General features: G+C 42.2%; 2 protein-coding genes across 4 annotated transcripts; one reads left to right on the forward strand and one right to left on the reverse strand.

The window, feature by feature from the left end:
- Positions 1 to 11460: 11460 nt before the first annotated feature.
- EGFLAM (EGF like, fibronectin type III and laminin G domains) lies at positions 11461 to 90199 on the forward strand. Of its 3 annotated transcripts, none has more exons than XM_075726612.1 (24): positions 11461 to 11575; positions 28877 to 28989; positions 31516 to 31599; positions 33312 to 33338; positions 37692 to 37809; positions 38078 to 38213; positions 44521 to 44687; positions 56487 to 56602; positions 56848 to 57184; positions 59731 to 59831; positions 61060 to 61160; positions 62259 to 62403; positions 65980 to 66169; positions 69914 to 70039; positions 70793 to 71036; positions 75394 to 75505; positions 77062 to 77178; positions 79697 to 79877; positions 82234 to 82257; positions 84451 to 84529; positions 85399 to 85542; positions 88260 to 88343; positions 89402 to 89505; positions 90045 to 90199. In XM_075726612.1, exons 1-24 carry the CDS (start codon positions 11461 to 11463, stop codon positions 90197 to 90199), a joined length of 3120 nt encoding a protein of 1039 aa, XP_075582727.1. The 3 variants fall into 3 exon arrangements, with proteins under 3 accessions (XP_075582727.1, XP_075582728.1, XP_075582729.1); XM_075726613.1 differs by having other exon boundaries at positions 28880 to 28989; XM_075726614.1 differs by lacking the exon at positions 82234 to 82257.
- Positions 90200 to 104587: 14388 nt separating this feature from the next.
- Positions 104588 to 129614, reverse strand: LOC104028349 (LIF receptor subunit alpha). Its single transcript, XM_075726615.1, is given in 19 exon segments — positions 104588 to 105226; positions 105901 to 105979; positions 106533 to 106626; positions 107666 to 107827; positions 108488 to 108655; positions 110302 to 110403; positions 112007 to 112186; positions 115072 to 115285; positions 115712 to 115782; positions 115937 to 116102; positions 118148 to 118293; positions 119732 to 119895; positions 121694 to 121823; positions 123043 to 123312; positions 123595 to 123769; positions 124646 to 124809; positions 126538 to 126672; positions 128689 to 128820; positions 129533 to 129614. Coding segments are annotated over 19 exon segments (3273 nt in total).
- Between the last annotated feature and the right edge of the window lie 14565 nt (positions 129615 to 144179).

The raw sequence follows: 144179 nt of genomic DNA on the forward strand, positions 1-144179 counted from the left end.
CCCTTCAGAGGGAAGGGATTCTGCTGCAGCACAGACATGGCCACAAACACTTTGAGATGTACCTGCTCTGGCACGGGCTTGTCCATGGCCACAGATGCTTCGGAGTGTCCTACTCCCACGTGGACTCATCCACAGGTCATAGTTCCTTCCACTCAAGTTTATACTGGAGTTCCAGCCTGCCCAGTACAGCAGTACAGAAGCAGCAGCAATGTCCTGGCCACCTGCCAGCCCAGGCACATCGCCACTGATATCCAAATGTTCCCAGGCACAGCACAGTAAGCCAATAAGCGGTACAGCAGTACAGCAAGCAGAGAAAGCAAAAAGCAGCCACTAATGAGCATTAGACTCCAATATACAGTGAGGCAGGCAAGCCCCATGGCAAGCACAGGAGCCTGCCAATTAACAGCTAAACAGCAATAACAGCTATAAATCCGATCTAGCACATTCAAATGAAACCTGTTGTTATCTCGAATCCTTTGAGCCCCATGTTGGGCACTAAAAAGGACTGTCGTGGTTTAACCCCAGCTGGCAACTAAGCCCCACACAGCTGCTCGCTCACTCCCCACTGGTGGGATGGGGGAGAGAATCGGAAGACTAAATGGGAGAAAAATCATGGGTTGAGATAAAGACAGTTCAATAGGTAAAGCAAAAGCCGCATGCACAAGCAAAGCAAAACAAGGAATTCATTCACTCCTTCCCACCGGCAGGCAGGTGTTCAGCCATCTCCAGGGAAGGAGGGCTCCATCATGCCTAACAGTTACTTGGGAAGACAAATGCCGTCACTCTGAACATCCCGCCCTTCCTTCTTCTTCCCCCAGCTTTATATGCTGAGCATGACACCATATGGCATGGAATGTCCCTTTGGTCAGTGGGAGTCAGCTGTCCTGGCTGTGTCCCCTCCCAGCTTCTTGTGCACCCCCAGCCTGCTGGCTGGTGGGGTGGGGTGAGGAGCAGAAAAGGCCTTGACTCTGTGTAAGCACTGCTCAGCAGTAACCAAAACTTCCCTGTGTTACAACACTGTTTCCAGCACAAACCCAAAACATAGCCCCATAGGAGCTACTGTGAAGAAAATTAACTCTACCCCAGCCAAAACCAGCACATCCTGCTTAATAACCACAGATGAACTTGTCCCTCAAGAATCTGATGGAACCTCAGCATTACACTATGCAGGTGAAGGAAAGGGAAATTGCTATATTGCGTAAAACATCTTTCAGCCCAAAGAATAAGAATCATGGTTTTATGATAAAACGAGTACCTTGCTAACCCACTAGTTTCATATTTATGCAACCAGGGGGCTTTTCTGATGACAAGAAAGAGGTAAGATTATTTCAAGTTAGCCTTATGAAATAAATAACGCAACATTCTTGTGTTTTCTTGGTCAAAAATGAAAAAGTTAAAGGTTTCACAATTTTTTCACCATGTAATCCTATCTTGGTGCTGTCAGTATCTTCATTGATTGGATCTTGCTACCTGCTAGTTTTAAAGCAGTAGTATTATTCTGTAAGGGCAAACATGAAAAACTGCTTTTAAAGATCATTTAAAAGTTTTATGATTTTTCAAAAGCTTCTTAGAGGCTTATCAAGCTCCAAAACAGCTGGCATTAACTCTAAAGTATTCTCTCTGTGTTTCTGAGACAGTGAATTAATCTGTGGCAAGCGAAGTTTTCAGTGATATGCAGAAGAAGGAACATCCTAGATGAATCAGTGCACACAATTAGTTGGAGATCTCTTATCTTTTACATGCATCCAAATTGGGAGACTACGTGATGCCTGCAAGTGGGTTTTCAATGTCAAGTCCCAGAGCTGAACTGGTATGTGATGGAGTGTGTTGCATCTAGGGTGATCTGTTAAAAAACTGAGACTTCAAGAACATGACTGGGCTACTACAAGGTATGTGGTTGTCCTGGTTTTGGCTTGGATAGAGTTAGTTTTCTTCCTAGTAGCTGGCATAGTGCTGTGTTTTGGATTTAGTATGAGAATAATGTTGATAACACACTGATGTTTTAGTTGTTGCTAAGTACTGCTTATGCTAGTCAAGGACTTTTCAGCTTCCCATGCTCTGCCAGGTGCACAAGAAGCTGGGAGGGGGCACAGCCAGAATAGTTGATCCAAACTGCCTAAAGGGCTATTCCATACCATATGACGTCATGCTCAGTATATAAGCTGGGGGGAGTTGGCCAGGAGGCAGCGATCGCTGCTCGGGAACTGGCTGGGTATCGGTTGGTGGGTGGTGAGCAGTTGCACTGTGCATCACTTGCTTTGTGTATTACTATTATTACTATTATTATTTTATTGTTATTATTATCATTACTATTTTACTTTATTTCAATTATTAAACTGTTCTTATCTCAACCCAGGAGTGTTTCTCACTCTTACTCCTCCGATTCTCTCCCCCATCCCATCGGGACAGGGGGAGTGAGCAAGCGGCTGCATGTGCTTAGTTGCTGGCTGGGACTAAACCATGACAGTGGTGCTCATTCTGCAGTTTCCTCTTTGATCCTCTGACTCAGAAAGAAAAATTCAACTTCTTAAAACTTCTGCTATTTCCTCCCATGCTCACATTTCCCTGTGGAAGGAGCAGAAGAGGCTGACTGAACTAGCAGATCTTGTGGTCTTCCACTTCTCCTTCTATGGCCTTCCCAGAAGTGTCATTCCTTCTGCAAATCCATCCTCTACCACTCTTTCCTGCAAGTAAGGAGGGTGGTAAGTTTCATGGAGAATCAGGTAATTCACTGGGACACTGTTAATAGGTATTGGTGAGTAAAGGAAATCATAGAATCATAGAATCATCTACATTGTAAAAGACCTTTAAGATTATCAAGTCCAACTGTTAACCTAGTAATCCCAAGTCCACCACTAACCATGTCCCTAAGTGTCACATCTACACATCTTTTGAATATCTCCAGGGATGGTGACCTAGCCACTTCCCTGGGCAGCCTGTTCCAATGCTTGACAACCCTTTTGGTGAAGAATTTTTTCCTAATATCCAATCTAAACGTCTCCTAGTGCAATTATGAAATATTAAAACCTAGAAGATCCTTTTGTGAGTAGCAATGTAAACAGAGATCTTCCTTTGCTGTTTGCCCCTCTGTTTCACTTCCTTTCCCTCATAAATCAGAGATGCCAAATTCATGGGATAAAAGTTTCAGAAGTAACACAAAACTGTGAATTTGACAGCATCATGTTTAGAATAGAAGTGGCAGTGACTGTTCCTTCACAGGACCAAGGTATATTAGGAACTACTTATTTACGTTAATTGCTACCTTACAAAGACAACACTTACACTATGTACTTTTTTAAAGACATGAAATTTGGGGTTTGCAAGCATGAGCATCACAAAAGTTTTGAATTAGAGAGATGTCCTGCTTTTTAGGGCTCTCTTGGGCCATTCACAGGCGATAGGATGCAGGCTGACAGAAACTCAGCCCTTTTGGGATTTTTCTGTTTTGCAGCTCAAATCTATGTGGGATTTATATTTTGCACTTGCAAAGTGATATCAAGTATATGATCCAAAAGAGAAAAAAGGTTGAATGAAGCTGCATACATTCATACTTCTCCCTGTCACTTGCCTCACAGGAGTATCATCAGCACAAAGGCGAAATGATAAAATTGGAGCAGTATTCTCCACTTCAGACTTCACTTTTCCCTAGCAGAGATTAATAAGAATCACATTTCTTCTGCACACAGAGCAGAAGCAGACAATACTGCACTTGCCTCTAGTGTGTGGGTACTCCTTCCAACAGAATGGGAATTAACAGCAAATTTGAAAAAGCCCTGAATTGTGGTACTTTTCATGTGTTATTTCTGCATAATTCATTCCCTCTACCCGTTATTCATTGTAAATAAACTATGTAAGTCCAAAGATGCTTGGAGTTCACTGTAAAATCTGGATGTTTTTTTGTGATCCATCTCTTCTTTCCTCATTCTGAAATCCTGATCAGGAAAGTGGAGGAAATACCCCAGGAGATTATAGCATAAGCAGGAGCTATGTACCAGTCTGTGAGGTTAACAGATGACAGGATGGGAAGAGCATACGTATTACATTAAATAGAAAAACAATGAAAGTCAATCTTTGAAGTCGTTTTTTCTGAGAGCAGCAGAAAGACTGAAATGGGAAAACAAATATGAAGATGGTGCCCTGAACTCCTCAAAGCACTGTGGATCATTCATTTTTCTTTATATCATCATCATAAACTGAAAAGAAACAAGAAAAGAAGGTTATATTGGGCAATACATCATTTCCCGAATACCTCCCACACTTGCAAATACTGAATATGTAATATTCAGTGCAAGCAAGTTTTATGAGTGTCTAAAGCAACACTTAGGTGTGTAAAAGAGGTCATTTCTTCCTTCTGCTGCTTTTCATTACATTTACCATAGGTCTGAAGTCTGGCAAGAATTGACTTGTTAACAAGAAGAGAGGAATGTGCTCCATTAAATCACCCAGAATAAAACTGGCAAATATTGACCTATCTGAGATGAGACAGTGAGAGGTGAGAGAGATGCATAACAATATACTTAGATTCTTAGGTGAGAATTTTTTTGAATTTGGGTCTTCATGCTTCTGTTGTGTCTTGTGAGCTGAATAAGGGACAATATAAAGAACTCTCTGAACTCAAAATGATACTTTCTCCACCTTACCAAAACCTAGCCAAAGAAGATAAAAGGAGAAGAAAACAAAGTTATTAAAACTGGAACGTATAAATCCACAAACAACTCTGACAGAAAGAATAATTCAACAACTTTCTTATAAACCATGAGTGTAAGGTTTGGCTTTTACAAGCTACCACCCATGTTGCAAGCACTATTTCCAAGTGGCTCCTTGTGCTTATGAATTTGCCCATCTTGAGGTTAAATTTACTCAGATTGAGTGATCTTTGGAGCTTACCTTGGGTATTGGTAGCATACTGGCATCCTAATCCATGATGAAAGTGCTGTAAAATTATTTGCTATACAAGTAAGAAACAGTACTATTTACAAAAAGAAGCTTGCAGGATAAAACTTCAGGAGTTGAACACATAGACTACAATATCCATTTTTGGACTGATGGCACAAATGAATGATTGTGCTCACTGCTAATCACACTTATTTTAAATTTTACACAAAGTAATAAAGTTGGCCCACAAGTGGAAGAAAGGAACGTTAAATGTTTATCCAGTATACTCCTACTGTTTTAACAGTATAATGCATACTAATTCTTAATTATAAAAATACTGCTGATGCTTGACAAAGTGTTTAATTTGTCCCGTGACTAATAAAAATGTATAGCGCGTTAGGAAAGAGCACTTCATAACATGATAAATACTAATGCGGCATAAAAACGTGAAAATGAGTGAGGGCAAAAGAGTGAGACAACAGTGAGGAACATAATGGTTTGTATGGCCAGGTGACCGCAGAGCTATGACTATTATTTATCTGGTTGCTAGTCATCCTCCCATTCCTCCCTTTTGTTCTCAGCATTTACTTGTTGCATGCCTAAAAGTTTTGGGCACAACAAGGATTCCTATGTTATCTGTTTGTCTCTGTCTGTAGAACTACTAGTCTTGACTGGGGTTTGTAAGTCCTGATACACTACAAGTAACTGGTGAAATATAATTAATAAAAATAGCCTGAAATATAGTAGGAAGCAGGGAGATCGGGGGACAGAGCTGACAGCATAAAGAAAGAAGACTGTAAAAACTCTCATCTGATGTAGATGTGGTCAGCAGAGGCTCTTCTTTGTAGCACAGTTATCACTTGCAGTATGGGCTCCTGATGTGGATTGATTTTCTGGCTATGCCACAGCCAACCCATATGAGAGTCAAGGAAGGAAAGAAAGACTGAGTTCTTGGAAAGTGTAGTGGGCTTAAACTGTCAGTTTGGTGAATAAATACATGGCAAATATTTATTGATGTGACAAGACAGAAAACCTATGCTGCTTTGTTTGGATTTGTATTTTCAGCATTTAATATGTGTAAATGTGTAGTATGCCTCTGAAGTATAGTAATTTCTATATTAAAATATGAGTAAATGGCAGGCAGTTTGTTTTGGTTTTTTTGCCCCAAAATGCATTAAATTTAGGCTCCACAGACTGTCTGATGGAAAATGGGGAGAGGACAAGAACCTTGAAGGCTCAGTTCAGAACCAGATGTAAAATAAGTAGATGGTGTCAGAAGTTAAGAACCTAATAGAATAAACTCATACCTTCACCATTTCAATGTACTTTAAAGTTACGTTAACCTTTATGTGTTTCCTAATAATGTCCTAAAGAAGAAACCCTACCAACTCTGCAGGGACACTAGAGTTTCCATGACCCTTGCTGCTTGAGTTTGTTGGGCAGCCTGAACTTCCTGACCTGTTCAGATGTACACTGGCTGTAGGGTCACTTTTTCATGTGGATAAAGCTGCTCTAAGTATGTGTTGTAGACTTCTCTGTTGCCCTAGGCACCACAATGCTCTTAAAGACTCTCAGCTACTGTGCAATCACAACAGATCTATCCAAGACACTCTACTTGGTTAAGCCAGAGGGAAACGGCATATGCAGAAGAGTTATGGCTTTAGATGGCATATTGTAATATGCACTCCATGCACATCTATGACATTTTGTAAGTGATAAATTAAATAATAAATGTAAGCAGCCATTATATTGCAAGGTAATGAATTATTTGGGTTTTTACCAGTTAGACAATTATTTATTATAGTGATTAGTAGAAGCAACACATATATATTCATGAAACATTGCTGTTTTCTAATTAAATTATAATAAGATACAAATTACTGTGATTTGTTTGTAATTGCTATAAAAGTAAATGTGACCTGCTAAAATAAAGTTTGCTGGTTTTAAGTGACATTTACATTTATGAGGTTTGTGTTTGAAAACTGGTAAATAATGGTCCTTCTATTTTCCATAAATTTATGAAGTTACTGAAGTTAATAAAAAGATCCTCACGTCTATATGATTCTATATATCACATATATAGATTGGTATAAGTCATAGTATCTCATGTTGGAATTAATATCAGGATGGTAAAATAGGTAGAATGACCTTGGCATATTAAGAGGACTTTAAAAGGTCAAGAGTTTATGCACTTCTTTCAAGAGGAACCCATGAAAAATTCCTGACAAAAATCTGTGGTGGATTATGGATGAATTGACACAATGCCACATACTCAGAATTTGTTAAAAAGTTGCAGATTATTAAGGGAAAAAAAAGGGGTAGAACAACAAAATTTTTGAGACTTTAGTTAAAGGGAGAAAAATCCATTCTTCATAATTATGAAAATGTACACATTCCTAATTTCCTGAACTGAGCCTTACACTGTCATCATAAAAAGAACTATAAAGGTGTAAAATACCTCATTTCATCATAGATTCCTCCATTCTTACACTTCTACCTCAGAGGACTTCTTCACTGGTTTTCTTTTAATCTTATTCTGGACTAAATGTGTCCCCATATGGAGCTAGTCTGGAAAATGCTATAAATTTACATGCTCCTTTTATCCCAAATTTCTTTCAACTGAAGACAAGCCCCAAGGCAAAGACGTGGCTTTTCCCCTCCATGAATCACAGTGGAAAAGCCTGCTAACCCCACTGGCCAGACTCCTACGCTCTCCAGTCTCTCTGCCTGTTCATGTAACTGCCCACAGAGAAAGGCTTCCTCACTTTTACCAAATAGTTTTGGGGTAAACATCCTGCTTTAGTTCTTTCCCCAGCAAACTGATTTCTCAGTGATTTATTGTAAAATTAGGTGTTGAAAATAATTGTAGGGATCTATTTTTTACTATGAATGAATAACAGTCTAGGTATCTGCTAAAGACTCTTCGTTTCATCATAAGCCTTGATGTCCCAACTATGAAATTTACCCAAAAAATGAAGTCATGTTACACTGGACCTCCAAAACCTGAAAGGAAGGCTGTGGCCATGTTTGAACATTTGGTGCTTTATGTCCATATTTATTTTTATTTTTTCAAAGAAAAGGGGTGGCTCTTGATTTTAGCACTTGCAAATCACATGACATACCAGTATAATGCAGTTGCAAGCTGAATCGAGTCAACCTTCTGCATGTAGAGTTTTTATAGAGGGGTCTGGGTACACAGAATATGAGAGTGCATTTCTCCCGCCTGCCCAGGACATCATTCCTTGCATTCCTGTTCCTGTATGCACAGAGAAGGGCCATGTGTTGCCTCTTAGAGAGGAGATATGAGGGAAAAACTCTGTGCTCTGTGTTGTATCCCTTTGCTTTCCAGAGTAAGAAACTATGTGGACTGGAGCCTGATTCCCTCCCATAGCTACAGTATGGGAGAAAGGATGGAATATTTGACCTGAACACAGGTCTAGTGTACCCAAATTCATGTGCTGGCTTAGCTAGCATCTTCCTTGGTAGAGTACGTTCAGCAGATAACGATGGACAACCGCCTCCACCACTGCTAGACTCCTGAGCTTATGGACTTCCAGAAGATTGTGTCTCAGTCCTTATCAACAACTACATACAACCACTGGTGAACCAGGCACATGATGGGTAGTATAGAGATCTGCATGCTCTCAATGGCAAAAAAATCTCATCACTTTCATAAAGATAGCTCTGAGTCTGGATCCAATCACAGACCACTGATTAAAGCTGAATCCAGACAAAACAAGTTTCAGGTGAGGACAAGGAGAAGCAATTGGGTGAATACGCAGCCATGGTGTGTCATTAGTAACAACCGTACTCCTCTGGCACAACAGAGTCCTCCATGATAAAGGCAATTTTTCCATCTGTAAGAATATGACGTATCTCAGAAGCTGGTCTGAGACTGGCAAATGAATCCCTCCCAAAAATCAGCACTGTCAGAAGTACGTGGTACACTTCACTCATCTTGCCTTCTCTCAGATCAATGAACAGCAAGGCTGTTTACCTTTTAACCCTAATTCTAAGTTTTAATTCTAGATACTCCACTAAAATGGTTCTCCCTCTGGAGAGAGGTTGACAATAACAATAACAAATGTGTGCCAAGCATTATTCATGTTAATCAGTATGCTACTGGAAGACAACCAGGGACTATGCCAATGAGGAGAGCGTAAAAACCCTACCAGTGAGAAAGCCACTGGGATTCATTCTGTTATTTAGAGAGAATTCAATGGGCTTGTGGTGGATTACCCTTGTTGGTAGGATTTTCAAGAAGAACACCTGTCCATACACCCAGAAATGAATATCCCACTTCCAAAACTGTAACTAAAATTACAAAATCTGTCTGAATCTTACCAACTGCCTGAAACTCAGCAGTATGAACCTCTGTGATCCAATCAATTTGGCCTTAATATGTCCAACTACTACTTAATCACATATTACTTTTGGTAGATAGGTGTATGTGAGAGAAGACAAAATACGGTGGCCAATATGAGTGCTGGCAGAAAAGAAAATCAGAGGAAAGAAGACACTAGAGATAGAGGAGTGAAAGAAGGAAGGAAAGAGAGGAAAAAGAAAAGCCAAAGTAGTAACATATTTGCTGACAGCACACTGTACAAATAACAATTGCTTGGACCATATATGAAGGACAGACTTAGCTTTTCTCCACCAATGGCCATGATCTTTCCGCCGTCTTTTACCAATGAGTTGAGGAGTCACATGTGACTTGTGGGCCAATGTGGAGTCCAGAGTTCATTCTCTGCCTTGTGAACTGCAGTTTCACAACGCACTGCAGTTTGACCCCCCCCCAGGAATTCCTGCCATGGGCCCTGCACTTCTCCCACACGTACTGCAATTCCTGTGGCTCTGCAAAGGCAGGCTGATAAGGGTGTGTGAGAGAGACACCACTGGCATCTTAAATACGCTAACAGAACTACTCCTCATCTCTAATTCCTGCAGCCTTGAGCATGCTGTCCCGGTGGAGATCACTCCAGAAGTCACATGCTGCCCTTTCTAAGGGGACCAACTTCCTGTCTCCTTGCCTGGTTCCTGAGGGATGCAAGGGCTGTCCTCTCCACCATCTCCTTTAAGGACTTTGATCTCCCCCTCCAACTTCTTCCTGAGGTACTTGCAGTGCTTTTTGAGGATATGGGCTCCAACTCCCTTCCTCTGATCTTCTGTCCAAAAGGACTTCATCACCATTTCCTTGTCTCCTCTTGTACCACGAAAGGGTACAGCTTTCCTTATTTTCTTGTCTCAGCATTATTCCCGCAGAGAGACAGCTTTTCTTCCTATCTCCTCCTGTTTTTTCTCCACATGTCATAAAACTACAGCCTGGAACTCATTGAACAGAGTATCAGTGTTATGAATTCAATAAAATTCAAAAAGGGACTGTGTAAACATACGGAATTTATATGGACATCAAACCCACTCAAAGTTATCAAAGTGAACAGCAAAGCAAACAAATGAAGCTCATTTCCAAAACAAAGCCCACACAAACCCTCAGGACATAACAACTCTGATGTTTCAGGCTTTAAACTGATCTCTAACTAACCGAGATTAGGATGAGACCTAAAGCAGAGGGCAGATAATCCCACATCTACCTAATACAAAGTTTCTTGCACCTTCCTCTGTTAAATTTCTGTCTGTTAAATTTCAAAGATGGGATACTGGACCAAAGAGATTTCGTCTTTTGTCCCAACAACGCTGTATTGCTTGGAAGGGATGCTTGGGGCTCCTTCTTGCTCATCCCTTCCTGTTTTTTCGTGGGATCCTCAAACTCCGTGGCTTCCCCTTGCGTTCCTCCCCCAGCCCTCCCCATCCCCTCTAATCCCCACAGGGGTTTCTATATTAGTCTGAGTGGCTGACTAGGTCTCAGCCTCCATCTGGGGGGATTAAACTTAATTTATCCTCTTAAGTCAGCAACAACTTCCTCACTGAATCCTCTCCCTAGCTGCGCCTTCGCATCAGCACTTGGCTACCACTTCAGCCCCCGTCCCTCCCAGGGAAACCTGGGGAAAAAGGAAGGAACATGACCCCAAGTGTCAATGCCCCCTGGGGAGAGGAGCAGCCGCGCTGGGGTCCCGCAGGACGGGAGGGAGCCTGGGACAGCCGCTTGCGCAGCGGGCAGGCGGGGGTGGGGGGCCGGGGGTGCTGCAAGGGGTGACACGCCGCCCCAGGGCGCCGGGCGGGGGGTCCGAGCGTCCACCCCGCGGGCAGAGCCGGCCTGCCGAGGGGGCACCGCCGGTACGGGGGTCACCCCCGGCACGGGGTTGGCCCCGACCCCTCCGTCGGGGCCGGACCGGGCCGGGGCCGGGGGCGGCGGCGCCCGGCGGGGGAGGTGCCGAGCCGTGCCCAGCGCCGCGGCGGCCGCCCCACGGGCGGCGGTAATCCCATCAAAGGGCCGGACCCAGCCTCCTCCCCCCGTCCTTCCCTTCCCTCCCCGTCCCTGCCCGCCGCCGGTACCAGCTCCGCTCCGCGCCGCGCCAGCCCCGGCCCCGCTCGCCGCCCGGAGGGGACGCGCGGCGGCGTCGCCCCTCGCCCGCGCCCCGGCCCCCACCGCCCCCGCTCGGGCGGCGGCGGGGGAACGCGGCGCACATGGAGGTGCCGGGCCGCTGCCACCGCCGCTGCCGCCTCCTCGCCCCGCTGCTGCTCCTGGCTTCGTGCATCGGGTGCGCGGCGGCGCCGCGGAGGAGCATCCCCCGCCGGCAAGGTAGGGCGGGCGGCGCTGGCCGGGCGGGGAGGGGCCCCTTCGGGCCGCGCTCGCAGCCCGCCAAGTTTCGCGTCCCTCTCGAAGTGGCCTTGGGCGCCGGCGGGGCCGGGCGGCAGCTCCGCCGGGCGGGCACAGCGGCGGTGGCGGGGCGGTGCCCGCCGCCGGCCGCTCCTCGGGCGGCTGCCGGCGCTTGGGCGGAGGCGCCGGCGCTGCGGCGGGAGAGCGGCGGAGGCGGCGAGCTCCTCCGGCAGCGCCGGGCGGACCGGGCCCGCCGCCGGAGCGGCCGCGGTGCCGGCGGGGCGGGCGCCGCTCCCCGCCCGGCCCCGCAAGCCCCGGGCCTGCGCTCCCACCCGCGGGTGGGAGGGGGTGGCCGGGCGGTGGCCGGGAATGTGCCGCTGGGCGCGGTGGCGTCGCGGAATCGGGGTGCGGTCCGTTTTCCCTGGCATTTTTCACGCGGTGCCGGTGGGCTCACTCACGTTACAGAGCGGGACCCGACAGCTGCTACTGCGGGAGGAACTGGCATAAATTTTACCCGTTTTTCCCTGGAGCCCGTAACCTGTGGCGCTGCGTGAGCGGAGCCGGGAGCCGGGCGAAGCTCTGTGCCGGTCAGAGGTCGCCTGTCGGCAAGGCTGCGCTTCGGCTGCGACACTGATGTGTGTGGTGGCGAGTAATGTAAGACATAGAGTGGTACATGCGAAAGAAAAATGGCTAGGGAAGCAATAATTTCGTCAAAGAATGTAGTTATTGTGTACCAAGCACGATGCGGGATGCTTCCAGGTCCTGCTTCTGTCTGAGCCTTACCTGTGACCTGCGGGAGAGCTCCCACGCCTGTCGCCAGGTTTTGCACGTTAATCAAAGTGGTGGTACGTGGTCCTTAGGGCTTGAAAGTTAGAAACCTGAACTCTGAGCAGCTTTTACAGCCCCTACAGTCTGCAGCGTTTGAAACAGTAAGGTAACATGGAAACAGTGAGATGGGACAGAGTGCATGGTGAAGTTTGACAGTGCATACTTAAACATCGTGGTGCTTAGAGAAAATACTGACACCCAGGAGGCTTCCAAACACTGAGACTATCCGGCAGTCTTTGAGGCCAACAGCAATTTTTACCACTAACTTCACTGGCTCAGATCAATGGAAAATATATAACAAGTTTAGTAAATTGTGCCTCAGCTCGCAAAGTGTTTGCAGGATCAGACCCTTTTCGTATATATTCCACAGTGTTAAAAGATTTGTATTACTGTTTTTTAAAATCAGTATTGTGTGTTCTCTTGCTCTTGTGAGGGGAAAAAAAAAAAAAAAAAAAAAAAAAAAAAGCCTGTACAGCTGGAAACTTAATACTTAAATACAGCCTGAGCTTAAAGCCCTTACTGGACAGATGGCTAATTTTACTGGTCTGACCTTGTCTCTTAGGGATCTAGTCCCATGATCCTTAGTTATCATAATAGCTACCATTAAGTACTTGAGGAAATTAGATAGACAGTAGTTGTGAATGAGATGATTAGTTGCTTGCGTTAAAATACTAGATATGTGAAGCTGGGAATGGAAATGTGTAAATGTTTTTAAGGATCCTTCTACTGTACTGGCGTACTTGTTTCCCTTAATCACAGCAGAATGACAGACCTAGTGGAAATGTATTCCTATGCATTGAATTAAAACAGTTTAAAACTTGGAAACAAATTATATGTAGTACTGTGGAGGAGATGAATTAATTTGATAACACTGTGTGTATGTTAGCTTTGTTAGCTACACATTTTATGGTTTTTTTTTTTTTTATAACACATTATTTCAGGTTCACTGACTGATTCAGTCGTTCCTTTTCTACTTTTTTGCTGTATAAGAATTAGCCATTTTTATATGGGAACAATTTTTTCAAAATCTGTGCAAACATTTGAAAATCCACTTGTAGCAAAATTTGAAGAGGGAAATCCCCCAGACAGTTTGTGTGCAGCGGTATGTGATTTAAATCCCATCTGCATTCTGCCAAGGACTATTGGAATTGCGGGCTTCCAAGAATCCTGTGGCTGGGTCCCTACTGTGAAATGTGGCTGTCAAAACTCTGAGAACCAGTATAGTTCCAGGTAGCTCACATTTCTGCCTTGTTCTGTGGCGTATCACCTGCTGGGTGGTTAAGAGCGACAGGGAACTGTCATTTTCTCGCACATCCAAAAGTAGTGGGTGAAGAAGAGATAAGATAGTAAAAAGTTCTTTAAGATTCTTTTTTCCTTTCACTTTGCCCTTTTAATACCAATAGAAGTGAGACTTGTACAGGGACTGTAACTCAGGTGAACGCAAAAGGTTGTACTGAGAGAGAAGTAATAAAACCAGTTCATCTTCAATAACAGGAGCTGACTGGGATGTCCTGTGGGTCAAAAGAAAAAAAGGATAGTCAAACGTATTACCATTTTCCCAAGTTTTTCATTCAGGGCTCACCTTACAAGGATAAATTTTGTATTCCCAAGAAAGCAGCAGAGTGAGAAATCTGTCTGTGAAGTTAAAAATAAAGTATATAATAAAATGGCCACAAATGCAACTTCTTAAATTAAACTTGAGGAAAAAAAGCTGTTGTGCTCAAATTCAAAACATCCTGGTGACTGCTAAACTTGCTTGAACATCTATTTACAGTTATATGATACATTTGCTGGAGACAAGGAAACGGGATGACAGACACTTTGGGAAGGGCTTAAAACAAATCCTTTGACACCGTGTGGTGAATAGTGTAGCTGGGAACAGATTAGGCTGGGTTTCTCTGAATCTTGTACCCCCAGAAGCTGGCACTTGTACTGCTGCTTTCACATTGTTTTCTTGCTTTTGCCTTCTGCAAAGACACCCATTTTTTTCAAGTTTCAAGTTTCAGTCAACTGGTTGAAGGCTGGAAAGCCTAAACCTAGTCCCCAATGTGTGATACGACTAATATAAACACAATAATATTTAATTTTGATGGCTCTATGATTTTAGAGGATTATAGGGGAAAGAGCTGACCACTTAGCTGATTTCCCATAGATGTTTATGGCATGAACTTGTTGCACTATATTGCATTGTTACTTTTTAGTGTCAGAGTAAAGTTCCAATGCCCTATAAAATATTAAAACCACTGAGTTGGTCTGCATGGAGAAAATAAAATACTCATATCTGTTGCTTAGGAATCCTTTTTTTTTATATATTATGCTTGCCAACTAATATAAACAAAGAATTTGGCTTCTATTCTATCTATTTCCCAGATGTCCGTAATGGTAGACACCACTGGCTTTGTGTATAAATGCTGGAGGAATCAGACTGGTTAAAGTCTGAAGACTTTATGAGAGTGTAGCACACAGTATCAGGGCCAGATAGTCAAAAGAGCCCAGCTCCCTGGTCAGCACTACAGTAAGTGACTTTTTCCAAAGAACTTGGCACTGCGATTCTTGAATTCTTCAGAAAATCTGGCTATAATAAAAGCTGCTGGATATGGAACACTTTTGAAAGTCTAGGCCTATTTAGGTATCAAAATAGGTCAAGCTACCTTGAAAATCGGGTCTACAGATGGGGAAAATGTAGCAGTCTTTGGGAAGAAAGGTGGTTATTTGAGTTTTTTAAATATTACCTTTTTTTTTAACAACAATAGAGTAAGTTGTAATTCACTGCCATAATAAATTCCGCACATAAAGTATGCAAGTGTGAGGCTGATCTGCTGCTGAATGTGAAGTGTCTGAGGAAAGGAATGAGTCCGAAGCTAAATGATTCCTAACTCGAGGGCTGCAGAACTGGCAGAGATGGTGCATATCTGTGAGCTAAAACTAATAAAGAAGATGTGAATAATTTATTTGGGGAAAGATATATATAATTATTTTCTTGTTTCAGACATAGGCCAAAACATGGGCTATTAGACTGCACTGTTCTATGCCTTCAACACCAATAAAATCAACCAAGCATTCATTATATAGGTATGTTGTTTATCGCCTTTGGGTGTAAGTTGTGTCACAATGTTGTGTGACTTCGTAGTTTTGATTGGACTTGCTCTGGTACCTTTCGTGCCCATCTCCTGGTAAATCCTGCTAGTGCTGATCAATCCCATCATCACCTCACGCAGATACAAGCATTCCCCTAATACTCTCTGGGGCAGCAATGGGAATGGATGAAATTACTTCACTTGACCATGTTACTTGGTATATCACTGCTAATCACCCATTTTGAAGTATGTTTTCTCATTTTAGTTAGTCTTATTTGCAGCAAAATGTGTTCTGTCTTTTCCATCCTGGAATCACTATCTTCCTCTGTAAAAGGAAACTTTCAGTAAATGTTTTTCTTGGGCACCATTTTGCCAATGCCCCCTCTAAAACTACTATACAGACTTCCACTGGTGTTCAGAAAGGTAAAATTAGCCAAGAAATTTTTAAAAATCAGTGGAATTATACCAGATATTTGGGTTCCCAGTGATGCTTTGGAGAAGAGGGGTTATTTTGGAGTTAAGGCACTAGAGTGAGCCTTGGGAAATCTTTCTGTCCTGAGGCTGTCACAGACTTGCTTTGAGGGTCTGCCAGTCGTTCCCAGGCCAGATTTTCAGTTTTCAAAATGAGGTTAGGATATTTTTGTGCTTTTATCTTTTTCCAGCCATGCCACATTAGACAGTAACAGGACTTCTGTAGGGTGCTCAGCACAGCTGTACCCCAATTTTAGTCAAGGCTGCTAGGCATTACCTTAGTACTAATACATAGGTGAATGCCTCCGTATCTCTCAGCGTGCCTTGTGGAAAAAAAACACCTTCTTTTTCTCTGGCAGGTACACAGTGACACTGGGCTACACAGGGCACAGCACCGTGTGCTGTGTACAGTTCATTAGGAGTGAGCACATCCAACGATCAGATTCACCTTCTTAAACTTAATGGCAGGCATTCTGAGTGTCAGTCACCCAAAAGACACCCTGAGGAGCAGGAGAGTATACCCTGTTGTCTTAAAATGGAAAATTTCAGTGGGTGAGTTCTCTTCAGTACCCCACAAACTCATCAATTAGCTGAGAGTATACTTGGGAGTTTCCCATTCCTCAGATCATGCTTATATCAACCTTATGCCTGATTCTGCTTATATCCCTTTAATGTGGTCTTACTGAAAATAAAAATAAAAATATAGGTGACTAACATTGTTGCTTCATGATGGAGACTCAAAACAGGACTGATAGGAGCTTTTCGTAGCTTTCCTGCCACAGTGAAGTGAAACACTAAAATAAATAGTTATAGAAAGTTTTTCTCATATCAGAAAGTTATTAAAATATACCAAAGATGCCTGTAGCCTGAGCAAATTACCATGAAGAGGTCTTTGCAGATTTTATTATTTCATGTATTAAAGAGTGTACAATTTGATGCCATATTTATCAGTGAATGTGCAACAGTGATCTGTGATCATGTAATGAAAGACTTTCTGAACCACAGGCACACAGGAGACTATGTTAGCTATGTGATCTTGAATAAAATTCCCTAACGGTTTCCCGTGCAAACAAATGATCTATCTGAAAAAACCCCACAAACCAAACAAAACCCAAAACCTGTTCTTCATAACTAATTCCAACTGAAAGGAAATACTTTTGGGTAAGAATAGGCAAGATTTAATTTCCTTTTATTTTTTATTTTTAGTGAAGATGTTTGCACATGATAACCAAATTAGTTATTTCATATAGTGTGAACATCCAAACCATAGCAAAAGATGAATGTTATTTTTTTCAGACTGATTTTCAGAGTCTCTGAGCTGAGAACATGCACAGCTGAATTCATCTTTGAAAGTAAGTGATTCAGGAGGGCATAAGCCACTGAAAATTGGAGGCTTAGGGGGGAAGCTCCATCACAACCAGGTAACTAACTCAAACCTAGATAATGATACGGTGTGTGATGATCCATAAAACTCTCCGGGTGAGAGGTGTATAGTGTGAAATACACCAAGTTCACACTAGCTCTTCTACTGAGCGCCATGTAACTACACCCAGGAGTAAGGACTACTCATGAGGAAGGCTCCTCAGGATATTGGCCTCTAATGAAAGAGAAATCCATGCAATATTGACTCAGGAAGCCTTTTATTCAAAAGGAAGAAGACAGCTCTGGGGCTGTGGGAGAAACCCTTTCTTCTATTAATGACTCACTGGCCATGTAATTGGATGGTCAAAACACACCAGCTTTGTTTTCTTGAAAAGATCTTTCATTCAAGCATTGCCAAAAGTTATCCTGGATAATTTTTAGACCTAGAAGAGATAAACCATGTGCAGGTACTAACATATTCTGCACCTGGCTTTCTTGGTGTGTCACCAAGTAGTGATGGGGTGTCTTTCCATTTATATATATTAACCTTGTAGTTAATAAACACCTTTTATAGAACTGTGCAGACAGCAGCCATGTCAAGAGTAGTTGTTCTGAGAAGGGAACACTGAGCGGTTCTGAGCTTTCCCGTGTCCTCAGAGGTTAGTCAGACTGGTGTAATTCACACAGAAAGATCTCTGAGGCTGGAAGAATCCCAAGCCAAATTATTCTTCACACCTCTCTCAATTTTTAAAGTAATTTAAAATTGCTGGCACCTGTGAAAATGATGGTACAGTCAAATATCAACACCTGTGTACATTTGGAACTTGCAATTTGAATCGTCTTGCTAAAATGAGGGGAAATGAACATCTTGTGAATATTGAGCATGCTGCTTTCAAATACAGAAATGTATTTGAAATACAGAAATATATCTGATGTGTCAGAGGCATTATTGCACATATAAAGTTTTAAACCAAGGCTGGCTTTGTGTTGCTGAGCTCAAAAACCTTCTGAAAAAAATACTAAGGGCAAAGATTCTAGAGAAATTCACTTAAGTTAGATTTTTTCATGCATGAGGAATTTGAACTAGAAGGTCATTTTAGGAAAAAGCCATGAACAAAACCTGTCAAACTGCAAGTGATGGAAAGTAAGTGTCTAGGACCAGCACTTTTGTGGTTTAATTAGAGGTAGCAGAAGCCAGAATTTGTTACTTGGAACAGAAATATTTCAGCTCTGCTTCATGTTCTGCTTTCTAGATAATCACAGGAGAAGACAGCATGTTTCTAAAAATAAGCAGGCTTTTTAGGAAGATGACTATTTACAGATATGGTGGCAGCATTGCATCTGGTACTCCAGAGAGACATGGACATACTGGAACGAGTATAGCAAAGGGCTACAAAGATGAATAAATGACTGGAGCATCTTGGGGACAAGGAGAGGCTGAGAGGAACAGTTCAGCCTGGAGAGTAAAAGACTCGGTGAGATCTTATCAATATATATAAATATCTGATGAGGGGAGTAATGAAAATGGACCCAGGCTTTTCTCAGTGCTGCCCTGTGACAGACCTGAAGGCAATGGGCATGAACTGAAACACAGGAAATTCCATTTAAACATAAGAAAAAACTTTTTTACAGTGTGGGTGACTGAGCACTTGCTCGGAGAGGTTGTGGAATCTCCATCCTTAGAGATACTCAAAACCCAACTGGGCAAAGTCTTGAGGAACCTGCTGTAGTTAAGCCTGCTCAGAGCAGGGGTTTGGACTAGGTGTTCTCCAGAGGTGCCTTCCAACCTCATCCTGTCTGTGATTTTGCAAAGCGTCACAAGTGTCTTTTGAAACTGTATTTCAGCTCTCGTGTCTGGCTTCCTTTGAGCTGTCCTCCATCCTGTCATAGCCTGAAAACACCAGCTGGATCAACTGTTCTACTTTCTACTGAGAAAGCGTGTGTTTGCTTTTGTTGTGATCAATACAAAGATGTTTGGTGGGAGGTCACGACCATTTGAGGTAGTGTAGCTGTATAAGGCCTGTGCCAAAACCTTGGGGATAATCAACCTGCATGTTTATTTGTGTGGTACTCTCTGGGGCATGACCAGATCATTTGTGTCCACCTATAATGAACTTCAAAACAATTACTCAGGACTTGTAGGGATTGTGGGAACCCAAGATGCTGTCCTGTCCTCACCCTGCACATTTGGTGCTTGTCACATGGTCAGCTTTGTTGTCTTTATATATTGATCTTTTTGTGTGTATGTGTCCATAGTACATGTGTGATTGTCAGGTTTTTCTATCTGACCACTTTTCCAGAAGCTCCTCTTGAATTTTTTTTTCTTATACCAAGTAAGCTATTTCTTCAAGAGCTCAGTTTTGTATTGTGTATCAACAAGAGAGAAATTTGCAGTAGATAAAGCACAAAGATTAAGAGACACCAAGGAGAACACTATTCAAGTAACATGAACAATTTTGCCATGGTTCCCATTGAAGATAATAAACTTTGGATAGTGAACACCTGGAAAATAAGTGATATTGATTGATGGGAAAAGAAATTTTCCAGTTATTTATTTGGAGAACTGCCCTTTTTATTTATATATATATTTAATATAAATAATGAATCTGTATTTTTTGATAATAAATACAAAGTCTTTCATATGTGGTTCTCTCATGTATTTTACTCATGTTATAAAGACTCGGAAAATGTAGCAGGCTGACTTTTATCCTTATTTTTATCATTTCATTTAGCCTGCTTAGTAGAGTTTATTTTCACCAACAATGCCTAAGACTCAGTTGGGAACTTAAAGCACTATGTGACCAACTTCGTTAATGCTCTCCTGTTTCTGCTTCCAGTAGTGTTTGGAGTGTCATGTTTTCTGGAGCTCTTTCAGTTGTTCAGGCTTCTTAACACCTCAGAAGTGTAACCCACAAGAGGAAAGAGAGCAGCCTTTTTTTTTTCTGTTGGAAGTGGGTTAAATTCTCTTACATGACACCTGAATCGGTGCAAAAGGGGAGGGAGAAGCCCTGGAGTAGCAAGGTGGAGGTAAATGCCTGGAGGGAGAGGGATGGAGGATTGGGGAGGTGGCAGGGCTGGAGAAGGCATGAGACCTTGCCCTTGCTGATGGCAGTGAGCTGCTGCTTTTGCTCAGTGGTAGATGAAGCTGCACCTCCGGATGACACAGTTTTCCTTGGGTGCGGAATTTCCATTGTGGCTCACTGGGTCTGTCTCACCCAGGCAGCATGTGCAAACCCGCTGGGGTGCCTGGCTGGAAAGCTGCTGCTGCCCGTCAGCTGAGTGTCTTTTTAATTGATTGCTGCTCCCAATGTAGCCCTAGTATAGAAAACCGTGGAGGGAGATGGGGTTGGAGGGTATGCCAGGGGATGCTCTTGGCATGCTGGTTCTTATCCAGCCCATCCTACAGATTATTAAAGTCTATTGCACAGACATATTAATGTGCTGTTGCTTGTTTTCAGCTACTTTCTAATACTTATGTTAGACCTCTGAGATACTTTTTTTTTAAGTTATTTGAAAACTGGTGAAGTAGCCGATGAGAAGGCAGGCAGTACCAGGGCAGGCAGGACCATGGCAGCAGGCAAGGCCAGCCGCAGCCTATGGCTGATGGACATGTCCACAGGGACAAGGAAGATCCGAGCCCAGCCAGGAAATCCCAAGCCAGGAAAAATGTTGAGCTTTGCATTCAAGCACCCTGTAGGCTGGAGCAGGGAGAGGTGAGCCTCAGTGCTTCCGCTTCTCCAGGAACAGGGACCTGGCTATCATTTTCCTCTGCCAGGCCAAGATGCTGCGGAGACGTCAGGAATTAGGGCAGCCGTGGCCCAGCACTGGGGCTTCAACAGCTGAAGGGCAAGCCTAGTTTTAGGGGTATGAGCACTAGATTTTGACTCAGGCTTCCAGGAATGCACCTGAGTTTATGCAGGTGGAGTGTCTTGGAGGGGCTTTTTACAGGCAACTATACTACATTTATACTGGAAATGGAAAGCTTCCATTAGGAGAAATATTTCACCAAGTTATCTCAGATGCAGGCACTTGTGTTAGTGTGTGCGTACTTGTGTATACACTTGTGTTAGTCAGACTGCCCTCTGATCAGTAATTGCTAAAAACACAAGCCTGTAAGAGTTATCCAGAGATTGCCCTGTCTGTTCCTCTTGACAAAGGCAGGACAGGTATAAACTAGACCTTTGCTCAGAGATAATGGTGTCCCTGCTTTTAATAACCTTCAGCACCAGGAATTCCCCAAAAGCACTCCCAGAGCGTAACCATCCACAGCTAGAAGTCTTTTTTCTATAGCTAGCTGTTAAAAAAATTATTTAACAAATCAGTTTCTGCTTTTTCTTCTCACACCTGGAAGTCACTGTGCACTGTGCAGAGCTCCCCTCCTTTCTCCCTCCCTTCTCTGCAGAGTCAGAGCCTTCCTGGGAGCAGACCCTTGCTCTGGGAAGGAGTGTGGGGAGGGGAACAGGGCTTCCCATCTCTGCCCTTCTCTTTCACGATCTGCAGGGCCAAGGCAAAGCAGGAAAAGCAGCAACAAAGTCACCACTGACATTGTGCCTGTTTGTTTTTAATGGGATTCGCTGTGTTGCACTGTAGCTTAAGTTCTGAGCTTTGCCTCCTTCATTCCTCTTCCTTGGGCTATAAATACCCTCATGACCGTCACCTCAGATGTACCTGGGGCAGATGACAGATGCTATATACTGCATGAGAAAAACATCACGTGGGTCCAAGCCTGCTGTTATTATAATGTTAAGGGGTTTTTTTCATTGTGTCTATTACAGTATTTTCAAAGGTCTAACTGACATTGGGTTAGTCTCTCCAAAGGTTTGTGAACCACGGTCTGGGTCAAAAACTGTGATGCCTCTATAGGGCCATACTGCCTGCAGTCTCTGCACCCGTGCTCACTGTGGCAGTGTGCAGGTGATACAGTGGGTTTCCTGTTCTCAGGATCTAGTGCATTAGCAGTGATAGGTGACTTGTTCAGAGAACAGCTATCAGGGTTTCTCCATTTTTAGATGTTTTCCATGTTGATGTTGCTACTCAGGGTGCAGGACCAGGAGAGACTGGCTGAGATTTTCCAGTTTCAAGTCATTGTTCTTTGTAGTCTTTGCGGCTGGGAGATTCTTGCTCTCTTACGTACCACTGTTGGGCAGTGGGAGCCGGAAAACGCTTCAAAGAGATTAAAAGATGGCACATCTTTTTCATTTAGGATTTCCTGACCTTTTTCGGTTTGTCATGCTGTCTTCATTCCACTGTGGTGTTTGCATAACCTCATTCAGTCTGTAAAAAGAAGGGAAACAAGAAAGAACCCTATTGCTGCTTATTGTTTTACAAATAAGAATGTCACCAATATTTCAGTGAGAGAGTGAATGGGCCATAGTATACTTTGTTTCACGTCTAGGAGTGGACAGACTTTTTCCTTGAAAACAGCTTTTTCAATGGTAAGATGCTATTTCAATAAAACTTATTTTTTAATGAATTAGTGAACTGAATTAAATAATGTTTGAAAGAAAAGAAATCCAATTTCTCTTCCTGGAAAATGTTTTGTTCTGAAAACTTGAATTTAGAATTAGTTTGAATTGTCTTTCATGAGGCTTTTTATTCCTGTTTCCTTATACTGTGACATGTTAGTAGTGACAGCTGGCATTTCATCAACAAATTTCTCTTGTTTCATGGGACACAAATAGGAGACACATCAGCCTGGAAAATAAGGAGTCCTCCAGTCAGTACCTCCTGGCTGTTACTCACAGTGATTTAAAAGTAAAATAATGATATGGTTATCTCATTTTGTTGGCCTATGCCCTATCGTTAATAGTAGTACAGAATATGTAGTATAAAGATTTTCATTTTCCAAACCACAAACTAGTGAAGATTAAATGAACCATCTGTTTTCCCTTAAATGGATTACCATATTATTGCATGTGGATTGTATCAGTGAATTATTTGTATATTATTTCAGGACCTGTAAGTACCTGTGACTACCCGCATGCCTTGAAACAGCATAAACATTTTAAAAAGGAAAGAGAAGATTAAATGCAAAATATAATTAAAATTATAAAATAAAATTTTCTAATCCCAATCCTTTCAGATATGGCATTCACGAGTATTTTAAAAAATACTGTTTTCGGTTGGTATTATTCTCATCTAATTTAAAATTGAAATCAATTTTGAAATTTCCTCTAACATAGTAGTACTAACTGTGATGAGCTTTATCCAAAGCACTTCCGATGTGGAGCTTGTGAACAAAAGAAATGTATTTGTTTTGAAGCTGTTATTTTTTCTCATAACTATTCATCACTGTAGTAAGACTTTGGGGTCACTCCATGACTGAAGGAAGGAAAAAATTGCCTGTGTCTGCATGAGCAGTTTTCTTGCAGTAGTTGGAGGAAAGCATCAGGCTGAAGTAGTTGCTCCCAAGCTCTGCAAGAGGCCAGCCTGGTTAGGCTGGGAGCAGAGGGTGGATTAATTTGAAGTGTTCCCATTAGATACCAAAGTTAACTCTGCTTAAAATCGCAAGGGTAGACAGGGAAGTGGCATCTCCGCTGGTGGATTCAGTGATGGCAAGGAACATCCCAAGGCACTGGTACATCATTGACTGGCCCAGGCTGGGCACCATTCCCAGGAGACACTTTGCCTGTGGCCACCCTGATGGTAGCCTATGAATGTTTAATCTAGGGGCAGAGGCTGTTGTATGCACCAGTGGGAGCTGCAATAGGGACGACACTTATAGTGATGGGATAAGCTCTTTTACCATTTTTAATTCGAATTGCTTTTGTGAAGAAAAAATTTTAAATAATGGTAATTATTTAAAAATGGTAAAATTAACTGCATCTTAGGGAGAGGCCTCATGCATGCTTTAGCTCACTGGGAGAGTTTGTTTGGTGGCTTCTTCACTGGTTTAGCAGTTTTCGCATATTTTGGAAGTACAGAATCAAAGAGGTCTATAAACAAGAAACAAAATAGCTCTAAGCAGAAAAGTAAACACAACTTTGTTAGCTCAACATTGTTTATCTACAGCTGAATCCTCATTAACTTCTTGTATTTGATATACTTTTACAATGTATAGTCATAATATATGTAAGAGTGCTCCCTCTTGATTAATGGCTTCTTTGTATGGGACCAGTCATTGCTTCCATTACTGGTTTCATCAAAGTATTTTGGACAATATTGAACTTTCTGTGCTTGATGGGTCAGAAAGGAGAATGACTGTGTTTGTACAAAATGTATTTAATTTTATTTTTATATAAATTGGTTCCTTGTTCTTTATGATCAGAGCTAATCTCCATGCCTTCTTAGTTATTCACTGGATCCAACTGCAGAGGACATTTGCAGATGGGATCATCACTGGGGCAGATCTTCAGTGTATGTACGAATAGTAGATATATTGCACCTCCCTTGCCTGCAGGTTCCCATCCAGCAGGCTGCAAAGGGGAGTAGGCTCCATTGTGGTTTTGCACTGTGCATGGTGCTACCAGATTAACAGAGATTTCATGCTGAATTTTGAGACGAGAGGCATTTCTGACCTGAATTGTAGGAGGAACTACAAATCCCCAAATAAAGAGTTTTACCCTTGAAAACTATTTTTATTTTTTATAGTCTAAACATGACCTTTGACATAAAGACATAAATGTTTAGACCAGTTTTAATATCCATTTTTAGTGTGCCTAATACGTGATGTTCTGTAAAATCTTGCAAAATACCTCAAGTGGACATGTATCTTAAAATAATTTGTTAGTAAAACAGCGATATGTATTGCGACAGTTGTGATCGGCTGACAAACTGCTTTGATATAGTGTTGCAGCATGACTGTTTCAAAGCCATGACATCTCCTGCATCTCAGCGGCATAAGCATTGCTTGTGTCAGATCATGCAGTCACTTTGTCATGGCTGCAAAGGGAAAGCTCAGTCCAAAAATGGACATTTTTTACTTTCTGCCAGGTTGTGTGAAATTCAGACTCTGGCAACCAGAAGTGATTCTGAATCCCCAAGCGCACATCAATAAGCTGCAAGGTCAGGAGCGGTGACAGCGGAGGACTGTGGGGACTGCCACACTGCATGAGATGTTCTTCTCTGCCTTGCCCTCTGTCCTTCCCAAGAAATAAGTCTGTGCATAGGGCAGAGCTAGCCCAGGTTTTCCTTTTCCTCTTGGCTCCCAGTTTAACCAGGAGGCAGCGCGGTCCCCAGCAGGGTGAGCGCAGCGTGCCTGCTTGTTGTAGGGTTTTGTTACGGCGAGGGCAGTGTGCAGTGGTGCGGTGAGCAGATCCTCTGCACTCCCCAAACCATCGTTTGACCACTAAGCGTCATCTGAGGCTACTCGCAAAGACAGTGCTAGGTGCCGATGATGCTTACAACTGGTTCCCAAGCACGCCTCCTGCCACCATCTTTGTTTGCATTAGGGGAATTCCCTTAATTCTAGGGAGAATTACACAAGGAGGGTGGAAATATAGACCTCTCCGGCTCCTTGCGCTCATTATCCCTGGCTTTAGTTTGTATTTACTCTTCCAGTGACAATTTATAGGCCAGGCCGGTGTAACTGAGGTCAGTATTTGGCTCTCTGTGTCTCTTTCATCATCTGCTAACTGGAGATAGTAGTGTTTAGTAGGGCTGGGTGAGTAATTCATGGCATGGCTCCTTATGAAACAGATGTTGCCTCTCTGTTTACAGATAGTCTGCAAATGGATTGCATTTTTTTCAAATTTATTTGTTGTTCCAAATTATTCACCAAATTCTTCCTGTAAATAATTTTATTGGCCTACAATGCATTCAGAATATGAATTTGAAACCTGCCTTATATGAGTATTTGTCATTGCTAGTTAAAATTTATTATTCAGCAACTATGTCTCCCAGCAAACCTGTCTCATACAGCCTCCCCAGAAAGTTATACAAGGATGGCAGGGATCCATGAGACTAAGTCTGTGCTAATAAAGCAAATGGGTGAGGGCCCAGAGAGCAAGTAGCATGGCATGGTTTGACTCTCATTCATATGGCTGAACTTCTTTCCTTCCCAAAAGATGTCCTTACTGACTTAACGGACATGGTTTGTGAGCTGTGCTGTCCTCCAAACCATTTCTGGGAGACTTTCCTAGAAGGCTGAACCTGTGCCACAGACTGTACAGGCAGTACGGATGTGTGGATGTCCCTGTTTTTGGGTCTTGGGTAGTTTCCAGCACCTCGGGAACATATTTAAAAGCCTACGGGTTGCTCAACAGCATTGCTTGAGGTTGGTTATTTGTTTACCTGAAGATCCATTTAGGATGTGCTCAGCTCCTCCATGCCCCTTCCCTGGGAACTAGGGGAAGGGAGGTGGCTGGTGGTGCCACTAGAAAGGGGCTGGGAGGGGATTGCAGCTCCCGGTTTTACCCTCTGGGAAATGCAACAGGCTGGGAGAGAAACTGGGAATCTGACTGGTGGCTTGTGTTTACAGAATAGGAGCCTGTTGGGGCAGACTGTAATTCTTGTGCATCCTCCCATTAACTCAGCTTAGATCACTGCAGATAATGAGGACAATTCAAGCAGGGAGAGATCTAAGTGTGTTCTCCCCTCTTTTTTGTGTAAGTGCAGCCCCGTCCTGTTACGGCTATGTGAACTTCTTGGGTTGTTATAATAGTGCATTAGTCTTCAAAATTTCCTTCAAGTTGAGCTGATAAGCAAGATCCTTGGGGTGTGTAGAAAATACAAACCTCTAGCATACAAGGGGTAGTCCCTTATTCTGAAGGTGTATTGGTTTTTTTAATCCCCTGCTGTGTTGTTTCAACAATAAAAAGTTGGTTGGTGTGGAGCCCAACCAAGTTCTTGGTGTGGAGCCCATTGCATGCAGTCCTTGTGCAGCCTTGCACAGGAGACAGTCTGCTGGGCAGTCTTTTAGGTAAGAATGGCTGAAGCTTCAGCCATAGGGACCGAATGGTGAGAGAAGTTAGGGTCTGTTAAGCCTCATTTATATATTTATCCTTTCATGATTGCACCTAGCACTGTCCAGGATTTCTTTTAGCATTGAAGAGAAATAAATAGATAAAAGGGCCAGGAAAACAAAGAGTCATCAGTATTAACCAAAAGGTATGGACTCCAACTGGCCACACTTGCTCACAAGAATCATAAACAAAAAAGTTTCCTAGCGGTGGGAGAATGCAGGGTCAGTTTGAAAAACACCAGAACATCAGTTCTGCTCTTGTTTTAACTACTCTGGTATTGATGCTGATTGACACTGTGCAGAGTTTGTAAGCTGTTAAGTTTTGTATTTAGCTTCAAATCAATCATGTTGGTGGAAGTGACAAGTGTTAAATCTGATGTAGTCTTGCTTCACATCTAAAAATGACCTTTACAGTAGCTTGTTTTTGCTTGGTATTTTGTCAGAGCTAATGGGAAAAAAAGGGTTTCCTTAGCCTATACTTAAAATCTACATAGGTAAGGGCATGTAAAACACTAAGTATAGTAAAACTGTTGCCTTGAAAAAAATGAAGTTGTTGTTAAAAGTGTCTGAATCAGTTTTCTGTTATAGTTGTTTGTTAGGTGGGTTTGGTTTCAAGAGCATGGATGATGGTGGGTTGGAGAACTTGTGTTAAAAGTCTTGCTCTACAAGCAGACACGCTTCTCTGCCTGCCCCTTTTTCAGACAGTAAATGCAGTTGCTAACATGCTATTAGAAGTGTGGCTCTCAGGGTTTCCTTCTTCAGCCTTTTTTATTTGCAGTAGTTGAATTAGCCATTGTACTGAAATGCCAGCCTGTACCGTGGGAAGAGAAGGAGATGGATAGGTGCTGTGAGAGCAGTATAGCCATATAGAATCATAGAATGCTTTGGGTTGGAAGGGACCTTGAGAGATCATCGAGCCCAACCCCCCTGCAGTGAGCAGGGATTGAACCTGTGAACTTGGCGTTATTAGCACCGTGTTCTAACCAACTGAGCTAACCCGGCTGGTCAATATAAAAATGCCCTTCTCTCACTGCAGCTGGTGAGAGACAGGGTTGATCATGGCACCACAGAAAGCGCAACAGCAGCAGATCCCATCGCTGTAACCTGCGCCTGGAGAGGAACTGAGGGGTCCTTTGCGCTCTTCTCATCAGGCTAAACTTGCTTCTTACTTAAATCGTTGCCCTTCCTCCATAGCTGTCATGAAGGAACTGAAGTTGCAGCAGCTGGTGGTGATCGGGACACCTCTCACTGTCTTGTGAGGGGGATCTCTTAGCCTGTGCCAAGGCAGCGAAGGACTGAAGAGGAGGCATGTTTTGGGTTTGGCTTGGTTTTCCTCACACCAGGATGTGAAGCCTGGGAATGGCAGTGAGTGGGAGGCTGAAGGTGTCCATGAGGTGTCTTGAGTTGATCAATTGCTCCTTGCCACTGAAAGAGGGGGTGTCCCCCTTGGCCCCCTCTCTCTTGGTATCCCACCGATGCCTTGGAGGGCAGAGGTGGAGAGCAAAAAGGTGCACCCAAGTCAAACGGGCTATGTTTGACAGTTTGGCATGAGGGCAGCACACGTCTATTCTTCTTCACAGCCGTAACTGCCAGGTGGCTAACGGATGTCCTATGGCTTCTTATACAATGCCGTTTTGCTTTGAGCAGATAGGCTGGGGCCTCCTCTTGATATACTGCTGGATTCACTGAACTGCACAGCGTTCAGCGTGCAATGGAGGATGCCAAAGCAGCATGCGAGCACCATTACGGGATATACGGTAAGTGATCCCCTATGCTGATAGTAGAGGTTTACAATACCCTACATGGCCTCAGACTATGCATGCAGCATGGCAAAGCAAGTGGGAGAGCCCACTCTCATGGCAAACCATGCCATTGCCCAGAATGCAGTCAGGGAACACCAGGCTTGAACGAATTGAGCTGTAACTTTAAGAAACAAGCGGTTCATGTTTCAGAAGCAGGGTATGATGGGAATTTGGGTTGAATGCCAAGGGCTTGTAGTAGATATAGATTGCTTTTCTGTTGTGGTTTTCATGCAAGAATCTTGGAACTCTCTGCAGCTGATCAAACAAAGAAGTAGAGCAGAGCAGCTCGATATTACACTGTGCAATTGAAGGGAGATCCATGGTGATTTCAGGGCTGTTCAGATCCTTTGACTTGTACTTCTAGCCTGAGGATTGCTTTAGCAGGAATAACTTTTCCAAACTACACCTCTAAACCTTCCCAGCGTGGCAACAGGTAGAGGGGAAGGACAGTTTTGTGCTATCTCTTCTCCTGTTAGATACTGTAGTGCATAGCATGCATGGGAGCCCAGCCACAGCCTTAAATATCAAAAGAGACTTCTTTTTATTCCCTCCTATCTCTATGGTGAATGTCACTTAAAGAAGTCAGGTGATTTTCCTGTCTTACCCAGTAATTTTACAGGAGAGACTCTGACCCCCTCCAAGCCTCTGCTATGTTGCTTTCTGCCTGTTGGGCAAAGTGGAGTGGCTAGCCTAAACTAGGTACTGTGTTTTGGTGTGCAAGCAAAAAACAATGGGCATTAATCTGCTATTTATTCATATTTATTAGGTATTGCTTTAACAGATACTCTGTGGCAATGAAACTAGTCCCAAAACGGGAATTAGCACCAAAGATGTGGGTTATCAACTAGAATTGGTTGGTTTCCCCTTTAACAAAAAACAAATAGCAGTTGTTTTTGTTAGCATTTTCTGTGGAAGGTTTTGAAATTTCCAGAAAAAAAAAAATCCAAAGTTCAATTTTATGTAAAAAGGTGGGAAGCAGAAAACTTCTGACTACCTTTATTATTAAAGAGTGAGAAAATTCCCTGAAATAGGTATTTCTGGTACCCATGCCCCTTCATCCCATGGTCTTGTAAATGACACTAATGCAGCCCAGCTGCAGGGTTGTTTTTATTGTTATGAAGGTGCTTGTTGTCTAGGACACCAAGAAGCACTTGCTGTGGCCAGAACCTGCCTCAGCCGGGCTCTCTGTGTAGCTGGGTCCATTATTCTATGTGAAAACAGAGGTGCAGTGAGTAAGTGCCTTTTCTATAGGTCATGATATTTTTCAAACAGTTGCAATACTTTATACTCACAAGTCATAAATAGCTTTCACTGTTCATGCAGAACACATCAAGCATCGAAGCCCCAGTTTATTTTTAAGCCTTGAGCTTATGTGTGGCATGATGGTAAAAGCAATGACAAACAGCATTGATAGTGCTATACCCAAACCATCTTCACTTTGTATTAGCTTTTGACCCTCTGGCATCTCAGGGTCTCTGCGCACAGGAAATCAGACTCTCCCTGGCTCACTAGTCTCCAATACATGGCAACAGGCATGGAGAGACATTTGTGATACAGCAATTTTTATAATGACATAATCAGGTAATGTCAATCTTCCTGTTGTGGTTTAACCCCAGCAACTAAGTATCACACAGCTGCTCGCTCACCCTCCCTCACAGTGGGTTAAACCCATGGACTGAGATAAAGGCAGTTTAATAGGACAGCAGAGGAAGAGAAAGTAGTAATAATAATAATAATAATAATGATGATAAAAGAGTATACAAAACAAGTGATGCACAATACAGTTGCTCACCACCTGCTGACCGATGCCCAACCAGTCCCCGAGCAGCGATTGCTGCCCCCCAGCCAGCTCCCCCCACTTTATATACTGAGCATGATGTCATATGGTATGAAATAGCCCTTGGATCAGTTGGGGTCAGCTGTCCTGGCTGTGCCCCCTCCCAGCTTCTTGTGCACCTGGCAGAGCATGGGAAGTTGGAAAGTCCTTGACTAGTGTAAGCACTGCTCAGCCACAACTAAAACATCAGTGTGTGAGCAACATTATTCTCATACTAAATCCAAAACACAGCACTATGCCAGCTACTAGGATGAAAATTAACCCAGCTAAAACCCAGGACACTTCCTTACATGAAGTAAAATGCCTAACTTCCTGGACCAGTCCCACAAATTTCAGCTGTCCAAGCTGCCCATGGCCAAACGGTGCACAACTGAAGTTGTCGGTTCAAGTCTATCCTGAAAGCTAGGCTGTGTTCCACCTCAGTTCAGCATATACACTGTAAGATGGTGTCCTTTAGTTATACTGACAACTTCTAGCAAATATGAAGGGAATGTTGAAGGCTGTTAGCTTTTCATGCTTTTGAAAAAGTAGGGGATCATACGCTCAAATGCTGTCCACAGTCTGATAACAATGGGCTTGTTTTTAAGTCATTCTGAAGCATTGTGTTATTGCTTTAACTGGCTTGACTATATCTTCTTCCCAAGGTCTTTTACTCAGAGCTTGAAGATGACAAAGCAGTTAAACAGCTCTCACATGACGTTCCCCTGAGTTTGGATATGCTTAGCATGGTGAGTATTTCTTTTCATCAACAGTCAGAGCACTGGAGCAGAGCTTGCAGGTGGGAACTTGCAACTGTCTGGTTGCTGCTGGTTTGCGAATTACGCCAAGGATCCAAGCCCCAGATCTGCTTTGGGTATTAAGCAAAAGGGAATCACAATGTTTTTCTGTAATCCAGTCAGTATGATACACTTTTGCTCCTGGTTGTCTGACTAGTTTATCATGTGAAACTATTGGGACTTGCTTGCGTCTTCCTAGTACTGACCTTTGGCATCTATTAAAATAGAACTTTTAATTCTGAAAATGCATTTTCTGTGCACTTCCGCACATGGAAGGGGAACTGCACAACTCTATGTACAGTCAGGGTTGCAATATCAGTGTATGTGTATTGCAGTGTCTGACACAGGTAATTGTGCAAGTTAAAGGAGATACAGTTTTCAGTGTATTTTTGTCTCTGTGAGACTGTGGCCTGCTGAAATACAGAATTTAATAGTGCTGCTTTAGTTGCAGTTGTGCAAGTCCATCTCCTAGAATATTCCCCCAACTTCTGGGTTTTTTTGTTCTTGAAAGCACTACTTTTCCTCTTTGCTTCTTATTTTCCCCCTTTCCTTTAGTCTGGTTTTTCCTTTTATTGCTCCTGTGCTTTCTTACTTTGCTTTATTTCACTCTCCCCTTCTCTTTGCTTCTTCCCTTTTTGTGTCCAATTTCCTCTTCCTTTTCCATTCACGAGTGAACACCGCCAATCCTCTTCAGCCACACGGCTGAGCAATTAGGGCTGAGATTAAAGCAATTCTGCCATGCTTCTGGATAGTTTTAATACTGTCTGCTTTTAAAGGCTGTTCTCAAACATGCTGGCGCTTCCTCAGTGTGGAGAAGCTGCTTTTTGAGTTCAGCAAGGCAGAAAGAGATATTTTCCAGCCTCTGCTTGGGCAGAGAGTGAAGGAGTGTTTTGCAGGTGGGGTGCTGTGAGGGAAGCACTTTCATACCACACTCTGCAAAGGGCAGGCTGTACATGAGACAGCAACGTTACCAGCACAGGAATCAAAGACTTGCGTATGCGCACAGAGGAGCATTGCAGGCTTTCCAATGTTTATTTAGTGATCCTTCTTCAGAATTCAGGTTTTTCCTCCTTTCTCTTCTACTCATCTTCATTGTCCTTTATTTCCTCACCCCTCTGCCTTCAGTGTCCACACCTGATGTTCAAAGATATGCATTCACTGGTATTTCCTGATCCATGCTGGGCACTGCTGAGAAACCTTCCCTGTGAGAAGCATGAGTGGGAGAGATGCTCAGATTTTCTGCAGTTTTCTGTCACTCTTGTTGTCGGTTCTGACTGCTGCACGTTTCTGGGATCATGGCAAATGAAAGAATTACATTGCTGTGATACATTATTTGTTTATTTATGCATTATTTTCTCCCTTCTGATCTTTATCTCTGTATTGCTCACTTGCTTTTTTCCCCCAAAAAAACATTCTTCCTAGTAGCGCCAACGAAGATCAAACAGCACATTGTTTTTTTATCTTAATCCTGACAGCATAAATTCTTACTCACTGGGAGAACAGTCTGTATCCCAGTACTCATGCAGATGAATAGCAGCCACATAGACTACTATATGCTGCGGCATTGGCCTTGTTTTAATTCCCTGGCCCATTATGTATGTGGTTTTGCCATCACTTTTTTAGTATGTTACTTCATTAACAAGTCCTATTTTGCTTTTTCCCAGGGTCAGCTTGAAGGACAAGCAATTTTTGTAAGTATTGCTTCACTTGAAACTTGGTCGCAGCTGTGATTTAAAAGGAAATTGAACGTACCTGACCTGGTCTTTCCACAGAGTCACACACAAAAAGTTGATCTCAAATGTCAATTCAACTTAACACTTGTACAGGATATTTTGTAGTCAAAATGTGGCGAATAGGGGCTAAAGCTCAAAATCCAGAGGTGAAGAAGGTGGACACGTGTAGGTATCCCGGCTCCCTTTTTAGCAATGGATAAACTTTTCTATCGGTCATCAAAAGTATTTATGGATGTCTTGTTTTGCCAGAGGAAATTTGTGTAAAAAATGAGCTGTATCCAGGCAGTGAGGATTTACAGGGCACAGGGACAGCTGGGTAGTCAGACACAGAGTGATGGGGAAGAACAAAGCAGTCCGGCAGTAGGAGAGAGGATGGAGAGGAAAAAACCTGAGCCAGTCCAGCGAGAGCCAAGGAGGAGGAGCGTGGGAAGAGGCCAGGCACGGAACGCCCAGGAGGAAGGAGTGGGAGACTATCAACTAGTATAAAACAGGTTTGAAAGAAATACCAGCCCTCTTAATGGCTTTGCAGCTGGTGAATTATTCAGATTAATTATTTCCAGTCATGCACTCGGTCCAATCTCCTTCCTGTGAGCAGTAAACAGATTGGGTTTACTGTGAGGTGGGAAGCAAGCAGGAGGTGCTTGGGTTTGAGTAGGATGAGGGCAGCAATTTCAGTTTTTAACTGAAATCCCTAACATCAACAACCTCTTGCAAACTTTTTTTCTCTGAGATCTGTTCTAGGAATGGAAAAGTTGGTGGATCTCACACAGCTTTCATAATCTGAATTCAGAGAAGTTTGGTTGGGCTGTAGGAGGCTGATGTCCAGATGAGACCTCAGGATACACTTGAACCAGGACTATCTGGTTTGATCCCAGCCGAGCTGAGTCTGGATTATGGTATTTCAGAGTTGAGTTTCCATGCTGGGTCTTTTTTTTTTGCTTGATAAAAATAACACTTCTGAGGGGTACTTGTGGAGAAGTATGACGGACTGGGATTAATCAGCTCCCAGCTGTCATTAATCCTCAGGAAGTGGTGTTCTCGCTGAAATGCTTTCTGTTATATTCATACCAAACTCAACAGAAATCTGCAATAGTTTTGTGGTTAAGTCTGCATAGTTCGTGTTTCTGTCACTAAGCCTCCTCTCCTGGTGCTGAGTACGACACTGCTGTTTTCTCAGAGGCTTCTCTGGACCGTGCAAGACTGTCGTAGCAAGAGCTGAACTGGGTCTCCTGTTTCTGTGTGTACATGTGTGCATGTGCCTGTGCGTTAGCAAAGTGGATAATGTATTATAGCTGCTTTATGTCATCTTATAATAGAGAACACACAAGTGAGAGCAACCAGGAGAAGTGCAGATGCAGTACAATTTAATAAGGCAGTTGTTCTACCTGGCTTAATATTCATGAAGTTGAGCACAAATACTAAAAAAAGAAAAAAGCAAGAAAAGTTAGCAGGCTTTAAAGGTGGGAGGTTTTAGGTCAGACACAGAGCCCTGGAGAGCAATAGTGCTCTCCATCAAATCATCAAACACACCAGTCCAAAATGGGGAGTAACCAGCTGAGACACCAGTAGTGCAGGGAAGGAGTTGTCAGGAGATCAAGTGTCATTAAAACCAGCTCAGTTTCTGCAGCTGTGCTGTAATACAGGGTTTGATGGGGTTTTTTGATTAAAATAAAACAAAACATAAAACAGGTTTTCTTTGGAAAATAATTTGTAATCCAGGTTTCTGTGAGGTGGCTTACTGCACAGCCTCACGAACACTTTCAACACACTTGGAGGGAGGGCAAGCTGTGTGGCAGGGCAGGGAGAGATATACAGTTTCTGTGTACACCTGACTCCTCTACCACAGAAAGGGCATTGCGTTGCTTCACTCCATTCAAGAATGTGAGATTGTAATGAAAATACCAAAGGTCTTTTGCAGGGTTTTAGCAAGAGTGTTGTGTGTCACAAGAAAGTGAGGCTGGTGCCTAGTAAAGCCTCATCGGCAATGTAATGTCCAGTTTGGGGTGTCATGCTTCAAAATATAGAGGCAATCTGAGCGGAGAGAAAGACTACAAAAATGATGGGGAGCTAACTCTTCCACACACCACCTAAATTCCTTATCTGTGAGGCCACTCCGTCTCTTCTGGGATGGAAAAAAACCTTGGGTTTAAGACCCGTCTCCTAAATACAAGCAAAAAAAGAGATGAAATATGTACTCCGAGCCTCCTGGACAGTGGGGTACAAGAAAATGTTTTTCTTCTCCAGAATCTCATTTGAAAGTGTTCAGGTATGAGGTAGATATTCTCTGAGATTGCCACGGGTCAGGGTAGCTTGATGATGTCCTGAATCTTTACCTATTCACTAATGTCTTGATCCTAGAAGATACTTGATCTCAAAGATACCCACTATATGTCCAACAGCTGCTTTCATGGAGAGGACATTGCCAGAATAAAGAGGCAGATAGCCATGTGTGTAAGCCAAGAGAGCACCTTGCTGAGGTTTTGAGGGTACACGTTAAAAACTTAAATACCTAAGTAGATATTAGGACTTTGATCTTGATTGGCCTTGCAGTCGATGAGATTTGTTCTGTTTAGTTTATTGTAGACTTGAGCCTGGAGGTAATAATATGAGGCAAGTACATCAATATCCCACTCTCTGCAGAGGCCAAGTTCCTGAATAGTGTGAAAGCAGTAAGACACATAATGAAGGATTCTTTTCTCATCAGAATGAATGTAATAAAGAGGGATGCTGGCAGGAACAAATGGACACAGTTTAGATACAGACAGGCAGTGTGTATGGCATGGAGGATGGAATGGCAGGAGCAGGATCATCAGTATTGTCATTGGGAGGAGGTGCTGTGTTTTCAGCAACTAGCTTTTCAAGATCACATTTTGAAAGATCTCAGTCACTTCAGCTATGGGACAAAAAGAGCCAGATAAATCTTTCGGTATGAGTGTTCTTACTGCCTCTCTCTGGGCAGTTACTTTTCCAGCATTGTTAACATCTCTCTCAGATGAATCCAAATCATTCAAGCAGATCAAGGGTGAATGATGGAAAAACAGGATAATGGTCAGGTGGTCCATGTTAATAGGAAATCAGTGATGGAGCTCCAAAACCGCAGCTAGAGAAATGACAGATGGCAGGGTGTTGCCGAACAATGTTGTAGTAATAACATAAGTTCCCCAAAGAATAGAGAGGGAAGGGAGACTTTGTCCAAAAGACCGTCATAAGGAAATTTAGCAGTTAATAACATTTTGGGTTTGTTTACTATTTTACTGCAACTAGAAATGCAGATTTAAAGTCTGTTTTGGTGTGAAGAGAAAGGAGATCTCTGCATTTTCACACGCACTGTGAATAATATTTTTAATATTAGAGAATGAAAAAAAAAAGAAAAATCTCTGTTTTTTATAAGTGGTTTTTTTTCACAACAAAACACTCTGTGGTGTAGAACCTGGTATTACTGTTTACTTGTATATGCTGTCAAAATTTGTAAATCTGGGATTTGCATCTCTACAGATAGGCTGCAGGTAAAGAATACTGAATTTCTATACACATGTACACACACTCCATTAAAGACCAGATCTAAATGTCTGAAGCTGATCCTTGTTATGTGTGCCAGCCAGTGATAAATGTAATTTTTTTGTGACATTTGCTAGTTTCTGGGAGTTTGGGCAGGGTCCTCTGAACAGTATTCAGCAGCACAAGCTCTTCATGTGGAGATTAGCATCGTCTCCTTTACACTAGTTGTCTGTGGGTTAATCTTTCTGTGTTTATGGCAGAAAGACAAATAAGGGAAATGCTCGCTTCAGGTCAAGGCTGATAGCTAGGCTAGGAAAATTGTGAGAGGCGATGGGACTGGTCTCTGATCCGTGAGAAATTAAAGATCATCAGTTGACATTGTGGCAACTTGCTTCATTCTCAGGAGCTTCTACACTCTCTGGATTTAAAAGAAAAACAAAACCAAAAATAAATAATAAAAAAAAATGCACCAGACTGATACTGAATGCCAGCAATTGGCTCAAGGCAGGGAATAGTACGTGACTTTGACTTCACCAGCGAAAAAGCTGGACAGCAAATGCAAATGATCTGCAACCTTGTGAGTTATGCTGAGAAATGGGTTCAGGTCATCCCTGTGGATTCCCCTGAGGCAAAGCTGCAGCTTGAGAGGAAACATATGGTGCTGTTTGTGTTTGTTGCTTCTGAGCTGAGCTAGAGTCCTAGGAGGTTACATGGAAAATGCCGTGTGAGATCCCTGAATCCCAGCACGCAGCACCATCCCCAGTTATATGGAAGAGTTTTCACCATGTTCTTGTCTTCTCTTGACTCTGGTAGGAGGTTGTTATCGGTGATTTAAAGCCAGGCACTCCACACCGCGTTAGCGTTGGAGCATACGGCTGGGCAGGGAAAGGACGACCCAGCATGCCCAGAGATGTGACAACCTTATCCCAAGGTAACACTGCATACCTGGCTTTCTGTTGCAAAACTGGCAGGGCACATGTCTGCAAGTGTCTGGCAGGTCACTCACACCGAAATCTCTGTCATATGCAGCATTGTAATATTTTACTATTACTTTTCCACAACTATGGGGTTTTAAGAGGGGCAACAGGTAAAGGGAGAAGCCTCTAAATTTGATTTCCAAGTCCATGGGTGTTGGGTTTAAGAGTGTGTTAGCCTGTACGCTTCTCTGATGCTGTTCCTTTGCATGTCTTTTGGCTTAGATAAGTGCATGCCCCCTGCACCGCCCTACCAGCCCCAGATCGTAGTAGTTTCTGATTCCGAAGTTGCGTTATCCTGGAAGCCTGGAGTAAGCGAAGGAAGTTCTCCCATCCAGTACTACACGGTGGAGTTTATCAGGCAAGTTTGCCAGTGGAGTCTGAATTTCACTGTTTGTGCACTACAGGTTTTTTTTACCTAAACTGCACTATTAAACTGCATATAGATTCTTCTCATGATTTAGTTACTTACTGTGTATAGTACACTTAGTTTTCCTCTCTATGTGTGTTGAATTACCATGAAAATTTAAAGACAAACCCAGAAATAATCTGTTATAAAATCACCAATAAGTTGTGCCTTCTGATTGCAGAAAATAGGGTCTCATTTGATCTGTTCCCCCTAATAAAGGCCTGGGTGAATGAAGTTTTAAGTTTCTCCTGTCATCAAACGCTGTCGAACCATGCTGAGAAAAGAGCGTGTGGCAGAGCAGTTCCCCTGAGCAGGAGTACCCTTGCCTGCTATAGGAAATAATCCGGGGATTGCAAACTCAGTATGTTGGGCAGTTTTACCTGACAAGTCTTTTGGGTCTTGAGCTTGCAGGACTCAGACTTGCTTTGTTATCCTAATGATAACCAAGTTTACAGGAAATGTTGGCCTTTCTGTTTAGAATTGTTTGGGGGAGGTGGGGTGTTGGTGAGGTTTTTTTCTTCTTTTACATTGAACTCTCTAAAATTTGCAGTAATAGAACTGAACTGTGAAAAGTTGTCAATCAAGCTGCTTTCATAAGACGCATACGAAGGGTCAGGAGGAGGTGGTTGTATCTGCATGCACAAACAAGTATTCATACCAGACTGTTCATATGCTTGTGTAAGCTAATATCTGCATACAAAGCTGGCTGTTTTCATGTGCTTGCCTCTATGTTTACCCTTACAATGAATGCAAAATTCAACCTTTGGAAGTGTAATCCTTTGGGTGAACGCTTGTTGACAGGTTTTAGTTGAGGCTCCTGGATAAGAAGAGAGAATTGCTTCTTTAACTACTCTGAGCTGTAAAGGTCAAAAAATTTTCTTCAGAAAAACACATTAATTTTTAAAAAATAATGGTTGTTAAAACAGACAGAAAGAACTATTGGTTTTCAGTGCTCGAAGTATGGTTACAATCTAGAAGATACTGATATAATGAAAAGAATTCCCAGGCTGAAAGCCTGTTTGTGAACTTATGTTGCACTTTGTGTCTGAATCAGAATACCCCATTTTTAGTTGGAAGCCATCCAATCTTGGTTGCACTCAGAAGCAGGACATGGGGGCTGAAGATACGTTATGGCCTTCATGTAAACTCTGCTGTAGCATTACCATGACATTTCTCCAATATCTATTTTTTTAACACAATCCTTATCTGAGCCCTTCTGCTTTCTCCCCATCTCTCTCATTTGCTTGGTGGATGGGGAAGGGATTATTTTGTTGGGTTCTGATTGACTGCACTTCTGTCGCCTCTATGCTTTTGCTGGAAAGTGGAGCCTGCAGGTTTATGTACACCTCTTCATAGCACCAGGCGCCTGCTAATGGAAGAAGAAGTGGGCACCATCATCTCCATCTGACACACTGAAAATGCACCCTTGTATGTTTTTGTTCAGCCAGAGAGTGGAAAGCTGCCTTCACTGTTTAAGTCGAAAGATGCAAGTAATTGAAATTTCAGTGTTTTGTTGTTTTTAGACTTCAGGAAAGAATTCACTAACAGCACAATGTTTTGATTATGCTGTTTAGTTTGAGGTTTAAAGCTAAGCTTGAAGTGTATTTGTTAATTCTGGGATTATGCTCCCTTAGACTTGGAAGCTTGATTATATATTAGGAGAAAGTTCAATGAGCCATAAGCCCTAATGGCAGTTAGAGGTAAAGATTTAACTTTAAGCTTCATTGTCTTTTGCTGCATACAGTTTTAATTACTGTAAAATGTATTAACATTAGTTAAAGCCATTAAATTAAACCAATGTAAATCCAAAAAAACCCAGTGCAAGTAAATTTAGAATTAAGTCTTCTTATGTCAAAGAGAGAGAATATTATCCTGTGCTTTTGCAAAATCAATTACTTTCTTATGCAAATCTGTAATTTCTCTTGGGTGTGGCACAAACCTCTAAAAACTCTGACATTCTTTAAATCATTTCATTCCCCTTAGAACTAACTTTATGACTTTAACCCTAGAAAAACCATGCTAGGAGACTGAGATGAGGGAAAAACTCTCTCTTCATTTGCTCAGCTGTGATATTGGGGATTACAACCTCATGAAAATTCAATACATTTGTTGTTTGCACATACTGAAATCTAATCAGTAACAGAGCTAACCTGCAGTCTGTTTCGGCTCGGGGTCTGAATTTGGGCCTTTATTTAGGCACCTGCATGGGTTTGCCTGGGGATCTTTTGGTTTGCTGTAGGGAGTGGAGGGCTGCAGGCAGTTTCAGATGTAGGATGGGCTGGGCTAACTCAGGCTCTGCTCTGCTGTTGACTGTAAGAGGACACTAAGGAGACCACAATCCCAACTCGGCTAAATGCTGAAAATCAGGAGGGTGAATGTAGGTCTCACTACTCACTGCATAGTTCATAGGGAATGTGAAAAGAATGTGTTAAACCTAAAATAGCTAATGGAATCCATGGAAGATGGCAGGCTGTGTTAGTAGTCCGTTGCTTTATGCTGAGAATTATTTTATGACAAACAGCATTCTTATGAAAGCCCCTTAAGTGAGACCCTGGTCTTAGACATACTAGTTTGGGTGTTTTTCCTAAAAATACTATAAAATATTAATTCTCAAAAATGTCTTGGATATCTTCACTCAAATACTCCAAAGACTCAAATTTTTAATCTGTTGAATGCCTACCCAATCTTCTAAGCTGGTAGACTAACTTATGCAAATTTTTATAGTCAGACAGCTTCTACAGAACCACAAGTGTTTCAGCAGTGTATCCCTTAAAAGGAGTAGGTCACTTTCTTTTCATCTCCTTGGTACGTAGATGGACTCAACAGCTTTCAATATTGATCTTGACGTACAGGGGAAATTTTTCAGTACCTTGGTAGTGACACGAAACTTCTGCTGCAATGAACTAGGTGGGTTCTGCCAATAAAACTGGGGAGATTTATCAGTATACAGATGTTAGGATAGAGCAGATTCAGCACAGTGTTGTGGGCAGGTTTCTTGATTAGTCTGAAGCCTTCCCCCGAAAAAAAAGGTGTATCCCTGAATCCATTCTGTGTTGAACTAGCTGTCCCTGGCACTGCACTGAACTGGGCAGTCATATTTGCTTTCATTTGCAATGAACCCAAAACAAAAGATCTGACCAAAGAGATGCCTCCTAATGCCCAGCAACAATACCTTTAATAGTGCTTTCCTGATTAATGCATGAAACAAATACATCTGCCTCAACATTTACCTGACCATTTGTGAGGGCTAAATCTTTTAAAGGGTAATTAATGAAGAAAGAGAAGTGGAAGATGTAGAGATTAGGAAGGAAATTCTTAACAATGTTAGACAGCATCAGAGTAATATTTAACAAAAGAATGTCAGGAAATTGACTACTTTTCCTTTCCTCAGAGTTGAGCTGGCATATTGGTTGATATATTTTGTAGAAAGTGTCCTGATAAAGCTAAATAATAGTAACTACTAAAAATAATATCCCATAGTGCGTGATTTTCTGCATTGAGTATTTTCCATTGTGAATAAGAATGTATTGTACTTGTCACCATATTTATTATTTGTAGGAATATTTTTAAAAAAATTGGGAGAGCTGAATTTGCCATTTGAGATGAGTACAAACACAACACAAAAGAACAACCAAAAATTGTATAAAAATTGGATTGCTAGCAGGTGCTTCACTCTGTTAAATCATTTCCAGGAGATTTTAAGAGGAAGTTCAAGTGAGTATAAAATTGCTGTTCTCCACAGAGAAAGATCCCCCTTCCTAAACTGAGTCAGTCCCCAGATTACAATGTAAAGCAATGATCTAAATGTTTTGGGTACGTTTGGGGCAGAATTCTGCCCTCAGTTTATATCTGTTCAGTCCTATTGACTTTACCCATATGTTTATTATCTTAAAAAAAGGCTGAATTTGTCACTGCTCAGGTTCTTACTGCCTTTCTGTGTTGGAGATGCACAGCTGTAACTTCAAGAGCAGAAAATGCCCATGAAAGTTGTCTGAACAACTGAAGGCGTCCACGCACAGATACATTTGTCTGGAGCAGGCCTGTGAGGTCCCAGCTGGAGACAGAGATATCTGTGCTGCTCCAGGGAATGTAGCTCTCCAGAAAGATGGGAAAAATGGCATCAAAACGAGCCTTTCCAGTGTAAAAGTTGACACAAACTGAATTTTGCTGCAAAAAGGACTGTGGGGATAGTTTTCAACAAAATGTTCCCAGCTTAGAAAACACAGGAGCTGGCTGGCCCTGGATGCCGTCACCAGCTGAGTTTATTGTGTTCCTCTCCCCATCTGTTTGCCATTTTTTCATCTTGTAATGATTTGTTCACAGAGGGAACATTCTGGAGAAATAGGAAAGGTCGAGTGATAAATTTCCCTCTTTCCCTCTCCTTCAGCTGCAGATGCTTACACATTTGCAGGCATTTCCTTTATTATTCACTTCTGCAGAAGAAGTCTTGCAAGACACAGTCAGTGAAACTGAAGGCTAGCCTATAGTTTGTGTTACCTTCTAAATCTTTGTAGGGCACAATACCTCCTTTGGGTCCCTTCGTCAGAGGTGTGTGTTTCCATTTGGGCAAGACATCAGCAGGTTCTACTGCAAAGAGACTGTGAGGCAGCTCTTGAGCTAGCAGAAATTCCTTGGACTGGAATTAGAGCCAAAAGAAGATGTGTACTGGAAAATTGAAAACACCACTAAGCAAGCATGTGGAAGGAAGTGATGTTAACAGCTTTCATTTGGAAAACACTATGCATTTTTGTTTTGGCCCAGGCTCAGAGAAAGGAAACAATGAAAGAGTAGCCAAAGTAAATGCCCTCCTGTCTACCAGGAAATGGTGGTGGAGGGTGACTTAAGATGGTCTGTTTAGCTGTCATTGCATCTTGTGCATTTGTCTGATCTTATTTTTATTTTTAGCAAGACAATGAAATATTCGCACCCTGTGTGCCATTGGGCACAGAAGTGAGGCAGCTGCTGCTTTGTCACTGCATTGGCCCTGCTGGCACAAAGCAATGAAACCTCAGTGATCAATAAATCTTGTATTGACTAGTAAAAGAAAACATACATTAACTTTGGCATTTCCTTCCAGCTGCAAATAAACAAATACAAAACGCCTGCCTTGTGCTATAATTTTCATTGGAAGACCGTTGGAGACATTTGCAGCTAGTCCTATGTAAACACTGGTAGATTCAGGGAGCACTTGGAGGTTATTTCCTGTAATAAATATCAGAAGGACGTTTCAGAAAAGGACACTGGAATAATTTTCTCTGAAAGTTATTTCTGTCCCTATTTTATTTTCATAGGCTTCAATTTGAATATTTTGGGTGGTCCAGACTTAACATTTACATTTTTATTTTGTTTGTATTTGTTCACCTTCTCATTCTGTTCTCTCTTTGATAAGAAGAGACCACTTTTAGAGAGAGTAGAAATCATGTGAAAGCATCAGAATACTCTTTCAAAGTATTTGAAGTAGCCCTCCCCTTTCTGATGTCCCTCTGCATATGAACTTAAACATTTGAGACTAAACTGCCATGTGAGTGGTTGTACTGATTTCAGATGGATTATAATGGCACTTGAAGCAAGCATTTATGGGGCAGTTGCCTTCCAGTTTGATTCAGGAGTTAACCAGGCTTTTTCCAAAGGCAGACATGGGAATTTTGTTGCACAATCCACATACATAGGCCACGTTCTCTGCATTATTGTTCTGCTTTGGGTTTTTTTTTCTAAAGAGAAGACTTTGGATCCAGATTTTCCAGTGTGGGTGGATTAACCTGATTGCATGGGAGATCAAGTGTTAGAATCTTATCCTGCTAATGCTTGTATATATTTGAAGGGACTTAGTGGCATTAGAGCACAAACTCTTAGAAATAAATCAGGATCTTTCCTTCTTTTGCAAAGTGTTGCTTTCTACAGCCAAATAGGAGATTGCAAACTGCTAGTAATATACCTCCACTTGAAAACTGTGAACCCAAAATCCATAAAAACAGATAAACAGAACTTGATTTGTCAAACTGTCCTTTAAACAGCCTCCTTGTCTTTATAAGAAAAATCTGAATATTGGTTTCATGTCACTGTATAGTTTTGATATCACAAGCTTCACAGCTTAGTAATGGTTGCACAAGTCTGTCCCCTTAAGTGTGAAGGATTTCAGTGATGATTTAGCAGGCTTATATCTCATTTATTTTGTGTATTTCCCAGGAAAGGTTAAAGGCAATTAATTTATACAGCCAGCTTTAATTATTTATGATCTTGGCTTTTTTTGATCCTGAAGGCCAGACCTTGACAGCAATTGGATGGTAATAAGAGAGCAGATACAGATGGAATCCATGGTTCTCAAGGGACTTCTCCCAAATACCAAGTATCAGTTTGCTGTCCGAGCAGCGAACTCCTATGGATCCAGCGCTGCGAGTGCACCGAGCGACATCATCCGAACATTCAGTGAGTAGAACCGCCTTTTTGTAATTAAAGCTATATAAAAATAAAGTATATCTGTAAATCAAGTGTATCTGGGGTAGCCTGTGGAGGGCTGCTGGTGGAAAGAGTTGCTCTCCAAGCACAGGCACCCCCAGTCTGACACCTCTTGGTCCTGTCTGTGGAGCTTGCAGCATCCTGTGAAAGTGAAGCCACAAGCAAAGGTTTGAAAAGCTCCAGGCAGAAGTGCTGTCCTGCCATTTCTTTGCTCTGGAGGTCATTGCCAGATATTTTTGGATTGCTACTTACTGACTTTTATGCTGGCTTCATGCAGAACTGACAAGTGAAAATCATGGGGAGAGATGAGAGAGACAAGTCTATTGTTCATGCTTTTTTTCTGTTCTTGGAAACTGAACTGTATATATTACATTTATGATTTAAACAACTCAGAAAGACCAAAGCAAATCTATAGTGTTTTCTGAGGAGTAAGGCTCTTGAACTATTAAGCACAATCCTGAAACCAGTGATATAAACAAGTAAGCATCCCTTTTTGATCAGAAGCTGCATAGCAAAAACATTAGGTGAAAATGCATTCAAACATACGCAAATAATCACAACTTGATAACAATTTATTCACATTTGTGTAGCAATGTAGGCCATGCACATTGCAATAAGGGGTAGGTCCTGCACACACCTCCTGATGGCCTTCCTTGGGAAATAATCCTCTGTTGGTGCTAGTGTCTCTGTGGGATGACTTTGAGATGCTGTTGCTTCTTATCAACCCAAAATCATAGTTGTATGTGAGAATCCCAATCAAACTGACACAGAGCACATTGGGAATTGTACAAATCACATCTCTCGGACAGCAAAAACCCCAATGTCACAAAGACAGTCAATGTAGGAAGCAGAGCTAAGGTTGGCAGGGTATGGGGACTAACTGAGCTATATCCTTGATGTACCACACTTTTTTGTGTTTAAAAGGTTTCAGTACTTTTAAGTTCCAGTTTTGAAGGCATTTATAGGGGACGAAATACCATGCAAGAAAATGCTTGGCTATAATTTTAGCAGATTAATGAATGATAAAAAAGAGCAACAAAACTGACTTTTTTTCTTCTCTCACCTGCACACTCAGTTGCAAATCATCTTTAATTAACTGGTAGAAAATGAGCAGCTGATATTCAGGTAGGACTGTGAGCTCTGCAAGAAGAATTTGCATGCTGCAGAAATGTGGACCCCATCCTTAGTGATTCACCAATTTAACCCACTGTCGTGGTTTAGCCCCAGCCAGTAATTTATTTCTAAATTGCCTACCTATCTTGGAATCCCTTGTTTTCATTGACTCTTATATAGCAGTTTCCATTCTTTTTTCCACTCTGTCATAAATTTAATCCCTTGAACAGTTTGCATGAAGTTTGTTATGGCTGCTGAACTTGTAAGTTTAACTTCTGAAGGAAATGTTTGTGAAAACCACAAAGGTGCAGTGTGCTCTGGAGTTCCTTGGCCCCTGGATCCTCAAGGGTCAGCTCCTGCTACCTCAGGAACGCTTGTGTGCTCCTTGGTATCCTGTTTGCTCAGGATGCTCACACCATCGCATCCAACTGGGGAATAAGGCAGGCCAACCAGAGCGGTGACAAATGCTTCTTAGCTGCCTCCCAAGATGAGAACCAGAAGGCCAACCAGCTCAAGGGTGTATATGGCTATGATGGATCCTTTTGCACCCTTCTTGGGAAACACATATGCTAATTATCTCTCTGAAATGCCTGCTACATCAACGCATGCAGCATGGGGAATATACAAGAATAATTAGAGATCTTTGTGCAGCCGCAGGACCATGATCTCATTGCAATTATGGAGACATGGTGGGATGGCTCACATGACTGGAATGCTGTCGTGGATGGCTATGTACTTTTTAGGAAAGACAGGCAAGCCAGGCGAGGTGGTGGAGGTGCTCTTTATGTGACAGCACAACTGAAATGTATTGAGCTCTGCCTAGGGGTGGATGAAGAACGAGTCGAGAGCTTATGGGTAAGATTTAAGGGGCAGGCTAATATGGTGACAATGTTGTGGGTATCAGGCCACCTGATCAGGAAGAAGAAGCTGATGAGGCCTTCTACAGACAGCTGAAAGTAGCCTCATGATCGCAGGCATGATGGTTCTCATGGGGACTTCAACCACCCTGATACCTGCTGGAAAGACAACACAGCTAGGCACACACAGTCCAGGAGGTCCCTGCAGAGCACTGATGGTAACTTTTTGACACAGGTGGTAGAGGAGCCAACAAGGAGAGATGTGCTGCTGATCTTTGTACTAACAGACAAAGAAGGACTGGTTGGGGGTGTGAAGGTTGGGGGCAACTTTGGCTGCAGTGATCATGAGATGGTGGAGTTCAGGATTCTGCCTGGAGGAAGCAGGACAGTAAGTAGGATACAACCATGGACTTCAAGAGAGCTAACTTTGGCCTTTTCAGGGACCTACTTGGAGGAATCCCATGGGTTAGGGCTCTAGAAGGTAGGGGGGCCCAAGACAAGTGGTTAATATTCAAGCATCACTTCCTCCAAGCTCAAGATCGATGCATCCCTATGAGTAAGAAGTCAAGCAAAGGGGGCAGGAGACCTGCATGGATGAGCAAGGAGCTTCTGGCAAAACTTAAATGGGAGAAGGAAGCTTACAGAATGAGGAAAAAGGATCAGGCCACTTGGGAGGAATATGTGAACTTTGTCAGAGTATGCAGGGATGTGGTGAGGAAGGCTAAGGTCCACTTGGAATGAAATCAGGCAAGGGATGTCAAGGACACCAAGAAGGGCTTCTTCAAGTACATCAGTAGCAAAAGGAAGACTAGGGAAAATGTGGGCCCACTGTGAATGAGGTGGGTGCCCTGGTGACAGAGGATACAGAAAAGTTACTGAGTGCCTTCTTTGCTTCAGTCTTTACTGCTAAGGCCGACCCTCAAAAATCGCAGACCCCAGGGGTAGGAGAGAGAGTCCGGAGAAAGGAAGATTTTGCCTTGGTTGAGGAGGATCGGCTTAGAGATCATTTAGGCAAACTGGCCACCGACAAATCCATGGGCTCTGATGGGATGCACCCACGAATGCTGAGGGAGCTGGCAGATGTTATTGCTAAGCCACTCTCCATCATCTTTGAAAGGTCATGGAGAACAGGAGAGGTGCCTGAGGACTGGAAGAAAGCTGATGTCGCTCCAATCTTCGAAAAGGGCAAGAAGGAGGACCCAGGAAACTACAGGCCAGTCAGCCTCACCCCCATCCCTGGAAAGGTGATGGAACTGCTCATTCTGAATGTCATCTCTAAGAATGTGGAGGAAAAGAAAATTATTGGGGTAGTCAACATGGATTCACCAAGGGGAAACCATGCTTGACTGATCTGATAGCCTTCTGTGATGGCATGACCGGCTGGGTAGATCATAGAATCATAGAATCATCTAGGTTGGAAAAGACCTTTAAGATCATCCAGTCCAACCATTAACCTACACTACCAAGCCCACTCTAGACTAATCAAGGGTAGACCAGACTAAACCATATCCCGAAGTGCCACATCTACCCGTTTTTTAAACGCCTCCAGGGATGGTGACTCCACCACCTCTCTGGGCAGCCTGTTCCAATGCCTGACCACCCTTTCCGTAAAGAAATTTTTCCTAATTTCCAGTCTAAACCTCCCCTGGCGCAGCTTAAGCCCATTTCCTCTTGTCCTATCGCTAGCTACTTGGGAGAAGAGACCAACACCCACCTCACTACAACCTCCTTTCAGGTAGTTGTAGAGAGCGATAAGATGAGGGGAGAGCAGTGGATGTTGTCCACCTTGACTTCAGCAAGGCTTTTGACACTGTCTCCCATAACATCCTCACAGGTAAGCTGAGGAAGCATGGGTTAGATGAGTGGACAGTGAGGTGGATTGAGAACTGGATGAATGGCAGAGCTCAGAGGGTTGTGATCAGCAGCGCAGAGTCTGTTTGGAGGCCTGTAACTAGCGGTGTTCCCCAGGGGTCAGTACCGGGTCCAGTCTTGTGCAACTTATTAATCAATGACCTGGATGAAGGGACAGCGTGTACCGTCAGCAAGTTTGCTGATGATACAAAACTGGGAGGAGCGGCTCATGCACCAGAAGGCTGTGCTGCCATTCAGCGAGACCTGGGCAGGTTGGAGAGCTGGGCACAGAGGAACCTGATGAAGTTCAACAGAGGCAAGCGTAGGGTCCTGCACCTAGGGAGTGTTCCTCCTATGCAGCAGTACAGGTTAGGGGCTGACCTGCTGGAAAGCAGCTCTGCGGAGAAGGACCTGGGAGTGCTGCTGGACAAGAAGTTAGCCATGAGCCACAACGTGCCCTTGCGGCCCAGAGGCCAGCGGTACCCTGGGGTGCATTAGGAATAGTGTGGCCGGCAGGTGGAGGGAGGTTATCCTGCCCCTCTGCTCTGCCCTGGTGAGGCCACATCTGGAGCGCTGTGTCCAGTTCTGGGCTCCCCAGTTCAAGACAGACAAGGAACTACTGGAGAGAGTCCAGCGGCACGCTACAAAGACGATTAGGGGACTGGAGCATCTCTCGTATGAGGAAGGGCTGAGAGTGCTGAGTCTCTTTAGCCTGGAGAAGAGGAGACTGGGAGGGGATCTTATCAACGCTTACAAACATCTTAAAGGCAGGTGTCAGGAGGATGGGGCCAGACTCTTTTCAGTGGTGCCCAGCGATGGGATAAGGGGCAATGGGCACAAACTGAAACACAGGAAGTTCCATCGGAGTATGAGGGAAAACTTCTTTACTTTGAGGGTGACGGAGCACTGGAACAGGCTGCCCAGTGGGGTTGTAGAGTCTCCATCTCTGGAGATATTCAAAACCTGCCTGGATGTGATCCTGCGCAAGCTGCTGTAGGTGAACCTGCTTTTGCAGGGGGGTTGGACTAGCGATCATCCAGAGGTATCTTCCAACGCCAACCATTCTGTGATTCTGTGATTCTGTGATTCTGTTTATCTTTGGATGTGAGTGGCCGCATTCTTTTGTCAGAAAAGATAAAGTGTTTAGCTCTTTTAATTAGGGTGGAGTAGTCTTCATGCTGCACTTAGTACTGTGGTACTCCAGGAAAGGCACTTTGCCTTTGGAAACTGCCTGTTCTGCAGAGAGACCTGTCAAGATGGCTCTAAAACATGGATTTTTGTCAGTAGAGCTTGGAATCAAATTCACGCCCAGTGTATATAAACATTGATTTCTGGAGAGGTTCATAGGGGGCATGAGTTTGATGCTCTGTGCCTGGATTGCATCTGAAAAGTGAATGTATTATGCATGTTCCACTGCTCTCTGAATAGTCTCAAAAACTCTGTGCTGGTCCATGGTAGGCATGTGGGTGCCTGCTGTGGCTGAGAGGTTGGTCTCCCTACACCAAGGGGCTGGCAGTGCTTGGGGAAGATCCTCATGGGTAGACAGAGCTCCCACAGCCTGGGGCCACATCATGTCCATGATGCGTTCCAGCCCTGCACCAGGTCGCTTCTACTTAGGGCTGCTTTAGCAAACTCTGGGTCCTTTGACAAGTGCAAATGTGGGTGCTTTGCCAGTGTGTTCTTAGTTTCTGGAGTGGATTTTGCAAATAGGCTTAAAAATTGCATATAGCCACTATCCATGAAGGCCTGTGTTATCTTGTGGATACCTGTCTTCATAACAACCAGCTTTTTGCAGAGCAAGGAGTGGTGTTCAAAGGCAGCAAAGGATGCGTGCCTTTAGAAATAAGTTTGGTGGCTTTCTGGAAGGAGTGTAACTGAGTATAGCAACTCTCACTTGGCTTTAGTGGTGATGTCTGTGTTAGAAACTAGTTTGATGTTAACCAGATACACAAGTACATTGTGCATTAGTAGAAAAGCTAAACTTCTGTTATGAAAACATTTCTTGATTAAAGCCATGCATAGCCTGAACATTTATTTTTCCCCAAAACACTAAAAAACCCTGAAGAGTGATTTAAACCGTTGGCAAGTTTAATGCAACAAAAAGATGCATGCTAAGCTTAAGGGCAACTTATTCCTAGTTCACATTATGTATCTGCAGGTACCTTCCCCCTTCTAGTAGCCAGAAAGCCAATGGTTACCTTCTTTGGCCCAGTTAATCATTCACTTCTGTTGCTCAGGTATAGACATTCAGTGGATTTAAGATCCCCTAGGTCCTGCGGGTTTCAGTTGTCACTGCAGGAGGACATGTGCCTCCCATGCGTCTCCCAGACACCTGACAGTCCTCTGGGTTTGTCTCAGGTACCATAATGCATCTCAGATGGCACCAGATGCCTGAATCTCTCCAAGTCCCAGCAGATACCTCTTAGTCACCTATGATTGCTGGAAGGGTGTCAGACAGTTGGCATGTCTCAAAATGATGCACCTTTGCTCTTTGGGGTGCACATCGTAGGAATTATTGCCCTCATTATTAAAATGGTACCTCCTCCCATGTAAACAGTGAAACATGCCACTGATGGTATTTTATGAATGCCTGTATATTCCTCAGAAATACCTGAAATGTCCTAGGAAGCTGGCAGAAGCCCATACAATGTCTGGCTCCTTTGCATTACACTTAGTCCACATAGTGCTGGCACTAGGGTCCTTAGTGTGTTTGATTTTAAAAAAATTGTAGCTTTATGCTTTTATATCCTGGATTTTTATGCTTGTTTTGAAATAACTAATACTTTTCTGATGCTTATTTTAACTGAAAAACAAATTCCCAGCATTACCTCAACTGCAGTGGAACTTCAGGGTTTGTGGTGCATTGCGTAGAGTCTGTCACAGCTCTTCTAGGCAGGCTGAGACAGAGACAAGTCCTGCAGACACTGAGTCCATGCTGCTTGGGAATGTTTTCTGTTGGGGTTTATCTCATTCTCACATGTACGTCTCTCATTTTGGCTTTAAAAAGTGGCTGGCTTTGCAATGCTTTTGACTGCATTGTTTCAGATCAGCATAGGCAACCATTGTCTTTGTTTGCTAAAATGTTCCTCTGAAGGGTTGGTGACAGTATCAGCTAATGTGACTGACCTCCCAAGGTCTGTGCAAGTAGAACATGTGGCCTTCATTATAAGCACTTACCCCCTTACCTAGTAAAAAAATGCATGCTTGGTTTATGTTACATTGCTCCATTTTCAGGGAGGAAAGAGAGGGCAAGTTTCCCCATGGGTTCTCATTTATTTGTGATTTTGTTTAATTTTTTTTCTAGAGGGAAATGATGTAATAAATCAATTTTTGTTGCGTTTCTTAATTACAGATGCAGGTTACAGGTATTTCACTTATATGGTTGTTGGGTTTTGCTATATCCAATCTTTCAATGTGTCATGGACAATTTACTTGAAAAAAAGATTTAACATACCAAGTTTAGTAACAACAAAATAAACTGTCCTAAAGAATAAAACAAACAGTGTCATCACCTGCACTGCTTAAATACCCTTCATCTCCTGGGGAAACAGATGGGGTTTGCACTGTGCCTGGAAGGTCAGCAGCCTTGGGCTTAGCCAGACCAACAGAGGAAGCATCTTCTGTTAAAAATACACTCCTGCTTGTCTCCACAGCAAATGTGACAGAAGTGGCTGCTTAATCTGAGTACATCCCTTCCTCTGGTCACCGCCAGCCTCATACTGAGCAAGGCATTGGCACAGGTGCTTAAATATTCTGTGTGGTGCTTGAATGTGTCTGCTGAAGCTCAGACACAGGAAAAGGGCAGTCCCTTGGGCCCAAACCTTGATGTAAATGATGTTAATGTGTCTTGGAGATAGCAAATGTAGAAGGTTTTCCACAGAACTGTTTCCCACAGATGTCCTGCTTTACAAAGGCGGCATTTGTATTTATGCAGACAGGGACAAAAAGGAAGAGACAGGCCAAGCAATATGCAGTGCCTCATTGTGAGTCACTGAAAAGAGTAAAACTCCGGTTAAAATGCCCCTGATGTATTTTGGATTTAGACCTGTGAGGGTTTCTGCATGAAGGCAATCAGTCTGTTAACACTTCCATTCAATCTGCCTGTGTTGCAGTGCCCAGTGGTCTGTCTGTCTCCTATGTTCTCCTGTGTCTTCTGATCAGTATGCTGGTGGCCACCTAATCAGCAAAACAAAAGTTTTTGTGGCTTTCTGTTTGTTTTGAGAAAGATTTCTTTGGTATAACTTAATCCCTGATTATTTGGAAAGAAGCTGTCTAAAGTTCATGACCCCCCCCCACGTTTTCCAATTAATTATAAAACAGGATTATAGGACCTGATAAAGGGTCTTAAACAGGCTTCATCTCCTTGTACACTGAAACACTGATTTAATGAAATATAGCACGCTATAAGCTTTATAGTCATTACTTTTGTATTTGCAGAGTACCACCTTGCTTAATTGTCCCTGATTTGCCACCCATTATGAGATGAGCTGTCTACCAAAGCTACACAGTACTCTTAAGAGATGAGCTTGTGTGGTGGTTTTCTCTACAAAAAGTCATGTTAGCTTCTCTGCTTTCTGTTATTTTGCAGTTTTGTTGCATCGTGTCACATGTGGGTATCCTGTCAAAACATGAAAATACAAAACAAATAAAATAAATAAATAAAAAAAATTGTCAAATACCAAATTGTTGTCAATGAGCAAACACCAAATGTAAGGCAGAGCAAGGAGACTGAGAAGCCAGTGGGCTGTTAGTTGGTCTCATCATTTGTGTGTGTACTCACCTGTATAAACTCGGATATAGTTAGAAAAGAGTGCATCTCCATGTCTTCATTGCTCCCAGGTGTATTATGCATTACCGAAACTGCTCACAGATCAGCAGGTAGAGTAGTGTAGTATGTGCTGGCTGAAACTTGGATGGAGCCAGGGGGAGTGAAAGCAGAGATTTGGGGCCATATTAGAGATCTGTGGATATTAGGACACCTTCTGAAGTTATACTTTTCCTGGTGATCCCAAACTTATGTCCTGAAGGTCTTTGATGAAGGGCCTCAAAGCAGTCTTTTCTACCAGCTACAATAAGCTGTAACTTCTTTGCTCTCTCCCGGCTCTAAATGTTGTACCAGTTCCATAAGGTGAAAAGAATCATTGTCTGGTTTAAAATAGTGGGTACACTTCATCTCCCAAGGTCTTCTGTTGGAAAAGCATGGAACATTTTGGTCTGCCATATGAAAGAGGCATACCTTCTGCTTGGGGAACTGCCTGTGCTTCCTAAGTCACCAGGTCTCATTGCATGCTGGTTGTTGATGTAGTTTAGTGATAACAGGAGAGTTACACTTCTGTAAAACTGGCATGGCATTAAAATTGTATCCATACATGTCAACAAATATGCATATCTGAAAGCAAGATCAAGACCTAACATTTTCCTATGTGTTAATGTGAAGATACTTCATTCTCTGTATTGCTTGATTCCTGCCATTCTTACTGAATGTAAATCCCATTAAGCCAATAGAAAGTTTGCCTGAGAAGAGAAAAAATGTGGCAGAATTTGAACTACAACAGATTTTTATTCTGTAGCTTGTGACCTCTAAATTAGAAAATGGTGTTTGTGTATCACAGCATGTCTGAATAGAGATTAGATTGTTTTCCGTGACATATGATTGATCAGTAATGTGTGATTTTTTTTCCCTTTCTTTTTCCCAACTTAGTTTTATTGCTTCTGTTACTCTTAGGTAAATTACAGTTTCATCCATTAGGAGAACTGAATTAGTTCTGAAATAGTTTCAGATACACAGTATAAAGGCAATAAATAATATTACAGACCAACTTAAACGCAATAGTATTCTAGTGAGCTGAAAATTGCTGAATCTGCTGGGAGCTGAGTTAGTGCTGGGCTCTGCTTCGTTCATATAATTTCTGTCAAACTGCAAGTCGCATTTATAATGTTTATGTTTGAGGTTTTGCACACTGAAATTCTGTTGTAGAAATGCATGTCTTATAAAATCACTGTTGCCAAAGTGATTAAGCTGAATGACTATACAAGTGAATATTAGGAGTAAGGTTTTGCCCACATTTTGATAATAGCTATTGTTTTCCATAATGAATGCAGAACTGGGACCAGTTTATAAATGTGCAGTCTGTTTCTCCAGTAGTAATCCTTTGCCTGTGCATTCACAGTCGCCAGCAGAAATAATATGGATGTAGTTTGTCCACTTGGCCTCATCTCATTACCAGTCATAAAGCTATGGTTTCTCTGCTTAGCTCAGTTGGTAGAACTCTGTGCTGAATAATTCTGTTTAGTATACAGTTAAATTGTATTATTTACAAATGATTAGGTATACATGTTGGAGTGGAAAGGTTTATACACATTGTCTCCCAGCCTAGCATGTTCTTTTGGTTGCAAATATGCCTCATTGCCTCTACTCATTTGCCTCAGATTTTTCTGTATCCTGATGTAACATGTAAAGTCCATTGAAAAGTAACTCCCACAGAGTGTATGGTGGGCAGCCAATTCGCCAGCCAGGGCATGCATTCATATCTGGTGCACATATGCTTGATTTCATAACTGTCTGCCAGGATTTCTGGGTTGCGGTCACGGCAAAGGAAGAGAGAGTGCACTAAGGTTTAGACAAGTGCTCTCCTGCCTGAGTCAGGTCAGTGAGATATTTTTCCTTTATTCTCCACCAAGGTGGGATATGGCTGACCCCAGTTAGACTGGCTCAACTGACCCGATAGCGCTGTGCCCACACTGCTCTCTCTGAAAGTCTGCTAAGCCTGGTTAGCTTTTGCTGGCTCCATTGGGTTGTTCAGTGGTGGTAGTGAAGCTCTCACTATTATCAAGTGGCATTTTCTGGCACATCAGGTCTCCTTTCTGCAGACAGCCGCTGCCCAGCAAGACTTTGCCTCTCTGCATGTTGCGATGTGAAGGACCTGCTAACTTAGGAGAAGATATGGGTAGCTTGTGTCTGCTAAAATAAACAAGCTCATGTGGTCAGCCTGTACAGAGGTGTTGTAAAGCAAGGATTACCTATGCTGTTTTTAAGTGACTGCAAAATATTTTATGGAAAAGGCAAATGTATGAAGTCTGTTTAATGGTTATCAAATGTTTCTTTATTCTTAACCTTACTGAAATGACAAGTAACAATAGTGATGCAGTTACCTATATTATCTTTCTTCATAACTTCTGGTAAATTTTGGTAGCCAAAAAGCATGGTTTAAGCAGAATTTACTAAAGTGCAGAAAACCACAAATATTTTCTACAAGAACCCTCTTACTGTTTAAACTGGCCGTTCCCAGCCCTGAGTCCTTCACAGCACAGTTTGGCACACCAGGGAGAGGCAGAAACAGATTTTGCACATGAAAAACACATGATGTCTGTGCACGTTTCTTTTTTTTGGGGTGCTAAATTGTGTTTGAAAAAACAGCCTAAAAATACACTTAGGATGCTAATTTCAGGAGCATTGGAACCAGTGGAGGCTGATCAAGTCCTAAGCAGAGTGTGCCAGAAAAGCCCTACCTAGATTTCTCTCTTTTGCTGTTCCAGTTATTTGGTCACCAGTAGGGCAGATATGGCACTGTGAATTTATAAAAGGGAAAAGTTTGATCTAAAAACAATGCAGTTATTAAAAAGTTGTCCACACTGAAAGAGTTCAGAGCCATTCTCCTGCAAGAATGATGCATAAAAGTCAGTTTGCAGTGGGAGAACTGAGCTTTGCCTGCTTTGTTTGAGAATCACAGTAAGTGACTAAATGAAGGTCTTCACTTTGTTTTGTTGTATGTCTATCACTTGGACAGTGTCTCTCATCTCCAGGCTGACACTTGCATTGTCTGTGCAGGATGAACATTAATACCACTTCAGATTTCAGTGTGGTGAATCAGGGGGTGGTAAGATCTGAGTTGCTGTGTGTAAAGAGAAAAAAATATATGAACTGAATATGGCAGTTGTGTCTCTTTAGGCTCTGAGGAGTTAGGAAGTGGAAGCTATGGGCATCGGTATATCACAGGCACAGTAACTGGTGATGATGATGGATTCGATATCGATGACTCAGACTACGACATTTACATAGAAGAGGTAAATTTCAAGATTCCACTTTGGCATTTCTGTTTTCTTTATAGTCTCAATACTTTGAAGTGTTGGATCTTGTCAGGAAATGTAATATCTGGTATTATATGCTCAGATACAATAATGTGGTTGTTTTCTCTTTTTTTGGCGAGGATGATTTTGTTACCTCAGATCTGTATCCTGGAAGGTATTAATTCCATTTCCACATAGCATTTTAGGTTTTACTGAATTTGTGTTTCTTTATTTCCTTTCAGCTCAGACCGCTTCCTGCTATCAAAGGAGGCAACAGAAAATTTCTGGTCGAAACTAAGGTCACACCAGGGTCTAGTTCCAGGCTCCTGTCACGGGTCCTTACAACCACTTCTGAACCTACTACTGCCACTCCCACCACCACACAGCCTTCAACCACAGCGAGGGTGACTACGGCTCAGGCAGCAAGGAGGGGCGGCATGTCTTCTGCAGTGCGTCTCTTTGATCTCTCCTGTGATGAGACCATCTGTTCTGCAGACAGCTTTTGTGTCAATGACTACGACCGGGGAGGCTCACGCTGCCACTGCAACTTGGGAAAAGGAGGAGAGATGTGTGCAGAAGGTAGGTTTCTGTGTGTCCGCTGTTGCTGGTTTCTCTTTGTCCGGAGCAAGGAGCAGCTTTGCGATGAACCAACCAGAGTGTGCTTTGGGAATAGCTCACTGGGCTTAATGGATCCCTAAGGACAGCAGCAGCTTCCATGTCCCAGTTCAGACATTGGCCCCTTTGCTTCTCTTTCCTCAGCTAGGTGTGAAGAAGTTATTCTTTAATAGAGCTGAATGCAGACCCCATGTGAAGGTGCACAGGGTAGGTTAATTCTTCTTCCCCCACCTAGGAGTGGGAGGGTGATGGAACCAGGTATGTTGTTTGGCACTCGGGCCTGACAGGGTCCAGCCATGGCATCCACAGCTTCCAGCAGGGACATTCAACCCCGGCTTTGACCCTTGCCTTTTGCCTGCAGCTGAAGCCCTGAATCACCTGCATTTCCAGTGTGGTCCATCGGATGATGCTGATCCTGCAAGCAGCGATGTGAGACAGAGCCCCTGTTGTAAAACCATCTCCCAAGGAGGCTTTCCCCACGGTCTGCAGGGCAGAAGTGCTGGACTGGTAGCCCCAGCACTTGTGTCCCGCAGCCTGGGGCAAAGGAGGAACAAAACCCCCTCCCCAGTTCAGGAAGCATGACATGAAGCCTGGGTCAATGTGAGGAGGTGTGATTGTCCCAGTCAGGACATGCCATGCATCCTCTCACCTCTCTGCAGGGTGGCTGAGCCAGGGCAAGAGCTTGCTGAGCTGAAGGAGGCTGTCCTGCTTCTCCTTCCCTTGCCACCTTCCTGTCCTCTCCCTTTGCAGACCTAACCTTGCCCTTTAGCCAGGTCTGACGTTGAGCTGATCACCTGGTGAGTGAGTCCAGCTCACTTACCAGGCCATTAGTAGGTCACTTTTTACCCCCCCCCCCCGAGAGTTACGTTTCTTCTGGTTTCATGACCAAGGGGTCAGATGAATGCCAGACCTTGTGCAAAGCTGGTGTCCCTTTGCTTATAGTGGTGCTGTCCCACCAGCTAAGAAAGAGCTGATCCATCCCTCTGCATGCTGATCTGATCTGCCAAGGCCCATCCACACAGCAGAGCATCAGGGACACACATTTCTTCTGCGGGCTTGTGTTAGACATTCTTGATGCATAGTGTTATGCATTGGGGATACAGAGACTGAGGGTGTTCGATCTTCTCCCTGGTGCTGGAGTAAAGAGGGCTCATTCTGAAAACAATCTGTTGTGACTCAGCCACATGGAACAGCTGCAGATGTGATTTTTTGGCCTTGATCAAGTATGAAGAGTCGAGGATTTATTTGAACTGACATAACTGTATACAACTTGTAGAGTGCGTTTGTTAACATCAGTCCAAAACCAAAATTTTTCACAAGGGAGTGTGTTATTCCTTGGTAGGCAGTAGCATCATGTACCAATATTCCCTTGTACTGAATGTCTCCACAGTGGCCAATATTGTTAAACAGTATATTAATCTGAACGAAAACAGACTTTTCTTTAGAATCAACAGCTGCATGGCGCTCTGGTCCAGTCAGTTCTGCTTGTGATCAGGTCCTCAGTTAATTGCCATCTGCTGCAGTTGCATTCAGATTTATAGCACTGGTTCTCTTCACCTCAGTGTCAAATGTACACCTTGCAAACAAAAAACCTGAAAGCACTGTATCCAGATCCAAATATGCAAGAAAAACCCATTCGGTATTCAAATAGCAAAGAGGAATGGGACTCCTCATCCTTCCTTCCTCATTAGACTTAGCTCCACTGCAAAAATAAGGATTCAGGCCTGAAACTGTCTGTGCTCAGTGCTTCTTAGGAAAATGATCTGCAAAGGTAGCAGTAAGACATGTCTCTGATTTTCTTTTTCTGAGCTGAAGCCAGGATGTTCCTCTAACATAAGACAACAAAGGGTGAGGATTGCTAATGCCAGCAGACAAGAGTGGTATGAAGGGCCGCTGTTGCAGCCAGGCATGGAGAGATGCCTGCAGGGACTCTCTTCTCCCCATCACTCCCTTTACCTTCTGCCCTGAGCTGACTTGAGGGAAGTGCTGGGAGCTGCTAGGCTCTTATGATCCATCCAAGGATTCTGCGGATGCTGGACACAGCAGCTATGGAGCAGCAGTGACTAATGCGGCGTGGAGTCTGGCCACATTTCCTGCATATGTTTTTATAATCCTGCAAAACAGAATATAAGTTTATTGTCTCTGTGTTAAATGAATTCTTAAAAGCAGATAAATATAAAGTAGATGGGTTCTGTCTTCTGTAACAAGGATGAAAATTTGGAGAAAGTTCCACTGAAGCCAGTGATTAAACTGTTGAGCAGTATTTGGCCCTCAGTATTCTGTTTCATTCCAATTTCACCAGGTCCTCGGGAATTAAAGAATTAGTTGTGAAATGTAGTGGGAGGACAAGGCAATAGGTTAACTGATTGTTGACTGCTGTTGACTAATGGTTGTCTCTGGAGGAACTCTGCCTTGCATTTTCACCTGATGTTATCTAGTGTTACATGTGTATATCAATTTTTATATGGGAGAAAACTGCTAAATAACATGCTTCTGTCTTTGCTTTTCAGATATTATTATCCAGTATCCTCAGTTCTCTGGCTACTCATACATCACCTTTGAACCACTGAAAAACTCCTATCAGACATTTCAAATTACCCTTGAATTCAGGGTAAGTTTAAGCAATTCCAGTCTCACACAGGAGCTTTAAATTTTATTTGCTTATTCTGATGATGTGGACAATGGAACAATAACTTAGCTTCAATATAGCTTATAATGTAATTGTGGTGAATGTATACATAATCTTAATCTCTAAAGATCTGGCTTCACCCTCAATGAATGCAAATGAAGTTGGTAAACTGAGCTAGAATGTTTGCATCCGTTATTAGTAGTCAGTGCATGAGAGAATCCCTGGGGCTAGTAATACTGGCATTGTGGACTAGTGGCCATGTACGTTGGCAAGGTTATAGCCATGTGAATGAGCTACAGGCTGAAGTACACCTGGAATTTTTGTGAATTGCAGTTTGGAAGTGGCATGCAGTATCTTTGTGTATAAGAAACCATGATCTTGTTGTACTGAGCAGTATATCCATTAAGCAGGCATTATTTTCCACCTCTGAAGGTTGGGGCACCGGCTGCTAATACATGCAAGATACTGGACTACTTAAACTACGGTTCTGAAGTGTACATCCCACAGTGACTTGTGTTAAAGCTCTCTGTGTGTTATAGACAGAGCTGGTAGGGCTGCCTGTAGGGAGGGTGGCCGAGCTCTCAGATGCGCCCTGCTCCCTCATAAGGCAGACTTGCCAGCCTCACACCCTAGATACAAGACTGTCACTAGAGCAGCAGCAGTCTGTTGCTTCACGTGGTGGTCGGACACTCCTCTGGCAATTTGTCAGCTTAAAATGCAGGATGGCTGTGAACTGTGTCAGCTGCTATGCACATATGGAGGAATCTTGCCTGCACAGTTTGTTCAGCTTGAAAAGTGTCAGGCTCACTGAACATGTGAAGCAAGGTGTGTATATTCATGTGCAGTAAGTCTGATATGTCTACACTTAACAGGCTTGCTAGGACATCCTTGCTAGACTTTGTGCTCAGAGGTCTTACATGAGACATGTCTGACAGTCTTTAATGCTTTCAGGCTTGTTTTTAGATCTGACTGTATCATACTGTAAGTAGAAGAGATGTTCTTAAACCATTTAAGCATTATGACAATGTTTTTCTAGGTTCTTCAAATGCAGGATTCAAAATTGATCAACCAATTTCTGATTCTGCAAGTTAAAAACTCCATCTGAAAAACGCTGTCCCTTTTCTGGAGAAAAATGCCCCAGTGCTGCTTGCATTTATCTGTCACTGTGAAGCTTAGTCTTTGATTTTTCATGTTGATGCTGTGATTGCAGGCTGAATCAGAGGATGGTTTGCTGCTATACTGTGGAGAAAATGAACATGGTCGTGGTGATTTTATGTCACTAGCAATCATCCGACGTAGCATCCAGTTCAGGTAAAACCTCCACCCTAAACCTGATGTAAAGAGAAGGGGCCATTGCTGCCTTCTGGGACTCACTATATGTGATGAATATCTGCCATTTCTTTGACTTCTGCCCCATGCGGTGCACAAAATGGATAGTATTACTTCATTTAACAGTTCTTCAATATTTTTCTCTCATACTTCTTTAGTGTGTGGACATGTGCCCTGTTGAACTCTTTTTACTCAGACCTTGGTGTAAAGGCAAAATAATCAGTTTTCTTCAAGGCATTAGTCCAGAGCTCATTGCTGTTATCAGAAATGCTAGTGAGCCACTGCATTTGCTAAGCTTATGGTATATTGAGCTATGCATAGTCAATGTTTTTGCTTCAGAGTGAAAGGACCTGCAGATAACATAGCAAGATAAAGGATTTAATGCCAGCAAGGGGCCTGGGACTTCCTTTTATATCCCTTGTTTAGATGGGAGTTGCAGGTTTTTTAAATGAAGATGGAGGGGATTTCTTGCAGTCCCATAGATATGAAGCATATGGAAGAGTATCTCGAGGATCTCCTTATTTGGGAGGGTGAGTCCTTTGAAAGTGGGGAATAACAAAGTGGGTGATGTGCCTTAGTTGTGTTTCTGTTCACCTGCACTGAATGGCAGTCAGAGAAAATGGCATGTTGTGTGCACATTCAGCTTCACAGAGACTCTGCTGGAGGTCTCCTTGTCAATCAGTATTGAGTTTCATATAGAATCACAGAGTTGTTAATGTAGCACTGCCTTTCACCAGGGAGCTAGAAAAATTCCCAAGAGAAATTACCGTGATGGCAGGAACTCAGATTGTAATACCCTCCATCTTGAAACAGTTTCAGCTGTTGGCAAGCTTTGCAATGCACTTGGTATGGCCAGAGGATGCAAAATCTTTTCCATGGGAGAAAGACAGATAATGAAGTTTGAAACTTAGAACAGATCACATGTAGTCCTGATGTCTAATTTTCCTGTGGTCTGCTAATATGCAATGTGAAACAGAGAGGTTCCCAGGAGCAGAGGGAATATCTGGAGTCTGAAAACAACTTTCAGTTATTTGGTTAATGTAAGATTGTCACCTTGCTCTCTCTGTCTTACACTCCCAGGTTCAACTGTGGCACTGGACTTGCAGTCATAACGAGTGAAACCAAAATCAAGCTGGGGAACTGGCACAGCATCACATTGTTCAGAGATGGGATGAATGGCTGGCTCAGGCTGGACAACAATGCTCCAGTGACAGGAAAATCTCAGGTAAGTAGTCCGGCACCTGCAGCTCGACCTTGGGCTCTCACAAGATTATGATGACATTTTTTCTTGCCAGCAGAAGTCTGATCAGATTTAAAAGGTACTTCTTTATTTATCAGTGTTGGGGCATTTAGTGAACTGGGATCAGTGTACAGATTACTCTTCCACATATGTAGTCTAGAAATCACATAGATAAATATCCCAGTGCTGAATCCGGTCACAGTTTCCTTGTCCTCCGTGCTTGCTCTGCAGGTCTCACGCTACTCTTCACTAGTCTCAGATACAGGCTGCTGTTAAAAGTTTGCCACGTTTTACAGCTGCTGTCCCCAATTGCTTTCTTTTTCAAGCCTCAGAGAGCTGCTCTGCTTCCTCAGCCAGAAAGATTAGATGCATATGCATGTATGTGTATATATTTATGTGTAATATGCATATAGCCACACAAGGTTTGTATACAGAAGTGTAATTACATGTATACCATGGACATAAATTTAAGCACAGTAATGGAGATAGACATTCTGCCCTGACTTATGTTAAAACCAACAATTTCATATGAGGCTGGTGGATAGAGTATAATAGAGGAAGATGTCTTGACTTGCCCATCTGTTGCCAGGCTAGAAAACAGAAGTGAAATTAAGGCACTGAAAAAAAAGGCAGTTGCAAATTGTTTCAGAAGTCTTTCCTCTTCCCTTTGATAGCCATTATTAGCATGCCATCCCTAGCCTTGGAAAAAAGCAGCTTCAGACATCTGAAAAAGAAGCAAGAAAAGCTTCTATAGGTACATTGGTGGTAAGACTAAGGAAAATGTGGGCCCTTTCCAGAAGGAAATGGGAGACCTGGTTACCTGGGATATGGAGAAGGCTGAGGTACAGAATGAGTTTTTTGCCTCAGTCTTCACCAGCAAGTGCTCAAGCCACACTGCCCAAGTCGCAGAAGGCAAAGGCAGGGACTGGGAGAATGAAGAACTGCCCAATGCTGGAGAAGATCAGGTTCGAGACCATCTAAAGAACCTGAATGTGCACAAGGCCCATGGGAACCTCATGAAGTTCAACAAGGCCAAGTGCAAGGTCCTGCACATGGGTCAGGGCAATCCCAAGCACAAATACAGACTAGGTGGAAAATGGATTGAGAGCAGCCCTGAGGAGAAGGACTTGGGGGTGTTGGTTGCCGAGAATCTCAACATCACCCAGCAACGTGTGCTTGCAGCCCAGAAAGCCAACCGCATCCTGGGCTGCCTCAAAAGAAGTGCAACCAGCAGGTCAAGGGAGGTGATTCTGCCTCTCTACCCTGCTCTTGTGAGACCCCACCTGGAGTACTGGGTCCAGCTCTGGGGTGCCCAAGATAAGAAGGACATGGACCTGTTGGAGCAAGTCCAGAGGAGGGCCACGAAGATGATCGGAGGTCTGGAGCACCTCTCCTGTGAAGACAGGCTAAGAGAGTTGGGGTTGTTCAGCCTGGAGAAGAGAAGGCTGTGAGGAGACCTTACAGCAGCCTTCAAGTACCTGAAAGGGGCCTGTGAGAAAGCTGGAGATGGACTGTTTGCAAGGGCAGGTAGTGATAGGACAAGGGTCCTATCTTTAAACTGAGAGAGGGTAGATTTAGCCTAGATATAAGGAAGAAATTCTTCATTATGAGGGTGGTGAGACACTGGAAGAGTTTGCCCAGAGATGTTGTGGATGCCCTATACCTGGAAGTGTTCAAGACCACGTTGGATGGGACTTTGAGCAACCTGGTCTAGTGGAAGGTGTCCCTGCCCATGGCAGGGGAGTTGGAACTAGATGATCTTTAAGATCCCTTCCAACCCAAACCATTCTATGATTCTATGATTATTTTACACTTTCATGTGCAGGCACTGAAGGGAAAAAAATGCTGCACATTGAGTTCTCATCAGCTGGAAATGACAGAAGAAAGGATTTCAGTCTCTGTCACGTGTTGCTGTGTGTTACCAATGCTATGAGGCCATGCAAAGGGCAGATGTGAATCAGGGGAGATGTGTCCAGTAAAGACTAATGCCATTGTGCAGCACATTGGTAAGACTGCATCTGGCTACGCATGGCTATGATCACCCAGAGCCAAGAAACATGAAGTTGAAGAAGTAAGGATGTGACAAAGGGCTAGTAGGAGGGTTATGGTCCAGAGCCTATTACAAAAAGAGTTTGACAGTGGACACACATGCAGCTATACCAGAAAAAAATTGCTCCAGGTGCTGCTCTGCACCAGAACTTGCAGCTCCTGTAGTATTGTTGTTCCAGTGAGTCTTCCTCAGCCCTTCCTAGTTAGAATGATGTGGATTAGTCTTAGCAGGGTGGTAGTCTTTTCTGACCTGGTTCATTTTGACTTGACTGGTCTTAGAGAGTGCCCACAGGACAAGTGGAGCTTGACAGACCAAGGAGGGCAGAAGCATGAAAGGCAATAGAACATGGCAAGCAGTTGGAGACAGGCTGGAGAGCTGTATGCCCACAGACCTGGCATATGCTCACCATGAAACCCTGTGGACATCTGAACTCTCTTTAGTCACAGGCTCCACCTGAATTATTTTTCCCCGTTGAAACTGAGATCCATTTGGTGTGTTTCTGCAGTGCACTGTGCAGTGAACACCCACAGACTCAATAACCTTGGCCTATTTGGCCTGGCAAAATACAGGCTGTGGGAAATTAGTTTATTGTTATAAATACCAGGGAGGCAGGGCAGGGGTGAAAAATCCAGAGAGGTTTTAGGCTAAAGGTCATTGCTGGCAGAAGGACACATTGGTAAAAACTGGCCATGAATAAATGTGGGAATTTTGAATGTTTTCCTCTAAAGGGCAGTGAAGTTTTGAAACAGCCTTTGAGTTGAATCATGAGTCTCTTGATCATATATTTTGATCAATTTATGGAAGGAATTATGACTCCATTGCCCACAGTAGCATGAAGTTTGATTCAGTGGTCCAAAAAGTTCTGTTCAGGTTTTGAGGGTTTTGGGGGTTTTTTTTGGTTTTTTTTTTTGTTCCTTCCTGTGCACTGAAGCAGTGCTAGCAAACTTGTATATGTATGTTTCTATAGGCAGGTTAAGGTGAAAAAAAAAGATGGGGAGTTAATTTAGTGCTGGCAAAGTGAGCAGAACCCCACTGAAGCTGTAGCTGTGTCAGCTTATGCCTTGTCTTGGTTTTTACTGTTGTTTTTTGTCATTCATTTTATTATTATTTAACACTAAGCATTTGCTGGGTTCTGTCCAAAAGGCACTATCCCGTTGGTCTGTGTCCTGCAGGGCTTAGAGTTCAGAACACAAACAATTTTGGCAAAAGTAAAGGAAGAAATTGCAGCAAAAGACAGATCACAATCCCTCCTCAGAGCATAGTGATTTTTAAGCTTTTTATTTTGCATTAAAGTTCATGTTATCATGATGGATGCAGGTGCAAAAAGTAACATTTAAAGTGATAGATTGAGTAGAGGGATGACTAATGGAAAGGAATTACCAATGAGCAACCTGCATATCCCCTGACACAATTCTTTATGGAGGAAAAAATTGATTATACACAGCGTGGCTTAATTAATTATCCTGTGTTATATCTGTTCTACATCATGTCATCCTCTGTTTTCCCTTCAGGGCCAATACAGTAAAATTACATTCCGGACTCCCTTCTACGTTGGTGGTGCCCCCAGCATGTACTGGCTCATCAGAGCTGCAAGCACGAATCGTGGGTTTCAGGGCTGTGTTCAGTCGCTCAGCGTCAACGGAAAGATAATTGATATGAGACCCTGGCCATTAGGGAAAGCTCTTAGTGGTGCTGATGTCGGTAAGTGTAATGGTATGGAGTCTTTAATCAGTGATAAACCAGGGGCTACTTTTTTTGCCTGTTGAAAAAAATTGAGCAATGGTCCAGGGTTGAGAGATGGAAGGTATGGTCTCTATTTTTGGCATGGTATTTCTCTGTGCCTTTGCACATTGCTTTTGCTGGGTCTGTAGTAGGGGAGTTTTATCACATTGTAAAAGTAAACATCACTGTAGTATACCAAAAAGTCTTGTGGACACAGTTATGCAGCACAATAGTAAAAGTGGTTCTCATGAGCAAACAGGAAACTCAGTGTTGCTGATATAATTATGTCTGCTCCAGCATTTCTGCCAACATCTCTCAGGATGCCTCTTCATGCTCCTGACTGACACAGTCATATCATCAGAAATCAATAGTATGCACACTCTGTTTGTATTTAAAACACTATGGACACAACAAAATGTGTTTTGCCTAAAGGCATCATTGCTCCTGTCCAAAGCAATGCAGGGATATTTCAGACCCACAGCAGTTCTGTGGCCATTACAAAGGGCTTTGCCCCATGAAACCCCATTACTGCTGAGGCAAATAGGCTTTCTTGTCGACCATCCATTGTTTTCATTTCCAGCACATTTGAAAAATACCATGGAATAAATCCTTTCAACAGCTTTGTGAAGTGCCACTGCAACATTCTCTCCCCTTCACAGATTAAAAGATGGAGAAGTAGGGAAGTTAATTAACTAGTCCTGTCTTATTTATTCATCTCTATTTCATCAATGTAATGGGCGCTTAAAAAAAAGACATGGCAACAAAATCCTTGCTTTAATGACCTCCCAGTCTAAACAGTTTAAGAGTAAGAGTAAACCCAAGTCAGAAAGCAAGGGGTGAAGGCAGAAAACAGATCCCATATCACTGAACTCTCCATGCCATGCTCCAGCCACAAAGTCATCTTTCTTCTCTTCTGTAGCTGTGCATTTGGCATCCCAAGAAGGAAGTGATTAATGAGAAACTTCCTAACAATCATTCTGTATTCTCTAGATAACATGACCAAACTTCTGTTCAATACAGAGCAGACACAGAGCAGCCTGAGAAACAGAATCTGAAAAGACTTAAGACTTTGGAAGCAGAGAGTAATTTCACAATAGAATGAGGCTCTATGGAATTTAGATTGATAGATGAAAGCCCTCCCAAAGTTCCCCGAGCCCTAATCTCTATTGCCTTCTGGGTTGCAGCTAGCTTCTTTCCCATCCATGAATGCTCCTCATACTACTGCATTAACAATCAACATCAATGGAAATAAATGCTGGGTTCTGCCACGTGTGACTTGAAACTGAGTGATAGACTTGCTGTTCTTACGTGGCTGCACACGCTTATATGAAACTGTACCAGGAGAGACTTGCACAAAATATGCCATATAAGTTAAGCTTAAAATAAATAAATTGCAAGTGAGCTCTACTAGGATTTAGGGATGGTTTTTGCTTGCCAGTCTTTTGTTTGTTTCCTATTGGCACAGTGTACAAATCAGGGTTGCTGTGGTACACGGACCGCAGAATTGAGGGTGGGGAGGAGAGGGGTCCATCCTGCCCCTGCTCCATCTCTGCCAGCTGCAGTAGAAGTCCCACCGGACTGTGAGGTAAGGGGCTGATGGGGGAGGCAGTGCTTGTGGTTTGGAGCAGGCATGGCAGGACCCTGTACTACCTCTGCAGCTTCCCTCCTTCCTCACCTGCCACTGCACCCAAGCAGATGCAGCCGTCAGACCTGTGGTTTGCCTTTTCGATGTAGTCACCTATGCTGGTCCAAAGGCTGTGATAAGTCACAGAGACGTTGTGTCCTTAAATACCAAGACTGCTCCAGTTCAAGCTGTCCTTCAAACCAGTGAGCTTGCAACTTGTCCCGTTGTTGTTATCATCCTTGTCTTTTTCTGTTTCTCAAAGGCTTTGTTTAACTTTGATCTGTTTGAACATACTGCCAGCATTGACTAACAGTGTAGCAGATGCAGTAAAAATGAGTGTTGTCCTAGTTTTCTCTTTGTGTCTTAACCTCCATACACCTAGATCCTTGTTTACCCACATGTCTTGGCTCTGTTTCCTTATTTATAAAACAGAGCTAGTGCTACTCATTTCTGTCACTGTCACAATAATTGATGAGTATGTGAGGGATCTCAGAGACTAGATGCCTGTCCTGCTCCGGTTCACTGTGGCCATTACAATGCAGCCCAGAAGGGGAAGAGATGGCTCAATGAGCACTGTGAGCACCCCTGCTCCCATGGCTGGGCATGGGGCAACCATCTGAAGGGGTAATTGTCCCCTTCCACGCAGAAGGAGAATTTGTTCCCTTCCAGGGGAATTTTTTGCTTTTTGTATATTTTGTATATTTTGCTTATGCTCCTTGGGTTAGACCTGGAGCCCTGCATTATGACTGCTGTACTCAGACCTTCCCTCTCTACAATGAAAAATGGGCCTGTCAGGAGATTTGTAGATGTGCAATATGAAACAAGTCTGGTCTGGCAGGGAGTTGTATCAGATGACCCCACAGTTATTACTGCCTCTGTCCTGAGTTGGTGTGAAAAGGTTATTTTCCACAGTGGATGGCAGAGCGATTGGGATGAAGCAGCACATCAGCCATTTACATCTACATACTTCTCTGCTTTTCTTTCTAACTATGGGATGGGAAATCAAACTGTAAAGCTGGCACTGTACTAACGCCAGTACCTTACGGAAGATTTGTAGAGGCCTGGACTGGACACCTCTTTACAAAAGTCTTCACAATCAGAGTGCTGTATTTAAACAAAACAAAAAGGACATAACCCCTTCTTGCAGTAGTTTTGCAGACTTCTTTCAGTCTTTTCAGATAACGAAACTGTTCTCCAGTGTTCATTGTCAGAGCTGCCTCACAACACCTGTGTCATCTCAGAGGTGATATTTCAATGTGCCTCAAAATCAATGTGCAATTCTTTGTCATAAACTCTTTGCCCCTCTAAATGATGTACTTACACTTGTACACCACAAATATCTTATTTGGGCTTTCTTAATGTATTGGATCAATTTGTTACTATCAACGAGGGGAGAATTATTTAATCAGAAACTAAAATAAAGGAGAAAGTAAACAAAATCAACAAGAACATCAGATGTACATTTGACTTGCATAATCTAACTTTATAGATAGCAGTTTTAAGAAGTAAATGAGTAAATCATTTGTTCTACAACAATTTCAGCTTAATTCCAGCAAGAAGAAATCATCTCCTTGTTATTTTAGTTGATGTGCCAGCATAGTAAAAAAACCCCATATGCTGACGATATAGATCCCTTTTAGTGCAGACAAGAGGGCTGATAACCTCATTTTATTTAATAAGATTAGTTGATGATGATTAACACCTTCCATGCTTACCATGGCATGAATTTACAGTGAATGAAGAAGGACTTAAGGTAACTGAAATTAAACAAGTCACAGTGCTTGTAAAAAATCTAGAGAGATTTCTATTTTATGAGAAAATAAAGATAGGAAGAAGAGCAGAAGAAAAGTAATCCAGGGAATGATTGACAGCTACAACTGCCATGGTTTGTTAGTGCTATTTTTAAGGTCTTTTTCTGGTCTGGTACTAAAAAAAAGTGCTAAAAATCAAGTTACCTTGTCTAAATTGCACACCATTTGACAAACTGGGAAAGAATCTAGGCAGGAGAGCAAATTATATTGGTTAGTAGCAATGATCAACAGCCAAATAAATCTTTGACATACTTCTCTGATAAATCAATGTTCTGGCTCTGTGTTTAGGTGAGTGTAGCAGTGGCATCTGTGACGAGGCGTCCTGCATCAACAGTGGTACCTGTACTGTGAGCAAAGCAGATTCATACATTTGCCTTTGCCCTCTTGGATTTAAAGGTCATCATTGTGAAGAAGGTGAGAGGGTGCTGGGCTGCTTGTGTTTCCTTGTACGTGTTATTTAGTGTTCAATGTGTTTTCTACATAGTGGCATCCAAGGAGGTCTTACACTACTACACTAACAGAACAGAGTACTTGTTACGTCACCTTTTTAAATTAAAATCATATAGTGAAACCCTCCCCCACCATTCACTTTGGGACTACATCCAGCTCCTACACAATCAGTGATTCTCAAACCTCTTTGCTTACTTAAACTAACTATAATTAAGCATCTCAAACTTACTTTTCAGAAGTCAAAACACTGTACCACTCCACAGCTGCACATTAACTCGAAAAAAATCCCCTCTTTTCTCCTAAAACCAGTGTCAGTTGTATATTCTGAAAAGTAAAAGACTCAATATCAATTTCCTGCTGAAATCACAGAGATACAAACAGTCAAATACATATAGCATTATTTTCTGTGCTGCAGAGCTTTTCATGCCAACATCCATCGTGTGCATGCTTGCTACCTCGAAAAACACTATGGCGAATCACTAAAGCAAAGGAGCACAAAGCTTTATAATACAAATACATCCCTGGAAGAGGAAGGGATTAAGGAGGGAAGTGTTGGCTAGGATAAAAAAATGGTTCTAATTTGGAAGACAAAATTTTAGGTTGTTTTTCTTAACATTAGCTTTAAGTACCTAACAAAGAGAACTGACACTGGTTGGTAGGAGTCAATCCCTTACCCTTGAGCCTCAAGTGACCTGCTTGTGTATTCTGGATTTCCAGCACTCACCTTGGCCATACCTCAGTTCAACGAGTCCTTAAGGTCATTTGCTAGCACACCCTGGCCCTTGGAACCACAGAATTACCTTTCCTTCATGGAGTTTGAGATGACATTTCGTCCAGATTTAGAGACTGGTGTCCTTTTGTACAGCTACGACACAGACAGCAAAGACTTCCTCTCCATTAACATGGTGGCTGGTTACGTGGAGTTCAGGTTCGACTGTGGCTCAGGAACGGCTATTATCAGGTAAACAGCATTGCCTGTGTTTCCTTTCCAACAGTGCCACGGTGCTGCTCCAGGAGAGGAGTGAGCTGGAAAGAGTAATAGCCTATAATGAGGTATGGGATCCCATCAGTCTCTAGCACCTACTGCTTCTGAGGAAACACAGAAACACTAGAACTGTATTCAAGGGGACAGGATTTTCTTCCTTCAGAGCCTTATTATCAGTGTTACCATGTCATGCCACCATCTTACTGCAGATGTTTTGTTTCTATACATTATTGCAGAAATTCCCTTCTTGCCTCCATGACATTGTACCATAGATAATTAGGGAATCTATAAATATTGTATGCATATACTTTCTGGCCACAAGATTGCACAATACTGGCTCTTCTGTGAGCATCCTCCTCCCTGGTCCCCAGTTCCAGGCAGTAAGTACTGGGCTGGAGGTACCACAGGAAGATACAACTCCAGGTCCCCTCTTTCCTCATAGTGCTGGTTTTGGGGGGATCTGAGGCTAATATCCGATTTACATAACTCAAGCAGTCTAAAAGATAAATATATTGTTTAAACAAGCCACCCCGGCTCCCAGACAAAGACAGACCCTCTGAGAATGATTCATCACATCCTAAAATTAATGTTTAGGATAGGAGCAATGAAATGCCTGAAAAAGGGCTGCGCTCGCTCTCTCTGTGTAACTGAGTGCCCGCTCCCTGGGCAGCTGTTCCCTGGGCTCTTCTGAAAAGGCAATGGGCTGAACAGAGACACTCAGTAACTTGGATGTGGTCCAAGAGGCTGCCAGTTTGACCAGCCTGACCTAATATTTAGAAATAATCTATATAAAGCTTATGCAAAATGTGTACACTGCCTGCAAGTCTTGCATACTGTGCTTCCTGTAGATGGATTTCAGGAATTCGGCTATACCGCAATTAGGAGAAATGTACTGATTTTCCACTGAATGAGGACTCAAGCAAACCAAACCATTCAGATGATAAAGTGAGAGATGAAATTTCAAGGGAGAAAACACAAAATAATGCACAACCCTAGCAGTGCACAGCTGTGGCAATACAGTTAGTGGTGTCAGACAGAGAAAGATCCTGGAGTCAGCATGGATAGTTCTGTGAAAGCAACAGCTAACTGCTTAGAGACAAATACAGAAATTGTAAGCACAATGCAGAGAATTATTATGAATGGAATAAGGAACAATGCCTCTGCAAAAACCCACAATGCATCCTGTCTTGAAGACTTGCTGCCATTCTGGTCACTTCTTTTCAGACGAAATTTGCAAAATTAAAAAGAAGAGTAGTGTTGATATCCAAGGGAGGGAAAGAAACAGCTTCCACAAATACAGCAGGACCTTTCAACATGGAAAATAAAGAGTTTGGTGAAAGTATGATAAAGGTTTTTAAATCGTGGATGACATGGAGTTAAATAAGGAATGATTATGCTGTATTTTTTCAATATGGAAGAATTAGAAGGAGCCCAGCGAAGCTGCAAACCAAAAAACAGCAAACAAAGAAAATAAGACTTTTTGGTTTTCAGACAGCACATAAATAAGTTGTGGAAACTAATTGCCACAGCATGTTACAGATGCCAGAACTATAAATAGGTTAAACCCCCCCCCCAACATTAGACAAATTTGAAGAAAGCTCCATTGAGGGAGATCAAACACAATTGTACGGATGCAGCCTCTGACTCAGGAAATTGCTAAATGACAAGTTGCCAGAAGCTGGGAGGATATATCAAGGGAAGAATCACTCCATACTTGCCCTGTTCTTTTCTCTTGCTGAAAAGCAGCAGAAATAGCTAATGTCGCAGACCTTTGCTCCAACCCAAAATGGCCCTTCTTACAACAGTCTTCAATCTTTTTCTGATTACAGCTGTCAAATTCCTATTACTGGCAACCATAAGACATGAAAGTAGACATCATTTTTATTCCCCCAAGAATATTGTAGCCCTTCAAAACACCTTGGACTAAAATTTAACTGAGATGTAGTCTTGTAAAATCTGGCAAGAACCACAAGCATGTGCCTGGGACTGAAAACTGCCCCTTTCTATTGGAAAGTAGAAGGGCTAGCAGGATGCCAGCTAGCACCTGGGTCATGTGCCTTGGGGAAAAAAAGTGTGGTGAGATAGCTGGGTAATGGGGGAGACTCATGAGACTGGCAGGCTTTGTTGAAAGTTTTCAGGATGTCCTGTTCAGCTCCTTTTTCTAGATAAAGTGTGCAACTCTCACCCTGTCATCAGTTCTGTCAGTGATTAAACAAGATAAATAGATTCCCTGTTTTTTGTGTTTGCTTAGCCAATATCCACTTAAAAGTCTGCCTTGATTTTCATCATACCGCTTCACACCTACCCTTTGTCCTAAACGGGCATATAACTCTGGTCATCCTGACTTTGTCTTCCATACGACCAGGCTGTTAAATGTTATAATATAATCAGAACACAATTATAATATATTTATAATTAAGGATGAGGCAAACTCATTTATGTATGTCAGCAGCAGCAGTAGGAAAGCTGACGTTGGTGAAGCTTGGGTTTTGCCTGAAGTGTCTTGGGATAGAAGCAGCACAGTGTGCGCAGCGGGCTCGGGTGGGAGCAGGGATGTCAAGCAGACAGACAGATGCAGAACCTGAGCTATTTACCAAGATGTCTCAAAGGAGGATTTGTTGTCCTCTGGGATTTCCCTTGGTCAGGCATTCACAGGATCAAGATCTTAATCATTTGATGTACTTTGTAAGGTTTGGTTTACGCGAGAAGAAGTAATCCTTAACCCCACAGCGCATGAAGAGCCAGAAGTGTTCAAATGCCTGCAGAATGCGTTACCAAACTCATGGTGGTTTCAAAAAGCCTGTGAATCCAAGAAATAGCTTGCAACTCTGAAGTGATGACTCTGCAAGGCTTAATCATCCCTAATTGTAATTAAATCTAGCAGAGCAGGAGGGTTAGCATGATGATGACCTAATCAGCAGAGGAGACAAAATGTATGTATTACCATTTATTAGGTAGCCAAACCTATCTGGTTCCTTTATGTGTATATATTGACTTCTTCAAGGTGATTAAATTCTGTTACCTATTGATTTACCCAAGGTAGTTAAACCCTAAATGCTACTACGTAAGAAAAGGGACAGATGAATGGCATTGCTCGAAGATATTTTTTTATGGAGGTTTTCTGAACCAAGTGTCAAAGTAATATTGCCAACATCGTCCAAATAGGTGAAAATGGGCTTTGAGAAAATTTGGAGGAGCAAAATAGATACAACAAAAAGATTTCAAAGCTCATGTTGATTGTTCAGAAAAAAAGAAAAAATGAAATAGTTATTTTCGTATTTTCAAAATTATATACCTTTTTTAATCATCATTTGTATCACTATTGACTCACTGTTTCAAATCACAATTTTTTCAGTTCTTTCATTCTGAAATGTATCTTTTTTTATCTTTAAATGTAAATAGCCTGAAAATACAAAACATTATTTCACCCAAAACAATTTTGTATTTTTTCATTAAAAGCTAGAAAGCCTTCAGGTGTCCTAGATAACATGGTTTCTGATTTTTCCAGCTTGACCAGTGAATCAAACACAAGTTTTCATTGCTCCTGGAGGAAAGGCTGCAAGATAACATTTAGACAAAATGCTTTAATGAGTCTAGTAAAATGACACTTGAAAACAAGATACAAAGGTCTGTGGAACTTGTAAAGGAGAATGTGGTTTTGCCCTTTATACAGGCTGCTATTCGTATTAGTGCTGAACTAATAAAGATTGTAAGGATGGTTTTAAAATGTTTCCTTTGAGACTGGTGAATACTTTGCACTACTGGGGATTTTTGTTCCTAGCCAGGATCTCATCACATCTTTAGGATCATATTTTAGTTACTTCCTCTTAATGTACAGTAGCTGGGCTGCGTGTGTGTCTGTGTCTGTTTGTGCAGATTCACTGTAACAGGCTGCATAAATAGAGCTGATAAGCCAACACAAAGCAGTTCTGTTTTAAAAGAGGACAAAGAATGTGGGACTAGACCGACCATTAAGTGGGAAGCTTTATCTCCAGGCTTACGTCATTGTGAAATGAGAATGTACAGCTGAGATAAAAATTTGGTTTTATGCATTATAAATGACTGAGCAGAAAAATTAGCTGAGAGGTAGATGAAATGCATGCTGATTATAGAAATGTTTCATTTATAAAAGTAGAGTACTTTTTAGGAACATGGTATGGGGCTCAGAAATTATGTTACTTCCTTATAAGGAAAGAAATGCTGTGATTTATTTTTATTTTTTATTTAGAAAATCATCCCAAAGGACTTGACTTTTTAATGTCACAACAATATTTGAAAATATCAGAAAGGCAAAAGTGTAAAATACTTGAAAGTTTTCTTTCCCTTAAAACAGGAGTGAAGAACCTGTCAGTCTGGGACAATGGCATGAGTTGCGAGTGTCTCGCACAGCAAAGAATGGTATCCTACAAGTGGACAAACAAAAGCCAGTGGAAGGCATGGCAGAGGTGAGCATGTGGCATGGCTTGTCATGAATACAGCTGTTAGACTATAACATGATTTCATGGTAAACTACATAGGCTGCTCTCAAAGCTCTTATAACCTCAAAAAGTATACACATTAGGGCAACATTTTCTTAAACCCCAAATTGGAAATTTGCACATGATGTCTTCCCTCTGAGGACAGGGATCCTTGTAAAGGCAGCTGAAATCACAACCTTACTTGCTCTTGCCATGTAACTGGACTCACATTTTTGTGTTTCGTTCATACATGTTCTTGAGGTTCTTTTCTTGGTACTTACTGGTTGTGGCTAAGTCTGTTGAACAACGTGTACACTATGAAATGGTCATCTGGAGAAGGATGATATGAAAATTATATGCACAAAATCCTGTTTTTACCTCTCTCTGAATTGTGCTGGAAAGGTAGGCCAAAAGAGAATTGTTTCTTTGTCTTCTCCTTGCAAAACTATTTTCAGGACAGAGTAAGGGCTGGAATACTCAGACACTTGGTGACTTGCATTTTTATTCTTCCCTCACCAAAAGGTCATAGTGAGTCAAGTTTGTAATAAGGTGAAATTTTGCTTATACCTAGCACGGTATTGACCCTAAGCACTCAAATGCATACACAGAGGTACTTTTTTATCCCAAGAATCTGAGGCTAAAACTGCTTAGAAAATGTCTTTTATTCTTTCCTAATGGAAAGTGTGTCCAGAAAACCAGACTCCAGATCCTGTTAGCAGAAGAATCTGCATGTTTTTCTGTAAACTGGCAAACTATTTAAAGCTTAGGCTTTTCTTGAAAAATGTAAATAAATTGAAATTCCAGTTGTCTGTCAAGAAACAGATTGAGTGGGAAACATTCAAATGGAGCAGTCAAGAGTTCTTTAGGTAAATGAGTCAAGATGAGGACTCCCATTTTTTTTTTCCATAAGTGCTGCTGTTCAGCTGCAGAACGAGGCTGGCTGGGAGCTGCCAAAAAGAAATCACAGGAGCTTCTGCAGGACTGGAATTATACTGTTATCCTGTCCTTAGCTGTTAAAATTCTTTCAGTTCACTCCAGGACCCTGACTAGTCCCACCAGGTATCCTGAGCAACCGCTTGTGGAAACTCATGCAAACTCAATGTTTTTTTCATTTAGTCCTATAACTTGCTTTGTATTATCTTTTTAGATGTTGGAAACATTAAATGAGTCTCTGTTGCATGGACTTTGCTCTGATTTTAACTTGATGAACCTCATTCTCGTTCTAGATTTACATCAATGTACCTCAAGTCATTGCAAATAGAGCTAGATGTGCAGTCAGAAATCATGAGTCAGTCCCTTTCTTCCTTTAGTATTCCTTCCTCCCATTTTGAAATATTTGAGATTTTTCAGCTAGTTCTGATTAGGAGAAAGCACGGTCAGTAGAGAGTGACCTACAGTGGCTTGCTTGAGAGAACTGTACAAAGAAATGCAATTAACAGAAGAGGCATTACAGTAAGCTATAACACCTAATGTAGGCTAATCTGAAGATACAAGCATGGTTCCAGCTACTCTATTAAAATGTTATTCTTATGTTTCTTGTGAAGGGGGCTTTCACACAGATTAAGTGCAGCTCTGAAATATTTATTGGTGGAGTCCCTAGTTATGATGCTGTGAAGAAGAACTCTGGGATCCTCAGACCCTTCAGCGGGAGCATCCAGAAGGTATGTGCCCAGAGAAACACATTGGAGGCATTTATTTCCATCTCATCCAGTGCACACTTTAGGTGGAAACCTGCCCTTATACCACTGGCAATATTCAAAATAAGCCAGGATTTCATCTCAGGAGCCCACCACAAAGTGCATAAGCAGATATTTCACAGTGAAAAGTCATTCTAACTTTAATAGCCAGTAAGTGTTCCCACTGCCAGTCTCCCTATTAAGTTCCATACTGTACTAATAAGTGAGCAGAAGCCATACAGGATCGAGTTCAGAATGATGCACAAAGCTATGTCAAGAGTCCTCAGAGTGCCCTGTAGCATCATATATAAATAAATTAACAGAATAAATGATCAAATATTTCAGTGTAGGCACACTGAGGCAGCTAAATGTCTGATGTAACCAACACAGTAATGAGCAAAAAAGGAGGTGCAAATTAAAGTAGATCTCAGTCCAGCTAGCGTATTCTTATACCATACAGCATTTGCACACCTCATGGCCTTCCCCTCTTACAATTTTATATGGGGCACATGTATGGAGGAGAATTTTTTCATTGTTGGCAGACATGAGGGATGGTGTTCCAGTGGGGTCAGCTGTGCATGGGAGCAGTTCTCTTCTGGAGAATAAATCTGTAAATTCATAATAAGTCCTAATAAGCAATCAAAAGAAAGTTCAAACTGAACTAACATTTGTACTCCCTAGGCATACTTAAAATAATTTGGATAAAGCTGAAAGGTTGGCCCTGAATCCTCGGAGTTTTAAATGAGTGAATTATTGTATCAGATTTACTTAACAAATAAAATTCTTAATAGTGTGTCTCATAACAATTGATCAAGGGCAGAAAGGTAAGTGCAAGTCAGTGTAAATGGTTTCATCACTTGGTCCAACATTTTTCACTATCTTTGTCAGATGTCTAGCAGAAAACATGAAGTTCAAGAAAACTGTGGGAGTGTGTAATAGTGATGGGAACAGGTCAGTCACACAAACATCATTGGAAAGGTGGGCTTGACTAGATACAATGCAAGATAGGGAGCATAGGAGCAATTAACACAGGTCATGCTTACAAGGTGAGGGGCTGTACCCTAGAGTACATAGACATTGATATTGGGAAATTCCACTCACTGGGACTGGGAAATGCTGAGTGTGAGCCCTTACTTCTGTGATGTAGCTAAGAAGGTGGATTTGCCTGCACAGAGGCCTGAATAGGATGTCAAAGAAGAGTATTGCCTGCCTTTTGGGCACTGAGAGACTATTAGTTGACTGCTGTGTTTACACATAGTAGGATTTTGGAGAATTGTATAGAAATAAAGCTACAAATATCACCAAGTACTGGAAAATATGCCATGTGTAGAAAGACATAAGATCTCAATCTATTCAGTTTACTCAAATAAGGTTAAGAAGTGACTTTATTGTGGTCTGCTAGTTTCTACATGCAGGTGAGATTTCTTTGAGTATCTGTCTCTGAAATGATGCAGAAAAAGGCATGATGAGAAACAACAGCTGGAAGCTGAAGATAAGTTTAAGCTCAGAAATAAGAGACACCTTTTTAAGACTGGGGGCTTGTTAACCTCTGGAACAATGCAGCCAGAAGTTAGAAAGAAACTGAAAAGGTAGCAGAGTCCTCACTGGTCCATCTTTACGACAGGACGGAATGTTTTTCTGTTGTTGAAGTTTAGTGCTGTTTCAAACAAAGTATATATGCTTGATGCAACCCCTTCTCCCAGTAGGACCTAAGGTGCATCATCTGAGTTATGCAGGAGGCAGAGTAACTATTGCCATTCTCACTTCGGGCATTAAAATCTATTTGTTTGTGTAAATGGACTTCTTATTTTGATGTAGCTGAGATCAGAAGCCGTACCCACATGTAATCTCCCTGCAAAGATATCAGCTGAGATTATACAAATGTCAGTTTATATTGGAGAACATATGTTGCTGACACATTGGAAAAATCCCAACATTTAACAATTCTCTTCAGTTTATATACAAACAGTTTTGTGAAGTCATTAATTATATTTTTCATCCATATTAACTCTAGCTTCTTTCAGGCAAGATGAGATACTAGAAAGCAACTGAAAATATGAAAAACAAGCTGTTCTGCTTAGTATTTCTATTGTAAACACTTGTCTCCTGGGGGGTTTCCTGATCTCAGAAACGTTTTTCCTCAGCAGTGCTCGTCTAATTTTACCATCCTAGCTCATAGCTCAGCTACAAAGCATTGCACCAGTGTTCAGATACAAGACTGGTAAATCCCACAGAGCTTCACCACATATGGGGGTTGCCTGAGGCTGTGTCACAAAACACAAAAGAAAATCACCTCCAGTGTGTCAGGGTGAGCATCAGAATGAGTTGGACCTCTGTGACTGGAAAAAACACATTACAAGAAATAGGTTTTCGGCCAAGTTTTGAGGGTTGTGTTTCTCTGAGGTCTTTTAGAGAAGTTTTCTGACTAGCAGTACATTACTGAGAATTTGGAAGTTTTTATTATGCATTTTCCTCCCTTTTTTTTTTTTTAAAAAACACATAGATTATCTTGAATGACCGGACAATCGATGTGAAACGTGATTTCACTTGTGGAATCAACCTAGTGAATGCTGCCCACCCCTGTGTGAGCTCACCATGTGCAAATGGAGGCACCTGTGTTCCCAAGAAGGACAGCTATGAATGTGACTGTCCCCTGGGCTTCGATGGGCAACATTGCCAAAAAGGTAATGATGGCTGTATTTCAATCCAGAGATTTGGAGTTGATCACAAAAATGAGAGAGATTTAGCACTACAACTGCTGTTGTTCACATCCCTTGAAATAGAAACCCTGGAGGCCAGAGATCCCTTTGCATCCGTGCACATTCCATGTACCCAGGGAAGAATTCATTTTGTTATTTATGAACATGGTAACTGTTACCCCCGCACAGAGCTATGATACATAGATAGCAGCCTGGTATCTGGTTGCTTGGGGTGGTCAACACCACTGCACTGCACTTCATACACCTCCCTAATTATGCAGTGCTATACAAAAGAAGAATTCCTGCCAATGTCCACCAGCCAGTGATTATGTTATGTCCTGAAGCATGAGCATTGATAACACTTGTAATTTTATCCTCCTTAGGGCTCACAACAAACACTGTTCTCATATACAGAAAGGTCTAGTCCTTTTTTAGACACTGACTGCTCTGATGGTAATTTCACCATCCGCACACACCCTACCTTGGTACGGCAGTGGAGATGACCAAGGAGGAAAACCTGCCTAAATGCACATTATTCTTCTTTCCTCAGACCCACTGTAATAGTTCAAACCTTAGATTCAGGAAAGTGTTCAGATTGCATCAAAAGTGTTAAAAAAAAATGTGCTTTGGGTTTTTCCACTAGATGGAGATGTTTCCCTGTTGTCAGGCTTGATCTTGAAAAATTCCTAAGGGAAGGTTTTGTAATGTAACAACAAACTCAGTTCAAAAGAGCTGACTGACATTATTGTCTTCACCCACTCCTTCATTTCTCACAGGCGCAATCTTCAAAGTGAAAAGTAGTGGTTTTGGTTAAATTGTGATGAATAGATTGGCCTCTTCTGAAAAAGACAAAATCTTAAACCAAAAACATTTTATTAAAATACTATGCAAGAACCTCCTTTGCTTACGTTGTTGTGGTCTAACTAATAGCTGGAGCAACGTCATTTATCCTGGCTTCTCTGTGAGGAGGAGGGAGAATTGCAATTTTGGCTTTCTAGGTATGTGCAGGGTGCTAAGCTCCTGACTTCAAGATTGTATCTGCAGCAGTAGCAAGGTCTCCAGGGGGAGTCAAGGCAAGTGAACGCTTTGCAGCTTGGGCGTGTGACTGCCTGCCCGTTCAGTGAGCTCCTGTGCATTGCTCGGGCCACAGCTCCTCACCGCTCGTCTGCTTCTGACCTGTGCTGAGCCCCAGAGCAGCATGCCGAGCGTCCGGCCACTGCACCTGCCTCGTGGCAGCACAGCGCTGCCGCTCGGCTAGCATGCCACCGCTCTCCTCCCTGTTGTAACCTGAATGGGTGTCCAGGCTTTCAGAGACAGTCTGAAGCACCTTGTGTCTTTGGCTTACGCTGGATCCTGCGTGTTGCTTCCTATGTGAATCCAACCTTAATTAATTTTTAAGGGTGTCCAAAAGCACGAGTCACCTGTCTTCTGTTCCTGCTGCCTGTGGCTGCTGTTCAGGTGCCTCTCAACCTGTCTGCACTTGTGCAGCCTCAGCTGCCACCAAAAATCCAAGGTTTTGCTGATGGGTGTGCAGAGAGCATGGAGGTCCCTCCTGAACCTCAGTCCATGACAGCCTTGATGAACCTGGAGCAGATTTCTCAAAATAATCCTATCTGTGTCTCTTCAGTAGGGTGTAGACGTGGCTAAGGCAGGATGCACGTGTGTTCTATTTCAGAACGGGGTTTTGGTTAGTGCACTCAGAGGGTGTGTGACAGGCTGAAGGTGCAGTCTCCATCCTGCTTGCTGGAGAGCTACTGTAACCCCACGCCTTGAAAAAACAAAGTGCTTGTGAGGGACTGCACCTCATTTTCCAAAATTATACACTTATAAAAGTCAACTTAATTGATGCTGGTATTAGGTATACGAGATATTGATTCATATTGTAATGGATTGTTGGCCAAGGATTCAATAGAGTTTCTGCTGGCATTGCTGTTTTTTATATCTTCTGTCCACGCTGTGGGGAGTACTAATAGTATTTTTATACTTAATTGTAAGATGGAGCAGAACAACGAGCTGTTGCTTTTCCTTGGTTAGAGCCGATCCCTGGCTAAACCATCATGAGTCACTGGGATTTGAAAACTAGGACTAGCAGAGGGGTTTGGTGCTGGTGCAACCTTTCTGCACGTTTGTGTGTTTTGAGCAGGCAAATATAAATACTTGGGGCAAAACAATAATGAAAGAGTGCTACCTTCATAAGTGATTGTAATTGCTTATGCTAATGGGAAGCGGGGATCACACATTTGCAGAAAGGTGGGCATGAAAGTGGACAAAGGGAGATTTTTATGCTATAGAAAAATAAAATGAGAATGTTCTTGTTTTATTTTGTGCTGACTCATTGCAGAGTGTGGAAGTTACTGCCTAAACAGTAAGTACTACAAATGATGTGAAAACTGCTCTGTCATTGTGTGTCTGTGTCTGCTCTAGCAATCTGGATGCTGGATTTCCATTAAGCCTGGCAAGCTTCTGTCGATAGGCCAGAATATTTTGTGGGGTTATATAGTACTTCCTTAAAGCTCATCCTGTTGATATTTTAAACTGCATCCAGAACACCTGCCAAGTGCAGAGCGGTGGCTGTAGAGCTGGTCCCTGTATTCGCAAAGCAGCAGGGCCAGGCAGCCAGCTGAGTGCTTTATAGGGGTAGGTGCTACTTCAGGCTGCCCTGCAGTTCAGAGCTGACTCCTGCTTGTCATGAGAACTTTGGTGCCTCTCTGCTGAATCCCGATGAGCAGAGAGCGAAGGTGTTTAGTCCTAGATTTCCTTACTGGGCCTGTTCCGTTTCAGCTGCAAAAGATCCCGCATGCATCAAGGGTACTGCTAAAATCTACTTCATTTTCTGCGGTCAAATGCAGTGCAGCAAGTGAAAAACATACAGGAGAACAGACAGAGATAAACACCCATCAAGCTCCATAGAGGAAGTCAGGGTGCTAGAGCAAAGGCAAGGGCTGCTGCATGGCACGGGTACCCTCCCCTGCTGAAAGCAAGGGCAGAGGGGCTCTAGTGCCAGTGGGGGATGTGGTGGCAGAAGAAGGGCTCCTTTCACACTCTGCTGCCATCCGCCATGGTCAGAGACTGTCCAGTGCAGAAAGCTTCAGACCTGTCTGACCGAGTGTAACACATCTTTTGCAATCTTCCAATGACGCTGGCAGGCTGCAGGCTGTGGACTGCCTGTGGTGGTTTCTTTAGAAACATTAGGCAGCTTTTCTGATTTCACTACGGATGAAAACAGGCGTTTGTCACTACCTAAAATTCTCAATCTTGGCACTTAGAGCTAAATTTCATATTGCTGCTGTTGGCTGCCAGACTACACAATCTGTGTTACAGTGAGCTCTTAAAGCCCAGCCAGCCTCTGCATTGCATAAAGAAAGCAAGCATCCATGCCCTGAAAAGCTTGAAATTTATATAGATGGGATTAGCTGTGGGTTGAAGGGATTAGTTCTCATGAAGAAAAAAGGATGAAGGCAGCTCTTTTAGGGAATTTATAAAACTGGCTTATATTAATGCAGCAGTCAGTTATGAGAGATCAGCAGCAAACTGTAGGATGTTCACTCAAAAGGAAATCTGTTTAGGCTGGTGCTCATAGCCTACTGAAGGCTGTGTATCAAGGATGTTTAGTGATTCATATCACATATCTGATTTATTTTGCCAAAGTCTTTTCCATAGGCAGCAGTACACCAGCTCCAGGTCTGGTTGCAATTCATGCTGCTGTCCCAGCAGCTGTACACCACAGCTGTAGCAGAGGCTGTCCATAGAGAAATGGGAGATGCTGTGTGTGGGACACTGGTGAGCTCTGAGCAAAACACCCTCCAAGGCAGCACTGCAGTGTGTCGAATGCACATGCCAAAAGGCTTTGCAGCCTCTGTCATACAGCCTTTAGTGTAGTCTCAGTTGCTTTCAATAGACCTAAAGTGATCAGGGGCACCCTGTATGTCCTCCCCAGAGATAGCCTCCCCCAACACTACACCCCAGAGCTGAGCCCTGAGGGGGCAGCAGCTGCTCTGTGCGAAGTCATATACACAAAAGGAGAAAATGGGGCACTCACAGTTTGCCTGTGCTGCTTCCTGGCCTTGCTTTGCAGGGGTGAGAGGTCCCAGCACGTGCTTTGTACATGGTACTCTTCTAGGAGCTGGGGAGGAGTTTCTTAGACTAAGAACAAAGGGTGATTAATGCATAAGCTTGGGCAGGAGGGTTGCTTGAACCACATGGAGGATCAAGGAATGTGGAAACAGGGATAAAAATAAAATTTACAATGTTTTCCCAATATTTCATATTTTCCTGTGCTAACATTTGTGGTGGACCAATACATTAGGCCCATGAAATGAAGGCGGTAAGTAGAGGGACTGTCAGCAGTTTAAACTGCCTTAACTACTGCCCCTACATTCAAGTATGAACTGTCGGTGCCTTTTTGCAAACCACTGTGAGTTCAGCTCTGTTCTGTGCCACCGGCAGGTACCTGCCAATGCAGGAGTAAATTAATAAAACAGTCTTGTCTCTTTTTTTTCCTTCCATTTCCATGTCAGCTAACTGACACTCATCTTCATTTTTTTAATTTACTTTTCAGCCATTACAGAAGCAATTGAAATCCCACAATTTATTGGTCGCAGTTACCTTACATATGGTAATCCAGATATCCTGAAAAGGTAATGTAACACCTATGAACATAAATATTCTGTTTGGTAACCATTATAATGCTAGGACCCTCATGTGGGAGGATGTTGTATATTTAATTCTTTTAATCTGTGTTTGTCATATTTCTAAATTTCAGGAAAAAAAAACCCATTTTCTATGCATATGCTTATGGCTCAATTTGTTATAATACCTGAGCATCTTGCAGAGAAATGGCATGCACAGCATGTGTCCTTGTATGGAGAAGGACTGGTATGCGCTTTCTGAGAGCAAAGAACAGACATAAAAAGCCTGTATCTGTGAAGAGACTAAGGATTTTAACGCCTGCTTTAGCCTAAAATTTAGGTCCTCAAACTTCTTTTTGGCTGCTCTAGGAGATGCCCAAATTCCAGCAAATTGTGGGTTGTTTCAACAAGTTCCTATATCTGCCCGCATTTCAGCCACTGACTAGAGGAGGCTTTGCAGATGTCCTCACCTGCAGCTTGGTACCTCTCACCTACCAGGACTTTCTGATTTGCCCATTCTTATGCTTCTTCCACTGGCTTCTGAGGGCACCAAATGTACTGGACGTTCTCAAAATTTGCTTGTTGGACTGGATTTCACACTAGGCTTGGGGAGAAAAAAGATTTTCTCTTATTTGTATGGGTCAAAAATTAGCTATTGTGTTTGGGATTCTGGAGTGACAAGTTCAATTCCCCCACTCCAAAATGCTGGAAGTGGGGATGTGAACCAGAGTCTCTCACACATCAGCACGTAGGCAAGTTGCAAGACAGTAACCCACAAGACCAGTGGAGAAGAAATACTGCATCATCTTTTATGTTTTTTTTCAAAGATGACCGTCCCAGTTCAATATTTTTCTATTATTTCCTTCTGCATTAAACAGGGTATCAGGATCAAGAACGAACGTGTTCATGAGGTTTAAAACCACAATGAAGGAAGGTCTTTTGTTGTGGAGGGGAGACAGTCCCATGCGACCTAACAGTGATTTCATTTCTCTAGGCCTTCAAGAAGGAGCATTAATATTCAGGTAAACTTTCTCTCCCTTATTTGTGTTGCACGTAGTACACTCAAAGCTTGAAGGAATTGCCACAACACATCCAGTGCACTTGTCCTTTGGTATAGTGTGAGACAATTACATCGTCAAAGTTTTGTTCAACGATGGGTGCTGCTGTTGTCTGGGAAAGGATGTGAGTTAAAGAGGTAATGTGCTGCAAACTTTGCATGATTCCCACTCCCTCCCTCCCTCCCAATTTTTAAAACACCTGGTTTTTAATATGATTTTCTAAAAGTCACCCTATGAGGGTACAAGTACTGTCAGTAAACCGCTGCCTCCCCCCCGCCAACGCCTCTTGAAGCATTTGCCATCTCAGTTAAGCAGAGCAGGTGTAGGGTTTGCAGAGAGAGCAGGGGTCAAGGAAAAACTTTGCTGACGCCCATGCTCACTGCAGGCTGACTCTTCACCAGAGACTGCACATGGGAGCAGGGCTCCCACCTTCCCAAACCACCAAATATCCAAACCTGTGACACAAACCCAGCTGTCACCAGGCTTTGTTACTACCACCATCCACAGAACCACTTATTTAAGAAACTAATATTATTACTGTCAAAAAAGCTGAAATTAGGGAGTGTTGGGAAACGTTGAGGCTGAACTTGTGTTCTCTCTCCAGAATTGCTTTCTCCCTTGCAGACACTTAGGCAGACTCCATGCAACTTTTTGCATAGTACTTTTTTGGGACTCCTGCCTTTTGAAAGCCCTATCTTTCCTCATGATTCCCTTTTAGGTTGTGTAAGACAAATAATGAAACAGCAAACTAGAAATACCATCATTATTATGGATTGTTGTGAGACACTGTTGATTAAATGACAAAGACTTTGTTAATCCTTTAAGCCAATTTGAAGCTATCTTTTGCTTGAGTTACCTGGTTGTTGTTTGCTACCATGGACTGTACATAGACAAGTTGCACATTTGTACTTAAATTAATTTCTTTTAAGCTTTTTTCATGTGATTTTCTGTGGTTAACTTTGCAAAAACTCTTAGTTTCCTCATTGTTTTATAAACAAGGAACTGACTCTGCAGAAACGGTGCATTTTTTAAATGTCTTTGGGAGAGCCTCTTTTTCCAAGATGCATGGTAGTAAGTGGCCAGTCAATTCTGTCTGTTTTCTAGGATATTGAATTTTTATTAGGGTTGTTGCTATCCCCCAGAGATGAGAATACACAAAGGTTTTAGACCAAACCAGCTGAATTTTACTGGAATATCCATACCTTCCACACGCTTTTAGGAAGGTGAAAAGTTAAGATCCTAAATTAAAACTCTCATAAACAATCACTGCATACTGAAAGGGAGCACTGAAGAAGGTGGTGAAAGGACAAATGCAGAAATAAAAAGTATCATCATCTTTCAGAAAGAGTGATCCTCGTGCTACTTTTCCACCTTTTGAGAGGTGAGATCAGGACAATATCAGTACTGGTCAGACAATATTGGTCAGAAGTATTTTCCTGCAGCCCAAATTAGATATCTGTGTTCTGGTCCAGTTTGAAATTCAAAACGGACCTTTTCTTTCCCATTTTCTGCAGGCCTAGCAAAGTAGGTTCCCTGTACAGTGTAACTGCTGCTGTAAATCCTTTTTGTTGCTCCCTGCTTCTGTAGAAGGTTATATCACTATTGTAGGGGATCCCCATTCATTAGGGATATGAATCTCATTTTTGTAACCAAAGGTCTTACACTTAGATACAATCCTGAACACTCAAATCCTTCTGGATTGAAGGCTTTCGACCTAGACTGGTGTCTGCATTCTGGGTAAAAGGAGATGCTTGTTTGAGACTCACTTAAACCTCTGGGGAGGAGTCAAATTTAGGACAACCATTTTGCTCTGGGCAGCTCATGACTTAACATGCTGTTCTCAAGTACCTAACCCTGGCCATGAACTTAATTCCAGGTTCAGCCTTTTGTGAAGAGATGATGATGTTGGCTTTAATCTCTAGCTTGGTACAGGCTGAAGGCCAGCAGTGGCTGGCTTAGGCTAATTCATCCTGCTTATTTAGACAGCTGAGCACCCAATAACTCACTGTGTTGTAGCATCTACTTCCCCTTCGTGAAGGTTGGCCCAAATTTCTGGGACCCAGAAATTAAGATGCCTGGAGCGTAAACATGATGGAGACATTATGTCTGCTGAGTAATTTTAGTAGCAGCAAACACAAAGAAATAATCAGAGCTGCAACTGAAGCAGGAAACTTCATTATTATGTCCGCATTTATTTATTAGGCTTCATCCTTTCTAACATCACAGGTCTCAACCTTCCTTATAATTCAGATGATTTGTAGATCTGTTATAGGTCACGTGCTTATTTACTCTTGTAACTCTTTATTTATTACCTGTGTTTGCAACCTCCCACGGCTCTCTCCCATTAGGCCAAAGGTCTATAGGTCACCGACCTTCATAACCTTCTGTTTCAGGGAGGAGCTGCCATGCAGAGAGGCCCCTTTCTTGCTCCCATGGGATGGTGGTGATGGTACCCACTCTGACCTGGGCAGGAGGGAGTTTTGCCTGTTGCTCCATGAGTCTGACTTTGCGAAATAAGTACATTGCTGCTGGACTTCCAAAAGACTCCACCGGTCCCCCCAGAATCCAAGCCATAAGGGGAGCTCTGGGGGTTGAGCCGGTGGGACATCTGAGCAATTTGGCAGGCAGCCAGTCTTTGCAAGGGAGGCAGTAACTTTTTTTTTTTTTTTTTTTAATTGTAGCTACAATTTGGGCAGCGGCATTGCTTCCATCATGGTGAATGGCTCTTTCAGCGACGGCCGGTGGCACAGAGTCAAGGCTGTTCGGTAAGTGGCCACGCTTCATCTGGGAGGTGTTTTGGAGCCACTCTGCCATTAAAGGTGTTGGCTGTCGTGTCTGGATGCTGGTCGGGTGTGAATCACTGTGGCTCCATGCTTTCACATCTCTTATGAGTTGAACTGTTAGCAACTTGGCTGTTTCAGGACGATGTACACAAAGATTATTGTATTAGAGGTGACAGCGCCAACTCAGCACGGCTCGAGGCAGGCTGCCAAAGTCACACAGGGCTATTCTGGGGCTGTGACAGACATTCTATTAAACCCATACCATTTGGGTTAAGAATATTTTTCTTTAATGTCTGCATTTTGAAATTCCCTACTGAGCATTTTGCGGACTGGCACAAGCACTGGAGCATGGACAGTGTATGCCTACTTTTTCTATTTGGAGGAGGTGCAGACATCTTGCAGTGTATATATAACTCATATTTATAACTCATTACCTCATGGGAGGCAAGTGTGCCCAGCAGGGAAAGCACACATCTCCCTCTTCATGAGATGTTTGTACCCTGGAAATTGCAGGCTGACATTAGCACAACTTGTTACCAACTTCAGTGAGAATAGGAGCCCATCAGGAGGCTCTTCTGCCAGTGTGGTTATTGACCATATATAAAATGGAAGTAGCCTAAAAGCTCTAGCAAGAAACAAAACTGCTTATAAGTAAAACATACTTTTTTATGTTTTACCTTAGCTTGCCTATTTTTTCCCTTCTGTTGAAGGTTCTGCTGTTTACTTTTTGTATTACATCTGATTTTTAAAAACACATCAGAATCTGTCCATCCTCCCCTCTCCCCCAGCTGTGCAAGGTGTCCCACACCCTTTGCAGGTCTCTGACATCTTAGTCCCTGGAATAAAACCACCCTGTAGGGCCTGGATTGCTGTAGCACCCTGTTGTCCATGGGGCTCCCCAGCATCAGCCCCAAGCCTTCGCCGAGAGCCCTGCCGAGCACTGAGTTGCCCCGGTCTCCTGGTGAGGGGGAGATGCTACTGCTCCTCCTCCTGCCTGGTTGTAGGCTGGATGCATGACAGCGGTTTGTTTTTCGTTTCAGGGATGGACAGTCTGGCAAAGTAACCGTGGACGATTACGGTGCCAGGACTGGTAAATCCCCTGGGAAGATGAGGCAGTTAAACATCAATGGAGATCTCTATGTAGGTGAGTGCTCACTCTTCACATTCAGAACCCAGATGCATTTTTGTGTTTGTGAAGTCAGCTGCAAGGCAGGGCATCCCAGATCTGTCCATCTCAAGGTGAAGGCTTCAACATGCCAGCCTCTGGTCAGGCTGTTTTTTGTGGGGAGGCCTCTCTGGGCAGGACTGGGGGGACTGGTATGAGAAGGGACCAGCACCATGCAGTGCACTTTTGTCCCCCCCGCAGGTGCACAGAGAAACAGCGAGTGTAGCTGCAAACCCTGTACCTCAGTTGGAATCTGGGCACAATCTTATTCAGCTCTTATTGATGCTACAATTTCTGTAATAAATAATTAGCATCCTGGTTTATTATCTCCTGCTTATCCCTTCTGTACTTTCAAGTGCTTAAAAGCTGTATTTAAAAAAACACAGAGCAACCTGTAAATTAAAATTCACTTCTGAGGTGCACTAGGAAGGCTAATGGCGTTGCTGGGTGTGCAGTCTGCCAAGCAGGAGCAGACATCTGTATCGGTGAAGAGTTTCTCATTGCTGCCTTTCCCCCAGGTGGCATGAAGGAAATAGCCCTGCAGACGAACAGGCAGTACATGCGGGGCCTGGTAGGCTGCATCTCCCACCTCACGCTTTCAACCGACTACCACATCTCGCTGGTGGAGGATGCCACCGATGGGAAGAACATCAACACGTGTGGGACCAAGTGACAAGAGAGGAATCCTGGTGCCGAGGACCCGTTGTGTGCTTGTGTGTGTGGCTGAGTGTGAGCTGGCTGCCACAGCCCTCTATGGGCTGGCCCATGTTTGCCATCTGGAAAGGTGACAGAGCCAAAGGGAAACCTGAAAAAAAAAAAAAAAGAACATTTTTTATCTCTCCTTCTGCTGACCAAACCAAACTGAGTACTTTGTGTAGGAAGTGTCCTCTCTACCTGTTAAGTGTTTAGTGAACGCTAAAGGTTGTGCATCCGTGCAAATGGCAAAGAAATGTGTGATGTTATGAGTAGCTCAATGACTGTGTTGTGGTCCTTAGGTTATCTTTAGTAATATCAGAGAAAGCAGTCTTGAACCACCTGCATTTATCTCACTCTGCAGTGGTACAATGACTGTGCTGTTCAACAAATACACTATCAGGCAGTGTATCTATGCATTCAAATGTATGTCCCAGAACAAGCAGTTATCCTTACCACTCTCTGATTTAGCTAAATTATGTTTCATCCTGTGTAAATAACAGCTCCAGTGACTGGTTTCAAGACGTTGTTTGCTGAGGAGGAAAGTTCTTAAAGTCTACTTTTTTATTACAAGCAACAAAATCAATGAACCAATTTTGTAGAAGTAATTTTATACTTGTATATTTTTTATAGCAGCAGCAGACCTGCTTACATGTATAACTTTTAACATTTAGGTGTACTATACAATTAGCTCTTTGCACACTTTCCTAAAAATAGCAGTGACCTGTGGTTTAAATTTGTTATACAGGAGGCTTAATGTCTGTATTTTACAGTTTTCTTGGGGATATTTGTGAGTTATGACCAGTTTTAAACCTGACTCTTTTTGTTTTGTAAATTTTGACAGTTTAAAATTGTACATTATGAAGCTTTCCTGGCTTAAACAGATTAAAAGATTAGGAAAAAAAAGACCAAAGGCTTGCTACTGTGGTATTATAAATCACTATTTTTTTTGCTGAAAAATGAGAAAAGGGATGTGCAAGAGACCTTGGTGGGTCACAGTCCTCTTAGAATGAAATGTTTTCTAGGCACTGGACCAACACTTATGCAACCTTGATTGCCAAACTGTAATTTAAGCAGGCAAACAGAGTGCTGTCGAGACACTAAGGAAATGGTCCAGAATTTCATAGTTTGGAGATTTTTCTTCCTTAACTCTTTGTTTGAAGTGGAGCAGTGAGCCGTTGAGGGGAGAGAAGAGCGATCCACCGTGCAGCAGGGCACCTCATGGCTCACCACATGCTGGCAGCGGAAGAAGCACAAACCTCAGCAGTGCAGGCTTGTCTGAATACCTATGAGCTAAAAGGACCTGATGTGGCAAAAGCAATGGAGATCAGGAGCTTTCTGCTGCATTTTTACTGTGCCCAGGGTGCTCCTGGCTCTTTGGGACCTAAAACACATTCCCGAGGCTCATCCCACCTACAGTTGGCCGTGAACAGCTGCAGGCTCGAGTGGAAAAAATAGCAGCTGGTACTAGATAATGGCACATACAAAATTAACTGCCAAGGAGACCCCAGCCCTTCTTCTGCATGCTGAAAGGGATACCGTGATCAATTAGGTGAAAGATCTTGTGCTCCTTGTAGACATGGCAGCAACGGTCAAAACCAAATACTGATACTTGGTAGAAATAGAAAAGAACGGAATAATATATGGTGGTGCCAGCATGTAACATGTGCACCTGTGCTCTGCCCCCTGTTCAAATCACACTTCAGAAAAACTGTCTGTAGAAGACATGGACAGCTTGCCGAGGAGCTGGAGACACGCATGGCTTTCCTGGGAGAAGCTCAGTCTTGTTTGGCTTGGGGAGCCCCATGGGCAGAAAGAAACCTGTGCATGGTTGGGAAAAAGCAGGATAAAGTGTATGATCAAGATGTGCCTTTAAAATGAAAGTAAATAGAATTTGATGCCATGGGGTGTAAAGGGGAAATGTGCAGAGTTTGAAAAAGGGTAAAAACTAAAACCTCTGGAGGCTGAAGGTCTTCCTTGCTGCTCACTGCAGCAGCCCTGCAGCAGTGGCCAGACACAGCCTGTGCTTGGGTTGCATCTCAGCTGCCAGCTGCTGGAGAGGAAAAAGTCACATTTTCGTGCTTGGGGGAGTTTCCCAAATGGTAGTAACCTGTCCTGACCTGGCGCAGGGCAGGGAGATCTGGTCGGCTGTACCCCAAGTCCTGGGGACCTGCCATGCCACCAGTGACGGGGGACAACACTGGTCCAGAAATGGCATCAGTCTCTGCTTTGTCACATGTGCCTCGCCTTTCCCATCCTTTCCTTTCTGTCACAGGGTTTGGAGAGCAGCTCCAAGACAAACATCTGGCAGGAGCGGTCTCTATTTTAAGATAATTTCCTGCAGAATAACAGGCATTTTGGTACAAGGCGATACTTCTCCAAAACAAAAGCTGCTCTTTGAAACACAGGGTAGGGGGGGAGAGGGTAGGAAATACCTTCGTTGTTGTTGTGGAAAAGGAAGAGCAACAAACGGCAGCTCCCCAAATGCCTGTTTCCAACTATGCGTATCACCATGCAGGAATTTGGAGCTGGCGGCATCACCCCACTGCAGTGCAGACTGAGCACGAGCAGCACAGCTGCATGGTGCTGCCCAGGCAGGGTGGGGAATAGCAAAGGTGCTCTGGGGTTTGAGTCCTTTAAAAAAAAAAAAAAAAAGTCCTTTCTGCATCCTTTTAAAGACAGTCTGTGAAACTTCTGAAGAGGGAAGCATCCTGCATCCACATCTCTAGTCTCCCTGGTGAAGCTCGGGGCTGGGTTAGAGGCAGGGGTTTCCACTCAAGGGGCTGAGCTAAAAAAAAGGTGCCAGAAACACCAGAACATCTGACCATGTGGGGCTTGGCCACCCCCCAGTGCTGGTCCAGGGAAGGAGAGGGGAAAGGCCAACAGTGCATGGCAGAGTGCTTAGTCATTTTCCCGGGAACTGGCCTGGATATGCTGCTCATTGTCTCCAAGGCTGTTTATTAATCACGTCATTTATTGCTCAGGCCATATCAGATGCTCGGCATGACCCTGGCACTGCAGGACAAACTCACACCCACTGACAGAGCCGTGTCCTTTTGCCACAGGTACCTGTGCAAACCAGCAGTGAAGCCAGCAGTCCCACATGCTTATGCCTCTCTGCAATTTAATTCCCTTCTTAAAATTGTAGTCCTTAGCTTTCTTCAAGATTTTTTTCCACATTTATCCCAAAAGATATCCCTCTCCACTTTCTAGGCTGAACACCCACCTTGGTGTCAGCCTTGGATGGGCCAAGTCAGGCTTTGTGCTGGGCACCAGCAGTCAGACACAGCTGCTCCCTGCCTGCCCCTCGCCTTGCCCAGGATGCAGCCCATCTTGCTGCTTTCCAGCACTCCTCCATCTCCCTGGGGACCAGCCACTTAGGAATCAGCAGTTAGGTTTACTCTGGTCATCCTAAAGCAAAATAGGGCAGGGGGAGAAAAAAGAAAAATAACAAGCAAAAAGAGACATCAAGGGCAACTAAAGCCAGACAAGACTTGATTCCCATGATGATAGGCAAATTCTTGCTGCACTGGTGTGCCCTGGATGGTTAAAGGTGAGGGGCCAGGAGCTCTTTTCTGTCCCAGTCATCTGGCCCCAGGGAGCAAAGAGGTGAAGAGGAGGAGGGGACTGCCAAGGGATGGGGAGCTGCCTGTTGTGCCTGGTGCATTAGCCTGCCACAGGTGCCTGTTAAAGTTACTATTTCATCAACCAGGCTTTCCTTTTGAGAAAAGGTTTTCATCCTGTTGATAAAGCACACTAAGCCAGGTGGGAAATGCATCGACCCAGCTCTGTGTGTGCAGCTCCATCTGCAGCAGCATCACCCCTAAAGGGGCAAACCTCCACACTTTAAAGGACTATATAAAATACAGCTGTTGTTTACTCATGGAGAGCAGCAGCCACATCATAGAATCGTTTAGGTTGGAAAAGACCTTTAAGATCATCCAGTCCAACCATTAACCTACACTACCAAGTCCACACTAAACCAATCAAGGGTAGACTAGACTAAACCATGTCCCGAAGTGCCACGTTTACCCATTTTTTGAACACTTCCAGGGATGGTGACTCCACCACCTCTCTGGGCAGCCTGTTCCAATGCTTGACTACCCTTTCCGTGAAGAAATTTTTTCCTAATATCCAACCTGAACCTCCCCTGGCGCAGCTTGAGCCCATTTCCTCTTGTCCTATCGCTAACTACTTGGGAGAAGAGACCAACCCCCACCTCACTACAACCTCCTTTCAGGGAGTTGGAGAGAGCGATAAGGTCTCCCCTCAGCCTCCTCTTCTCCAGACTCAACAACCCCAGTTCCCTCAGCCGCTCCTCATAAGACCTGTGCTCCAGACCCTTCACCAGCTTTGTTGCATCCTATCAGCCAGATGCAGCTTTTTACCTCCATTTTATTTCTGGGGGGGGGGGTGGTGGGGTGGGGGGGTGGTGCGTATGAACACAGTGGGGTTTTCCCCTTCTGTCTTGCTCTGATGTCCAAGTCAGGGCATTCCCTGCTCTGGTGAGCACATCCCTCCTTCCCAGTCTGTTTTTCCATCGGTTTGAGTCACCGCGGGCTCCCCAGGTGCCCCTGCGCTCAGGCGTCTCACACATGGCTCACAGCCCGGTGCTGGCACCTGCGGTCACCGCAGCTCTGCGAGGGCCTGGCTTTCCGCGCCCAGGGACAGGACCCGACTCGTCTGTGAGTGCCTTCTTCCCAAACCCCTGTGACAGAGACTGCCTGGCAGCGCTGCGACTGACTGCCCTTATTTCTCTCGATTATCTGTTCACTGTCAGAGCATTTTTCTTTGTTTATTGCTCACAGGACAAAGACAATGTTGTTCCTCCCCTTCCCCCCCCCCCCGCCCCCATTTCTTTTTTAATCTTCCCTCAGTCATCCTTTCTACGAAAACAATGGTGCCAGTTCTTTCAACACCTTCCCCACAGGTCATGTTTTGCAGCACTACACATTACTGTGATGTATGGGGACAGCGTGGAAGAAATGGGGCTCCTGAGCCCCACAGTCAGGCTCACAAACCAGTGATTTCCAACCTTTGTTTGTTTTGCAGGCACTTAAATAGTTTCCACTGGCAATAGCGGCAGCATACGTGGTCACTTTTTGTGGACACAGTGGAATTTTCCTCAATTTTCCTGTCTTTTGAAGGCACTGGAGAAGCAATATTTAATATTTTCTTTACAAATTCTCTTGCTTCCTTTTTTTTTTGCTACAGCGTTTAATGTTCTTGTCAGCAAAGCAAAATTCAAAAATGAAATCACCAATTTTAGGCAGTTTTCATTTGAAGTTCTGATTGCTCTTACCGAAACACCGGGGTTTTTTAAGCACTAACAAATGCCTCAAACACAGGGACTCTGTAACCTTTATTTATGTGTTGCGAATAACTTTTTGTGGTTGCAAATGCGGGGAAATGCTGGATACTAATGCTACAGCTGGTGCCTCATTAGGAGCAGCCAGCATTGACAGCACAGGGAGTCAAGCAGAAAATAAGGATGCATGCTGGAACAGGGCCAGGAAACACAGACGGTTTGATTCCCTCTCCCCACACTTGCCCTGATGGTGAAAAATGGGGCAGTCCATGTGCTCTGTCATTACCCAACCTCCGAACTCAGTTGCTGTGATTTTGTAGCACAACTTAATTTTCTTTGAACAGCTGCGACACTACGTGAAACTTAGACTCCCTGATTTTAATTACTCTGTAGAAGTGCCTGTATTTGTAGTTCCCAGTTACCTCATAAATGCACCCAAAATTAAAAGCTCCAGCTCACAACTGGCATGGGGTATTTCACCTACAGTGGCTGTGCTTTGTAAATGTGACATGGCAGGATACTGTCAGTAGCCTGTTTCTGTGCTGGCTTAGTGACCAGAACCACCCCCTCCCCTGATGTACCCCAGGGTAAATCAGCACAGGTGCAGGGCCAGAGGCACACCCTGCACGTGGGCAAGGTGTGCAGCGGGGCCGTTCGCCGCAGCTGAGGATGCTGCGCCAGGACAGGGACGGCGGTGTCCATGTCGGGATCAGACCCACCTTGCCTCTCCCAGGGCCAGAGCTCTCAGCTGCTCTCGCACATTCGCTCTGCGGTGGAATTGTACAGCCCAGGCTAACTGGTCTGCACCCACTGTGGACGTGACACAGGTCCGTCCCTGCGAAGAAACCCACCTCTTTCATCTTCCTCAGGTGCTGCTGTTGCATGAGGACCTCCATGCCAGTTGACAGGGAGCCCCAGCTGTCCCTGAGCTGTGTTAAATACCAAACCCAACAGGATTAGTCTGGTTTTGCCAAGGTTTGAATGAGCTATGTCTGAACAACTTGCAATATCTTCAGGAGATACTGCGAAACCATCATCCTTTTACTTCTTTTAGACCTGAGGCCCAGATGATGGAACGAGACCTGTCTTGAACTCATCCCTGGTGTTCCTGCACTGGCCAAAGCAGCTGCAGGGCTTGAGTGCAGCTGTGGGATCTCGCCTTTCGAACAATAGAAGCCTTTCCTCATTTCTACGGCTCTACGCATTTCAGTCTTTTCAGAGCAGTATTCTCCAGTCCTGCTTAAAGGACTTAGTACCCTTGATCCCACGCCTCCCCAGTGCTCAGTGGAGCTCACACATCCTGCCTAGCTGCTGCCATACCAATAAGCTGCACCAATCTGCTATTGCAAGCCAAGGAGCTGACTCTGACTTTCGAGACTGCCTCCAAAGAGATGGAGAGAGCACAGTGCCGCCATGCAATAATGGCTTCCTGTGACACGCTGTGATGTGGCACCTGTGTGTCCACACACTGCTAAGCCCGTGTGTCACTCCCTAGTTCAGATGCCATGGTAAGATGAGCCACAAAATTCCTTGGCTGTCACCAGGACAAGTGCGTGCTGTGACATAAATGGCCTCAAACATAAGGCCCATGTTACTGCCACCATAGAAGCTGATCATCTCCATTCCACTAAAACACACTAAGAAAGTGTCTCACATCACTCAGACCAACCCCATGGTGTGCAGCCTGGGCCCCTTCTTTCTGCTGCTACATCCTTCATCCTGGCATAGGGCTGTCCACCACGCAGACCTGTCCACCATGGAAAGCCTCCGGCTGCTCATCTCTGCAAGCCCTCAGTCCAAGGCTGCAGGGAAATCACATCTCAAAACCCCAGGTGTGTTAGAGCTGTAAGCCAAGGAAGACATCGGTAAGTCAGCTGGCCTTCCTTCTATTATCACATCGCATGGCAGTAACAGGAGGGCTTCAGTGAACCATGTATGTACACACTACAGCATGCTGTGCTTAGGAGAAGCTGCTCAGAGAATACCTGCATTACTACATGCTCTGCTGATCAAGAAGCCAAGGCTGTGCTTGCCAGATCCTGTGGCACAAACTTACAGAGAATTTACTCTGGCACAAAATTAAAATAACTCTGTGCTGGAGCATGAGCAGAATTTAACTCTTACTTAAAAATAAACATGCAAGCAAGGAATATCAAAACATGTAAGAGTGTAAGAAAATATATTTATTAAATTCCATGGCAATACCATGGTAAAATTGTTAAATACATGCGTATTTTTAGACACCCAAGCAATACAACAGGAGTTACAACAGCCAAGCAAACTAGGTTTCAAATGTATGCAAAGTTGGTATCTTAGTGTTAGGTTAGTCTTAAATGTCATCTGCCACACTGGAATATTATTTCCCCCCACATGATCCCATGCTTCCTTTTTCAAGCATGCATTTGTCTAACTGCTTAGCTAATAAATTTTCACGTTGATACACTTTGTTGAATCAGTATTTCACTTGGTATGCTACAAATTCATTAAAGTGCCTTGTGATGAATTTGCTTAAATTGTGAAAGAAATATTTTTTTCAACAGTGGATTTGGAAGCTGGAAAACTTCAGTATCATTCAGCAACAGAAATATGTTAAATGACTGATTAGATTTAGTGTGTTAGGAAGACTATTTTGTCAGCTTGATTTATTGATTTATTCTCAGAATTAATTTCTATAGATGATAATTTCAAATTGGCAAACAATATTTTCCACTAGTATTAAACAAAAGTCCATTAAAATCTTTGTAAAAACAGAACATAAAAATATCTCTAAACAAATTATTTACGCTGTAAAAAATATGGTATAAAAAGAGCTAAAAAAACATTGAACCTGTTCACAGTATATATTTTAAAAGTTACAGCATTATAGTACAATGGTTTTGTTTTTTTTTTCAGGTGACCTGTATGACTCCACCAGCTCCGCTGTTTTGTGCGCCACAACAGGATCAAAGTTCAAATTACTGTTACCTTTGGGTAGGATTTCAGACATGAGTCGATTCAGTGATCTTCTTTTTTTTGCTATCCTTTACAAACTTTTTGTACATGCTACGAAGCATATAATGCTGTTTATCCCCATCCACTCTTGAATCACATTAAGGAAACATTGACAAAGTGATGTTCAAGGATCCTTTTTTTATTGTATTACCACTAAAAAGTCTGAGACCTTATCAGTTTCTATTTTACTTTGCCCTGCTTGAGGTTTTTTTTTTAAAAAAAAATTTTTTTCTCAGCCCAAATAATGAAAATGAGGATATTTCATTTTTTGCTTTGTCCCTGGCTAAGTTTTACCTACTACATTTTGCACAACATGAGACCAAATGAGTTGCAACAGTATTGAAGCTTCTCATGGAAGTTGTGCATACACTTCCACTGAAGCTTGCTTTCATGTAACAACAGTTGAAGTGCAGATTTGGGACCATCCAAAAACATACCCAGAGATTCTGTTGGGTATCACATTAAAAAATAAGGATGCCACCTGCTCTGCTGCACCACAAAGTCACCCAGGCAGTGCTGGCACAAGGAGAGGATGAGACTGGAGAGGGATTAACACCATTCTGTCATGCAGCACCCTGCCATTAGACCAGCTCACCTGCACTGGGATGCTGAGCCCCTGTCCTCTGAAGTACAAAAGTTCTCTGGAGAAGAAATTAATAGATGTTTCTGAAGGGAAAAAGTATTGCCATGCACCCTGGGACAACTTGTAAAGTTACAAAACCATTGCCAGTATCATCTGAGGTTTGTTTGCATAACATGCAAAAAGGAAACAAACACTGGCTATCTTAGAAACACCAGGGAAAATCCAGAGTTATGTAAATGGGGGAGGAGAGGAAAGAAAACTGTTACAGAAGAAACTGTTTTCCAGCTTCTAAGGAGATATTTAAAAATTTAAGACAGGCCTAAGTATGAGGAAATTAGTTTTTGAACACTCCAACATTTCTGAATCCGTGTCTGGCACTCGGGGTCTGGGACTGTGTTTCCAGGCCTGCTAAGGAAAAGGCAAAGAAAAAGCCAACAACAAATCTTGTGAAATGCCAACAGCATCTCTGAGCATCAGCCACACAGGGCACTGCTTAATGCACAGCAGCACAAACTCCGTGTAGTGTTTCAGGAGGAGCACAGTCAGAGGTGATATCCTCTAGACTTAACTGTGTCTCAGAAGGCATACATTCAAGTACAGGGCTCTGGAAAAATCGCTTTGGGAATTGCAAGCCAACTTCCTTTGCAGTATGCACATAGGTACATAATGATATAAGCACATATGTGCATAAGGGGTTAGGACTTTTCTTAGTGTTAAAAATATTAATGCCATTTGCACTGAAGTCTTCATCAAAATCTGTGGTGGAACAGAAGATGCTATTTACATGGGAAGCTCTTGATAGATTTATGGTGCAAGGAGCCTTGTTAGCAATCTGATTCTTTAAATGTTACCTTTTTCCTATGTATTTCAAATTCTTTTACTATATTTCCATCTACTTGTAAGTATACAAATGTTTTATTTACAAAGCAGTATTTGTCTAAAAATAGAGCACATGATTTCTCATTGCCTTTTCAGAATGATGTCTAAACACCTTCTCCCTCCAATGCATCCAATGGCCTTCATTTTTGCTACTATTCCTGTTCAGCTGAGTGAGTGGCCTGGAGGACAACCTCACTGGAAACACCACAGCCCCAAGCTTTACCCAGCTGAACATATCAAAAAAAAAAAAAAAAAAAAAAAAAAAGCAAAAAAAAAAGCGGCTTGAAGATGCCTCTTCAGAGCAGCCAAAAGCTCGAAGTCAGCAGGAGCTTGCTGCTGCTGTGTTCCCAGCAGAGGAAAGCTCTAGTCCCCCATGTAAACTAAAGATGAAGAAATATGTCACATTTGCCAATTGTGCTGTGATGGACAACATGGCTACGGGTTGCCTTTGGAAACAGTTTACCTATGAAAGCAGCAACTACAGGTAATGAAGACAGCTACCACAGCAAATGTCAGTCATTGGGTCCCAAGTCTGCCTATGCAGCCACCGCATAGCAGGGGAGGTAATTCACTGCCTGCCTGTAATATTAGCTTACTATTTTGTTGATATATTAACTAGTAGTTCTGTGAGGTATATCACATGCAGATCTACCATCCCCAAATTTAACACATAGAAACAAGATACCAGATCCCCCCGCATGTCAGAACAACAAAAGTAATGAATGTGTCAAATAGGAGAGTGCACGATGTTACATCAAACGTGACTGATGTTCCACACATACAGTGAACAGTATAAAAACCCATTACAAACCCCAAGTTGTCACATATGACAGGCATGGCTCAAAAATAAAAAGCAGCAGCACTGATGATTCGCTTCAGAAAGAAATTGCTTGGCAGTAACACCCTACATCTCTGAATACTGATCCAACTGGAGGACTGAAGCACTGAGTTAGGAGTAACAGTGTTTTGGACACAATCTCTCCTGATCATATCCCTTCTGGAAGTTGGGGGTTTTTTGTTGTTGTTTGTTCTGTTTTTTAAAAAAGCTGAACTTTCTGTTCTAGGAAAAAAGCAAAAAGCCAAAAGAACTAAAACAAAATAGATGCCCAGAAGTGGGAAGAACTTTCAGAAAATGATGGTTAGGAAATGCCATGCTTTAAGTTTCCTAAGACGTTTTTCAGAAACAATTTGACTGAAGAGGCTCACCAGGAAGCCCAAAGGCACTAGTACAAGGAGTCTGATCCCCTCTGAAGCCCAAAGTTTTCATCTTAAAATTGTTATCAATGCATTTAGAGGCTAAACAGCACCGTGCTTTGAAAGTGACTTTGGTAAGAAGACATTCCTAAAGATACTTCACTGGTTTAACATGGCATTTGGGCTCAAAAAGCAAGTCCGTTCCCTGACAGTCCTTGTCACTCATTCTTACTGCTCCGAGCACGTAGGGGTGTCTTCACACAGTCACTAAATTAGCATACACCCTCTCCCTACCGATCTGGTTTGGATTAGCTGTTGAAGATTTAAGATGGGCACTTGAAAGGAGTCCTCACTGGCAGCACTGAACAGGCTCAAAGGAAACAACAGAGGTGAAGCAGCTGAGCTTTCAAGTGCTGGAATGAAAACTGCTTACCGGCTCATAACCATTAAGCAACAGTAAACGATGCTACATATGCTGCACAAGCCTGTGTCTCTCCCCCATTCGCCCCCCTCTTCTGTTACTGATACAAGATGATGCATATAGTAAGCCATTGCTATTAACAGAACTCTTCTGCCCTTCTGCCCTGGAAGTCAGAACACTAGTCAAATAAAATACATAGTCAAAAAAACAAAAGTAAAAAGTGATAGATAATTAGGTGAGAGTGCTTTGATAACATCAAGGCAGAACCTGTATTTGTGGACCTTTCCCCTGCCTAATCACTAAGAAATGAAGCAATTTAAAATGCTGTTGCCTTTACTGGATGGAAATTGCAGCACAAAGGAAAACCTGAGTATGTGATAACCGGTTGTGTTTAAATGATTCACTGTGGGAGCACTGTGAAGGGTATTAGGCTGCTCCCTGCAAGCTCTGTGTGTTCTCTGCGGCTGCCCTGGCTTCCAGTCTGCCAAATAAAAAATTGCTAGTACTCTCAAACTTCAGTTTGGTTTTGTTTCTTGCAATACACAGCCACATTAAAGCACAGTTACTCTTCATGATCAGCTGTTCCACTATAGAGGGGTTTTTTTGTTTGCATTACCATACAATACTGATTGATCCTCTGCATTGAGAAACCACTCCATAAAAAGATGAAATGACTGTCCTTGACATGTTCTGCTTTCAATTAAAAGCATACAACAGCACAATCTAAAATTCATCTTAGGAGATAAACACATTAAGCCAAATCTGCACTAGTGAAAAGAAATCTGCTCTAAAAGAGATACTGTGAGAAAGGGTTGTTAGTATTAGGATTTCGCCATCTCCCAGCCATCAAGCACAAAGGGCAGAATGTCTTCCTTTTATGTATTAGCTTAGGGTTCTCAATAATAGGCAGTAATAGATTAGGCATGAAACTTTCTCTTGTGGTAATGTGTGGTGATGGACTCTTTGCACTGCCTGTCTTTTCACTCGCAGCTCTCCTAATTCCAAGATTCAACCTCAAAAGCAGAATCCTATCTGCAGTTTCTCTTCTTTCACTAGACCTTGCACTCTGTCAGGTCTGCAGATGGATCTATTTTTACTGTCTTCACATTTCACTCTTCCAGGAAGCACACACAGGCAGTTGTTACTGATGGTCATTTGGATGCTATTTAGTGTTTTGCCTTTTTGTCAGTTTTGAAATCCCTCTGTATTTTCATTCTATGGAGATGGCAGAAACATGCCAACATCTGAAACTGCACCATCCGTTGCTGTGATTAGGTTTAACCTAATGCTTGGTTTTATTTTGATGGCCCGATCACATGGTTTGGAGACTAAATGTCTGCCAGGCTAGCCATCCTCCTTGACTGCTCTCACACCTTTACAACTAGCAGCTTAGCCAATGCAGCCTCCTTATTTGTTTTGGGATCTTGTTTAGAAAACCACTCCCCCAGCTTATTTATTCAAAAAACCACAAAGTAGCTAAGGAAATTAAAACCTAAAAAAAAAAGATTCAGACTTGATGGAGGCCTTTTTTGATCAAGCTCTTTTAACGTTTGACCTCTCACTGCTGTGTTTTACAGTAAGGAACAGGTAAGTTAGAAAGCACTTTATCCTGTAAGCTAGTGAAATTCACATGTGCCACAGTCTGAAGTTTACACAGTGAAATGTTACAATTACAGCTGCCTAGGTATGCATATGTGAAAACAAGCATTTTCAAAGATGATTGTTTTGAACACTGCTTTAAGCACACAAAGGTACATCATTTAAGCTTTCTTTGCATCACATGTCTGGTAAAGGAGAGGTAGAATTAGTGGCACTAAAACCTCCTTGGGTTTCTCCCTGCCACTAGAGAAATCCCACCTTGTACTCCCAGGTAGGATTTGTAGAGAAGGTCCTGTTGGGTAGACACTGAAGAACAGCCAGGCAGCAGGTGTTAGAGCTAATACAATAAAGACCATCCAAAAAGCAATCTGTTCTCAAGGAGCTAGTACTACTACCTCTAACTTCATGTGCCAAACGGCTTGGACAGCTAATGTTAGTAGACAGAGATTTCCCCATGGCTTACATTACTGTATAGTGCAAAGACTATTGAACACTGCAAGTGAATGGAGTACTGTACCACTTTGAAGCAGGAGATCTGGAGCTGAAGCTATGAAATACAAAATGCATTAGTGCAATACATTAGGAAAGATTAACTCCTTAACCAAAGGATAGAAAAAATATAGAGCATTCTAAGTTTTTTTTTTAAAAAAAAAAAGTTTTAAACTTTATGCAGTTCTTCTTGAGCTTTAAATCAGTGTTACACTTTTTTCCCCAAGTTTGTACCCCTGAGTCAAACATTGAATAAACATTGTACAGTAGGTACAGAAACTAGTGTCTAGTTAAAAAGCAACAGATTTGAATGGCCATTGCTTCAGAAGTGTTAAACAGTGACAATACCCTTCTGTATGGGAGAAGAAAAAAAATAGCACTCTCATTTGGTTTTAGTTTATAACTAGGTAAAAGATCTCAACAGTTTCCAACCACATTGTTTCCATGTGTTAGGCTGAGGTTTATGATAAATGAAACCTTCAGTAAGGAAACCTGTTGGGGCTGCATCATTTGAGTATGCATGGTTGAGAACAACTACAACAAAGCAAAGCAATCTTTCCAAGTTATAAGTTGCATGAGACCATATTAATCTTGGAGCACTATGTGAAGGTAGGCAGAGTTCTTTGACTATGATTATCAGGAGCTCTAAACTCAATACCCCTTATATCCAATATATTTTACTAGAGTAATAACTAAATTGCTATAACTTTGGCCTCTCGGCCTCTATTAAAATGGAACATTAACACTTTTGCTAACTTAAACATAACATTCAGCTCACTAGAACATCTGCTGACTGTCTCCAAGAATAATTCATGCCTTTTGCACTTTTCTTCCTCCTTTCTTTACAACATCAGGAATAAGAGCTTATTTAGAAGGCAAGTTCAGGTGCAACAAGGACTCACTGTTAATCATTTGGTTTGTTCTGAAAAAAGTGTGTGAAGGACCACCCTATGTTACTGGGTTTGGGAGAGTCTTCATCATCTTTTGGGGGAAGCAGAAATTGTCGGGAATTAATGGAGCATGGGCTCCCAAAAGATGTATTTTCATTGTTGCTTTCAACTGATCCAGGAGAGTCTGGAGTGTCATTGTTCCAGGCATTGGTGTTTGCTTGAGGTCTGTAACCTGCAGTTTTATCCAATTCTTCTGCTGCAGGTGAGCAACTCTCTATTTTCAGAGCACTGATAGGCAGCTGCATTTGTGGCTTATAGCCTGCTGTAGTCACTAAGTCTATTTCTGGCTCCTCCTCTGGTTTAATTTGAGGCTGATACATTGACTGGATGTCAATGTAAACCACCTGAGATGACCCCACAGGTTCATCCATAGGGGGATTTGAGATCTCCTCTTCAATGATCGGGGGGCAGTAGGACACAACCACATGGTTCTCTGTTTCTGAGTCGGAGCCATCTTCAGGCACAGTCGTGTCTGCCGCTGGGGACATCATCTCTGTGTCTTCAATCTTGGGAGCTGCAGACTGTGTTTCAACCACTTCAACACTATTGGGGGTGCAGGGGTTCATTTCCAGTGTTTTAAGTGTCTTAGTCCCCTGAAGCAAGGAAAAGGAGAAGATGGAGAGGCTAAGCGAAAGACCTGAAAATCCTGAAAGCAACAACTTGCCCAAATTAAACCGGTAAGTTGGCTTGTGGTTTGCACTCATCCCTGTGCCATTAGTACAACATAAAAAAAAAAAGGTCATTTAGTTCTCACTTGCTGGCTCATCATATATTCCTGTTAACATTAAAAGTATTTTAGCCAACTTAGACTCCTGATCTTGCAGTAAGTGTTTAAGAACTCTTTCCCCAAATCTCGGCTTTATATAACCCATTCCAGAAGGTTATTTAAATGTTACACCCAGTTCCAGCTACTATGTCTACCAGGAGGTTGGGGATGTGGCATGAACACTTTTTCACATTTTCTACTTCTCCTAACACTAAGACAAAGATGGGTACGTTACTCCCACATCATTATCACGTACTGACGATTCCCATTAGTGCAAGAGGAGAGAAATGCAGCAGTCCTTTCCTAGTTCAAACTTTGCAAGTAACTACATTAACAACAAGAAAGCTATAGATAGCACCTGACAGAAGTTACTCAGTAACTTGTCCTGTTCCCCCTGCCACAGAGTTTTTCTACACCTGGAGCAGAAGACGCAAAGTTTGCAAAAGAATTCTTTACTTGCAATACCTTTTAGAAGTTTAAAATACTTAAAATGAGGGTTACCTCACAGATGTTCTTCTGAAACTGCAGTGCCTTGCTGTTCTCAGGATTGGGGATCTCTGGATAAAATGTTTCTTTAATCCTTTAAAGAGTAAAGAACAAACTTTTAAACGTTACCAAGCCCTGAAACAGACTGCGAATAAACAAAAGGAGTCAGGACATTTCCCTTTAATTCAGAATACTGAAGACATCTGGCACAAAGATTTAGTGTGTTACACTTTCACTGAGTATTTAATGGAAAAAACAGCAAACTTTTTTTTTTTTTTTTAATTTTTAAACTGGGGAACTTGACATGCCACATTTATGAAAAGTTGAAGATGGGAAGTCTACCTGAGTGTTTATGGATGGCTCACAAATTATAGTATGTCACCAGCTTATTTCCACTGGGGAGCTATTTATAAGCGGTGCTCACTGGGAGACAGGCTGCTGCCAAACCTTTTTGCATTCCTCATTCTGACCTCTCTCCAACTCAATTTCTCCCTCACCTTCTACAACGCGTTTTTGCCACTCACCTTTAAACAAAGACCACTGACATCTTTGATTACTTGGAGAAAACAAAGAGTGACTAAAATCACGGAAAACTCTAGCACTGAAGCAAACACATCCAGGAAAAGATCAGAACTGAATGCATTTACCATTCCCTCTTTCGGTAGCAGAAGATGCTGGCCACCACTCCAAGCAGCACAACCACTGCCACGGGGATGAGAATTGCAATGATTAATCCTACAGCTGGGGGATGAAAAAAGAAAAGACAGTAAATATATATTCAAAGTTACCAGCAAGTTGTATGCCTTTGCTAACATTCCCACAGATTAGAGACTGTTTCATCAAACTCATCTAATAGTGGTGTGCAAGTGTGCCATACGCTTGTTTCCCCTTTGCTGGAAGGGCAAAAGCCCATCCATAAACATAGCTGATTCAGTGATAACTACAGGAATCAGCAGATACTTCTCTCTGATTGCTTAATTGCAAAAGGCTTCATGTGCAATGAAACACTGATTGCCACTGTAATTTCTGTTCTCAGTAAGCACTGGCATTGCACTTTCAGGTTACTTGAACTGGCCAAATCTCTGAGAATGGCTCTTATAGGGCCAACAACACATTGCACAAGCTGCACTGCCTTTTATATGGTTTACAATGCTTCTAATCCCCAGGGTTTAACTCTGATACATTTGCACTGCCTTCCTCCACTGATGTTAAATGCCTCAAGTTTGATTTTTCATATATTTTAGTTGCACCCTAGTGTTTAGTCTTTCATACGAAATACTTTCTTCCCCCTCCATTCCCCAAAGTCAATCTCTTTTTTCCTAACTGTCTTTCTGGGTTTGTTTCTGCCAGGGGATCGATAAAACTGAATTCAAAGCAGAGAGGCATCTGTTTATAATTCTGAAACTGGTAAATATTTCCACAATGTCTTTCTTCCCACCATGTATTAGCAAATATTCATCATGGGAAATTTGACGAAAACAACTAGCTGCTTGAGAAGACCAAGTTCAGACTCCACCAAATTTAGTAGCAGTTTAGAAGTTATTTTTCTTGCATACATTACCATGAAGTACAAGCTAGCTGTAACAGGAAAGGAACTTTTCCTCACCCTGAACTGTACCGATTTTTGTATTTAAAAACAACCAAATAAATAAATCAAAAATTAGACTGTAGGCCCAAACTACCTAAGGGGGCCAGAAAAAAAACAAAATAATCTCAGCTTTATATACATTGTACAGCCCCTGTGCTGAACACTATTAATGAACAGGGATATTTAACTTACAGTCCTCCTTTGTCACCACATAGAGGCTGTTTGGAGGGCTCAACCCACCAGCAGTGTAGGCTTGAAGGTCCAGTTGGTAACTTGTTTTGCCTTGAAGATCAAGTATTTTCAAAGACTTCTTTGTTAAGTCAGTGATATTCTTAACTTTAAGTTCTGGATTCCCTGTTTGTTTGGAAGCAGCAAGAAAAGCATAAAGTTGGAAGAAAGCATTCCCAAAGACAGCCTCAGCTTTAGCAAGACTTTCTTGAAGTCAGCATATGAAACCTGAAGAACAGCCTGTGTAATGGAAAACTGAAATAAAGAATCCTAGCAATGCCTCTTGCTTACACAGCACCAAACAGCACAGGAGTATTTTGTTGCTGCAGATTGACTTCAGTTTCTTACACTCCTTCCTGCCCTCTTATGTTAATGTGAGTCAGGCTTCAGTTCTGTACAGAGTTGTCCTTACAGGCTGGGTGCTAGAAGTATATACCCAGTTAAATATAGCCACATAACCTCCCCCATGTCTCACCTACCCAGGGTATCTGTACACAGGGCAGTGTGTCACATTGCCACGTAGTCACTGCATAGCTTTATGGCCTCAGTGAGCCAGGATTTTCTCTGACTTTTGCCTTATATTAAAAAACAATGGTGCTAACCACACAAGCAGCTGATTATTTCAAATGCTTTTATCCCGTATCAGGGGCCAGTTATGCCAGTGAGTAATGCAACTGAATTATGATTAAAGCATCTTTTTTTAAAGTTAAATTAAATTATGTAAAAAAAAAAGAAAAAAAGAATAAAGCTTGAGCAAGGAAATTGCAGTCTATAGGATTCATTTACCTGATTCCAAAAGCCTAGGCTTTAAAGCGTCTTTTTCACCTTTTGCAAAGGAAAGCCGATATCCCTCTAAAAACCCCTGACAATCTTCAATAGGAATGTCTTCCCATTTTACCAATATAGAATCTGAAGAAGTTTCTTCTACAGTAAAATTTGGTGCACGTTTTGGAGCTGTAGGGAGAATTACGAAGGAAAAATCTAGTAAGAAACCACCTTATCATTAAATGCTGAATCCATGTAAGTGTTTCATCGATTTTATTTCAGGGCTAGCATTTTCAACTTTTTCTTGAACTCATTCTCAGTTCTCTTGAACTTCAACTCATTCTCAAGAACATGTGAAAAGACTTAGCAGGTGATACTACAAAAATACATGTATGTCAGTCTCAATGTTATTAATTACTGCAGTATTATCTACTAACAGAAGCTGAAAGAAAAATCTCTCCCTGGGCAGCCTTCTTACAGACCCATACCTGTAAATACCATTCTTCCTGCAACAAAACCCAAAAGATTGCATAAAAATTCAGAGCACACAAATTACCTAGCTTTTAAAGGCTTCAACTCTGTGACTTCATAGCTTGTCCTCAAATTAAACAAACTCCACATTCTTATCATGGAAATCTATCTCAGCTTAAAAGAACTACGCTTAGCAGGCATTGCAAGTCGTTATTCCAATACCTGCACCCCACTAAAGCGTTACATCAGATATCACGTAAGGTCATGCGCATTAGGACTTAGTCTGACATTTGGCATTGATCTATCAATGCTAAACTCATGTTTTTAAGAATGCATCTATTTTTGTCTTGATGCTTATCTGTCCAAAGGCAAATTGAAGTTTTAGAATGAACCTATGCTCTTGTGCAAAGCGAATACATTCCTCAGTTCCTAGTAAGTTTCTTCTGTATGGTTGATGCATTTTTAGTCCAACAAAGCCTTTATCCTTTTACCTTGAAAGCTTCCAATCTGTTGAGAACACATATGGAAAAACCTTCTAGGAAACTGTTCAGGATTTTTGCAGAGATACAAATGATTGAAAGTTGAGTTACTGGTAAAATTGCCTTAACCTCACCTTCAACCTTAGCAATGAAATAAGCAACAGCATTTCCAAGGGCTCAGATTATGTCAGCAGCTCAGTTTTCCAAGCAAACTATTTTAGCAGAAAACAAATTAAACTTCAAAGTGAAATGGGTGCTGTAGTTACAATACAACACAGTTTTGATGTTAAAGGGTAAAACCATATCCAGATTCCTGGGAATAGAAAGCATTCAGACCTAATGCACCTCCAGGCAAGCAAACCTCAGCCGTAGATCAAACCTCAGTTACCCAGACAGGGTTGGTACGGAAGGGAATACAAATGCAATTCTCAAAGTGGCTTGTATGCTAAGGTCTAGTTTTGGTCTAAGAAGTGCTTTTAAACAGAAATGTCATGAACAATTTTTGTATTTGCTGAGCTGTACCAAATGTGCTCAGCAGTTTACTTTGACTTGACAAATCAAAAAAAAGTTGCCTCCTCTCCTGCAGAATTGACCCCATCCCTGTGGACCCCCTGTTATGCCTGTGCCTTCAACTTTGAAGACCACTGTCTTCAGAGCAAACTTCTGTGACATCTTGTGCCACCACACAAGCTAGAGAACACAGCATTATTGCATGCTGGGAACTGGAATTGGTTAGAAAGATGTATTACCATTATACACAGAGAACGAGCAGAAGTCAGTAGTACTGTATGGGATTCTGGTCTCAATCTTTCTGCCAACACTGAGCTAAAAATAGACACAGTTTAAATTTACTTGTAAAGATCCTGAATGATAAAGTGCACTTACGCAGCTCTTTCATATATCCAGTTATGTTTTTCAATAACTGATATCCACTGGATTTGCAGCCATATAGTGAAAAGTTGTATCTCACACCAGGTCTAAACAGAGCTGCAAGAGACAAATCGCTGTAAGGATATTTCACTTATGAAGAGTGATGCTTTTAACTTTCACATAATGCAGACTTATATAAATACATATTAAAAAATTACAAAGTCTTAGACCACAGTGTTAGGTATAAATACCATCCCTACTTGTAATTCCTACAAAAGCTATGCTGTCAGATGCAGTTTAGAAGCAGTAAGCAAATCTAGCTGCTGGAAAAATTTTGGTTCTAAACAAACAAGATTCAAAACAAGCTACTCAAATTGCACAAATTGCTCTTTCCATGGGGAAACACAAACTGAAGTTACCAGAAACAATCCCCTTCCTTTCCTCCCACGGCAGCCATGTAGATCCTGTCTCCTCCTCAGAAATACAAATGCATTTTGAAATACCCAGGCTTGTTACAGCAACAGTACAAAAGAAATTCAGAGAAGTCTCAAAAGTGACAGTGAAGCACTTACGAACTCCAGGCCTGAACTGACTCTACCAAACACAGGTAGTCATCAAATTTCTGCTTCGCATGTTTTGGTGGAGGCATAGGTGTTCGATAGTACAATGTGTAAATACTTTACCACTTCCTGGGATTTCCTCAAGTCAGGGCAGTATACTACTTTCAAGGTTTTTTTCTAAACAACATGCCACTGTGAAACTTCACAGAAGTCAAGTGGGTTTTGCAAGAGTTCAGGTCCAGCCCCAGAGATTCTCCTGGCAGGACTACGCACAGAGGTGAATTTGCCAGCTCCAGCCCAGCCCTAGCAGCCTGGTAACTCCCACAACATGCTGCAAGAAGCATCCCAGGAAAGAGCTCAGGACTAGAGCAGTGTATCGCTGGACAGACATAGTATTGTCTGCTTAGAAAAAGCAAGCTCTAGCCAGCACGAACAAAAACCACATGGACAGTGTTGTAACTACAGACAAGAAAACATATTGCCCTCGCTCCCAGGTCCCACTCCCCCCCAACTTTTCTTTGTACACAGCTCCAAGTCATTTTCTTTAATGGAGACATTCTGTACTAAACTCTTCTATATACCCTTTTAGACAGCAGAGAATAATCTTACATCTTTCTTGGGTCCACTCTTTCCTCTTCTGCTTCTACTAGTCCCACCACAGCTGAGTTTCATTTCCCTGATCTGCCCACCAGTATCTAGAGACCTGGAATGTGCCCTGTTCCAGGAAATTTCAATTGCTGACAGCAAGCCAACACATGGAGGTCACACTTAAAAAAATCTGCCTCATGTAAAAACAACGGATTAGTCTTCCCCGATTCTGAGCCATGCTATTTATGTTTAGAATTCAAATAAAACCCCAAACCCTAGATTAACCATTATGCATTAGGCTGAGTTAGGAAGTTGCTGGGTGTAGCTAGAAGAGGTAATTTCAAAACAGTTAATAAACACAGGATGATAGCAGTTAAGTCAAGACTGGTATTGGATTTGGCAAGGCTGTGTGAGAAATTAAAATAAACACAGTACCAAGAAGGGGTTCATTTACATACACAAGCACACAGCAGTGAAACGATCTTCAACCTATAGCATTGGTGCTATTCTCATTCCACTCACTGATCAGGCTCTCAACCAGAAAGACTGACAAAAAATTATTTCTGACTTACCAGACTTTATCACTGCATCTGTTGTATTTGAAGGAAATTTCTGCCAGTCCACACTACAGGGTTCAGACCCAGATGAATGACACCATTTTACTATGTAGCCACAGGTCATGTTGGGGTAAGAATTCCAAGAAATATAAATTCCATTCCCCATTGCCACGGCCCGATCTGTTTTGACATTGTCTGCAACAAAGACGACACAAAAATCCATCAGAGAGCAGACACTTATCTGTAGTCCAACCTGGAAGAAAGCCTTCTAGCCACAGCACAAAGGTTTTACAAACTGCAGTCATTTCTAAGAACAGAGGCGCGCTCCTGGTACTGTGAAATTCGAAGCGGGGCACTCAGCTATGCTTTCTGAAGTGCTGGAAATCAGACGTAGCCTGCAGCAAATCCCTCAGCCAGCCTTAAGTATGATGACGAGAAATGCTGCAGCTCAGGACTGGCTTAAAAAGCACTTTTTTAAGGCAAGGATTTACAGCAGATGTCAGGTTCAAATCGGACTTGACACCAATTCAGCAAGAGCCTCCAGCTATAAATTCCTGCTGTCATTCATCAAACAGTTTGCTTTGTGTCTCTTTCAAAGTGTCTTGCTGTCACTCGCCCGACAACACACAACAGTTTTTCACCAGGAACCAACAGCAGAAGTCAAGTCCCTGTTGAACTTTATGGAGGCTCCAGTCTACCAAGGGTAAATTTAAAAAAAAAAAAAAAAAGGTTTGCCTTTAGTCTATTTTTCTTGTTTCTGATTATCAAAGGTTCAGCTGCCCTTGAAGTGATCAGATCTGGGAACAACTTCTGATTCCTGCAGCTTCCCTCCATGGCTGTCCATCAGATGGGACCCCGCTGAGCTAAGTGATGTTTTCCAAAGGCCACCACAACAGCTGTGGCCCCACAACAGATCTGCAAAAACAATCTCAGGGTTTCAGTTTTTCCTTTTCCAGTGTTCTTATTTATGCTCCCTATTGAGTCTATTATTTCATGTTATTAAAGCCATAAACTATGGAAGAATGAAGGGCAAGGGCAGTTTTTAAGAAGCAGGGCCGTAAAAACTTTACTCTCACAGATGTGCTGTGAATGTCAAAGGACTGTCTATTTCTAAATAATCTTAACATACAGCTAAGTGTACAATCCTTTCCTAGCTTGCTCATGGCAAAAGAGACACACATGATTAAAAAAAAGATGAGTCAACTCCAAAGTATTTCAATACTTTTCCCTAAAAACTACTATGCATCCAGTGAAACTACAGTTCTATGATGCTGGAAGAGAGAATATTTCTAATTACACTACTTCAATTTTCCTATTTACAGGAAAGGCTTTTTACTGACAGTGAGCACATACTCTCTAAAAAAAATATGCTTAAATACACCACACTCAATTTTATTTCCTGAGCCAGATGACTAGAAATTCACCCAGAACAGTACTGCTCATTTTTGTGTATTTATAGCTGCAATCTAGACTAGTAGAAATAACTACTAGCACTACAGTACTACTGTGGTAGGGGAGCCTGTAACAGCCAGATTATACGTCCTGACTCCCCATGGAGCACTTTTCAGAGACAGTGACAAATTAATTAAGGCAGAGTACCCTTTGTTTGTGTTTTCAGTTTTCACAAAACCTCAGCAGATTGCAAGCTTCAGAGCCACTGCTCTCTTACAGACATTAAGAGCACTTACAGCCTGTACACAGGAAGCAGCCAGAAAAGATGTTTGGGCAGAAATGTCATCCAGTTCAGTGAATGAGTCATCTTTCATGACTCCAGTCAGTGACTCAGATAATTCCTATACCAACTTGAGAGCAAATCTTCAACAAGTACAAGTTGGGTAACACCAAAGGGAACCTCAGACATCCGAGAGAAAGCTATAAATGAACGCAAAGCTCCAGCTGCCATCAGCTGTCCCACACCACAAACCTATTACAGAGACCTCCCTGACTCCTAGAGTCTTGTTCTTTCACTGCTAAAGGAGAGCTATAAAAGCATTTTCACTCATTCAACTGTCTCATACAATTACTTTTCCCCCCAAGGAGCAGACTAAGAATGTATTTTTAGGTATTGGTGTTTTGGAGAAGTACAAGAAACATTAAGAGCAATGGTTTTCCTTCACATAGAAACAAACTCATATTTCTCTCACTGTGAGTCTCAGTCAAAGCACGTTTCTTCTTGCGAGAGATGGCACTGTCTTATCAGAACCTGAGTTGCAAGACGGGCAACTGTGATACCTGTTCTCTGGGTGGGGAAGAAGAAGCAGCACCATACACGCTCCTGGCAAACAGGCAGAGAGGCGCCTTGCTGTGTAAATCTGTTCTCTCTGCAGAGCATCAGGCAGATCTGGAGGCTAGAAGTTTGGGCTTTGGGAGATCACACTCTTTCTGGTGTGCAGGGAAGCATGGACTCTCAATAGCCACATGCAATATTATCTCCTCCCCAAGCTCAGTGTTAGGAGCAGAAAATCATTATCTGGCTCAGCTATTTCCCTTTACAAAAACACACACAGCAAGAGTGGCAGTGTTTTAATTGGGAAGCTAAAGTCCTACCTCCTTTTCAAACCCCAGCTCCTAGTACAAGGGTGCCAACACTTTACCAACCAGCCCAATTAATATTCTCCTGCAGAGCTCACAGGCATTGAACTGACAATTCTCCCCTTAAAAAGCCACATAACACCTCCAAAATTTTATTCTGATTCTCTTTAGCATGTAACACTTTTCAGCATCCCAACAAGAACACACAGAAATAAACTGAGCTCCTGAAACATCAGAGATCAACACTAATGCTTTGAAGCCTTGTCCTTGTTGTTCCTGGGAGATGTCCAAAAAAAGTGCCAATAGCTGCAGAGACTGTACACTACCACCCTCCTTTTATGCAGAAAGCACAATTAATTGGCAAGATGCTACCCTAAAAGCAAAGCAGCAATTTTTTTCTTCCCCACCCAGTAGATTCGGGTGGGGAAATAAACCAGAAACCAAACACAAACAAACAAAGCATGTATCATCTTATTTTTCAATAAACAAACTTGCCCAGGTATTCCTCAAGCTTTGAAGGTGTTTAGCTCTCTGCTGGGAGCACTCACCGCTTGGAAGCTCCACACTCGTTATCCTCGAAGGAGGAGATGAGCCTGCATGGTTTTTGGCTATAACGCTAATTACACAGTCCTTTTTTCCAAGTTTTATCTCAGTACTGTTTGAGGGTTCAGTGACTTCTTTATACTCCAGTGGTGTCTCTAGCAGGTAGCAGGACACTTCATGAGATACTATTTTTCCATTGGCTTCAGAAAGGGATAAAGGCTATGAACAGACAAAGAGCGCATTAAAAGGAAAATGGATTAAACAAAAGCAGACATAGGATAATACAAGTTTAATGTCCTGATCTAGTCTGATGACTGCATAGGACTACAAGGCAGGAAAGACAGTTCCTCAAGTGTGACTGAGAATTAACACACAAGTTCATAGATTTTTAATTTTCAGCTGAGATACATTAAAAATTGAGTTCTTCATGTGAAATGATTCTCAATGCAATGTTTTAATTTAAACAACTTTAATAATATTCTCATTTGGTGAAAAATACTTGTCTTAATGGATAGTTCTATAAAAAATTAAGAAAAGCAGTCTGATTTATTGACTATAGACTTCTGTTATTTATAAATGTGTAAGGAAGTAGTTTTTCATAGTTACATTACATAATATTTTAAAACTTTAGAGCATCCTGTCTACCTTCCAGAAGATTTTTAGACTTTTTCCAGAAGGACTTCTCTCTCTCCAGATATCTGGTCCTCTTGCAGGAGCTAAGGAAAAACAACAAAAAAGAGTTGTTTTTTTGCAAGTTGCACAGTAGACAATTTACCATCTATCAAAAAGTTAGCTTTTTAGATGGCTAATTTTAAAATGTATGGCTTCAAAAGTTCAACATTTAACCATCAAAGAATTAAATAAACTTACGGGCTTCCAATGTTGTGTGCTCCTCTATCCTGCTCCAGCTGCTCCACCTCCAGAAGTGGTCAGCAGCCGAACAGCGCACCCTGAACTGGTATTTGGTATATGGGTGCAATGTGTTCAGCTGAGCTGTGTAAGTTGAGCATTTTCCACCAGTCATGGAGACATTGTGCTGTTAAAAATTTACAGAAATTGACATGCTATATTGACATATATATTTTTTGGTCCTAGATTATGCTGAAAGTTAACACCTAAACAGGTGGCATTTTTCCCCAAGAATACCAACAGTGTGGGGAAAAGAAAAAGCTGCAGTCAAGCCCTACGAAGAAATTAATGAAGAAGAAAAATATTTCCTATGCAGTCCTCCTAAACAAAGGAAAATTTTTCAGAGATCTGCCAAAATAAAGTCACGTATAGCACAGAAGATGAAATATGATCGTAGGTAGCACCTTTGAGATGTAAAGCATGAAAAGAAGAGGTAACACTGATGAGCCTTCAACAGGATGAGCTCTGCACGCAGTAGCAGGCTGCTGTCTCCCGTCTGTCCCATCCGGTCCCCCTCTCCTATATGCAGCAAAACTTCTGCTCACATGAGGCAGGTCAGGATTTCATCTCTGGTAATCAGAACCTGCACTTCAGCTGTGCATGTGCACATCCAACTGGGTGGATAAAGGCCTTTTTGCCAAGATACAGGCACAGGAGCATGCTGAAGACTGTCTGAGCAAGATACTTATCACACAGTCTTTTTTCCTTCAAAAGATAGTATCCAAGTCTTATCGATCTCTGTTCACAGCTCTTATGACAGGACTAGTCTCTCCTGTTACTCTACAAGTGGTGTGAGTCTAGGGAGTATTTCAGTTTCATGACTACTTAAACAAACCCTAAGCCTGGGAATATTTTTTACTGAATCTAATTATAACACATGTGCATCACAGCTGCCAAAAACTGGACTCCAAGTGACTTTCAGCTGCAACTAATTGTGCATTTCTAAAGCCAAATGACAACTTGAAAAAGATTTAAAAAGCCAACAATCTCTCATATGGAGGGAGAAGCTTCTGAAAACATCCTCAAAATGCCATGTAAAACCCCATAACAATTTCACAGCTACTTTTGTTTATTACAGGGTACTCTTGGAGGTTTTTTATTAAGCAACCAGAGACAACACAACAAGGCTGTAAAACCTTCCACCAAGCTGTTTGCTGTGTTTCAAAATATCTGTAGCTGCGCGCTCTGATACAGGTGCAGTGAATCAAACTGCTGTGGCAGCATAAGACTGACCATCTCCTACTGCCCCAGATTACTAACCTGGTATCACAGTTCACAAGCAAGTGTGTGCCCAGGCTTCGAGCAGGCTTCCCCAGTGACACAGATCACCCCATACTAAATTAGGCAATACGGAAGAAGAGGATATATTCCCAGTACCTACACTCAGTATCTGATGCTGGTGTCTAAATTAGTACCCCAAGCTTCTCTGACAGTCAGCAGAGTAAATATGTGGCTCCAGTCGGTGATGCAGAGCACCAAAGCCAGGCAGCAGCTGGAAGCCTGAATGCTGGAAAATCTGAACCCCACCCAGAAATACCACCTTCTCCCCAGCTGCAGAGGTCTTCACTGGGGATTACCTACTGATACGCCCAGTGGGAGAATCCTTCCGTAGCCTGTCTCTACACCACTGACATACAAGCAGGTTTAGCAGCTCCGTATTATAGCCCCATGCATAAAATTGCTGGCAGCAAGCAAATTAACTCTTCTCTAAGGGAGGGGAAAAAAAAAAAAAAAAAAAAAAAAGAAATTCAACTACAGACTGCAAGAGGCAATCTGAAACAACCACTGTGGAAGCCTGCAGGGCAGCAGCACATCCTGGAACAAGCATGTGTTAATAGAGTTTGCATGAGGAAGGACAAAGCACAAGGACTATTACCTAAAGGGTCAGCAGAAAGCACTATACACCCTCTCCAAGTACAAAGTAACATGGTGGGTAATTTGACTTTCCTCTAAACTCTTTAAAACCAACCAAAAAAAAAGAAAGCGGGTGAGATGAGCAGAACTTTTTCTGATTTTAGTAGATGAACTTCTAGTCATTACCACATTAATCATTTAATAAGATGATCAGAATGAAGCTCTCAGCAAGAAAAGAATTTGAAAAGTAATTAGTTCAGTGAAAAAGATCAACATCTGAGCCAAAAAAAAAAAAAATCCATTAAAAGCAACACTTACCAGTTTTCGCTCAGAACGACCACTGCTAATTTCAATTTGACACAGAAGCCTGATCTCAGCAAAGCTGCCATTTATAAACCAATCCAGACGGACACTTGTAGAGCTGTTCCCAGAAACAGTTAACTTTTCTGGAGTTTTTGGATGAACTTAAAAAATAAAGAAAAACCCCTCAGTTCTAAGAAAAAAAACATTCACTTTAGTTCAGAAAAATCTGCTTTTAAAAGATCAAAAAAATCAGAAGGATAAATAAGTGATCCAATCAGCAACTAGGACAGCTGGTGCTGGGAAGGCACCTGCAAGCAGCCTCATTCCTGATGCTTTTCTAGCTATCAAACATCGGAACAGATTTACTTAAGGCTAGCGTACTAGCATCTGTGATAAGGAGTTGGAGACACAGAAACACATTTCCCCTCCTACTGACTTTATCAAAAAAGCAACACACGAGCTGTTTCAGAGGACCACAGTGACCGATGGAATTCACCCAACTTTGTTCTCCTTCTGGGAACTTTGTAAGTTAGAATTTGAAATCTGCATATTAGGACAGGGTAGAACTCCTCCCCAAAACTCCCTTCATGTAATTTTTCAATAATATTCAGAACTACTATTCATAGCTAACAGAGAAAAAAAATCTGTACTGTTGGAATTGGTCCAGTTACCCTTAAGGAAATATGTACTTCATGTTGGGAATTAAGTGGACATTGAGGGAAAGAAGGAACAGCAATGAATAGGAAATAGCTGTCCTATTGACTGGGTGCAAAACAGACCAGTTTATAATTAACAGGAACAAATTAGGCTTTTTTAGGGCCTGCAAATTTATTCTGACAATTCTAATCTCAGGCTTGAACTGGGACATGGACAAAAACACCGCACCATCTTCAAATTCAAATTCAGATTTTCAGAAAGAATGGCAGAATTCTGTAACCATTAGGAAGCCCTGAATCCTCAGCTGTGATTTTAGAGGCACATGGAAAAGGATGGGGAAGACAGCACTAGAAGGGTGGTTATCTTCTCCCTTTCCTTGCTTAAACTGAAGGTCTAATGAAAGAAGTAATTTTTTTTCTACAAACCACAACAGCAGATGCTGGCTATTACCAACAGCAGGTAATACTCCTGCTATTACCTTTAACCTTTCAGTGCTACTTCTTTTATGCTTCAAATCCTGCTGTTGTAAAGCTGCATAATATTTTTCCTATAAGCAGACACAAATACAGGGTCACTCACAGTTCATGAAGTTACACCTAAACTTCAATTATTGATGTGTAATAGAATATGAAGTAATACATAAACAGCAGCTGGCTAATTATTAGATCACAAGTAGCATTTATCCACCCAGCGTATCCAATGTGGTAGCATTGCTGTTGAGAACTGGCATCTCCCTGTACACCTAATCATTGCCTCGGGACATGTCCTAAGCTAATTTCTTTTCAAGTTCAAATTATCGAACACAGCAAAATATTGGTGACAGTAAAGCAAAATAGTGACAAGCATACCATGTCAGAGTTCTTCAAATGCAAAACAAACAAATGGTTAGCATGCAGTAAAGTACAAAGTAAACTTTTTGCCTTTGTAATTCTTAAGTCTTACCTCTTTGAGTTAAATCAATCAAAAGTGATGTCTCTGTTTGCCCGATAGGATTGGAGACACCTAATATGAAATCGTAGGTTTTTTGATCAGGCAGTACTGGAAAGCCACAGACACTGTCTCTGTTCATTTCATCGACTTCACATGAAACATTTTTACCAGATATTCTACAAAGTAAAAAGGTGGGGAACAACTTAATTTTTGAATAAGAAAATTTCTAGCAACAGTCAGACGTCTACACTGAAAACACAGTAAAGAACAATTGGTTCACTGACACATGGCTTACAGAATGATTTGATTGCAGAGGAATATCTAACACCACAATGCAGGTTAAAGTGGCATCAGTCATGACTTGCCCTGTTCTCACGTGAAACTCTCCTCTTCCACTAGCATAACATTTCCAGCCTCTCACTTCTCAAAAGCCTGGAAAACAGGTAGGTCCTGTAAAACCACCTCACAAGTCACAACTAAGATTCTGATTTAAAGTATCTTTGTTCAGATCAGCATAAATTTGCATTTAAAGAATGTTCTTAATTGCTTTCTGAACTAGGGAGATGCGACACATCTTATGTCTTTCTATCAGCCCTGCCAAATCTAAACTAAGGTTTGTTACCTGGGATACATCCATTAGTCCCAGACATTTTTAAATCAAAAGCAGGAGAGGCAGTCTGGTAACAGCCAAGACCAGAGTTATTTCTTTAGGGGTAAAATCTAAAGTGTTTATCTATATGTATGTACATATGTATTAGTTGCTTTAATTACAATCTGTGTAAATCTCTCATTCAGTAGCACAAGTTGAGTTTCTTCCTTCAGGCATTTTTACTGTGTTCTAGCTGAGCTCTGAGCTCTCTCCAGACCATAGTCTCTACTTCAATAGCTCAATGTGGGCTGAGAACAAGGATGAGAATATTTACCCTGAAATGCATCACATTCATCATCTCACAGCTTTGGGCTGAGCAAAACAAGTCTGAACTACGTCCTCGTTTATGAGCTGAATATGGGCAGCCAGTGACTGGAGCTCCTTTCCTTTGAATACCTGCTCTGTTTTGTCCACCTCTTTGCACCCCACCCAAAGACTTTTTTAGCACTAGCATCCTGGACAACATCTGCGACCATAACTCAATTCTCATTGCCTCTGACTTGCTTCAAAGCCACTGTGAGACTCCACTTCCCATCTGTTTGTGTGACTCAGGCCTCTCCTGGCTCCTTTCCCTGACAGCTCCTTTGGCATTATGGGGGAGCCTCCTCGCCATGGGAATTCTGTTAACTCCTCACTGACTTCTAATCACAACCACCAAGGAATCCCATTTGCAAGTGCTATTCCAAAGCAACAATTCTTCACTTTTAAGGTCTACAATGTAAGACAAACTAGTGGGACACCACTTCTTTTTGTGGATGATGCCAGTGTTATTTGTCCCTTTCAATGTTTTCCAGATATTTCCATGCACTTTGCCTGCTCTACACTATCTATTTCTTAATGCTGTTTTCCCTAGTAGCATTTGGGAAATGTCCCATGGCCTGTCTTACAATTGTTCCTCAGTCAGTTTCTGTCATCCTTAATAGCAGAAGTGCAGTAAATGTCTGACACATGATCTGACAAAGATTGCATATAAAAAAAATCTAAAAATTAGTGAATGACTCCTCCTATCTCCCTGTATTTCATATTGTTCTTATCTATGTGTTGGCAGCAGCCTGACACACTAAGCCCTTTAGTTTCTCATGAGTTCATAATGGCAGAAGTCTTTGGGAAAAGTCATCCTTAATTCCCATTGGAATTTTGCAGAGCTAGACATGGGTTCTTCAGGTTCAATTTAGTTTCAACTTCCACAAACTCTTGAAAAGTATTTTAGGCTCTAAACAATGGAGACTATCTCATTTAAATAGGGGTGGTGCAGTAAGTCAAAGGCAGCAATGGATATATTCCAGTTCTACCCTTTTACTCCTTTTAGTGCTGAATTGTTTTACCTTTCAAATAAACTGTACTTTGTTCTTCGTTTTCCATATAGTCCACTGGGTCTGCCTGGTTTCCAGGTGCACATTATTATCAGCAAGTTGGATGTTTCACAGCTGAGGTTTTGGGGAATATCAGGGGCATCTGTAGCATGAAAGGAAACCAAAACAGTTAGCCAACATTTTGCCATCCTAGTGTGACAGTTGGGACGCTAACTTCCTGAAGATATCACCATTCATTTTTGCTGGGTCTAGATTGCGTGCCTCAGTAATACATGGTAATAGTTACACTCCAACCACACAAATATGCTTTAAAAAAATCCAATAAAACAGACAGATAATTATTATCAGCCCCATCTGACTAACACTTGACTCTAGGCTTCTAAGTGGGTGGGTAATCTGGTAAATCACATGCAAATATGTTCACAAGCTCCAGGCTCTGACCTGGAAGTGTTTCACTGAACCTCTGCCAAGGCTTTTCCAAAATTCTGAGCATCAGTCTAGCCACTGAGCAATGCAGGAATGCTGCTGTCTGTGTGTCACATTTTCTTATGTGCCAGCCTCACCACTGCTTTGAATTCTCCAAGCGAGTCATGTCAAGGAGATATCCCCTTTAGCAGTAATCTCATACTGACTATAAAAGTTAAAGCTAAGGTACAAATGGCTTGTCCTCTTCACCGTTGCTTTGGAAGCGCCCATCTTTTTCTTTTAAAGCTTGTTCTTTGCTCCTATACTAAAGCAGTGTTGAGTGCCTTATTTCAAGTCTTATACACTTTTCTCCAAAAGGTAGCAACACAATAATCACGTAGCTGCTCTAGAGAAGGCGCACTAACACAAGAGGCAACAGCACCAGGCTTAGTTCAGATTACAAGCAGTGGGCCGAAAAGAACACTTATTTTGCCAGGCCTAGGCTTATCCAAGGTGGTGTGCATACACATTTACTTCCTCTACCTTTTCTTCCCCAAACATCTCATCAGCAAGAGCTTCATGACAAGTCCCCTCCCTTCCCACTAGGTAGGTACCACAAGAAGAAACACTGGCAGGAAACAGACTTCACCACATCCCAGCTCTTAAAAAAACACTGTATGGGAAAAACCTATGGCATTATCACAGCCTTCATTCATGAACCACTGACTTATTTACCTGGAAGATTCTCCCACAAAAGCAAATACTGCACAACTAATGTAACAATGGCATCTCAGTGAGAAGTCATAAAAGGTTTGATTCTGGTTTGCATTTGCTATCACACTCTAATACACAAAATCAGTGACAGGAGGCACAATAGTATTTGTTTCCTAGCAGAATCCTAGAAGTCTCAAAGTGATTTTGATTTTCCTAAGGTTAGTAAACTTAATGATACATACATCCTACAAACAAGACAGTTCCATCCATCTCATCTTCAGACAGCGTGCACACTACATTTGTCCCACTGGTATCTGAAGCACTGGCATTTAGCACTCTGATTGCACTGCTCCGACTGCTAAGATGTATCATTGGATATATTTCTGGTCCATAAGTCATCTGCTGTATCCGCTGTCCTTCTCCATGGACACAACAAATTGTCACATCTGAGCCTACTGCCACCACGGTGTCCTGAGGAAACACCCCACGCCCATTGGGCTCGGTATCTTTTCCTAGCAGAGAAGGAAGAACAGAAAGCAAAAACAAACAAAAAAACCCTCACATGAACAATTTGCTATAAACATGGCACTGATGAGCTAAAATGTGACTTTGGAGCACTCCAATGCATACAAATCAATGTTTACTAGGTTTCATTAACTAATGATTACATTATTTCTTTCATCAAAACACCCCCAAAAGCAGCAGCCCATCACTGCCTAACCCTTGTCCTCTGAATTTGGCTTGCTTTTCATAAAGCAGTCAAAGCCCATGTGGTAGCAAAAGAACAAACATACCAGGGACCTTTTCTACTGGGCTCCAGGCACTCCAATCCTTGGGGCCAACAAACTGTGTTACATTAATATAGCAGCGAATCTTCACATAATGTGATGTACACTCCAAAGGCATATCTGATGTCCAGTTCCAAGAAAGAATGATGTCTTCATGAGTCAGTTTTGAATAGTAAGTTGCCTACAAAGTTTTCCCCCCCAAAAAAAACAACCAAAAGAGAGATTATGAACACCTTGTTAGCATGTTAGCAATGACCTATAACCTCCCAGGTGTCAACAGAATGGCAAATTAAGTGAAGTAAATCACAAAATCCTGATAGATTGTTGGAGTGTCCCACCTAACTTTCAGTTGTGTTGTGAATTTACTTGGACAAAAGCCTAAGATGCTAAACAGCCCACCAGCCAGGAATTTACTTGGACAAAAGCCTAAGATGCTAAACAGCCCACCAGCCAGGTAGACTATCAGCCAGAAATATGAGAGGACAGACATTTGAGGGAGAGCAGGAAGCTTGCCAAGCATTCCAAAAGGTATATATTGCATCCCAGTATCCTGGGTCTCTCCCAAGCAGGGAAATGTTCCCACTTTTCCAAAATGAAGCTCTTCTAATATTAGTCCCAGTCTCATCTTTTCTCCATTCCTAAAAATTACAGAACAGAGATATACATTGGCCTGGAATAACTGCGCTTGCAAAAAAAAAAAAAAAAAAAAAGCAAACTGAACATTCAAAGACCACCAAGACTTGACACACTGAGAAGCAAAGCAGAGATAATGGTGTAAAATATCTGCCAAATTCATAAGCAAGTTCTAATTAAAAAAAAACCTGTACTAGATTAAAAAAAATAAGCTGTGACTGAATAAGTACTGACAGTAGAGCAGCTACTGTTCTTATAACTTCAAAACTTAACAAGAACGTACCTACCAGAAGCATGACTACGCTCAGGTTTTGTAAAGCTCTACAATCTTCATTATTCTGAGCTTTCTTCAAATGACCTCCCAGAATATTACCGAGGGCAAAAATTGTATATATATTTTTCATAAAGGAAGTTAACGACTTACTTGTGTGACTTTTTCCATTGCTTCTTTACGGAGTATCTGAATCTGCCAAAAGGCATCCAGTCCATATGGGAAGACTGATCCGTTATCACTCCACTTCAGATTTAATGTGGAAGTTGAAAAGTCAGGTGTTAAACTAAGAATGTGTGGAGTGAGAGGAACAAATGCTTGAAAAAGAGAGAGGAAAAAAGCCATATTCAAATTGTTAGTCAGCAACACCAGCCCTACAGGTGTTTAACAGCCACATCTCTCTGCTCTCAAACTGGCTAGTAGCCATACAAACATGTAACCCAACCTCTGTAGTTAAAACAAGATGGGCTCTGTCATTACTTGAACATGAAAGTTCCCAGGAAAGCACAGGTGCTAATGAGTCACAGGTAGCATTTTCTTCTACCATCTCAACACGTAGATGTGTGAGTAACTGATCATGAATATGACTCTTCATAATGCATAATAAGGAAGACATTGTATCTTTCACAACCTTCATTCAATGCCGCAGAGATAAAGGAAACATGGTGACAGTCTTTGAAATGTACATGAGAACACATCTGGGAAGGATGATGGAAAATCCCCCAAAGGAAGAAGTGGGTTTTGGAGATCAGCAGGGACATGGGGACTTGCAACAAAAGATACAGTAGGGAGAAAGGAGAGCAGAAGCACAAGGTGGAAGAAGCTCACATGAGGCTCTGAAGAGGATCTTGGGGAATGTGATTTTAAGCTACAAGAAATATTAAAGGCATGTCATCGTTAAGATGGAGATTAAACAGAAGCATCTCATCTGTGAATGGGTGGTGGCGAAACAAGAGGCTGAGAAGCAGGCAAGGATTATGGCAGTTCAAGCGTTATGGCAGTTCATTGTGCCTGGTGCAGGATAAATCCTGTTTTTAAAATATGTAATTTATCCAACTTCGGTCCTGGCCAAGGCTCTGAGAGCCTGCAAAGTGTTCAGCACAGTCAGCATGCTACGCAGGATAACCTGTGATGTACCTGAGAGACCCATACTGCCTGGAGTCAGCAAGGTGCTGGAGAACAGTGTGTTGCCCACATATTTTTGAATTGTGTTTTGTTAAAGTTCTTGAGCTGCTCTCAATTTAAGAGAAAACTGAGCCATGGATAAGAAGAGCTACTGACTTTAAATTTTCATTGCACTAAAGGAATAAGCAGGCCAACCAAAACCAAAGATGAAATTATGAGCAAGCGTGGCAGATGGTGTCAATGCCATCTTCAGCTTACAACTTCCTCCCTTGGGAGGAAGGTAGTGGGAAAAAGTCTAATTTATCTATGACTCCAATATAATGCAGCCTACCTCCAAGCATAAATGTATTTGCTCAGTTTCACATACATTTGAACAGAACAGGTAAGTTGGGCATATATTGAGAAAATATGATCCTGTCAGGAGTGACATGTGATATAACTGCCCTTAAAATGTTGTGAAATTGCAGGAATAAACTACTTAATTCTGTAGCAGTTCAGTACTTAAAATGGGAGAACAGGCACTAGGAAGTTTATTCTCCCTTTTCCAAGTCAAGAAAATGCATTTTATGGCCCATGCATATACTTCAGTATGTAGATTTAGAACTTGTTTACAAATCCTTCCTAATTTGCAATTAGGGAAAAAAAAAAGGGCAAAGAGTGATTAGGGGGATGTAACAGTGTTGTACTTCGTTTTCCTCCTCACATTCTGCCCTTGATTTCTCTGCTATGATCTATGGATAAGAGGGGTTTTCTTTCCCCTGAAGGGAGAGAGAAAACAACCTGTTATGTGTGGTAGACTCATATGGACTCAGCACATCAACATTTTACATAACTGAACACTGCCAAAGAAAACTGCAAGTATACACACCTCTGGAGCACTGTTAATCACAGTATGTACACACATAAAACCTGATACTTACAGATGTCTTTCTTGTGAATTTCAAATTTTTTGGTAGCAAAAGCAGTTCCAGAAATGCTGTTTGTGGTTATTGTCACCGTGGTGGAGCTCTCTGGGACTGGAATCTCGACCCTTTTCTCCTTAGTTTTAAAACACACTGGAGTGGGGAGGTCACTGAAAAGACAGAGAGGATTAAGCAGGTATTTCAGCTGATAGGAAGCTAAGCCAAGTTAAGTCCTATTCCTAGGACACTAATAAAACACAAATTCTCTGTAATATAACAGAGAGCTCCCTATCAAGTCTGTGAAGGAGTAAGACCTGCATGGGCTTTAGTTAGTATCAGATTAACAGGCATTACCTGTGCACTAGTTGCAGATACCTAGTTAAGAGAACACCTCAAAGTGAAAAACTGACTTTTTAGGCAAAAGACACATTTCTCAAACCTACAGTCATCATGAGTCAGTATTTCAAAATAAGCAAAATAAAATCTCCCAAACCCCAGCAATACTTCCCCCTCCCTTTATGTTTCCTGACTCCCTCTGCCTCTGTTTCTTCTCAAAGTGATGGCATATGGGTGCAAAGAGCAGGTTCACCCATCTGTGTCCCCATCTCAGAACAAATCTTTTAGCTCCCTTCTGCTGCTCAGCTCGTAGAGAAAGAGCAGAGAGCAGGGGAGAAAACTGCTAAGATTCCAGATGGAAACACAGCCTGCACATAATGTTTGTGCAGTGCTCAGCACAATGTGATCTGGCCTTTGTCTGGAGGTCATAGATACATACAGGAAACAATAATGGATGGGTCAAGTCCCTTTGCTCATTATCATTGATATGCAACTAGAAAGGCAAAAAGTTTGGAAAAATCCAGACCTTCCTCTTGGGGGAATGATGGGAGGAAGGAAAGCAAAGAGAACAATGCCAGACTTCCTGCTGAGGGACTGTTACTCACTTATAAACTGGAGCAGGACCCTGAAGCTCCCATCGGCTGGAGTCAAGAGCTTGGGTTGAACTTTTAAGATTCACGCAAGACTCTGGGCTAGTGAAGGCCAGCTGAGACTTGAGTGCTCAGAAAGGCTACTCCTTTTCTGTACTGAGATATTATGAGAGAATGTTTGGGCAACCAAAAAACAAAATCTCTTTCCCTCAGGGAGGTCTGTACTAAGCTCAGACCTCAGCCTCTCTGCTTTGGGGACCCAAGCCTCTTCTGCTTTGCTAAGGAGAAACAGCAGCAGCTACATGACTGTTCTTGTTTAAAGAGCAGTACCTCATGAACTTTACACTCCTGAACTCTGGTCACAATGTCACATATATGTGGCTTTTTTGTATAGAAATTATAACTGGCGATGTAGGAGGAATAACTAGACACAGAAAATCAAACATGTAGGTGGAAGAAGTACAGCCAAGCCCTGGGACCCCAAGGACAAGTCTGGGCTGCCTGCAGAATTTACAGGAAAAAAGACAGTACAAATATCTGGACTGGGGGAAGGATCAAGATGCAAAAAGGATTTGAACTCATCTGTAGCACATGATAAGTATTTGGCAGACCCACAGCATGGGGAATTGCACATGTAGTTCTCATTAATGAAAAACACACTGAAGTTTTAAATTTTTTTAATGTTTCTCAAAATTTTCAACTCGCATTCACTTTGGAAAAGCTATTGTAATTGTGGAATAATTTTTATGCTTCCTCTAAAACAATGCTCTCCAGACACCTTAAAATTTATAAAGGTTATAAGACAGTCACCAAGAGATTTTTCATGTTTTTCCACATGTGAATCTCAACACTTATGTCATATTCTACCGCTTTGGCCCATAACATCAGGATTTGCTTCTTCCAACTATCATTTCCTTTTGGACTGAACCTGGTATGAAGATGTCCCTCATGAAAACTCTGAGCAAGGGCTAGGCAGACACACAGAGAAGTCTGAGCAAACGAGAGCATCTTCCAGTCCTTTGAAGAGAGCAAGCAGGAGATTTTGGCAGGAGAATTGTTAGGATGAAACAAGCCTTTGCCAGAAACCCTGCCATTGCCTGAGTTAACAGTGCCTGGAGGGAGCACCACCCAAGTAAAACTGATGGGGAGATGCTGGGAAACAACAGCATCACAAATTCCATGGGCAGTGACTGAGGAGTAACTATACTTTCGTCACAATTTGGTAGTTGTCAATGAGGTATACAGGGGGCTTACTTGGTAGTGTAGGAAAACTCAGTTTGTCCATGTCTTCCTTTAGAAGAGACATCCCAAGTACAGATCATTTTACGTAAATTGTGCGTGACGCATTTCAAATTCTGGGGGTGACCCAGAGAACCTGAAATCATATAAGAAATAGAGTCACAAACTGTAGGTCAAAAATGGCCAACTGTAAATGCTATTGTTCACATCTATAGCCATTCTTTTTACATTTTTATTGCATGCATGTCTGGCCAGTATTTTAAAACCATTGAAGGATTTGTGTGCCTGATTACAGGCAGCCGCAGGCTGCCAGATTTCTAGAAGTACCTAAAATCTGGGTTTATACTTGTGTGCAATGACATAGGCAGCTGTCTTTTTCCACAATAGCCGTTCCTAGCCTAGCCTAATAAGCAGGCTTTGGGCCAATTGCAAAACCACAAGCTTTGATGATAAACTTAATGAGTTTTTTGCTCTCCTCCATTGTCCCACGTGGAGGGCAATTAATGACAGAAGGGCAATTAATGATAACGTGTGAAATTGTTGCAGACAGCTGACATATACAGCAAGAAGGTCTCAATGCAGACATTCACACCAACTGCATATATGCAGACTATCACAGTTGCATTATGGAGAATTTAACACCCAACTTTGCACTGGTTTACAAGATGCCACTGGTTGCTGGAAAGCAGATACCAGGCCTGGTAGTACCTCCATCCCTGGGATGCTGTGGGACCACAGAGGTAACAGTTTTTGAACATAAATATGGTAGGAAAGCAAATAATTAAATGGTGTCAGTACAGAAGCTACAAAGAAAAAGTAATTAGTGAATTACATTGCAATAAACTCACCTATCTCTTGGCTATGTATTAAGCTTCTTAAACATAAAATAGCTAGTGCTAAAAGGCAGCGAAGGCTTGAATTCTTCCACATTCTTCTACTGTTTGTTTTCAGAACAGCAGCTTCAAGCAGGAATAAATGTCATCTTCCAACAAGCTGGTCAGTTCTAAAATTAAAAAACAAACAAACAAAAACCTTCCAGATTCCAGAGCTGATACTCCACAAACACCACTTCTTGTTCCAGCTACTATTCTTCTTCAGTGCTGCTCTGAGATGTAGCAACTCCTTCCCCTTCTTTGTCTGGCAAGCAAACCTTTTCTCTGTCCCAGCCACTCCTTGATGAACATGTTTTCAATGAGGCATTTCAAAGATAACCTCAAGAATCACAGATATGTAAAACTCAACTGTCCACAGGCTTTCTTCAGGACTACCTGAGGCCAGAACAGAATAGACATGGCAGGGTATTCCCCTAGAACAGGTCTCTTCAACTTAGATGAAAAGTCACATTCACAGAGGGTCCTGTATACTGTGAATGGAAATGTCCCCTGCTTTGGATATGGGTTTAAGGGGACAGGAGAGCCCATCTGTTTTCCTCTCCCCTCTGCTCACTTTTCATATTACTGCTATTCAAAGCTATGGGGTGCCTGAGACACTGCAGAACCAAATTGACCACCCAGGACCACTGGTTCAATCCAGTGTTAAGTAAAAACTTCTGGAGGGAAAAAAGAGAAAAAAGAATGAGAGCCATTTCTCTACGGAAAGATACTTGTTGCTATAAATATTGATCTTATGGAAAAAATTATCTAGAATATTATGTTTAATGTGTTCTTTGAAGATTAATGGGTTGCATGTTTTCCAAAGAGAAGTTCAACTGTTCAGCGGGATCTGGGGAACACGTTCAGTTCCACCCACACATTGTCCACCATCATTTTTTTTTCTCAAAAAGAAAGCTGCAGGAAAGCTTATCCTAAAGCTCAGCCAATCCCTGGTGCATTGTTTCCCTGCCACGTCAAAGCTCTGAAGACTTGAGCACCCTCCCAGAGACCATAACTCCCAGGTAGCAAGGGGCTTCCTCTCAGTGACCAACAGCAGGAGGGATGCTTTCATCTAAGAACATAGCTGAGCCAGCCTCTCCTACAGAGCAGTTTTGTGAAACTCAACATTTTGTCCAGGCTACTTCTTTTGAAGTCTCAAGTGGAAAGGCTCCTGACCTTGTCCTAGATGTCTCTTCCAAAGCTGGAGGTACATCACTGTCAGAATGACAGACTTTGCCTAAAAACCTCTGTAATTTTTAAAGAAACCTCTCTTCACTGAAGTCCTCTGTACCACCAGGAGTGTGCTCCCTCATCCCTGCAATACAACCGTATGTTTTTTATTACTTTTTTTAAAAGGAATTCTCCCTTAGGGGACAGCTGGGAATGCCTGAAATACTCTTCTGTCCCTCACCAATCTGCACTGTGCAAGGAGAAACATATCAGCACTACGGCAAACAATCCAGAGCTGTTCACAAGGGGCCTCTTCTTTCTCTTGGTCTGCAATAACCAGACTGAGGAAAAGGCCCAGGCAGCACAGGAGCTGAGAGATGCTATGGTAAAGGTCAGTGTTACATCTGCAGGGAAGAAACACCCTTAAAACTTAACAATTATTTTATTTTCACCATGTTCTCAAGCCATCAGAAGACCTTGCTAAAAACATATTAATTTAAGCTATATTACCCACACACACATTTAGCTCTACTTTTTATATATTCCTAAACCGTAATATCCATGCAGTGTAACTTGTTAAAGGCCAAATCAAGAGTGAAGTTTGACAAATCCATGTTCAGGTAAAGATGAATCAAGAACCCACCAGCACATAAAAGATAATAATCTCAGTGCTAGAAGTCCCCCACTGCATTTTGGTGCCTCTCAGGGTCTTCATATCTTATTTGTCCATGTTATTAATGAAAATATGGGATGTTACTTCCAGGTTTAAACTTTGCTCGCAAACCTCTAACTTCATCAAAAACGTGAAGACCACTCAGACAGACCTAGTAGTTACATGAATAAAATCATAGAATCATAGAATTTTTTTAGGTTGGAAAAGACCTTTGAGATCATCAAGTCCAACCATTAACCTAACACTACCAAGTCCACCACTAAACCAGTTAAAGGTAAAGTAATAATTAATTTTGTTTCCTGGCTTGGTGGCTGGATTATTTTTAATGAAAGTAAAACCAGGAATCACTAAGGTTGGAAAGGACCTCTAAGGTCATCAGCCCAACCATCAACCCAACACCACCATGCCTACTAAGCCTGTCCCAAAGTGCCACATCTACACATTTTTTGAACACCTGCAGGGATTGTGACTCCACCACATCTCTGGGCAGCCTGTTCCAATGCTTGACCACTCCTTCAGCAAAGAAATTTCTCCTAATATCCAATCTAAACCTCCCCTGACGCAACTTGAGGCCATCTGCTCTCAATCTATTGCCAACTACTTGGGAGAAGAGACCACACCCATCTCACTATGACCTCCTTTTAGGTAAATGACTGATTTCTATTTGCAATGTACATGTAAAGTATATCTGTTTGTTTGAGACCACTTCTTCAAAGGCCATTTCTGGTTTGCAGAAATCAAAATTTCAAGTTTTACCTCAAAACTAGTTGATAGTCCCCTATCAGCTAGTAGAAGCCAAGGAAAGAATAAAAAAAAAGGAAAGTACTAATGCCACTTGAATAAAACTGCATTGTGAAGTTAATAAAATCCCAAGCCTCTCACTTTCTAAACACATTCTCTGTGCGGGATTGTGCAAAACCTGTTAGGTCATGCCAGGTTTACAAGGCAGATTCAGCAGCTACACATGTGTGTGGCAGGGGTGGGGGGGTGGGGGTCAAGAAAGTCTCCTGGTTTTCTGCACATTCTTTCAATATAGCTTACTGAGTAGTCCCCCCTGCTGCAGAAGTTTAAGAGTAACATCACAGCAGTGAATTACAAGAAATTTGAGTCATACCAAATTCTCCTAACTCAAGCACAGTTTTAATTTCTGTTTCAGAGTCAGGCACCAAAGGGAACCTATGTACTTTCATGCAGAGCATGATGAATGTCTTGTAAACCACAGTCTTTCATAAGAAGCGTAGACTCCCTGGCTCTTGTCTTCTCATACACATTTTATCGCTTGCTGAAAAGTTGGCAATTTGAAGCCTCATGTCGCATAATTAAATGCCATTAGTCGGGAGAAAAGATTCCCATTTACAGACTTGTTTTAATTATAAAGTTACAAAATAATTGAAGTAATTTAAAAATAGGAAGTTCACTTTCTTTGGATGAAAGCTGCCTTCCATCAGTTCAAGACTAATTCAAACAAGGCATGGAGGTTTTTCCTTACCCTGAAAAGCATGTTATCCTCTAGGCAGATGTACTCTTAAGATCGATAGGACAATATAAGAGATATTTATTTAGGACAAGAGAGCTCAGCGTTGTCAGAGGAAGGCAAAACCTTGACCAGGGCTGGCTGGAGTGCAACAGGAGCAATTGCTACTAAGTGTAAATGTCTTTACATTTCAAATCTTTTTTTTTTTTTAGAAAATGACATGAAGGGGGTCAGCCCATTCCCTCCACCAGAAAGAGCAACTGCAACTAAACCATTTTTAACAGACGTCCATCTTAAAAAACATCATCAATAGCACATCCCATAACAACCTCATTTCCTTGGGCAATCTATTCGTGTCACTTCACTGGCACTATCATTAGTGCTCCCAATGTGCTACACAACTGTCTCTTGCTCAATTTTAAGCAAGATGTCCTATCTCCAGCAAAGAACAGTTTATCCTCTGCCTTGCAGCAACCTCTTACATAGAACATGACTGACACCAGGTCTCTACTAGTTCCTCCCTTAAAAAGTCCAATAATTTTTCACCATTTCCCAGTCTTAGTTTCTAGATTTCTGATCATTCCTGGAACAAATATTTCTCTGTGGACCAAACATGCTGTATCCTCAGCTTTGAAATATTTCTGCCCCCTGAGGCCTGAGCATTATCAAGCACAATGAAGGAACTTTTCTAAGGCAAACCTATGTGTAGTATGTGTTTACACAGCCCATGCCGTATTTGCTTTTCTCCCAACATTCAGACCTTGTTGACTCAATTTCAGCATATGATCCAGGCCCGGATACTACTGTATAAAGCTGCCACGTAGCTGTTTATCTAGTACTTCAGACTCCAATCTCATCCTCAAATAGGTTGCAAATCTCCTCACTTAGTGTGAGTATATTTGCACAGCAAATTCATCTTAAAGGCCTTGCCGGAAAGTCTTGCACTTTTGAAATTTTAAAGTAAGGAAAAAGCCTCCCAGAAATCTATGCTAAGGAACAACATTGTGTGTGTATCCAAAAAGTATTCACATGCAAATTCATGCCATATCAACAGCAAAGACATGGCAGGCTTCAGTATATAATTGCCTATATATAAGAGCAGCTGTTAAAAGCAGGATTCCACAGTAAGTGTTGGAAGCTACAGTACATGGAGATGTCCTGACTTCTGCTGAGGGCTTTATGTTGTGCAGAGGAACCACCCTTGTGACTGTGGTCTGAAAGAAGTAATTTTAAATTGCTTTTTATGCAGATAAGTTAACAAAGTTAGAGTCAGATTCTTAATCACTGAAGCTAATGGATGGTGGCCCTTATTTAAAACAGCTCAATACCAACTGTGGACTTTTAAATTACTTTTAAAGATGTTTTGATGCATACAGCGCACCTACTGGTGATCAGATGGATAAGAAAGGGAAAGTACTCCAAGTCAATAATGTGCATCTGGGACAATAGCTGTGGACAGCTTTCCTTCAAAACCTTGTCAGCTGTAAAGAAGGTTAAAGGTTCTGTGACAAGCTGAGAAAATGAGGGCAGCACCAGCTCTTTGACAGTGACATACTAAGACACTACCAGCCTCTTTAGACTTAACCTCTCAAAGGGAAAAACAAGATAACTGGTATCTCTCCTACTGACAGTCATGTTTCCTATTATGTATTTCTTGGCTTAACTGGTTCTGCATATCTTTGTTTTAAAGAATAGCTGACCAAATGCTCGATTCTCTTTAAAGGAAAAAAAAAAAAAAGTATTTTCTTAGTTGTAACAGCTCAGTTCTCTAAGCATAGAAGTTCTCCAAAGCTCTGTTCTACTTTTGATTTTTCTGGTCTCCGAATGTGTTTCATTGTCAAGTGCTTGGAAACCACTTTGAAAACAAACAAACAAAACATTAAAAAAATCAAAAGTCTGTCTGGCCTGCTTTCTGCCTGCAGTCTGATCTGCCACTCACAACCCTCCAGATTTGGTTTTAAAAAAACCTATGAATTGAGGATCAGTGGCCACGCTTTTTGTGACTATTTTTGTGCTCCATAAGCAGATACCCAAAAAGAAACTGTTAAAAAATCAGCTTGTACAAAAGGTTTAGGGAAACTGTAAGTGGAAAATAGTAGATGAAATCATGAAACCAGTAAAAACATATGTATTAAACATAATAGAAGAAATCTGTCAATGAATTTTATTGTTACAATTTGTTTTTTCTCCACAGTTGAAGTTATCATCATAATAATTTACCACTAAATGGAAGATTAAAAGCTCTCAAGGAAAATGATTACATAGCACATCACCAAAATTGTAGAGACTGATGGCAGGCTACATTTTTTGCAATACTAAACAGCCACCATCCCAAATACAGCCAGGCAGAAATGCAGGTGCTAAGTATGTGCCTAGATCAAAACCTTATTGCTAGAAGAAAAATTATTCTGCTTAGGAGGTGGAGAATGCTTATTTTACTTGTCTCTGCCCAAAGATACTAATTTCACCTTCAAAGTGAAAGAAAACACGCCCATATCCAGATAAAAATGCATATATCAAATTACACATCCTACCATTGCCAACAGAAAGCTTCCAAAAAAATTCCCCTATCTGAAAGACCATGCCAGAAGTACACATTTCTGGGAAACCAAGTAAATTGCCAATACAGCTGACAGTAAAGACAATGAACACAGAAACAGAAGATGAACTGGCTTTCTTTAGAACAGCTTTGCCGATCCCACAGCCTTCAGTCTTTGACTTTAAAGCTAGCTGAGTAATAAAAAAAAATGGAAGTAGAATTAATAAGATTTATTTGAGGGGGTTTGGCTGTTTTTCAATAGAGTACATTCTTCCACCTCCTTAAAAAAATTCCCAAAGTTGAGACAAAAATCTCTCTTTAGTAATCTGAATGCAGGCTTTCCCTCTCTGTTTTATAACATGGCAGCATTCCACATTATAAAAGATTCACAGGACATGAATCACTAAAACTCATTATAAATGAAGGCTGAATCCCATTTGGGAATCTGGCTTTCCCCAGTTCTGAGGAATTAATTTAAAAAACTGCTATTTCTCTTTCCGAAAGCTGATAAAATAATTCAAGTTGCCTATCTGCACCAAATGCACTCTTCTAATCTGCAGCAGAGGAAAAGCAAACAAAGACAGGGTGTTAAGATATTATACACTAAATGTGCAGGAGTGCACAAGGCCACATTTTCAGTCCTTTGAGACAAACTTTGTTTTGTTGGTTTTTTTCCTGTCAAGCACAAGGAGAAAAACTCCCTCACTACTTCCTCTAGCTGCCAAACAGCAGCATCACCTCTGACATGATGGGAAGCCAGTGCAGTTACTTTGCAGTCACTCCAGGCTGCTTCTGCTCTGCAAGGTGAGGTGAGATGTCAGGATACAACACACAATCTCAACACAAGGACCGACACTTTCACAAACTCATTTTCAAAGCTCCTGGTCACAAGCACCATCTACAAAGGCAAGCATTTTGGCAAGAAATTTTACCAACAAGAGTAAAGGTGCACCCCAGCTGGAGTAAATATTTCACCTGGCTCAGAGTCTAAGGCCAACGCGCAGCTGCACCTGCTTTCCAGTATTTCCAGTTCTTCCTTTCTTCTGATCCCAGGACTGTTAAGCGCTATGGAAATACGAATAAGCAAGCTGCAGACTGGGAGAGCTGGTGGGTACTTCCAGGTAGCAATTAGCATGAGAAGCACCCTCACCTGGCAAGGAGATGAGAGAAAACTCTTTGCAAGGAATTTCCTGACTTGGGGAGGGTGATGCATGAAGACTACATATAGGACAGGGATCAGAAAGTTTGAAGTCATTTGCTTAAGAAATCCACGGATAAGCACCACAGTTCAAGGGTGATTTTATGAAAGCATTTAGAACCTGTTGGACAGTACAACACACAGAAATACACACACAGAAACTGAGACCCTTAGGACTTGCTTTTAGAAAGAAAGGAAAATACACAGAAGAAAGATGTCAAATAGTTTAATCATAGCAATGGATACAATTTTGAGAAGGATTTGGAAAGTACAGTGGAAGACTCCTTCGGGTTACTCATCTCAACCCAAAAAACCCCACCAAACAAGAATAAGCCAGGTGGCTTACAGAGAGAATTGGGAAGAATATCCCTGCTGTGACAGCCAGGCTGGAGAGAAAAAAAAAGTGCAGCGATACTGCAGAGGCAGAGCAGTCAGGCAGAGCAGTGGACAGAACGGGCAGAACAAAGCAGAGAGATGCTATAGGAATCGATTTAGTTTTTACCACAACTAAAACTGAACTTATTAGATGACCTTTTTTTGTTTTTTCAAGCTAAATACACATTTTGCTGAATTATGCCTGTTTTCAATTAAACTGTATGCTAATTTGGAAACTGCTAGTCCTACTGGAGTCATTTGCCATGCCTTGCCCAGCAAGAGTGGTCCCAAAGCCAGATGTTGCATTTGATATTCCTAGCATGAGATTTTCAGAAGAACAAAGACACCTTCAAAAGCAAATTGGGTGTCTAACTCCTGAGTTTGGAAGTCCTTGCCACATCAATTAGCCACCAGGCACGTGGTTAAATACAAGCACATCCATCACTACTAGGAACACAGTAACAGTTCAACTTCAGTTGGTAACAACAGAAAACAAACTCTTCTGAGAAACACAGCGAATCCTAATACTATCAAAAATAGACTAAATATGTTTTGGGATATCTGCAAGCCTGTTCGCAATTTATTGTTGTTACATATTAGGGAAATGTTATTACAGATTACACCCTCAGGCTTATTAGACATCAGAGAAGGCACGCTAGAGACGCCTGTATTGCAGTTGAGTAAAGGTTGACTTCACGCTTGCAGCTATTTCCTCAGTAGGGTCTCTCCATCCAGCTGCAGAGTTTCATCAAGCTTGTAAGGACACAGTATGCTGAGACCTGATCTCCTCATTCTGAGCGAACTGAACCTGGGCAGCATGTTCAAAGGTTATTGCAGGGGTAAGAGGACAGACAAAGCATTATCAGATAAGCCTGACTTCCTTAGGAAGTCAGCTCAAATTAACAAGCACAGATTCTTCCCCTGTAGAGGTGCAGATGGAAAACACCTAATCATCTGAACAAAGAACAAAGCAAAGGGGTGAAGGTTAAGGCCAAAGGAGAAATTTTGATCTTCTAGGCTATTGTGCTGTGCAGGAGAAGGAAACATCTTGGAGTCAATTACACACTAGCATTTTAACCCATTCAAAAATTTTTTTGATGCTTACTACAACTGGCAAATTAATACTGCAATAAAGTGAAGGATTCAACTTATGTATTTGCGTAAATCTGATACAGCTACACACATTTCCTGATATGCTTGAACTTGGTGACCTCATGGTCGACACACTTCCTTGAATTCTTGAGCTTCGTAATTCAGCATGGATCAAGTATGCTGAGCAAAGACACACAAGTCTGATTACTTTGCATATATAAAAAAACAACTCTTATCATGAATGCTATGGCTACTCACTATGCCTTTTCAATACTTAATACAGCTACAAAGCACAGAAACAAATGCATCCACATTTTTTGCAGTGCATAAATCTAGAATCAAATGAAAATACACAGAGAAGGTTTCCCACTTCGCCAGTGCTTGCTGCATTTTACTGATACATAACTGAAATAAAACACAAACCAAACATTCCAAAGCACATTTCATTTTTGGGGGGTACTGTTAGTCTCTGTGTAGTTCTCAAGACAGTGTATCTTCAGAGGAAAGCATCATGTGCCCACATTGTCAATTGAGCTTTACTCAATGTGAGGTTCAAGGGCCAGACTTTACAAAGAGTGCTGGAGAAAAAAATTGCTGCTCCTCAGAAGAGTCATAATTACCTACATAATTATCTACATAATTCTGTCCCTGCCAATTCTCTTCAGCTCGTACATCCTTACATACTAATAAACATTAAAGAAGTTGACCTTATTAATGAAAGAGTTTATTTTCCTTAATCTGGCAATGTCCAAAAACTTATTTGAACTATATGACCTTTAATCTTCTTTCCATCACAGGAAAAGCCTATTTAGCTTTATAAGAGAACACTGATAATTACTGAAGCAATTCCAAGTGTGGGTTTTTTTTAAACAACCGGCAATGACCTGAGGGTTGGAATCCTTCACTGTTTACAATGAAACCTGTGGTATTCGAATTATTTTTAAGGTACAATGAACTGAATCCAAAGAAAGTCTGTCTTCATGTGTACAAACAACATATAAATAGATCAAATGCTGAAATGCGGCTTTCACATTAAATAATATATTGAGAATAACAAACAACAGTTATGCAATATCCTTTCAGAGTGAATGTAAGGAATGAGAGTCACTTACGAGAAATAAATTGATTTCTTAGTAATCGAGGGAATGGGCAATTCCTGCAACTATAGATCTATAGTTTCTGATAAATTCCCATTGTATTAATCTTTCTTGAGACTTTAAAAGCTCTCATACCCTGCTGTATTCGTACTCTTAGTAAGTACCAGATATGTCACAGGAAGACATACTGCAGCTTGTTACCATGTGTAGGCTTCCATTGGGGGTGAGCAGATGCTGTCCTCTCTGCTCCACTCCCAGGTGGGCACCCAAGAGCTGCCATTCCCCTTCCAACCTCTCCAAAGAAGGAAGGTCTACAATATAGTATACATTATCAGAACAAGTCTGTCCATGCATAATTACATAGCAGTTTGCATTTATTTCTTTCGCATACTGTTTTAGTTGTACCTTATTCCCCTACAGCTTTTCATTTATGCATGTACATGCATATCCTCCTTTTAAGGTGGCAAAGTGTAGGAATTAATCTTAAGTACTCAGAAATACAAATATTGACTTCTACAGTTGATATGCATCAGAGCTGTTCTGTTTCCTAATTAGCTTTCATAGACCCAAGAGAGAACATTGACAGGCTATAAAGAATAAATATTAACTGTTGCACTTGTGCGTGCATGTACACAGACACAGCTACTGGAGACTCGCTCTCCCACACGCACGCCTGTTCATGGTACCAGTACCCTCTCATTCTCTTGCTGTTCACAGCCTTCATTGGAGCCATGGACCCAAAAGACATGCAGGCACACCAAATCCAGCTGACTGAAGCTAATACTACTCCTTGTCCTCTCTGCTCCTCTCACAAAGGTGTCCAGGTCCCTGTAAGGGACATATGGTCCACTTGCGGATCACTGCTTATAGCAGCACAGCTAGCAATCCAGTGCATCGACACAAACTGAGTCATTAATGTTATCCTTTCTACCACTCCAACAGACTTTGACACCTCCAAAATACAGACAGCCTCAGCTCAGTTTTAGTGTATTCCTCCGTGTTCTTAGAATCATAGAATCATAGAATGCTTTGGGTTGGAAGGCACCTTTAGAGGTCATCCAGCCCAACCCCCCTGCAGTGAGCAGGGACAGCTTTAACCAGATCAGGGTGCTCAGAGCCCCGTCCAACCTGGCCTTGAATGTTGCCAGGGATGGGGCCTCCACCACCTCTCTGGGCAACCTGTGCCAGTGCTTCACCACCCTCATTGTAAAAAATTTCTTTCTTATGTTTAGTCTAAATCTATTCTTCTTTAGTTTAAAACCATTATTCCTTGTTCTGTCACAACAGGCCTTGCTAAAAATATTCTCCCCATCCTTCCTGTAGGTCCCCTTTAAGTACTGAAAGGCCGCAATAAGGTCTCCTTGCAGCCTTCTCTTCTCCAGGCTGAACAACCCCAGCTCTCTCAGCCTGGCCTCGTAGAGAGGTGCTCCACCCCTCGGATCATTTTTTGCGGCTCTCCTCTGAACCTGCTCCAACAGGTCCATGTCCTTCTTGTGCTCCAGAGCTGGACGCAGTGCTCCAGATTAGGTCTCACCAGAGCAGAGAGGCAGAATCACCTCCCTCGACCTGCTGGCTATGCTTCGTTTGATGCAGCCCAGGATACAGTTGGCTTTCTGGGCTGCAAGCGCACATTGCCAGCTCATGTCCAGCTTTTCATCCACCAGTACCCCTAAGTCCTTCTCCGCAGAGCTGCTCTCAATCCCTTCATCCCCCAGCCTGTATTGATATCAGGGGTTGCCCCGTCCCAGGAGCAGGACCTTGCACTTGGCCTTGTTGAACCTCATGAGGTTCACAGAGGCCCACTTCTCCAGCTTCCCTAGGTCCCTTTGGATGACATCTCGTCCTTCTGGTGTGTCAACCACACCACTCAGCTTGGTGTTGTCTACAAACTTGCTAAGGGTGCACACGATCCCACTGTCTATGTCATTGATGAAGATGTTAAATAGCACTGGTCCCAGTACGGACCCCTGAGGGACACCACTTGTCACTTGTCTCCATGTAGACATCGAGCCATTGACCACTCCCCGCTGGATGCAACCATCCAGCCAATTCCTTATCCAACGAACAGTCCACCCATCAAACCCATATCTCCCCAATTTAGAGAGAAGGATGTTAGGGGGGACTGTGTCAAACACTTCACAGAAACCCAAACAGATGACATCCATTGCTTTTCCCTTGTCCACTGATGGAGTCACTCCTTCATAGAAAACCACTAGGTTGGTCAGGCAGGACTTGCCCTTGGTGAATATTTGCTGGCTGTCTTGAATCACCTCCCTGTCCTCCATGTGCTTGAGCATATCTTCTAGGAGGATCTGTTCCATGATCTTCCCAGGCACAGAGGTGAGGCTGACAGGTTGGTAGTTCCCAGGGTCCTTCTTTCTTCCCTTTTTAAAAATGGGCACAACATTCTCCTTTTTCCTGTCAGCAGGGACTTCACCTGACTGCCATGACTTTTCAAATATCATGGAGAGTGGCTTGGCAACTACATCAGCCAATTCCCTCAGGACCCTGGGGTGCATCTCATCAGGTCCCATAGACTTGGGACCCAGCTCTACAAACATGCAGCACTTCCTTACCTGTATTATCCTAACTGAAATAAATCACTTACTGCAATGCCGAAGGCACAAGATTCAGTTGTTTTACAAATAAATTAACACATGGTTTTCCATTTCAAATAATTTAGGCTGAATATTCAGTTTAGGCAGAACATTGTTTTAAAATAAAACATATAAAAAAGTTCAAAGTTTGTTTTCAATTCTGCAAAATTACTTCAAATCCAATTCAAACATAGACTGAGGGCTCTCAGTCCACAAGAGTGAAAAAGATGCTAAAAAATTCCTAAGTTTATTCAGAATACTCCAAATGAGAAGTTTACATCTTGTCTGTTGGTTGGATTTATCTATCTTAGAAAGTTTCTTGATTTTGCTTGATGTAAATAAACTAGCATCTCTTCAGATGTTTCGTGGAGGTCTCCGAATGGAAAATACTGCTATAAAGTACTTTGCAGGGGGATAAAAGACTTAAGCAAATTCAGCACCATTAAAATAATGCTCAGCAAAAGGAACAAAGCAATGAAGATCTAAACATTTTAAAATAATATGTAAGATGGCTAGGACCCATATGTATAATTTTTACTGCTGTGAAATAAAGCAGTGCTTTTCTGTCATTCCTTTTAGAACTTAGGAAAAGCAGTGAATTGAGTCCCTGTATATAACCCACCAGCAAGTGCTGAAACAGCAGTCTGTAAGGCTAATGATACCACACCGCATTTAAAACTGAAAGCAGTTCATAGAAAATTGAGACTGCTACTAATAGGACGTAGAGTGATTCGGTTCCACAAGTCTCTCCTGGCCTAATTCACACTTAGAATAAGAATGTAAAACAGAAATTTTCAAAGCTACAACTGCACTTCATCTCACATATTCACATCATTTTCACATGACCATCACTAATCATATGATCTGTAACTTTGATCTGCCTCCTCTCCCTCAACCCTCCCTTGAAAGCAAGATTCTTTTCCTGAAGATCTCCCTTTTTTTTGCTTTCTCTTCGCAAGGTTGACTATAAAAAAGGGCTGTGAAGAGGGAAAAACAGCCCTGGATTTTACACACGCGTCATTCCAACTTTGCTATCTCTGTTTAACAGGGTTCTTCCTTCCTGCTATTATTAGTAAATCTCGCAGTTTACTTCTCTCAGTATTGAGCTAGCAGATGATGTACAAAAGAAGAAGGATTTCTTACTTATTAGCTTCTGTCACCAATAAATCCTGTATACCTACACACTGGCATGGAAAAATCTCTTCCTGTGGAAGGCCGTTCATCACATTTTTCATGCATTGTTGCTGATATGTTTAACTTTTTTGTTTCACAACTCAGCAATGAAGCAGCTATTGTTTCCAAAGTGCTGAGCAAGTCCGACTGTGGGAACGAGAGACGTGCGACAATTCTCAATGGTCTCTCTGGTGGCTGCAGATTGAGGTGCCCAGGCATGGGGGGAGAAGGCGGGGGCGAGGGAAAACCTAACTGCAGAGAAGAGTTAATTGGATAACTAATGGTTTGGTGTTGTTATATGAATGACACGTTCTGCTTCAGTTTATTTTTAGTTTCTATTCCAGTATTTTATTCCTTAGGAAAATTTCTGCTCTTTATGCATCTAATCAGGTCCCTCTAGATATATAGTGCATGATTCACAAGGCCAAGCACGTTCTTATAAGCTTACCTGTCTAAAACCAGAGACCGGCAAAACCTCTAATGTAAATTTCATAGCATGAAACACCAACGTATCACTTTTTCCTCCTTTTGTGAAATCGTCTTCTACAAAAGCTTGTGCCAATCTCACCACGAAGCAAGTCATTAGAACCCTGGTGGCATTTAAAAATAACACCACCTCAAGCGTCTTTGGAGAGTACTCTGCTTTTCCCATTTCTGCAGTTTTCCATATTAAAGAGCTATGCACTGGATCTGTACAAGGATCTTATTTGCAAAACATATTTAGATGACAATGCTTATTCCTCAGAGACATAAATATTTGACTTTACAATATATATAGAAAGTCTTTGTAAGCTATGGTAGAAGACATTAAAAAGATCAGAGGTACATATACATATTAGGAATGCAAGTGACAAGCACCTTTTTTCCCCTAACAGGAAAACTTTTAAAAAAAAATCTACTATCATTAAAGATGGTAAAAACTAATGCACATTACTTCAAAAGAAGAGATCAACTGGAGGCAATTATTACCAATACTTGTTAAATTCTTATTAAAGTGATCAGGGTCTAGATTGCACCATCTTATTCATCTTAATTCTCAAGTGCCATGAAACAAGCAGCTAAATGCTATCAGAGATCACCTGTGCCCTCTGATGAGAAGGTATTTCAAAGCCGTGGAGTGCTGCTCGTGACTAACTAACTGCTGATTTATGCAAGATAATAAGCCTCAGTAACCACATATATACACGTATTGCTCCTGAATTTGCAAACACATAAGTATGTGACTAATTCCATCT

The sequence above is a fragment of the Pelecanus crispus genome, chromosome Z (genome assembly GCF_030463565.1).
Source record: "Pelecanus crispus isolate bPelCri1 chromosome Z, bPelCri1.pri, whole genome shotgun sequence".
In the NCBI taxonomy this organism is placed as follows: Eukaryota; Metazoa; Chordata; class Aves; order Pelecaniformes; family Pelecanidae; genus Pelecanus; species Pelecanus crispus.

What these genes read in the sequence shown, in the direction of transcription:
- EGFLAM (XM_075726612.1), top strand. Translation starts at nt 11,461, where the DNA reads ATGGAGGTGCCGGGCCGCTGCCACCGCCGCTGCCGCCTCCTCGCCCCG. An exon ending in ACGACATTTACATAGAAGAG is followed by an intron (nt 56,603 to 56,847) that starts GTAAATTTCAAG and finishes ATTTCCTTTCAG; the next exon opens with CTCAGACCGCTTCCTGCTAT. An exon ending in TCAGGAACGGCTATTATCAG is followed by an intron (nt 71,037 to 75,393) that starts GTAAACAGCATT and finishes CCCTTAAAACAG; the next exon opens with GAGTGAAGAACCTGTCAGTC.